Source organism: Nyctibius grandis, chromosome 5, assembly GCF_013368605.1.
Source record: "Nyctibius grandis isolate bNycGra1 chromosome 5, bNycGra1.pri, whole genome shotgun sequence".
Lineage (NCBI taxonomy): Eukaryota > Metazoa > Chordata > Aves > Nyctibiiformes > Nyctibiidae > Nyctibius > Nyctibius grandis.
This window is the reverse complement of record NC_090662.1, coordinates 66,033,127-66,177,305: the sequence shown is the minus strand read 5'-3', so window position 1 is coordinate 66,177,305 and position 144,179 is coordinate 66,033,127. Positions and strand designations below refer to the sequence as shown.

Here is a 144,179-nt window from a genome sequence, read left to right as displayed (position 1 = left end):
GGAATCTGTTGGGAGCATGGAGTCGGCTGAACGCTAGAGATAATTTGTTTGAAAGTGAAAAGGATAATCACGATTCTTAAGAGAGCTAACATTTTAAATGGGCCTTACAAGTTTTTTCCACTGTCCAATTCTGCAGAGCAGGGTAATTCAAGTGTACTGAAGTTCTAACCACTACAAGCGACATAAAGGGTAAGGTTTATTAAACAGTTGATGGTAATTACCTATAAAAGGTCCATATAAATGTAAAAAATTACTCCCAGATCCCTTTCTTCTGGCCTGTCCCTTTCAGCACTCAGATGCATGATCTTTCCAGTAAAAGACTGGTCCCAAGCCTAGCATCAACTTTACTACAACTTCTGATTCCACAGATCAGGACAGAAGGCGACAATGAAGCACAAAAAGGGATTTCTAGTGTACAGGGAATAGCATGTCCTCCAACAGAGTAGACAGCTTTCAAGTACAACCTCATATACGAGAACATACAAGAGCTTGATAAGTAAAAAGCATATTCCCTAAATCAGAGAATACTATTGTTTACCACTTCATTCCTTCAGGGAGATGGTACCAGCCATGAAGTCTGATGCAAAAAAAAAAAAAAAATCAACTGTCTGCAAAGTGAATGTTTGTTCAGAATTTTCCTTTCCACCCATTTACCTGAAAACGGGAAATGCACTGAATGAGAAAATAATCCACCTGTTTAAGGTCAAGACACTGACTTAAACAACTTTAAAAAAAATCCAAATAAAAATGAGTGTTTCATGCTACATCTGTCCTCGCCCAACAACCAGCATTTTAATTTATAGCCATTTAAACTTGTTTCCTCAAAACAAGGAATGTTTGTGGAGATACATCCTATGCTAAGCCTGTTTCTGTCACTCATTTTCTGTATAGCATGGGGTACGTTATTTTAACTTGCTGCTTAGTTTCCCTCATAATGAACCAGCCCATGGAACTCCCTTAAAACAATATCGTATTAGCAAAGTTAGACAAACACAAGGCAGGAATATCCAGAGGTTCCCGTATTAATGCAAATGTTTTTTGGAAGCACTAACTAACTTGTAATTTAGCTCCAAACATCAATCTCTGCTCACAGCTGGAGTAAAATCTTGGTGGCAAGAAAAGGGACCGCAGGAGCACTGCAGTATTCCTCACATCTTCTGTTAGAGCGTTCAGTATGGATTTTTACCAGAGACAGAACTGCAAGACTAAGCAAGCCACAGGCTTGAGCTAATGTGGCAGTTCCTGTTTTGCCTGTAAAGTGGACTGAATGGAGACACCATCACATGAAGTATCAGGCGGATAACGCTTTGCACGCTAGTGCGGGCATTTCACCTGCAGTCATCTCAGACAACAGGTTGCCAAGGTTTCTGAAGAGTAAGAAAACACACACTCTGTTTTGCAGACAAATCCATTGTAACGCTGTAACCTTGTATCAGCTTTTCAGAGATAAAACTGGATTCCCAGAAAGCTTAAGACCGTGATGAACTTCAGTTTCTTGTGACTTAACATTATGGAAAGTAAAATCGACCTGATCACACAGAACTCAAAGCACTGATCTTAGTGATGTTCTCTTTTTCCAAGTACAAGCTATAGCTTCTTATGACTTTTTTTTCACAGAATGTCAAACTATACACTTAGTCACTGGTGTAAATAACACACACTGGAAAGAAAAACAAGAGAGAGGAAGAAACCCAGCTTGGAAAAAGAACCATCAATTTTCTTCTCAAATGTAGCTGAACAAGAGAGTTGAGAGGGAACAGATTAATGATTAAGAGGGCTAAACTAGGACTTCAGTATAAAGTTATTATCATGTCCAGATGTTGGTTTTGCCTTTGACAGTTGAGGTTTCACTTACATAAATACAGATATGCATCTAGTCTTAAGGTGCCTACATGCATTTAAAACGCCTGTAATATCTTTAAGAAACTGACCTTTATACATTCTGCACTCCAGTTCACCTGCAAAATGAGGAAGATGGTGATGGGGTAAAAAAAAAGTTTGTTTAAACATTGAGCACATAATTTCCTAATAGTACATAATTAGTATTAACAGATGCCTTCAACAGTTATTCCAGCAACAAGCTGAAGTAGTTCTTATGCCTACAAATTGTAATATCGCCCCAGATGATGATTTTAAATCCATGTAAAATTTGGGTATATTATGTGTGTATGACTGACACCTCTTAATGTATACTGCATCTTTTAAAAGTTCTTTGCTGTTGGAAGCTTTTTAAAAATAAAAGTCACTTAAAAATGGACTTCTTCCCTTGAAAGTATTACATATATCTGATTACTATGCAGCCAAGTTGAAATACTCCCTCCATCTTCTATTCCAAAACAGATGGCAAATAATGAGCAAGTTGGAATATTCTCTGCATATAGTATTTAGCTTGTGGTTAAGGACTTTCCAACTTTCTGGGTTAGCACCATTTCACTAGAAAACTGCTGTAGATCAAGGAGGACTAGCAGAGCTGACATAATTCAGTTTCAGACCAACCTTCCCATGCTTAAGAGCTTCTTGTGTCAGCATGTGTCCTAAGCTGAAACATCTCAGATTGGATTTGGCTACAACCTAAGAGTACAGGGATATGTTTAGCAGATGAGACTGGCAGGAACAGAGGAGCTTAATGTGGTCAGAGGTTCCAAAGGGAGTGGAAGCACTATGGCTGCTGATGCACTGAAGGTAAAAAGGGAAGGTTTTATCTTTTTTCCCTTGGTTCCTCAAAGTTCAGACACTTGGATTTTTACTGTGCAGTGTGCCACCACTCAAGTGGGAGAGGAGACAAAGTGGCAAGATTTTTCTATATGTTTGTGCAAGCCTACCAAGACTGTACTATTCCAGAGTAAACAGCTACCCTGAAAAAAAACCACAAGTCTTAGGCAATTAAATTCACCATGCCTACTAATGAAATTGCTATTCTGTGACATACTTACTTACCAATTAATTATCCATCACTTTAACAGGTGACAGTAGGCCAGAGGCTTTCTTTTTCATTCCACATAAAAATACATCTGTAGTGGTGTAAAAGACAATTGATTTTAGGCTTATTTAAAATGATAAACACTGGAAGTCATACCTCCTTAAATGTGTTTTGGTAACCTTATTTCTTTAAAAAAATAATTACTATGTCTCAAGTCAACTCTTTGAATCATGCTACTTCCTTACATAGGTTAATATTAGTTCAAGAGTATCGAACATATAGTCTTCATTAATTTAGGTCTTCCTTAAATTTTCTTGTTGGAACAGGTACTATGGGATGTTCAGTTCTCCACTAGACAGAGTGCTAACATGGCTTAGGTCAAACTCCAAACCCCTATTTTCAAAATTCTCCCCTTCAGCTAGCGGATTGCTGCAACTTCAGCATAACTAGTTTTGGAGAAACATGAATTGCAGAGACTTCAGAAGAATTTTCATTATCTTGTTTAAAACAACATATGGAAATAAAATAGAACCACAACTTTGGTTTACAAAGCATAGCTTTAATTATACAGATTGCTTCAATGAGTTTCCAAATATAGATTTAAAAAAGTCACCAGTGCTTTAATATATGCTTTCTGAAATAACATTATAACGTTTACTTTTTAAATACTTATTGCTAATATGTTAATATTTGTCAAGTGTTACCAAGTGTTAACTATTGACTATTTTTGTTTAAGTGTTTAATAATAATTAACTCATCATTGAAATGCCATCTCTAGACATTCTCTAGTGCATATATGCTTTCGTAGAGATTCAGGCATTACTCTGATTTACAGGTTATGAAGAGCTTAAATATGTCTGCCAGAGTCAAATGAGAGCCATGCTTACGTTACAGAAAAAAAGCAGCTAACCTACTGAAGTGGCATAAATAACTAAGAGAGAAGATAATGACTCGGTCATAAAAGCTAATAAATTTATATACTTAGAGCTTCAGTTTTAGTCTTTTCTTGGTCTCAGGAAGAATGTGAAACACCAGAAAATTAATGATTGCCTGGCCCACAGCATTCTGGTATAATCACAATAATCTGGGGAATTCAAATAGATTGTGAAGAATTTCATGTGGAATAAATTATATTACATTATATTATATAATGAAATGTCATTTTTGACTCATGGAGCAGATTGAGTAATTTGGAGGGAAGTCTTCAGAGCCAGTCATGCTCCAAGTGGATTTCTTTATATTGTTCCCCAATGCACACCTCAAGAGGTAGCAAGGTAGTTTTATCATTATACAAACTGAATTTTGGCTTCTTTGCTGAAATTATCAGCAAAGGCACCAACTCAGAGGTGATTTCTTATCCGATACAAACTTCTCAGCCACAGCTCCTTTCGAATCAGCCCAACAGCAGTCAGAAAGTGGTTTCTACTGACCCACGTGACAGTGAACAAGTAGTGAGAATCTGGTATTCCATTAATAATCTCCCAGTCACTTGCTTCTTTCACAGTGTTATTTTCAAACCAATCTTGCAATGTTTGTAGCTTTCTACATCACTGTAACCTGAATTTGATAAATCAACTCTTCTAGAGAGCAGGAATTTCTTTAACAACTTCGTATAGGCTCTAATGTGACATCGAATAACAGTATATACTTTGAAAATAGATTCAATTTGTTTTTAATATATTTTTCACTTGTATTTTAGTTTCTCTTAAAACAGAGTATTACTGACTTGAAATCACTGTAAGATAGCTGACTTCTATGTAATTCTTGTTGCATGACTTCAGAATATAGTATATGAGAAAAAATATGGTTCATCATTGAAACAATTTCATTTTGAAATAACTTTACCTGTAAGTTATGGGACAGAAAGAAGGCAACTTAGGTTAAATGTGTTACATAGAAAATCCAATAATGACCAGAATGCAGTCTTAGAGTCCTGGAGGTTTAGAGGCATGGAGTTTTTAGTTTTACAAAGTAATTTCAGAAGCAGCAGAAAGGAATCTGAAATGATGCAGCATAAAAATTGCAAGGATCTCATGATTAATTTTCAAAGGAAATATTCAGATTGAAACACGCTGCCTGTTCAAACTTTCTGGGAGAGAACATGGAGGATCTTAGTTCTTAAAAATGCTGTCAGATAGATCACGTCACTCATGTGACCCACGCAAAACCCACGTGGGTCTGCTAAAGCTCCAAACACATCAGCACTTAACAGAGGTTTCCAAAGGCTGAAATCAGTCTCTTCAGTCACTAAATGAAGATTCACTATCAGAACTGTCTTCTGCTTTCCCATCATCTCCCCAGGCAGGCACAGGGGCATCTGGGGTCCTGCAGGCAACAAAAATGTTCTATGTTGTAAATCCTAGAAGGTGGCTGAGAACACAAGCAATTTAGCATGTAATGCTAATGTCCTTTCACTACAATTGCATGCACTTTATTTCCACAACATTTAACACATTAACTGTTTACGGTTTACAAACTCCCACCTTATTGGTATCGCTTCACTTACAACTGAAAGATAAACACTAGAAACTGTAACTCACTGGACATCAAAACTCTGCAGATATCAGTTTGAATGCACATCTTTGAGGTTATCAGAAATAATAGATCACTAAGAAGCGGAAAACACTGGTAGAAAGAGTTGAAAGCAGGCAATACTGATTAATTCAATTTTTTTCAATCTTCAGAGGTTCTAGGGCTGAAAGGAACATGCCGTACACCATTAAGCAGTGTAAATAGTACATGAAAAAAATAAGACAGGAAATGAACAATACTGTATCCAACTAAAACTGCAGGGATAATTTAGAGAAGCAAAAAAGAATTACTCAGAGTGGAATTTGGCTAGAACATTGGGTTAACTTTGACATGCAAGAGCAGCCATGGGATTTTTATTGACTATAAATGATCAGACCTCTTGTATTTAGTTTTGAAGAGGATATTTAAGATAGATCTTAACACTGCCTCAAAACATTTACTCAGGGAATCTACTGGGAACAAAGGGGAGAGAAGCAAGCTGTCTAAAGACTAACTAACACTACTGACTGAAGATGCTGGCTCTCCCTGGTGTCTCCCTCCTAAGTTTGTAATGAGTTTGACAATACAATACGAGCCTGGTAAATTCTGAAACCAAAGCAGAAAATATACGTGCAATTATACTTGGGGAAAGGGAAGAATTATCTTCACAGAAACTAGCTTCCAGTATGATAGATAACTGCTCTTTTTGATAAAATACTACATTTTAAACTAAGCTGACAATTGTATTATTCGTCCCATTGTTATTTATCTTAGGGCTACCCCTGTGTGTCATGCCACAGAATTTCTTTTCCAACTTCAGTTCTATTTATTGTAATTTCTCTGCTGGAAATCCCTAAGGTACCTTTAAAGTGTTAATAAACATTTTGGGTGCAAAAATTAAAAGTGCATTAAAGAACTGTAAGACAGCCTTCTCCCTCCCCCCTGCATACCTCCAAAATAAATTAAGAGAGCGTTTACTTTCTCATGCAAATACCACTTCACAATATTATTCCTTGTTGCCGTAGCAATGACAAAACAGAAAAGCTGTGCAAAGATGTGATCTGGAGAGACTAGTGCAAAAACTCTCCTCTAGTAAGGAGAGGAAGATGGCAATGAATTCCTTTAGTTCACGAGGGCAGGACAAACTCTCCTGGAATTGTAGACAGGCAAGAGAGGAAGGATAGAAAACAGAAGTTAAAAATAGATAAATTGGGAGCTTGACAGAATAGGCAGTTTTCAAACTCTGTAAAAAGTTGAGAAAGGAGTGATAACAGAAGCAGACCAGCTGAAGGAAGACAGTACAAACAACTCCACATTATTAGAATTAGCACCTCTGCAGCCACAAAAGAAACACTCTCAGTCACTGGCAAGTAGCTGGGAGAGTCCGCAGCAAGTGACTGAGCATACAGCAATATGTACATTTTCCTGATATTCACTGGGACTGAGTAAGCAGGCCTAAGGAACCTGAAGACCCAAGAAATGTGGTGTGAATGGCAAGATACATATTAAAAAAAAAAAAAGTCTATGATATTGCAAAGTAGTTGAGTCACCATCCCTGGAGGTATTTAAAAGCCGTGTAGATGTGGTGCTTAGAGACATGGTTTAGAGGTGGCCTTGGCAGTGCTGGGTTAATGGTTGGACTTGATGATCTTAAAGGTCCTTTCCAACCAAAACAATTCTATGATTCTATGACTGAGACAAGAAAGCAAGAAAATTAAAAGAAAGGTCACCCCTGACTCCTTAAAATATTATGCATTATGCCCCCCGCCAAATAATTAGCTTTCTTTAACCTGGTAGATTTGCTATACCGTTTTCAAACCAATAACGTTTTAAAGAAAATCTGCCTCAGAATCTTTGAAGATGGACTTCGAGACCAAACCTCAAACATACTCCATGAGCCCAAATCCACAGGAATAATAATAGAATCATAGAATCGTTTTGGTTGGAAAGGATCTTTAAGATCATCAAGTCCAACCGTTAACCCAGCACTGCCAAGTCCACCACTAAACCATGTCCCTAAGCACCACATCTACATGTCTTTCAAATACCTCCAGGGATGGTGACACCACCACTTCCCTGGGCAGCCTGTTCCACTGCTTGATACTCTTTCCGTGAAGAAAGTTTTCCTGATATCCAATCTAAACCTCCTCTGGTGCAACTTGAGGCCATTTCCCCTCGTCCTATTATTTGTTACTTGGGAGAAGAGACTAACACCCGCCTCGCTACAATCTCCTTTCAGGTAGTTGTAGAGAGCGATAAGGTCTCCACTCAGCCTCCTTCTCTCCAGGCTAAACAACCCCAGTTCCCTCAGCCGCTCCTCATAAGACTCGTGCTCTAGACCCTTCACCAGCTTCGTTGCCCTTCTTTGGACTCTCTCCAGCACCTCAATGTCTTTCTTGTAGTGAGGGTCCCAAAACTGAACACAGTATTCCAAGTGTGGCCTCACCAGTGCTGAGTACAGGGGGACGATCACTTCCCTAAGTCCTGATGGCCACACTGTTTCTGATACAAGCCAGGATGCTGTTGGCCTTCTTGGCCACCTGGGCACACTGCTGGCTCATATTCAGCCGGCTGTTGACCAACACCCTCAGGTCCTTTTCCACCAGGCACCTTTCCAGCCACTCTTCCCCAAGCCTGTAGTGGTGCATGGGGTTATTGTGACCCAAGTGCAGGACCCGACACTTAGCCTTGTTGACCCCCATACAATTGGCCTCAGCTCATTGATACAATCTGTCCAGATCCCTCTGCAGAGCCTTCCTACTCTCAAGCAGATCAACACTCCCACCCAACTTGGTGTCATCTGCAAACTTACTGAGCGTGCACCTGATTCCCTTGTCCAGATCATTGACAAAGATAATAAAGAGAACTGGCCCTGACACTGAGCCCTGGGGAACACCACTTGTGATCGGCCGCCAACTGGATTTAACTCCATTCACCACAACTCTTTGGGCCCGGCCATACAGCCAGTTTTTTATGCAGAGAACCATATGCCCGTCTAAGCCATGAGCAGTCAGTTTCTCCAGGAGAATGCTGTGGGAAAATGCTCTTTCTGTTTTAATAAATAATGTCTCTGTCCTAACCCAAAACAGACAATCCAAAAGCAGGTACTTTTTTTAAAAAGCTTTTGAAATTTTAACCTATTATTTTTATCTACTATAAAAATCCATCCAAACATCAAGAAATAGCAGCATTTACAGAAAGGTATGGACGAGAAATGCAGAGTGAAAAATACAACACATTTAACGCATGTATAGTAAAACCGTGTTTGATAACCCTGTCTCAGACTTGCACAGGTTCTTACTTGTGTTCTTTTTCTTACTTTTCATTCAATCAGTAAAAAGATCAAATGAGGAATAACTACTTAAGGCTTATTTAGACACCGGGAAGTAGCTGGGAGATAAAGTGACTCAACATATGATGATACTTCAGTTTTCCTATATTTTTATTTATTTTATTAAACAAGTTGCTAGCCTTTCCAAAAAATAAAAAACACTTCACTGGAAAGGAGAAGCGGACTTCCTAATACATTGACAGTTTCTGAAGAGGATGCAAAAGTGTTTCAAACAGTTTAGTGGCTATAATGTAAGAATGAAAGTTAATATTTTCATCAGTTTAACAAATTCTGTGAAACAGTACAGTAAAACTAAATTACATGTCAACTGTAAAATAAGCCTAAAATTCATGCTTACAGCCAGACAAGTAGCTTTGAAAATGAGTATCTATTCTCAGTATACTGTCTCCAAATCAAGCTAGCTCAATCAACAGTCACAATTTCGAACTGCTGACTTCAATTTACACTGTAACGTTGAAGTCAAGTTGTACACTCCATCCACTGGGGGAATCTGGAAACAACTGTGTTGTCCCTCATGCATCTGGCAAAATAAAATAGAGTTTGTTCTTATTACCCTACCATGATGACATTTTGTTAGTGAAGTGTTGAAAGAAAAGATCTGGGAAAAACCTCATACTCTAAACAGTACAGTGAAAATGGTTACTGACGTATTATTTGATTCCTCATTGCTAAATGTACATTGTCAAATGCTACCTTGTCATTGCTATATCCTTTTCCTTGAACTGCACCACCTCTGCTTGGCTTGAAAGAAGTCCTTCCATTTCCTTTCAAGTCTGAATGGTAAAGTCCTACGAATTCCTGTTTGGGAGGGTGCAGTACCTACCTATTTATATTCTAGTCTCTGTATTTCCTGGGCCTTGCCTTGGACTAGACAATACTGAAAAGACAGCTCATACTCGGGATTGCATCCCTCCTCCTTTGGTACTGATGGCCCTCTTCAGACCTATAAAATGCTACGAACACCCTTCACGGAAGATTTCAAAACCTGTTTTAATGCTGATAATTTAGATTCACAATACCATAAACAAGCTTTTCTAAGCACACTTTTTTCCAAGTTTTTTAAACACGCGATTGCATTCCAGCCCTACTGAAAGTTACAAATTACTTACTCGAGGAGATCTGGATTTAGCCCTTCAGAAATCATTTTGTTTCGTATTGCCATTACAGGAACACCCTGTGTAGAAGGAGGAAGAATAACATGAAACTACTGGACACAAACAGGTGAACTAAATTCCACAGGTTCTTTTAGGCTACACTTCCATACAAATCTATGAGTGTCACTTGTTGAACAAGAGCATGGAATGATAATCTCAGTTGCCACCAGGATGAACCTAGAAGCAAGAAATTATTAAGATCAAAGGCCCTTTTAATCCTTCTTATATTTATGGGAAAACATCCAGAGAAAGTTGCAGGGAGAGAATCAGGAATGAACAGATATATTTGCAATTCATGCAGAGAAAAACAGGAAGCTGCAGTTATATGTATGGATGAGAATGTGAAAAAAGCACAAAGTAGCACAAAGACAGCAGAGAACAGTTGTGCTAGAAAGATGAAAACTTGGACATGCTGAAGGTATAGCCAACGAGGGAGGAAAACCAGGAAAGCTCATCTGTTGCAGCTCCGGAAGGAAAACTTAAGGCAGTACTAAACATTTGAAGTCTTTAAAAAGCATGCAGAAAAAGGCAAACAGGACCTGAGAACAGAAGGACAATTTAAAAGTGATTCCTCTGAATACAAGTGCTTGTACAGTCAGGCTTGAATCTTCTACGACTTGTGGACAGGTTTTAGCCAACTATGTACGTGTTAAAAAAAATTCCTTCCTTTCACTGCAAGTCCTTCCACAGCTTCTGCACTTTATTTTATTCAGCAACACCTAAACATGCCCTCATCTTGGATTGCATACCCGAGAACACTTTGACCCACGTAGTCTTACAAGATACATTCCAACAAACTGCTTCTATGTTTCCACTAGAGTTGCTCAAAGACAACTTGTTGCTTTGCCATCCCCTGCTGCAAACCATCAGAAACACCACCTGGACCACTGCATGCCAAGACAGGATGGAAAAAAGGAAAAAAGTGAGGATACAATTTCTGATTTCCAAGGGACAAAGCTCCTGGTGGTCTAGGAAAGTCAGAAGAGGCCTCACAACCTAAATGAAAGGTAGCGTAGGATTCTTTTGGCACAGGACAAATACCTTTTGTCCAAAGTAAAAGAGTGATAAAATAAAAGGCAGCCATGACTAATTTTCCAGAGAAGCATGTGGTACTAGTGACAGCTGCAGTAGCTAACCTGGCAAAGTGAGAGCTAAGATAGCTGTTTCACTGTGTTTTCCTTGTGCAGTTTCACAGCAGGAATCACAATCAAGACTTTCGCTCGAAGATTCCGGAATAGCACACACACAGGTACATAGTTTTAGCAATCTATTAGGCATATTGGCAAAAATGTGACTCAAACAGTGGTGAGGTACTAGCTTGTAATAAAGAATGTCTCAGTAACTCACAACTAATGTACATTACAAAGGGGAAAGCATTTGAGTATTTCATGACAGTTTAAAATATTCACTTATTCTAGTATAGATTTGGACACCAGGGACTGTTTGTCTATACACCCTCTCGTACTATCTAATGTTTTTTCCCTCGCCTGACTGCTCTTAGGGTTCCTTTCCCCAGCTCAGAAGTCACTGATGAAGTGTTTATGCATCAATTCAAAACACATGAAAACCAGATTGAGTCAGATCAGGCAAAGCAGAATTTGCTCTCAATGAAAGGGAGCTTGGTACACGAATTTCTAAAAATGGACTGGAAACTGTTAATGTTTTTACATTCATACTTGAAGAAGTATTTTATTCAAAAATTGTATGCATCAAAATATGTATGGAAAAACCCCTCAGCACCCTCATATATCATAGATTTACAAAACTAATCTTAAGTTTAATCAAAATACCCTTTAACAGTGCACTTTTTCCCTGAAGGAAAACAAGTAAGATTGTACCTATATCTGTTTATAATACAATTAGGGCATTACAATTACTTTATCTTTCACACTTCCATAAATTTTAATCTGGAAAATCAGAGCCTAATACTGCTGTGACGCTAAATCTTACTAAAATAAAACAGACAACTATTTTAAATCTAAACAGTAAGTACACTGGGCAAAGAGGTCCACCGAAATGGCACAGGTACTTTTCTAATATAGGAGCCAATACTAAATTTCCATCGCATTTGTCTCTGCTCAGTTAAGAACTGAAATATAATCCAAATCACTACATATTCAACACAGTGTACCCCAGTCCTCCTCCCAGCCTCGTCCTGCAGCTCGAGAAGCATGCAGGTCCTGGAGAAGCCACAGTGCAAGTAGCAATCTAGGTTTGGTTCACCATAGTGCAGAAAGAGGTCACATATCATCAGTGCTGGCAATTCCTGAAAATCCGGGCACTCTTTGTGTTTGGTTTTTATTTCACTCCTTTAAAACAAGGATCAATTTATATCAGGTCAGTCAGTATCTTGGCATCTATGCGGTCGTGTTTGGTGTGTAGAATCAAGAGTATTTGGACTTTAAACATGAAGTTTATCTGAAATCATAGACTGCTCCTCTCACACTATCAGTAGAAGTGTTCTGAACATTTATTGTAGGAAATACATTGCTTTTGTAATGTTTGCTTGAATATTATTGTTGTATATTTTAAAAAACATGAATTTAGTATGCTCAACTGCACTCCATCGAAATTAGTTTGTTACTATTTCATAGAACAGCTATCTTTAGTGAAAAAGAAATATCTCTTCACGGCGCTAATTCTTAAATACTGCAAATATTGTGAGCAATAAATAAATGATCAGTTCAAACAAATCTTCAGCTAGAAGCTTAATTTGGGCAAATAAATGGCACTAACTGAAACACTTGACTGGACAAGAAGACAAACTTGGCAAATACAAAAACACACATTAAATTGTAGTATGTTAGTTTGACTTTCCTACCACACTGTTTACAACTGGCAGAGGAGTCACCAGGAACTGCCAGTACAAAGGATAAATGTGGAAAGTGAGATTGCACTCCTTTAGCAGTCACAAAAGAAAAAAAAAAGTCGAAGTAATTAGACTATCCAGCACTTTCACATCTACTTTGAAGTCTGGCATTAAATCAATACACTAACATAGTGTTCCACTCTCTGCTACTATCCCATTGCTACGTTTTCCAAATCGTTTGTAATAAGCTACCCATGAAGTGTCAATTTGCGATTCAAATGAAAAATAAGGTCTGGAACGTCATCCAAAGTACTAAGCACACCAATTGCAATAATTGCTCTGAAGAGGGAGTGAAACCATGAAGTTAGTTTTAACATGAGCAACATTTTACTAATATTATGACATAGTCATATTTTCCAGAATTATAACATATATTTCAGAGCTAAATTTCCACTGACAGCTTGAAAATAAAACCAGATTTTTTTATTTGTTTCCAATCTCATTTTTAATTTTATGGACATGAAAAAAAGCTCTTAAAAAACATCACCGAGAGTCTCCCATTGACCTTTTCACCCCTTCATTAGTTTTCACTCATGTAAATACTGAGATTACATTCATTTATTTCATATTTATCTGTAGAACAGCTGACAGATAAAGAGGTAAACAAAACCTACATTATGAATAACAGGAAGCTGAAGTGGAACCAAGTAGTGAAGCAATTCTTGTATCTCTATTTGGAACCCTACAGAAATATCAAATCCTCCTGCTCTGGACTAAACCAGCAAAGCTGCATTCTGTACCCTACAGCAAAACCAAACTGTAATAATGTCTGTGTATAGGGAATGACACCAATTCTGCCAGAATAACTACACTTTCAGTGGCATCTTCTGTGATTCCAGCTAATATCACTCTGCATTTACACATCTTCACACCTTCAGTTCACAACTATATTGCCAGAATTTTGTAGAAAGATCTTGCCTGAAGCTGTCTGAGGGAATATATTACATCAACTAATTTATTAGAGGAGATGTGCTAGAAATCTTGTGATGTTATCCTAGCTTAAAGATTACTGATGCAATATATGTCTTCAGACATTTAATGTCCACTTACAGCTGTGTGTGACGCTCCACCTAAAAAATAATGGAGTACCCAAAGAATGGTAAGAGAACTGACTTACCACTTGTACCATTTTGAGATATCTAGCATATCTTGGATCCTTGGCCACAGTTCTGACATTTTCTGTTATTACCTCCGTTTTCTGTAACCCTTCTTCATGTATATTGTTCTGCTGTACACAAAGAAGATAACACTTTAATGGTTAAGTAGGCAGACCAGAAGCATGGACAGATTTCAATCCATAAAACTTGTATTTTAAGTGTAAAGCGAAACTCCTCTTACATCAACATTATTCTGATCTACACTCATAATATTAGAGATTTCCAAGATGTATGAATACACAAAAACCAGCTCTTTCATTATTGACAAGTGTGACTTTCTACTTTTAGTCACAATTTTAAGTTATTGCACAATACGTGAAAAAAAAAAATAGCCTACAATAGCCCTGTTAAGTTTGTTGTATTTAATGAATAAAACAGAACTAAATTTAAATGCTCACTTTATAAAAAATAATTTCTTTAAGGATTATATCTATATATCTCCCCTAGTGGTCCAACGCCTTTCTTCCTCAAAATATTTATTTGATTCCCTGACAAATGTTTCATACAGATCATATTGCTTTTAAGCTATACTTTTCAGTACAAACCGTTAACCTAAGGGATAACATAATGAGATCAAAGAATCTTGATAGTAATTAATTAAAAAAAAAATGACAAGAAGCTATAGTACTATTTAAAGGACAACAGAAAACTGCATATTTGCTATTAAACTAACAATTTGAAAGTGGCTTTGGAAACCTCCTTTCAGAAATATCTGTCCCTACTGTAATATCGGAGAGGAACATTTCAAAGAAAACAAAATAACCGGGAGTCATTCTCTAACACCACTGAAACACGCAATGCTAACTATCCATTCTGTCTCCCATGTTGCTGGCTGCAAATTAAGAGTTACAATCTTTAACAGGCAGGGAAAGACAGCAGAGTACTCCAGCTATTGCTGGTCCACAGCATCTTCCACCAAATAAGAGAACAAGCAGAGAATGGAATTGGAGGTTCCAAGAAAATAAACTATAATAGGAAACTGGTGAAGGAACTCCATCTACAAATGAGCCAGAAAGCCTCACTTTGTGAAGTGGTGATCACAGGATTTAAATCTGGGTTAAAAAAACAACCAAACACACACACACACACACAAAAAAAAACCCAACAAAAAATTAATTGCAGGGATAGGATCTTAATGCTGACCACTTATAATAAGCTGGCATTTTCTGCACATAGATAATAATACATAGAAAACATTCACTGTAATAACCTCTTTAAATGCTAGAAACTCCAATTTGAGCTGAAAGCTCACATTCTAAAGGAAGAAGAGTTGGAATTATGTGATTCGAACTGTTATTTTCATTCATGATGCTCCCGGTCCCCTGATGTAATTCATGTTCATATTTTAGTGTAATTGAAGAAGAGGAAGGAGGCACCTACCATTAGATTTTAATTAGCTCAAATTATTTAAACCACATATTCAAGACAGGGTATACCCCTTTCTGTTTTAAGTCACTCGTTAAAACAGTTTCATTAGTGAAAAACATAGTCTTAGATCTTTACAGCTGATTGCTCTCTTCCAATAGACTTGCTTCTTCCATCTATTTCAAATGAGACTAGAAACTTGACACGGAGAGGTATATTCCTTCAGTGTATTAGTTACACTTCATTACTTACTCCGGATTGAGGTGATACAGCTGTCTGTTGATCCGTAGTAGCTTGTGCCACGGGACCATTTGTAACACTATTCATATTTGCACTGGACACTTGAAATTTGACATCTTCTAGGCCAGGAATAGAGGATAACTGAATGTACAAAACATCATCAAATAAGCAATAAGCGTATCATAAGTCTACACGTACAATAAAATCTGCAGTATGCTGCTTACCACATATTCCCCAGGTAGGTTTCACATTAGTAAAATTGTAACTTTTTATCACTAGTTTTGGTATTTTGATTGGCAAAAAATATTTTCTATTCAGGTGGCTTCTACAACAAAATCCCCAAAACACTCCATTGGAGCTTTCACTGTTACCATAGGGTTGCAGTGCAGGAAAGGCTTCATCACCTTCCCAGCATTTTGCTACTGCACTTATCAGTTACACAAGAGCCATGTCATCTTCTCTGCTACTTCCTCTACAGTGAAAGAAATCATGACAAGATCAGCTCTGTTATCTAACAGATGGGTGACTGGTTACAGATTTTGCAATTTTCTACATCTTTCACTCTTTTTTAATGAAATGCTGAGAGTGGATATTAAATACACCACGTATTTATTTGAAGGAAATTCTGTTTCACATGATTATGAAGAATTCTGCAAAAATTATCAATACTGATCATTCTTAAATATTTTGAAATAAGTAAGAGTTAGTAAGCACTGTTTGTGCTACAACACATACTACAAAACTACTACAGTATTTTTTTTTTCACAAAGATCTTAATGAACAGTTTCAAAATGTCCTACCCCTGCTCCCAGGAAAGCCAACCAAAATTGCTTCCATTATTATTGAAAGCATTGGTTAAAACTGGACAGTGGGTTATTTTTTGGTTTGGGGGTTTGTTTTTTTTTTCTTTTAGCAAATTAAACGATAATACATGACTATTGATTACATCTTTTTGTCGTTTTAGCTAAAGAAGATACATCAGACACATTTGTGTTAGCTTAGATCAAATTCAGGTCACATATCAATATCAAAAGGTTTACAAGGCATCTATCTAGTTACTTATACCAGTTGAAACCCTTACAGCCTGGTAACACTTACAAAGATACTTTTGCTTTACAAAGGAGGCAAAAATTTCTTATTAGAGTTTGCAGGGAAACTGCAAATTCATACTGCAACTCTGCAACACAAGTTGCATATTTTAATATTGGAAAACTTCCCTCCATTTTCTTAAAACCAAACACTGCAATAAAATCAACACAAGTAAGCTGCCATGTAGTTCAGTGGCCTTTTCAAGCTCCAAGTGCTCCTTTCCTGTTCAATATGCTTAGCAGAGGCAAACCCAACATTTCCACTACAGTTGGTTCCTTTCTTCCGTATCAACTACATGTTCAAACGTTACACGATGTAAGTGGCAAGGCATGCAAAGAGAGAATTTGCCATGTGAGCATTCTGCATTAGCTCCTTCAAATCATTATGAAAACTTATTTGCTCAATTCAGGCTATGAAAAGGAAGCTAGCTCATGTAACCTAGAGGCTGTCACTGTTAGAAGACAACGTCTGTACACATACAAACCTTTGCATCCAAAATATTGAGTGTTGTTTCAATTTGTTGGATACGGAGAGAGAGTGCTGACAATTTCTAGAATAGAAAACAATTAGGATGTGAAAACACTCCCCTAGGTCACTTGTACATATAAAACAGTTCACATCTAGCTAAACAAAATCACTTGTGTCTTCTACCTGCTGAAGGTAGAGTGTAAATGAGATTGTAACATTATGGAATCAATGAAGCAATGACATCTCTTTTTACTACAGTAGCCATAGTGGTTCAAATTTTAAATAATTTTACTAGGCAGTTAGTCTTCCCAAATAATGACTGACAGAAACAAAGACAGACTATGTACAAAAGAAAGCCAAAGTAAATAAGGTATTACTTTGGACAACTGGAGAATAATGGTAGACATATTGTACTCTCACAGTTACCAAAACATCTTTCTTCAAAGCTTCTTCCAAATGTGGAAGATGCAAAGATGTGATGTATGTGTATGTAACAAAGTAAATACAAAGTAGAAAAATCTGATAAAGAATACAGCAGGTGATTCAAAGTCCTGTATAGTGAAAATGCACAGTGAACCAGAACTAACCAGAAGCTTTATATGCTCCAGGTGCACCTCAATCAAACTTCGACACTTTTTTTTTTTTAAATACAACTTAGGTTTTTCTAAATTACTCTGTAAGAACTGTCACTCTTTTAACTAATCACTACCATACTCCACCAGACCTGTCCAAGTGAAGCTGGCTAGCACGCTGGCTGGCAGATATGTATTACTCTGACAGCTTTCTGGCACATTGGCAAGATCTGCCTGGCTCTGAAGCAGAATTTCAACACCCTACGAAAATGGCAGTTCTGCCAATATGCCAGAAAAAGTAGAAAGAGACTGACAGGAGTTAGTCTTTTTGGATAGTGCACTGACTTATTTACAGATGGTTCTTTGTTCATGAAGAGGAGTTAGTTCCTATTGAAAGAAACTATGTGCTCTACATGTAGCTGGGGAAAGGGAAGGAAAGATGTGCAAAAGACAGTTACATAACTTTACAGGTCCGTTTGACTACACAAGAGCCAAGAAATTTAGAGCTAAGGATGGTGTCAGACCTAATTTAGAATTTTCTTGGCTTCTGTTGATTTACACTGGACGTCTTTCACATTAAAAACACTTCTCTACTCCATAAATACAAAAAAACCTTTCAAGGAGTTTATAAAGCTACTATTTAGTGTCTTGGGTAACAACATGTTTAGGTCAATTAATAACTGTTTTGTTAAGTAGACTTTGAAGTGTTGCTGCATGCTCAAGATGGCTTTAAATGTATGTGTTCTGATTTCCATAGTGCCTATGTAAGAGGTAATACTGAGATCATGTGACAACTGAGTTTTGGACAACTGACAACAGCATCACCAGGCAGTTACACTGTCCCACGTATCAAGTTACAGTAAGTTTAAAAATCTAGAAAAAAAGTTACTTTTTTTTCCTCTGAAGCTCCATATGTTGATGTGGTAGCCAAATTTTATACTTGTCACGGGTCTGGCTCTAAACTTTACTATCAAATAACAGAATTTCTCAGATTACATGGCTTAGTCTAATTGGATTTGACTGCTGCCCTAGCCCTGCTGGCTAGGGCTCTATAGTAGTCTTTGTAGAATAAACTAGCGAACAGTTACAAAAAACCCAGTAATGACAAAAAGGTTAAGCTCAGAGACACATTAGAAAATACCCTTTCTACAAGGGAGGAAGCACTCTTGTCCTGTTCAGTGGACAATTCTAGTCCTGTCAGTCTGGTATATTTCCATTGACACTAAGGTCACCACAAAAACTTATTAACACTAAATATTTTTATTTTTTCTCTTTTTTACAAGACTCTAAAATTAACTGCTTCATGTTCCATACTAATCACTTGGCAAAAATGTCTTTTTTTCTGCATCAAAATTATTTACATTCAGAGCTTAGTGTATCACCCCTTTAAACTGAAGGTGGTAAAATCTGAAGGCAAGTTTTGATGCAATGTCCTAGGACACAGATGAGAGGGATATTGACTGCCAAAATGGATTCAGCACCATAGGAATATGGCATCCTTCTTCCAAAACAAGACGATATCTACAGATGGAGCTGCTGAGAACAAATTCCATGTACTAAAAAGTTCAAAGACTGTGCCAAATGCAAAAGTTTAAGGAAACAGGATTAAGTGTGGTATAAACAGCAGTTCATGTGGATATCTTGGGGAAAAAAAATCTGCTTTAAGCACCGACTCAAGAGAAGCCTTGAACAGAGAGCAGACTAATTTTTTTTGGTTTAAGCTACCAGTATTATTGTACCAAAAATATTTAAGTGGATGGCTCTCATTTCTAGGATTTTTTTTTCATTGTACAAATTAACAGCTGGGAAAATAATACACATACCTCTTCACAAACAGTAGAAAAGCGGTTGAGAAACTGCACTGTGTGAACCACAAACTGGTTTAGAAATGCTACTGTTCTTTTCTGCTGAATAGCAGGAACCTGCGTTAAATAATATAAGAAAATTAGATTATACATAGATGTCAATTCTCACATTTGGATTCAAAGACCTGTTAAAAAATGCAAATGTTTTAGAAGAAATTATTTTAGAAATCTGCCTTAAGTGTGCTTGCTATGAATGCATATATACACAAACATTTTTTTAATATATGTAAGTATACATGTATACAAATCCTTTTTCACTAAAAACCTACTAACACGACAGTTGAAAAGTTGCAGGACACATAGAAAAGGCAACAAGATCCACATAAATGAAGGACTGTTATCTTATTAAAGAAAACACTTTTAGACAAAATCGTGAAAATCCCTGAGAATCAGGAATTTTTAAAAAACAGAGGAAATCAGAATCTTTTCTTCTGAAGCTTAAGAAGGAAAAGCAAATTTGGCCATCCACACAAATACTCAGTTACAACCAACACCATAACCAAAAATAAAGAGTCGTGAAAGTGCTGTCTCAGTCTTTAGTGGCTACCTGTATTTTTTCTTATTTGCAAGCCCAGACTATCCTAAAATTACATTTTAGTGTCACTCCTCCAAGTCAGATCCAATGCATACATACTTTTCAGACTGCAAGGTAGAATGTTATGTTTGTCAAAAAAAAAGTCTAGGGCTCAGAATGTAACAGACAGTTGGCATTTTATTTAAACTGTTACACAAGGTTTGAATCAGGAACATTCACACAAATATTTATGTATAAAATTATAGTGCCTTGGGGTTAATTACCTTGAACAATTGTTTAAGTCTTAAACTTCACACAGGAAATTACTCTATGGAATCACAATCGGTTAAAGTGAAGGACTTACAAGGAAAAATATTTGCAGCCAAGCTTCAGCTGCACTGAACAACAGTTTGTGAATATAGTGACTCTCTGGTCTTCACCTCTTCTTTGGTCTTCCTTTGTCAGCATAGCCATTCACTACACTTCGCCAGTCTTAAGACGTCCTGATTTTTTGTGAGACTTTTGTTGCTACTATCTCGAGTTTTCCCTCTGTGACCTGTATGGCAGGGTTTGCTAAAGTTCAATTCTATAGTTCCAAAACTGTCAAACAGCGCTTACGACCTTATCAGAAATTCATGGGGTAGCACAGAGGGTGGAAGGGTCATTGGGGCAACTGGAACTGTCCTATCGTCATGACCTATATTTGAGAAACAAAGCTAAAAAATGTTTTTGCATCATTAAAAGACATAAATAAGCAGCTTTGCACGGGATTTGCCTTATAGTTCTAAGATTGAAATGGCTTAGCCTTTAAATATAACGCTATCACAGAACTTGTAGCCAAACAAGCTTGGAAATGTTTGGAAAACATTAACACCGCACTCCTGGAGACACAGCTTCAGACAGCACAAACCGTCTTGTCCGCCTGCGACCGCGCTGCGGGAACTCGCCCGCCGGTACAAAGGCAGCAGGCGCTGACGGCCCCGCCTGGGCAGCCGCCAGCACACCGCCCCGCACGCAGCTCTCCTCGCCCGCGGCAGCAGAGCGCCCCGGCTGTCCGAAGGCGCCCGGGGTCTCCGACGAGGCCGCGGCCGGGCTCAGGGGCGAGCCCGACCACCGGGCTGCGCCAAGAAGCGGAGTGAGGGCGGGGAGACGGGGCTCGCCCAGCACCAGGGCCAGCGCAGCCGCCGCCATGGGAGGAAGCGGGACAGCTCCGGACCCCCGGGCGGCCGCAGCCCGTACCTTGGTGAGGTCGATGCCGGAGCCCACAATGGGCAGCCCGTCCTCGTCCATGGCGGGGGGGCCCGGGCGGCGGGGCGCAGAGCACCCCGCTGCCGCAGCCGCCTCCCGCCGCACCCTGGAAGCCCCCGGCGCTCCGTACCCGACCTCTTCACCTCGGCCCGGAAGCAAAACCTCCGCGCGGAGAGGCGCGGGGCCGTGCCCCTGATATGCGCATGCGCAGTCTCCTCTCCAGCGCAAGGCATCATGGGAAGCGTAGTCCGAGGGAGAGAGCCCGCGGGCCGGGGCCGGCCGCAGAGCGTTCCCCTCCCCACCTCCTCCGGCCCCTGCCCGTCTCCTTGTAACCCGCCTCTGCGGCAGGGCGACGTGCAGACCGAGCCATCGTGGCCAGATGCTCCTGAAGATTAAATGCACTGCTTTTCCCAAAACGTGTGGGTGGTTCTGTAAATCGCCCCTGCCGCAGAGGAGCCCCCGGCGAGGCGAGGCGGGGCCCAGAGCGTGGTCCGGCTTCAGATCACGTCGATTCACACGGGTTATGATGTCCATACACGGGTATGGACATCATTCAACAGCCTCGGGGCAAGGCCCTGGATAACGCAGGTTGTGAAGATAAAGCGTCTTCCCCAGCGGTCAGACATCGAAGTAATAATGAGAAAAGCCAGTGATAAAACTGTTTCTGTGCTCTTATGCGTCATTTGGGTGGTAAGGGGCCACACTTTGAATATGGAGAATAAAAATAACAAGCACTGAATGACCCTGGGATCTTCTGAGAAAGATAAAAGCATGGCTGTAATAACGTTAGGAAAAGATTCCTGTACTTTACTGCTTACCCAAAAGGAAAAAAGTGGGTATAGTAAACCTAGCTGTGGCCTGTCTAGCGTTTTTATTTTGTTCAGCAATACCTATCACTGCTTTCACTTGATTCTCCAGCTTAGGGTATAAATAGGTCTATTCCTTTTCAGCCAAGGAACCTCAGAGGTACCAGGCTCCAAGAAAAGGGGGAATAGTCTGTAGGTCTGCAAATGTTCCTCTGGAAGAATTCTCTAACTGGAAAATAACCAACCTGTTTTGTATCTTTGAGTGGTTGCTTGTATTATTTTTCTCTATGACAGATTCAAAGGAATGATCAGACCACTTAGAAGTGGGGTCCCAATACAAAGATACGTCGAACCACTTTACTGGGTTGCATCAGCAGAAAGGGTTTCCCATCTCTCCCCCACTCCCCACTGATAGCTACGTGCACTCATTTTACCATTTGTCAGTTACAGCACACAGTGATCCCTTACTTAAGGCAGTTGAAATTGCCATCTTGGCAGAGAACTAGCGTTAGAGGAGGGTCTGTTTTGTGCTTGGTTTATGCGTTGAATCGAATCAGCCACAGTGTGTGTTGAATGCCAGAGTCTGGTGAGCAGAGTTACAGAGTAAGACCTTGCTGGCTTTGGTAGCAAAAATACAAATAACTTTGCTACCTCATGCAACTTCACTCGTGACATTTCAGGAGAACAGCAACAGAATTACTTATTTCTTGGACACACATCTGATCTTTTATGCTGTGCTTAATTGAGGACTACTGGCTGAAAGTGATAGGCACAGTGAAAGCTTAGGAAAGGGACTTGATCTCCTGGTACTGCCAATTTGTCTACCATCTGTGCTAACAAAATTTTGAATGTGGTATCTAGAGTTATACACAGTTTCATACAAGAGACTGTGAGCTGAATATATTTGACCCCATCTTGTATAATATTAAATAATCTGGTTTCTGTATATTCATCAGGTCTTCTATGAGCTAAGACATCCATTCTCTGGGATGGCCAGACAACTGATTGGGATCAAAGCCATTAAAGAACAAGTCATTAAACATTTCAGGACATTTTGCCTCTAGGGAGAGTCAGGAATGCAACTGCATATAGATCACGCATCTAACCCCCAGGCTGATTAACTATGGATGAAAAATGAGAAATGACCTTTAAATCCCCAGAGACATGGCTCCAGACAGAGCATTATGTGCACTTGCATTTGTTAGTACATCCCAACTCGAACAGTATATGGAAATTGCATCTGTTGGGTTATTCCATCAAAACTATCATTGGCTCTCAGAATTTATTCTCATGTTAGCCAGGAATATTCAATTCAGAAAAGAATCTATCCTTTAGAAAAGGGATGGGATGTCAAACTGAACACTGAATTCCCAGTCCTGATGTCTGGGCTAAGTTTTGGAGAATCTAGGCTAAGCAACGAAAAATCCTAGAATGGTGATGTGTGCTATGTTTGTTATAACACTGGAATAAAAGATTACCAGCAGCTCAACCTGTTAAGTTAAACTTCACTCCATTTAACTTCTAAGGTTGTGTAGTACTGGAAGGCAAGACAAATCAGGGTGATTTGGGATCCTTGTTTACAGCAGTGAATCCAAATAGAGTGTAGTGGAGAAAATATTTGGTGAAAATTCTTCGTGGCTACTTCTAAATACTGCTACATGTAATAAAAAAAAATATTTTAAATTTAGGGCAGTTAAGAATCTACCATAGCCTGAGGCTATCAGTAGGAAGCTTCTCATGTGATGAGATGAATAAAAACGCACCAATTACTTCAATACTGTGAAGATTAGAACCCAAATGTGCTATGCTAACCTTGGTTTAAAATTTAACAAAATTCTCAATTTACTTCCAAATTATTTCAGTTTGCAAAGCATTTTACAAACCCATATACACAATCCATGGCAGCTGTACACAGAGCACTTAGATCTGTTACTCAAGTTTACATAAAATTCTCATTTATGTACTGAAGCAGCTTTTCTTTGATTTTATATTGATTACTTTCATAATATATTTATTTCTAACCTGCTGTCATATGCACATCATTATTACTCTCTTACTAAAATACTATAGCAAAGTCCTTTTGCCCATACTGTTTGAATTATTGAACAACCTGTGTTTCATTCTATGTTTTGGAACAATGACGCGTAGTTGGCAATTTCTCACATCTCCCAAAGGAAGGATAGGGGCTTAGCCTACAAAGTTCAATAAGTTTAATCTAGTTTATAGGAATTGTGCACATTTTTGTGGGGCAAAGGAGCTGTTTGTTTAAATTATCTAACTGAATTATCTTGCCACCTTAATTACCTCAAAAAACCCGCTAAGTTATGTTCAAGAGGAATTAATCTCATTTACTATAAAATGTCCATAATAGAAGTTTTCCAGGCAATGCCACAGAAATTTAATAATGTAAATGCCTAGTCAAATCTAATCTGAATCTCTTGGTCTGTAAAACTGGACAAATCTCACAAGAATTTACTCTTCTGTGAACTTTCTGGTACTTCCTGCTTTTAATTTGGCCAAAAATACTGCATAGAAAAGTGCAACACAGCACTTTTTCTCCCAGCTGGAATTAGGAAATGCAGCGTATGAAAAGTGAAAAACAGATAGTAGAGGAAAATGATCCAAATTTTTCCAAAACCTCTTAAAAAATGTTTTAATTGAACTGGTTTGTTAAACCAGGACTATTAATGACCGAACCCCCCATGGGAGGATTTATAAAAATAATTGAGTGATAATATCCAGCTTTACAGTGTGCACAATTTGAAAATGTATTTTGTACCAGCACCCACACTGGATGATAAATGTCAAATTAAGGAGTAAATACTGTGCAGTACATAACTGCTGGCAGTTTATACCCTATGTATGGGTACTTATATATGCAGGCATTTAAAGACACAGTCATGTAGCTCCACCTTTCAGTGAAGGAAAGATTAAAGACTGTTTAACAGTTACTGAAATGCAGTTCAGTTGAACATTAGTATTTTGCAGATGTTGACCTTAGAGATGCTGAGGCTAACTTGGAGTGCAAAAGCTGTGTGTACAGAAAACTGATCAAAACTTTGTCTTCATCATTAGCAAAAAATATTTTGTCTTGCGATTAGCATACACTAAAAAGTAAAGGCAACAGCATGAGTTTCAAAGCACTGAAACTGATCCTCTACGTATATTTCTATATTGCACTAAATCAGAGCCTCTTGCAAAACAAAACTGCACAAGCTGAGAAAACTGGCAAGTGCTACCGTAACTTACAAATGTTCATGTGCATTTTGTGTGCTTATATACTGTTACAGGTCCCAAGACACAATATTCTGTTAGAATCAGCACAGAACTCAAATAGCTATACAATTGGGAGGCAAGTTATACAGAAATAAAAAGCTGATCCAAAAAAATTTCCAGACATGGTGTCACCTGATCCTCCATAGGGGCAATAGTTGTTTTTACTAAGGTGGTCCAATGAACAGCTGAAAAGGTCAGAGTGTGGATTAACATTTTTTTGATTTCCCACAGAGTCTTCTAAATCCACACTTGCAAAGGGTATTTTGGCAAAGCTTTCTGTATGAAACTGATATTGCCTCAATGGTTTCTCCCTCAACTGAATTAAAAAAAAAAGTCTATCTCAATGATTCAGGTATGTCAGAATATATACAAATTTAGCAAACAGAAGGTTCGGAGAATTATCAACCCTTGACAGTTAAATAGACTGAGAAATACAAATGTCAGGTGTTATGTAGGTTCATTTAAGAAAATCATATGGAAATGAAATGATAAATGGTTTGCAGTTCTCTGAAAATGGCTCTTTGAGTTTCAGTCTTCCAAGTACTGTGCTAAGGCAACATCAGAGGATTAACTAATTATTTTGTTCTGTATGGAAGAACATGGGGAACATGCTAAGAACATTAGCTGCTCATTTTTAATTTTTTTTCTCAATATCCATTTTATAATGGAAAGAAGTAATACAAAGAACCTTGAACTTGGCAAGGTCATTCTAATCCTTGGTAAATAGTTTTAAATAGTCCTTAAAAACAGAGTATTAAAACCAAGCATCCTGGCTTTTGAATTAACTACAAAACAAAGGAATTTCTGCACTCTACCCCCTTGAGTTTTAAGCTATTCTAAATAAAAAAAAAAGTCTTAGTTAAAATGCACCTGCACATACCTAACACAAATTGCCTTTGTCAATATGGGTACTGAGTATAGTATATGATATTCTGCATAGCAGGATGCTATGTAAAGCTTTGCTCTGAGAGTAGACAGAAAAGAAAAAAAATCTGTTTTTCACTGCACATCGAGGAGGACAGCAGTGCCCCAGTCCAATCCTTCCTCTCAGACCCACAAAGATTTTTAGCTGTGTCTGTGAGCCAATTAAACCTCCAGTAAGGCTTGTACTCCCTGGTCAAACTACGGATATGAGGTGAACAAAGTCCTGTATCTTGAAACATCCTCCAGTCTCCTTATTTTGCAGTTTAAGCACACACCAGTTGAGACTGGAGTGTCTTCCAAACCCATCTTAAAGTTAACAAGTTGTATAAGTTCTAGCCTAGCATTTGCTAGTTTCCTACACACTGGACCTTCCTTTTGGTTGCATACATTCAGCCAGTCGCTTTTAACTATCTACTGCCCAAGCCAAAAAAGGGAAAACTTATTTTATGGCTCTTAGCTGAGTGCACATGGCAAACACTTCGTGTGTATCTGGCAAAGAGAACATACAAGAGTTCTACATTATATGGACTCCAATGACCTGAGTCTTATAGTAACACCAGTTATTTGCACCTTCCTGGATGGTGGCAGGGAGGGGATGAGTTGGACTTCTGCTCAGCACAGGAGGCGTATTAGTCACAGTAAGTCCACTTGCTGCATTACAAGGGAAGAGTGGTGAAGGTCCCTCCACCGTGGCTGCTTATCCGCACTGTGAAAATGTCACCAGTATGCTGCTGCATTGTTTATGCGGGTTCTGCATCAAATAGCCAGCCTTCTGGAGGGAAATAGTAATCTAAAGTTCAAATAATACATTTCACCTAGAAATAATGTGTATTCATTACACTCACCTTTAATGAATATGGAGATTTCCACAGAACATAGGGCAAGTTCAATCAGCAATGAGCAGCTGGAGGCCTCCCATGAAAGGAATCCTCTGTTGCACAAGCTACTGTACAGCAGGTAGAGGAAGGTGGGGCCTGGTTAATTCATGTCTATTAACTGACAGCTGAATGTAGTGGAAATGCCATCTACATCACAGGAAAAAGCAGTCTGAACTTTTCAGCAGATATCAGACCAAGGCATCCTGTTTTAAAGTAATTTAAAAACACTGAAATAAGAGTTTTTCTGGGATTACCACCACTTCCACTTGACAATGTAGTACTTTGAGATGGTTTTAGGATGCAATATTTGCATCAGTTTTGGCCAAGAAATGATCAGAAACTTCTGAAAGAGACCCATAAACAAAGACTGAATAAAAACATTTTTAAAGTATTCACATGCAGCTTTGTCATGAAAATCAAAGGAGGCCTATTTTTATGTCTCATTACATGATCAAAAAAAACCCATGTTGTTTCTTTTACTTCAGAAGTCCTTCCAGTTCTGAGGGAGGGAGACATTTCCCCGGGAGTCTCAGAGAAAAGACACACACAGGTAAGGGATGAACTGCAGTGTGGTATTTTGGCTCAAAATTAATGACTAATTGGACAGAGAGAGAAGGCTATGTTGGAACATGATCAAAGGTGGATTGAGAAGATGATACCAAAGACATGATGGTGCTATTTGGGAAGATGCAGCTCTTAGCTCTTAACCCAGGACCACTGCTTGCAAGTACAGTCCCCCACAAACTATTGCAGGATAAAGCCAACAGGCACTGGACAACTCCAACATTAAGAGAAGCAATGAGATTCTCAGTGAAGTGGCATAGTCAAATGCAAACCATTCAGTCCGATCCTATATGACCAAAGACGGTCCACCAAAAACACTACAGCAAAGACAGCGAGAACACTGACATACGATTCTTGGTTGCATGCTAATTAGTTACTAACTTTTGAGACCCATTTGCACTTTTATCAACTTTCTGTGCTACTTTGCTTGTTCTGCACTTTCACTGTTTTCTTATAGCCAGCTGGGATAACCAAAGGGGTTTTATAAGTTTATCTTCTTTTTATTATTAAATCTGTTTTGGTTGCACTCTATGTGGGTGGGTGAATGATTTGGAAAAAAAGAAGGGGGTCAAAAGGTTGCATGCAATTGATTCCAACTGGACACTACTGTAATACCAAAATATTTATCCTCCTTTAAGTCTGTTGGACATGCTTACACCAACTCTACTTACCCTGTCTTTGTGGCATCCAGCTGTTGGATTTAATAATTTCCTTGCTTTCTGTACAAGGATCTCAAATATCACTTTAATAATTACCTCTTTCATTGAAAGCCTAGAAAAGTGAGCGGTCTTTCAGATTTCAGTATTTTGGACTCCTCCAATTTCTATCTATAGAAGTTGTTTTAATTTGGGATTTTGAACGACTTTCCTCCAAAATTAGCAGAAATAAATTCTGTATTAATTTCAAGTTTTGTTTCCTTAGTAAAGATAACTGTAGATCAAGCTGCAGCAGATGGTAACCCTGCTGGAGAAAGTAAAAAAAGTCTTCCAAATAGTTTGGAATTGTCCAATTATATCACAGTTTATGGAGACAGCTGTATTATCAACTACACAAATGAAAACTCATGATCTATGCTAATTATTGCCTGTTTGTTTGTTTTATGGCAATACTGAAGAAGAATAGTGAGGATGTTAACACGGAAGAAAATGGTGATAAACAGAAAGTCTTTCTTGTTTAGAAGAGGGCAAATTCAATTTAAAGTACATATGACAATCCTAAGAGGTTAAGAAGACCTATCAATTTAATTACTATAGAATTTTTCTAAAAGTATTTTACATTGATAAATACATGCCAATGATTATAGTATCTTGGATCAGGTGGTAAGCAGCTTTTAGTTTGCTGGCAACTCATGTACATCTACAAATGCAGCCAGTAAAAGTTCATCTTCATTTGCTTACCTGCAGATATTAAGATATTTTTTGCATTAGACTTTTTTTTTTTTTTAGTTAAATTAGTCCACAACCCAGGGTTACTTAAAAACCTTAACAGGTATCACAATTAGAGGAACATGTTTTAAAAGTAGAATAGTACTTAACAGAAAAAAGGAATTTAACTTTTCCAGAAAAAGAAGCCTTAGAGGACTGCTGTACACGTTGGACTTTTTAAAGCGGGCAGTCAATAGAACACCTTTGTGAGTAAAATAAACAGAATTTTGAAACCTTTAGGATATTAAGTTCTTTCTCCTACAAAGGATGAGATACAATAGATAATACTGAAAATAGATTAATCTGTGAGAAACTTTATATTCATCTTTTAGGTAAATTTTAGAGGCAGTTGGAAAGCACAATTTCTCAAGGATAAGAAATGATGAGAAATAGAATATGGTCTTACTTTTTAAAAGGTGACTGTAATCTCACTTTCTGCTGTCCTAATTCGGAATTGGTTGTATGTGTCCAGCATAAATAGGGACAAACAAAAGAATATTTTAAAATCTAACTACTGCTAATAAGGATGGCTACGATGCTGTAAGGAGCTGTTACACTAGCTGAACATCTTGGTATCACTTCACTTGCAAAAGCATGCAAAAAGGATACTGAAGACAGGAGTTCTCTCTGTCTTTTACTCTTTCCTCTTTTACTTTATTTCTGGGTCTTGTATGGGAGGGGCAAGAAAAATATGCTTCTAGAAAGTAGAATGTCTTTGATTTTCCTGTAAAAGGCTGGAAGTAAAAGGCTGTAAACAGAAAAATCCCACATGCTGTTTGGCATACTTGAAGTAAATCCCTCTGTCATCTTAAGAGAATAATACTTCTTATCATTCTGATTATACCATTAGCTTTTTCACTGTTCGTGGTAACTAGTTTATTCAGGAAATACATTCACAGACAACATTTTATGACAGTACATTATTGCATTTCTTTCTTATGAGATAGTGATGGTTGGGAAGGTTAATACAGAGACAGGTGTTCTTCCTGTAGGTACTCTGGACAAATTCGAAGTATTTGAGCTGTGTTAACTGAGATTGCCACACTGAGATTGCTGGATACAAAGTCTCTTAAAAAAACACTTTAAAAATTAATTTCACACCAAATACCATGTTAAAAAAGTATACATTTTATTTTAAGGGAAGTAATCAAGTATCAGATTTATGATAACTGATTTTACAAAAGCTCTTGTATTTGCAGGTTAAAAATCAAACACAAATGTTTCGTATCTTACTTGTTCCTTTCTTATGTTCTCCAAGTGAATAAATACCCGTACAAAGAGTAAATTCCTTCGTTTTACTAGAAAAGGGACATTATGCTGTAAAGTTTCATATTGAAGGCAAATGCTTATTTTACATTTCAGTTACCCAGAAGAAAATTTTATGATCTCCTCCAACTGCACATAATGGAAGAGTTCTATGCCATGTCAAACCAGATCCCACAGCTGCAGTGCCAGTAAGAATGGGCTTTAAAAAAAAAAAAGAGAGAGAGAAATATCAATACAACTTACCATATAAATGATTTCTATACCACATATACTAAGTTGCATAGACAAAAAAACACCACAGATTTAGTACTCCTTAACAAATACAGTTAAAATACAACAGAAATCCAACGGAAAAATCTGATTATCTGCTACTTAGTTCCAGTAGATACTTACTACATTTAAGTAAGATATAGCAAAATACTCCACGATAACAAATTGTTTCAACTATTTTCAGTATTATTAACATTATTACTATTTTAAAGGCGTATTTCCAAGCTTAGAAACCTTTTTTAATGAAATTACTTCCTGTTATTTAAGCGTACTCACAACTAGTATGTATGGAGGTAATATTTTTACTGTAAGCATCACAAATGCGTACTAACTCCAGCAAAACAAAAATATTTCCTATGCTTGGTGTTTATTGTCTCTGGATATATTTTCATTAATGATTTATAATATAATTAGTTCAAACCTGTAAAATAGCCAGCCAGCTGTTTTTAGCCTCTTTAGAATGATAAATACTGAAAAATTTATTAAATAACAGGTTAAATATGTTTTTCTTCCCCTTAGCACCGATCAGGCAAAGCAAAATAAAACACATAGATCAAGCAGCTTTTAAAATAGCAGGTTAAGTGTGGTGTGATTTTTTTTTTCCTTAGCAGGGATGACACAAACCAAAATAAAACTGCTAGACCAAGGAGCATTTCTGGATGGTTTGAGCTAGTTTTTAATTGTAGCTTTTTACTATTTATAAGCCTTATCTGATGCAATTCCAGTCAAAAGCTGAACTCAAAAATTTACCTGTGGATGTCCTAAATGATGAACAAGCAGTTGAGTAGTTGTCTTTCCTGGATACCCAGTGGTTGCAAACAGATTTTCATTCACTAGGGACCACCTATGAATAAAAGGAATGTACTTTTCAAATATCCCTGTCAGACTATCAGAAGTGCACACAAAGTGGAGTTCTCTCCCTTGTGGTTAACTGTGTGAAGCTGTCAGATATTCCACTAACACCAGAGAAATAAATTCAGAGAAATGGCTTGTAAATGATTCATCACCCACAGCCCTGTATGCATGTCGTCGTAAAGCAGAAAAAAATCATGGGAATGTTACACATATATGCTAAATGTAGATCATTCACAAATTTAACATAGTTCATAGACCAGGTCCTCCTAAAAATTATTTAAGTGAGACACAAACAGGTCCCTAAACTCACAACTGCTTGTGTATATGTAGATTTATAGAGACAAAACTCACAGAACAGAGACAACACTTATACCTGAATAATCTGGCTCGATCAACATGGACGGGTCTCTTATCCTGTGGATAACTAAAACAGACAATCAGGGTAAAATACTGTTCTGCAAACAACTACAGCTCATACATATAAGTACCAAAAGCATCTGTCATTTAAACAGTGAAGGGGACACATTGTCTACTCTCTGTGAAGAAGCTGAGGGAAAACCAGAGCATTCCTGCAGCTTACACCTCAATTTTGAGTAGGAAAACTGAAGTAGTTATCCAGTTTATTATGGTTCAATAATTATATATTTATGACTTAGAATGAAATTTTAACAAACACATAGAATGTACAGCGAAAGGTAAACAGTAGTGAGGTGCTGCCTCAAATGGACAAAAAGACAGACAATGTTATTTTTAATAGATAAATATTGATAGATAAAGATGAAACAAAGAATGCCAGGGAATGACCTCTACTGATTTCATAATTCCTAATGAATGTTCATTTATTTACTGAACAGGTGATATAATACATAGTGCATTTAAGTGCTTTATTAACAAAGTAACCACATCTCTTCATGTACTGCTTAACAAGAGAATAAAGAAACCTCTCGTGTATAAAAATACCTGGAGCGAGTGATATCCCAGATTAGCCAATCACTCCCAGCAACTGCTCCAATTTTAAGAGTATTTTTTAAACACCAGTCTGCTGACATCAGCGGAGTTTGTTCACACTCTAAGGAGAGAATGGCCTGCTGTGTAATTAGATCATAGAATCGTATTGTTCCATTCTTCTCTGCTACCATCAGCTGTTAAGAGAAATTAATAGAATGTTGTAAACTCAGCATGTAATGAATCTTAATATTTTTATCAGTACTATTTAATATCTTCATCAATGACATAGACAGTGGGATCAAGTGCACCCTCAGCAAATTTACATATGACACCAAACTGAGTGGTGCAGTTGACACGCCTGAGGGACGGGATGCCATTCAGAGGGACCTGGAGAAGCTCAAGAAGTGGGCCCATGTGAACCTCATGAGTTCAACAAGGTCAAGTACAAGGTCCTGCACCTGGGTCGGAACAATCCCCGGTACCGACAGGCTGGACAAACTTAAAGCATTAAAAACAATACTCCAATAACATCCAAGTTTCTTTGGAAAAAGAGAGCTGTCATCAAAACATGCTCTTCTGCAAACGAAAGGACACGGTGCAGTAAGCATTTTGACCTGCAATAAGCTTTTCAGCAACCATCAGTCTGTCAAGTTTTACTGGCTTTTTGAAGGGGTTTTTCTTTAAAAAAAACCCAAACAAACATGTGCCTACTCTTTGATAAGGGTCAAAGAAAAGACAAGCTAATATGTAAGATCGGTGTAATACTGCAATATTTTTGGGCTAATCTAGTAATTTTGCCCAGTAGCAAAGAGTAGCAAACACATTCAATTGTGATACCACCTGAATCAACGGTTTTCCTCGTTTTCTTAGTAAGGACTGGATACTGATATCGGTGGAAAGCGTGGTGAGAAGAGAGATCCTTCTTCCCTACTGCAATATAAATATTTTGATACCTTATTTGATTACTTTTCTCTGTTTTAAGTGTGTGTTTTTGTGGTAATCTGAACAACTATTTGTAGCTGCTTAAGGCAGTTACTGTTTGGCACAACAGGAATAATAAATCCAAGATTGCAAGGACTAGACCGTTAATGAAGCTGAATATTTTGGTATATATCAGCTGATTAATCAGCTCCCCAGTACAATAAACAGATAAGTATAAAATCACAGTTTATTGATTTGTTTTGATTTTTCAGCACATATTTCTTATATTCCAAGCAAGAACAACATGAAGAAAATCCCTTGCTAACTTCAAACAGATCCTTTTCAAAACTTGGCATGCTTTATGAGTCTGTGTTACTGGTGAACCGTGTTACCACAACTGAGAAAAACTCAAACTTTTCTTTGGTAACTGTAAGTTAATATGCAATCAGAATAGTTATCAACAACAACTGATGTATGTAATCAAGAAGGAATATTTCTGATGGGAGGAGTGAGGGACTTACGGTAAAACAACAAGAATGAGAATTCATTTACAGTCCCTTCACATTAGCAGATCCAACCAATATCCAGTTACAATGTACACTAGCTCCCCAAACTTCAATCTTACTACAGCATCAAAGATTCATCTTTTAAATAAGTCCACCCTCCTGTTATTTTAGAGGTGGTGAGGGTGAAGAGCTGGAAAACACCACCTTAAAAGCCTCCTCAGGATGCCAGCAAACACTCATTCCAGGAGAGCGTAAAACAAAATGGGCCTTCTCATTTCCTTCCAAATCCCAGACCCTAAAGGAAAAAAAAAAAGCAAAGCATTACACTATTTATTGCCATTTGACTGCAAATACATTAACTTTCAGTACCTCAATACATTCACAAAGGAAGTGACCAAATGAAAGTGTTCGTGCTTTATCACTTCAAGAAGTCAGTAAAAGCAGTCAGTGCTGAAGATAATATATTTTAACATTGATGAACTAGGCAGAGCCTGTTTAAAAGGGCAGTATGCAAATAATTTGACAAGTTTAGTTTTTAGACATGAAATCTAGATGATACTTTCCCACTTTATTAATAAGTCAACACTACAGCCTTCGTACTATACCATAAATAGCAGTGAGACAATCCGAAGCAGGAAGGTCAGTGTTGGTCTAGCTGATGCAAGCAACCTAAAGTGAAGTACCAAGCAACTTAAATCGTCCACATTACCATGCAAAGGATATGACCATGCACTCAAGTATTTTGCTTGTCTGATATATGAATTGCCATTTTTTCCTGGTAAGATAAGACTGAGTAATGGAAAGATAAGAAATTAAAACTGAAGCTAAGGCAAACAAAAGGATCTACGGCAGAAGTAACACTAGCCCACAACGCATCTTGGCAAGCTTTCAACAAATAAATCACATGCCACTTTAATCTTTTCCTTTAGAAGCACCTACAATACATACCAAGCGGGTAAAAAAAATCAACAATATTTGGTCAGTATGGATTGACAGGGAAGCATATGCTGAAACACCAAAACTAGGTTACGTGATGAGTAAGTTTTCTTTGGATGCAATCGATATGAGTGTTCATGAGCCATGAAGCTACTTCGTTTATAAAATGCAACAAAACCAAAACTGAGACTTTTACCCCACAGCCACTGCTCAACTGCCTCTTTTCCTACAAAATCAGTAGCACAGTTGTAGGACAAAGACATCACAGTTGTGAACGTCAGTCTGAACCAGAAGGCTGCATACTATTCATATGCATTTTCACACCGAAACATACACATATATCCTTCCTCCCTGACACGCAAAACCTTAGAAACAGCCAATTTTTTAAGTAGTGTTCTGCCCAACCTTTTGGTTAGAGGAGTGGCTACGTACTATTATTGTTTATTCTAGAGGATTTTTGCTGACTTCCTCCAGACTTTTTCAGTTTATATCTAACCGGGGTGCTTAGAGCCTTATATTTAAAAGACTTCAAAAAACTCTTAAATAATACATCATAAGTCTAGACAAAATATATGGGAATAAAGTAAATATATTTAATGAACAATGTTGTTTTCTTATGCCAAACCACAACAGATCAAATATTTGTTTTCCCTGTAGAAAACACAGGCTCTCTAATCTTGAAGGATCAGTGTCCTTATTAAAAAAAGTCAAAACAAAAACCTGACAACCGTTTAAAAAATGAAATATCTACTTGATTAGGTAATTTAGAAACATACAATACTTTCTTCTACTGCCAAAAATTTTGCCTTGTAGATTTGTCCAAGTCAAATCAACACTTTCCATGTGTATTTACTGTGCAGGGAGAAAATTATGATATAACAGAAGACGGTGAATCATTTTGGCCAAAGCAGCATGCCATCATGTTTCCTTCCCTGAAGTGACTGAGGTTATTAGGTGTTGAGACAGAAATTTATGCTTTCTACATCCCTAACTTTGTTATTTATAAAATGCCAAACTTGTATCTCTTACTTTGTAAGAATGGTAAGACTGTTAGTAACACAAAGTATAGCAGGGAGGGGAAAAGGATAAATGCCCCTCTTATATTTTCTCTTTCTTTAATGATAACAAAGATGGTATCACTTAGTTTTGGGGGGAAAAAAAAAAACAAACCAGGCAATCCATATCAAAACAGATCCTTGTCTGAATGCATCAAGTCCATGCTGGTATGGAAGTTTACAATTACATATGTGTTCAATTAACTCTTTTCAGTATTTCTTTGTGACTAAACCAAATAAAAAATGTGCAAAGACCAAAAATTTAGCCAAACTGAATTTCAGTTACTCAATTACTCAGTAATCATAACCAAATCAGCTACAGATGCTAAAAAAAATCTAGTTTTGTCCACATTCCTATCATGTAAACCAATCCAAAAAGACTGAGCATTTCGTCTCCCATTGAAAGCCCTTGAAACTTAACTAATATTACCATGTTTTTATACCAAAGCAAACTAGCATCTACTTTTCTCCAAACATCCTTATTTTTTGTAACCCTGCAATCTGTCACCCTCTTACTTCTCCTCCTCCCCCCATCAACCATTGTTGTATAGATTTGTTATTTGGCTCATTGTATTTTTTTGATATTTAAATAAGCTTCCACAATAAATTTAAAGCAAAAAAGTTTTAATAACCACAGTTGAAATAAGGGCCAAAGTTTGAATAATGGAAAGCCTCAAAAATAATATGTAATCTGCTCAGTAAATTAATTATTTTTAAGTAACTAAGGACTGAGAAATTATATGCTCCAGTGCTCACAAAATTTAAACTAACAAAAAATACAGATAGTTGCAAATGTCATTAAAGAAAATTCTTGAGATATTAGTACATTTCTCTTGTCATTCACATCCTATGATTAAACAAACAAATGACAACTCCAGTCATCTCAAAGCACGAAAATATTCAAACTACGTTGGAACTATATTGTATGTAGTATGCAAGAATATGGATAATGACATGCCACATATGTGCAGTAATTTTATCACACAATGGACTTTTATTAAAGTTGGCAAAGTATTCATTAGAACATCTGAAAACCTGTCTTGTGGCAATGGAGTTGATCCTTATTTTTATATTCTAACTTTCTGAACTCTGTATAATTCTAACTAGAGAGCAAAACCAAATCCTAACTGAATAAAACCCATCATGTGCAATAGTAAAAGAACAAAACCATATTGCAACCTTCAGGCATTTCTCAAATCCCCAGAAGATGGAAGTAAAAAAGGGAATTCTTTCAATATAAGATTTCCAGCAATTTTAGTGAGTGGGGTGGGGGCTAGAACAAACCTTGACATCTGATGCCATTCCCAACCACAAAGCATGATCAACTATACTTGAATCATTACTCACAGATTACTGTCTGACCTACTCTTAAAAATGCCCAACGTGTTTATTTGGGTTTTTTTTTAATAGTATCTAATTTGAATACCCCTTGCTGATGTTTCTTTATATCTCCATCAGACATATTCCACGTGTGAGGAAAATCCTAGCACCCCTGAAAAGCCTAGAGGACTATGGAGAAGGGAGAGATTCCAGTTACAGAGATCACACAACAAAGGTGAAGAGTGAAGTTCTTCCTCAGTGAGCACAAGTAGTGAGGAGAGGAAGATCTCAGAAAAGGAAAATGGAAGTGCAGAGATTAGTTAACACTGTGGAGAATACAACCAACATTGGCCTGTCTCAGGTCTTCTGCCAGCTCTGTATGGAGGTGGTTACGAATGATCCTAAGAGGATACTAGGTTGGACATGAAAGAGCAGAAGGCTGAAGTAGAACTGTAGAAATCCTCTCTAGGTGTTCAGAAGAAGAGAAAAGTGCAATATCAAAGATAATTTCTAGTAATTTATTTTATTTTACTGTTAAAGAATTAAAGTTTTTATAAATCAGGTAATGCACCCCCAACTAACAGTTCACTGCTGCAGAATCTGTAGGAGAATGAGGTTGCAGAACTCCCTATTCAGCACACTGTGCTAAACAAGCCCCCAAAATGGATGCATGGGGAGAAAGGGGAAATTCATCTGTGCTGCCTAGCACTAGTCCACCAGGCCCAGCCATCTTAAACTATCTCCTGACTCAGCATACAGGTTCCTAAATTTGTGCCTGTAGAGCATTTCCTTCACTTATTTTTGATCTATGAAATAAAAGCCTTTCCATATAGTAAATGTGTAAACACTCTTTCAGGAAGTTGACCCATGTTCACTGTTTTCTTTCTGTGGTCCAAGGAAATGTCATTGCTATTAAAGAAAGTAATTAGGATCTTTTGGATTTTGGCAGTAAAATCCATGTTACCTCTAGCTTCTTGTAATATCTACTTGGATGTACATGCATTGATCTATTTTCCACTGATAACTGTGGGATGTAATTCTGATTATCCTCTGCAATGCTGGTAGAAGTAGGTGTCCTGGTTTGGCTCAAACCAGGCCAAATAGTCTTAGAGAACCCAAGGTCACTGCTTACGAGTAAAGAGCCGAAGGGGGTTGTACCTGCAGGGAGTAGTGGACGGGGCAGGTGACCCAGGATTGACCAGCAAGGTATTCCATCCCATACATGTCATTCTCACTTTCCTGTTTATCACTAACCCACTGCCTCCTGGAGGTGGGGCCCAGGAGGGAGGGGCCCTCCTGTCTCCCACTGATTGGTACCAGCTTTGCCAAATCTCCAGTTAAAAGCCTGCAGGTGTGATGGCAGTGGAGCTTTTGCATTTTGCCCTCTGCCCGTGCTGGGTGGAGCTTTTGCATTTTGCCCTCTGCCCGTGCTGGGGGAAGCTACTGCCTTTTCCCCTCTGCCTGTACTGGGGGGAGCAATTCTGCCTGAGGAGGATTTCCAAGCTCTTGATCTTGGTTTTGTACATATTTGTATATATTTGGTTATTTCTATTATTATTGTTATTATATTCTTTTTCATTATTATAGTTTATTAAAACTGTTTTAACTTTCCAACCCATAAGTCTCTCTCCCTTTTCCCTTTCCCTTTCCCTTGGCGGGGGGGGGAGAGGGTTAACAGAGAGCATCTGCCACCTGGTTAATAGCTGGCCCAGCTTTAAACCGTCACAGATTTATTGGTGCCCAACGTGGGGCTCGAGAGAAGCTCCAACAGGTTGCTCTGATAAGTTGAATCCTGGCTCTGGTGGGAGGAGACCCAGAGAGCTCAGCTGAGAGAATATCAGATTTCTTCCTTTGAGATTTACGAGGGGTTGGAAAGTTAAAACAGATAGTGAAGATGGTGATGTCATTTTTGAATGCTGTGTTATCTCATCTTTTTATGGAGTTTCTTTCACAACTGAGTATTGCAATGATGCCTTACCTGCCGTGGGCACTGTGTTATTGCTTGCTTCTTATGAATGTTTACATGCAGTTTAGCAGTGGGCGCTGGTCGAAATGTATTGTTTTGGTATGGGGTTTGATACTGATTTATGCTGTGATAAACTGGGCAGTTAATATTCCGATCTCTTATCTCTATGACACAATGATGGGCAGCTTTAATCGCGAATCAGTAGCAGCAACTTCATCTGCACGCTCCAGGCGCCCTTTAGCTGATTCTGTTAATGATTACACTTCCAGTTTTACTTTGGGAAATAGTACCTTCTCCTTTTCTGCCAAGCTGATTCCACTAGATTTTGCGAAATTAGGATGGTGCTGTCTAGGTGGCATGTTTTTATTTTTGGTTGTCCTGAATGTGTTTCTGATGTGGGATAAGATTAAATATCGGTGCAGGGACAGTTGTAGGTGTTATGCAGCCACCTCAGATCCTACAGTGTGTACGGCTGCTACAGCCACTCAACCCACTGAAACCTTGGCAGCCTGTACCACAGCTGCTACACCCCCCAAGATGGCCACTGCAGCTACTCAGACTCTCAGCACTCCCACGACAGCCACTGCATCTACTCAGACCCCAGCATCTATCGAATCTGTACCAATTGCTCCTGTAACCAGGAAGAAATACCAAAAGAAATCAGCTCGTGAAGAGAAGGATGATGACTCAGAGCCTTCTAAGACAGAGCCATCATATGACCCAGGTGAGGGCCCTTCTCAGGCAGAGTTAGGGCCCGACACAGATGGGGGTTCCCTTGATTGTCCTTTTAAAGCAGACCCATCACAGAAGAAAGGCCCTTCTAAAGCAGAACTATCACAAGAGGACTCGGACGTAGAGATAACCTACCACTCCTTATCCCTGAAGGACCTGAGAAATATAAGGAAAGACTTCAGCCGTTATGACAGTGAACCTATTATTACCTGGTTGCTCCGATGCTGGGATAATGGGGCAGACAGCATGCAATTGGATGGCAGAGAAGCCAGACAGTTGGGATCCCTGTCCAGAGATGGTGGTATTGATAAAGCGCTCGCAAGAAAGTCAAACACTGTCAGTCTCTGGAGGCGACTCTTGTCAGCTGTAAAGAGCAGGTATCCCTATAAAGATGATGTTATGAGCCACCTAAGCAAATGGACCACTATAGAAAAAGGTATTAACTACCTTAGAGAACTGGCTGTGCAAGAGATCATTTATAGACACCCACGGGACATTGTAGATCCTGTAGATCCTGATGAAGTGGAATGCAACCGATCCATGTTCCGGAAGGTTGTGAAGAATGCTCCACCGACATATACCCATACATTGTCAATATTAGTATGGGGAGAAGATGCTATGGCACGATCTAGTGTGGGCGAAATGGCTAACTGTATGCGACAGTATGAAGATAGTATTTCTTCCCCACTGCAGGCACGCATCTCGGCTGTGGAAAAACTGACTAAGGAGAACAAGGACTCATTTAAACAACTGTCAGACAAACTGTCCATGATCGAGAATAAACTTGACTCTCTACCTACACAGGCGCGCGTTGCAGCTGTTAAGAGAAAACGTTCTCCTACAGGACCAGCTCAAAGGAAAAGGAACACATCACGAGGTATCCTGTGGTTTGCCCTGCGTGGTTATGGGGAGGACATGAGCAGATGGCATGGACAACCTACCAGTACCCTACAGGCACGAGTACGTGAGTTGCAAGCTAAAAGAAATACCAGAGAGAATTTTTCTAGGAGGATGGCTGCTCCAGTTACCAGTGAGCAGGACCCCAGTCAGGGGAGATGGGCCTCAAATCCCTTTTTCCCAAGTGTGAATAGGAGAAATGAAGGTCCAGTCCCTGTGAGCAGCATGAATCCATTTCTTAATTAGGGGGGCCCTGCCTCCAGCCAGGTGGAGGAGAGGGACAACCGGATTTATTGGACTGTGTGGATTCGATGGCCTGGCACATTAAAACCACAAAGGTATCGAGCCCTGGTAGACACTGGTGCACAGTGCACCCTAATGCCATCGGATCATAAAGGGGCAGAATCTATCAGCATTTCAGGAGTAACAGGAGGATCTCAAGTGTTATCTGTATTGGAGGCCGAAGTGAGCCTAACTAAAAATGAATGGAAAAAGCACCCCATTGTGACTGGCCCACATGCTCCGTGCATCCTTGGCATAGACTACCTCAAGAGAGGGTATTTTAAGGACCCAAAAGGGTACAGATGGGCCTTTGGTATAGCAGCTGTAGAGACTGAGGACATTAAACAGCTGTCTACCTTGCCTGGCCTCTCAGAAGATCCTTCTGTTGTGGGGTTGCTGAAGGTTGAAGAACAACAGGTGCCAATTGCTACTACCACGGTGCACCGACGACAATATCGCACCAATCGAGACTCCCTGATCCCCATTCATAAACTGATTAGACAATTAGAAAATCAAGGAGTGATTACCAAGACTCGCTCACCCTTTAATAGTCCTATATGGCCAGTGCGAAAGTCTGATGGAGAATGGAGATTAACTGTGGACTATCGTGGCCTAAATGAAGTTACGCCACCGCTGAGTGCTGCTGTGCCAGACATGCTAGAACTTCAATACGAACTGGAGTCAAAGGCAGCCAAGTGGTATGCCACCATAGACATTGCTAATGCCTTTTTCTCTATTCCTTTGGCACCAAAGTGCAGGCCACAGTTTGCTTTTACCTGGAGAGGTATCCAGTACACCTGGAATCGACTGCCCCAGGGGTGGAAACACAGTCCTACTATTTGCCATGGACTGATCCAGACTGCACTAGAAAAGGGTGGAGCTCCAGAACATTTGCAATACATTGATGACATCATTGTGTGGGGTGATACAGCAGCAGAAGTTTTTGACAAAGGGGAGAAAATAATCCAAATTCTTCTGAAAGCTGGTTTTGCCATAAAAAGGGGCAAGGTCAAGGGACCTGCCCGGGAGATCCAGTTTTTAGGGATTAAATGGCAAGATGGGCGTCGCCAGATCCCGATAGAGGTGATCAACAAAATAACAGCAATGTCCGCACCAACTAACAAAAAGGAAACACAAGCCTTCTTAGGTGTTGTGGGTTTCTGGAGAATGCATATTCCAGATTACAGCCAGATTGTACGCCCTCTTTATCAAGTGACCAGAAAGAAGAATGATTTTCAGTGGGGCCCTGAACAACGACAGGCTTTTGAACAGATTAAACAAGAGATTGTGCATGCAGTAGCCCTTGGACCAGTCCGTACGGGACAAGATGTTAAAAATGTGCTCTACACCGCAGCTGGGGACAATGGTCCTACCTGGAGCCTCTGGCAGAAAGTGCCAGGGGAGACTCGAGGTCGACCCCTAGGATTTTGGAGTCGAGGATACAAGGGCTCCGAGGCCAATTACACTCCAACTGAAAAAGAGATACTGGCAGCATATGAAGGAGTTAGAGCTGCTTCAGAGGTAATTGGTACTGAAGCACAACTTCTCCTAGCACCTCGACTACCAGTACTAGGCTGGATGTTCAAGGGTAAGGTTCCCACTACCCATCATGCAACTGATGCGACGTGGAGTAAATGGATTGCATTAATTACGCAGAGGGCTCGAATAGGAAACCCTAATCGCCCAGGAATCTTAGAAGTAATCATGGACTGGCCAGAAGGCAAAGACTTCGGAATGCCACCAGAAAAGGAGGTGACACGTGCTGAAGAAGCCCCACCATATAATGAACTACCAGAGGATGAGAAGCAGTATGCGCTGTTCACCGATGGATCCTGCCGTCTTGTAGGAAAGCATCGGAAGTGGAAAGCTGCTGTATGGAGTCCTATACGACGAGTCACAGAAGCCACAGAAGGACAAGGTGAATCAAGTCAATTTGCAGAAGTAAAAGCCATCCAGCTGGCTTTAGACATTGCTAAACGAGAAAAGTGGCCAAGGCTGTATCTTTATACTGACTCATGGATGGTGGCAAATGCCTTGTGGGGGTGGTTAAAGCAGTGGAAGCAAAGCAACTGGCAGCGCAAAGGGAAACCTATTTGGGCTGCTAAATTGTGGCAAGATATTGCTGCTCGGCTAGAGAAACTAGTCGTGAAGGCACGTCATGTAGATGCTCACGTACCTAAAAGTCGGGCAACTGAGGAACATCGAAACAACCAACAAGCGGATCAAGCTGCTAAAGTGTTCCAAATAGATTTGGACTGGGAACACAAAGGTGAACTATTTTTAGCTCGGTGGGCTCATGACACTTCAGGTCATCAAGGGAGAGATGCAACATACAGATGGGCTCGTGACCGAGGGGTGGACTTAACCATGGACTCTATTGCACAGGTTATCCATGATTGTGAAACATGCGCCGCAATTAAGCAAGCCAAACGGTTAAAACCTTTGTGGTATGGGGGACGGTGGTTGAAATATAAATATGGGGAGGCCTGGCAAATTGACTATATCACACTCCCTCAAACCCGCCAGGGTAAACGCTATGTGCTTACCATGGTGGAGGCGACCACCGGATGGTTGGAAACATACTCTGTGCCCCATGCCACTGCCCGGAACACTATTCTGGGCCTCGAAAAGCAAATCTTGTGGCGACATGGCACGCCAGAGAGAATTGAGTCGGACAATGGGACTCATTTCAAAAACAGTCTCACAGACAACTGGGCCAAAGAGCATGGCATTGAATGGGTATATCACATCCCCTATCATGCACCAGCCTCTGGGAAAATTGAACGGTATAATGGGCTGTTAAAAACTACCCTGAAAGCAATGGGGGGTGGAACCTTTAAAAACTGGGATAAACATCTGGCACAAGCTACCTGGTTAGTTAACACCAGGGGATCTATCAATCGAGCTGGCCCTGCTCAGTCAGACCTTCTACATACAGTAGAAGGAGATAAAGTCCCGGTGGTGCATGAAAGGAATCTATTGGGAAAAACTGTCTGGATTCTTCCTGTAACGGGCAAAGGTAAACCCATTCGTGGGATTGCTTTTGCTCAGGGACCTGGATGTACTTGGTGGGTGATGTTGCAAGATGGTGAAGTCCGATGTGTCCCTGAAGGTGATCTGATTCTGGGTGAGACTACTTAATTTTGAACTGTATGTTGTTGCTGCATAAGTGTCTTTTAGGTTAAGACAGTGGTGATGCGACCGGAGCTAGCTTCATCAAGTGGCGTCCAGTAACCTCCTCGAGTCTGACATCTTTAACCTGCAACCCGTGGGCACGAACCATGACAAAAGAGAGACTGCTAGCCAGAAAGACTGCTGAGAGACTGCTAACCAGATGCAAACCCACAATCCTGAACCAAATGAACTTGATGGACTTTTTGCATAAAGATGAATCATAGACTAGTGATATGTATATATATATTTGAAAATGAAAAGGTAGTGGTGATCTGAGTATGACATGAATGGTATGGAATAAGGGGTGGAATGTCCTGGTTTGGCTCAAACCAGGCCAAATAGTCTTAGAGAACCCAAGGTCACTGCTTACGAGTAAAGAGCCGAAGGGGGTTGTACCTGCAGGGAGTAGTGGACGGGGCAGGTGACCCAGGATTGACCAGCAAGGTATTCCATCCCATACATGTCATTCTCACTTTCCTGTTTATCACTAACCCACTGCCTCCTGGAGGTGGGGCCCAGGAGGGAGGGGCCCTCCTGTCTCCCACTGATTGGTACCAGCTTTGCCAAATCTCCAGTTAAAAGCCTGCAGGTGTGATGGCAGTGGAGCTTTTGCATTTTGCCCTCTGCCCGTGCTGGGTGGAGCTTTTGCATTTTGCCCTCTGCCCGTGCTGGGGGGAGCTACTGCCTTTTCCCCTCTGCCTGTACTGGGGGGAGCAATTCTGCCTGAGGAGGATTTCCAAGCTCTTGATCTTGGTTTTGTACATATTTGTATATATTTGGTTATTTCTATTATTATTGTTATTATATTCTTTTTCATTATTATAGTTTATTAAAACTGTTTTAACTTTCCAACCCATAAGTCTCTCTCCCTTTTCCCTTTCCCTTTCCCTTGGCGGGGGGGGGAGAGGGTTAACAGAGAGCATCTGCCACCTGGTTAATAGCTGGCCCAGCTTTAAACCGTGACAGTAGGAGACGCAGGGGAGCTGCACATGCACTATGTCAAGCATCTCAGCTGGCTGTTCTTTGATAATACACATTTCAGAACAGGCACACTCAGAAATAAGTCCAAGAAATACACACTACTACTACTACTGAAATACCCTTAAATTTATCTAAAGCCAAGCCAGAGACTAAGCAGTGTTTTTGCAAAAATGTGAAGCTTCAGTTGTATCCTTTCAACCAAAGAAAAATTAGCTGTTAGAGTTAGCTTATTGTTTCCAATGTATACATGAAACTAAATGCTTCTGTGGGATGACTGTTACTGAGAAACTCAACTACAATTCTGCCAATGAGTTTCTAAAATACACGGTAACTGCTGAACAAATCTAATGAAATGTTTTCTATTTAGAATAATTTATAGGCTAGACTACGTTCTAGGACTGTGTGACCCTTAACATAAGTCATAATGCGTCACACAGGAAATAGCTACCTTTCATCTGCATATTTTGAAGACTTTTTAACTAAAGGCTTATTCATTCACACTTAAGACCAGACTGAAATAACCTTCCAAACATTTGATTCGGAAAGTGATTTTTCATTTTTTTTTCTTTAAAGCTGACTGGATACTGTAACAGGAGACCAGTTAATACTCGCATAGTGATTGTGAAGTACCACTGAGGTTGGTTTAATACTTGCACCATGGCTGTAAAGTGTAACAGAAATTGGGTAAGACTATATTTGGGGGACATACAGGGATGCATACAAAGAGTGTGCAAAGTCAAAGACTAGACTCTTAAGAATAATTCAAGACTCTCCTTTATTTTCATCAAGTATAATGCAAAACTAGCTTGGTAATTGTAATCAGCATACCTCAGAAAGGATAAATATTTTGGTATGACATTTCTTATATGAAGAGACACTGGGGAATTCTATCACAACAAACAGATGAAAATGTAACAACATGAAATAAGATATCTTTTTTAAGAATTTTGGCAAAAATCCATAATGGAGTGCACTAGGAATGGGAAGATAAAAATAAGATATAATTTTGGATGGCAACTTTTCAATACAGCCGAAGACAGAAATATTTATTGAATTAACAAGATAAGACTGAAGTGCAACAAGTGCTGGCAACACATTAAAGAACACAAGACAAAAAAATCCAAACAAGAGTTACCACTGGCTTTTCTTCATATTGTCTAGAGAAAGATCTACACAAAAACTAAGACATAAGAATACCATGTAAACAAATACACTACAGATTAACAAAACCCTAAAAACAGATGAAACACTACAATAAATTTTGAGCGTCTAGTTAATTTAGTTCCCAGTGATATCAAGCCTTTGTCCCCCTTGTCCAGGGAGCAAAACAAACCTCCTGATGGATTGGCATTTGTGGTATGTGCAACAGAGAAGGCTGAACTTGACAGTGACTGATAAATAAATTCACAAAGTCCTTCTCTATGAAACAACATGAGCCACGGCATAAGTAACTGAACAGAACTCAGAAAGGAATCAAAGGGCAAGTACACTCACAGATAAAGTAGAAGACAAGTCAACTCTACATTGTTGCCTATTACACACACAAAAAGGGAGGAGGATGATGTAGTTTAAGGAATAATTAAGAAAAAAAGAAAAAGACAGAGGAGTGGGGAGAGAGGGATGGATGAGTCCTTTTCAGCTTTTTAAAATACAAGCCAATCCAGCACTTGATGACCATAAGAAATTGCCATGCTGCCATTATTAAGGGCCTGACACCGTCAGTAATCTTTCAGTTCAGTATGAGGATGGGGTATGAGGTGGTTATCAATCAGATTGCATTAACCTTTTAACAGTCAGAGGTTAATTTTTAGCATATATATGAGACTAGTGGGTTTTACCAGGACTGTATTTTGCATTAAATACTTCCAGAAATCAGACAGTGTCAAAAACTACCAACAGCAGAGGAGTGTCTGTTAAGCTTGTGCTGTTTTCCAAACATTTCCTATGTTCTTTTTGCAGAGGCTTCATTAAGTATCAGAACAAAATGATTTGTACATCTGAATTCCTGAAGCCTCCTATATTGTTTCCAAATCATAACGAAAAAGCCAGCAATAATTTTTTTTTTCTTAAGAGTGGTGCACAGGGAGTTGTACACACAGTTCTCATTAGCAATGTGGGATGCATGTGTTCCTACACATAATGCAAATGTTCAAAGGAGTGTATAATGCTTTATAATTTTAAGGAATTAAGTGAAATATTCCTTAAAGCTATCATAAAAGATTTTTTCTTATTCATTAAACATGCCCTTATGATACCAAGAAATGGATGAGCAAATTACTTTAATCACACATAAATATTATACAAAATTTTGAAACAGATATATGAAAGGTAGATCATGAAGAAAAAACAACTAGATTTGAAGGAAAACAATTAGATTAAATCCAAGAGGTAATTTACTCTTCTGCCATGAACAAGTTTGGCTTTCAGCAGAAATGTATAAATACCCTAAATTTGATTTTTTTAATGTATACACAAGATATTTACTTCTATTTATTCTTACTTCAATTGCACTCAATATGTTAACACATATGAATATAAAACTCATTCAAATTTTTGTTTAGTATAACAGTACGTATTTTAGCTATTTCCTCTGCCAGTCTTTTACCATTTTCTTCAAAACATTCAATCAAAATTTAAAAATAATTTTATTTCCTATTTTTTAAGAAAGAGTAAAGCAATTACAAAATGTGTAAAAAAAGTGAAATACAGGAAACTATCCTGCAAGATCCTTAATATTAGTTTACTATATATTATAGTATAAAATAAGCAAAATTTGAAAATTACAATATCCTGCCAAAGATATAAATTAACTATATGCTTGTGAACAGCTTCATCCATCTTGTAACAAAGCCATCCTTGGGACAAAATGAAAGAAGTAATGTACAATATTTAGGGCCCAGGATTTGAATTTTTCAATCAACTTTGCAGATGTAATTTTAGTTACAGGAATCTTTAATGTAAATACAGTTGTAACTGCAACATGGTAAATTTTAAGAGTCTTCCAAAGGTGTCGTCTTTCAGAAAAGCAGTGCTTTTTAAGGTTATATTAGTTTTGAGATTCTCAGTGCAGAGAAACAAGAGATTATTAAAGCATACAGCATATTTACTTACCAACACCTTTTCACTTGTCTATGAATGCATACAACACTTGTATTCACAACTATATAACATAGATGGCTACTGCAATTATTTTTATGCAAGACTATTTTGAATTCAGTTCTACTTCACAGCTGGTAAAAAGGCTTGTGCTGTGAGATCAACAAGGCCAACAAAGACTATGTGCAAGAAACAAGAATTCCTGAATGACACAGCAGCAATTTAAAGGTAAGAACATTGAATATATCACCACAGCCTCTTCAGCCAGTATCTGACTTACACTGTCCATCTTCCAACCAAAATGACTGAACCCAGCTCTGAGATATCAGTGTTGCAAGCAGCTTGTGGCAAGATTGTTTAGTGCATAAAAACTGAAAATTTGGGTTCCTTAGAGATCTCTGCTAAACTTAGTACTGAGTGAAAACCAGGGAAGATCTAAACATGTTTGTATATATTCTGTACAGAGACATTGTATTAAGACATTATTAAGATTTAAAAGTGGAACTCTAACAGAACAATACCCAAATACTCAAAACTTCATGTTCTTGTACTAATTGTTCTAGAACTTTATTCCAAAGATATTAACAGATGATGTATCCTGAGAACAATTTCAGGATAGAAAGGGAGTACAGACAGAAGAATTATTCCTCTTCTTACATTACTGCTGAAACAAATTACACGGTAAGTAAGGAATGATTTTGGTAAGTCCCAGGGAATGCGTTTTCCATTAATTTTGAAAGTGTAACCTTTAAATTCAATAAAAAAAGTCTTCATGCTCCACATGCATGAATGGAAAAAATAAGAACTGAAGTAGCCAAAAAAAATACTACTTATTTCCCATGGCTTTTAACCAAACACTTTATGGTTTACTGCATAAAATGTCTTTCAGAGTTACGAAGTTGAAATCTTGATAGTATACGTTAATTATATAATTTTTATTTCTTTTCAATTTAGTATCAGTTAGACTACTGGTTTTAAAACAGTTCTCTTTCATCCCAGGAACACTGAGCATTTCATAAAATAAACAAAAAAAGGCAACACATTGAAACAGCTCTTTGCTGAATAAGCTGAATATTAGCTTAGATTTAATGAAGAAATCAAGGATAGGAAATAAATCAGAACAAGCTATGAATAAGTCATACATTTTTACTATTCATTCCTAATGATTTTGTTGGGAATATACACAGGCCTTTTAGATTTTCAATTTATGTAGGACAGAGTGGCTCAATTAGAGCTACTAAACTGTGATTTATACCAGTTGATGATCTACCCTTTACAAAATCTCATACACAGAGTAGTCATTCTAAGAGCTATTCACTTTTCTCTTAGCAGGTAGAAGATGGCTTAAGTGAAAAATTACTTTTTTCCCCCTGAGTACTACCTGGTCATTTATATAGGAACTGATATGGTGGTAACTTCAAAGAGCAAATATATAATTCATATAATCAGAGAAAAAACTAAAACAGTTCCTTAATTGATACAAGTTTTGCATTAACACAGCTATTACAAAGAAAAGTCTAAGATGATGCTTTCTCAAGTCTCTTGCTGCTACTGCAATGACTTGCAAAGCCTGCATAGCTGCCCTCCTGATCTCTCCAACCGAGAGCTGCACTGGAGGGATAATAACAGCAGCTTTATAGATTTACATGCACTAGTAGAAGAGGGACATGGGGGACCTTTTGACAAGGAAAAACTCCTGTACTACAAAACCTTAATCAGCATTTTTCAAAGTATTTAACTGTGTTTCCCTTTTACTTCCAGTTACAAATAACTAAATACATGGGTTTGAAGGAGGTATAGCCACGGCATTATGAGCTGCCAGTACCACTGTATTAGTATGGTCCTGTCCTTAGGCTATGTAATCCCACATCCTAGCAAGGCTAATAAATTTGGGTAAGCGGACAAGTTCACATACATATACTGCTTTTAAACTTGACTTATCTGATGACAGAATGGATGGAGAGGGTCTGTACAGTTCAGTGCTGAGCTATGCATGTCTTCTCTCTCCTGTTCTCATGCCTTTCATTCCTATCCCAGCAGGGGAAATCATAGTGTACATAATTCCCAGGCAGAACAGTTTTCTTCACATTGTGTCTAGTTAGTTCAAAATGTTGCTTTGAAAAAAACCACCCCACAAGTCACAACAAAAAGCCAGTCCACAACCTAGTTAACAAGACTGGTCCACTTGTTGTCTTGTTAGTGGGCTATGAAGGCCCACTATAAATAAATAAATAAATACTTATTTATTTAAACAAGCATATAAAGACACTACTATTTCAATAATGTTTTGAACAAAATGCGTACCTGCAGGTGTGATCATCACTTACACTTGCAACTTGTTGACCTTCTTTGGGAGCAAACACCAGATCATTAATGTAATCTGAGTGGCCATCAAATGTCTGTCAACCAGAAAAAAGAAATGCTTTTACCTTAGAGCCGACTGTTCCATCTGTCCACAATGTATGTAATAGACCCACTAAAGGAAAGATGTATGAGTGTTAAGATAAAGCTATCATTTTACATGGAAGGTAAAAGAAGTACTTATCAGTAACTGGAGTTCTTTAAAATATCCAATTCACGTGTAGATTCATACTGTAGGTGAAAAGACCCCCCACTATTTCTTGTAGTTACCACAGAGGTCAGCTTGATGCTTTTGCTTGACAGAGATCAGTGAATCTCACCAGAACATTTTATCCTGCTTTCAACCACTGAATTTTGAAGGTAGAAAATAATAAATCTCAGAAAGAGAAGAACGAGCAGGAAGTGAATGCATGCATGATCTATGTATCTTAAAGAACTCTGATTACTGGTAAGTAACTCTTATCTCTGAATAGTAGTTTTTACTAGGGGTTCCTGCAAGCAGCAACAGAGTTTTTTCCTGAAGGAGCAATAAACCAGCCACTTGTCCAGTATATGCCCTTTCCAAGCAGTCAGCACACAAATTGCCTAAGACGGTATGTCCACAAAAGACAGCAGACCAAAAGGCTACCTTTAGAAAAAACAGTGAAGAAACTCTCAGTGAAAGAAGATGAAACAGAAGACAAGGAATGCCAAAGACTTTAAGAAAACCAAAACTGAGGAACAACAGTACAAGCAAAACCAAGCAAGCAATACAACACCTTAGCAATTAAGCACAATTTCTATTACGCATTTGAAAAGAACACACATAGTGCTTTGTGCTCTCTGCTTTATATGCTGTTGTGCTGAAGAGGAAAGAAAATGGGGTACAGTGCACACTCTTTTACTGTGAATTAATAGATCATCCATTCTCAAATAATAGGATATGAGCACTCATGGTGTGAATGTACATGTGAACTGTCACTCAAAAGCAAACATTTACAGCTGTATCAGAAAGCCCAAAGTCATTTCAAAGGGAACCTTGTTACTGTGTAATTGTTCTCACCTGAAGCTTCTTAATCGTGATATTTTTATTTCAAAGTACACCTTGTTACTGTGTAATTGTTCTCACCTGAAGCTTCTTAATCGTGACATTTTTATTTCAAAGTACTGAGTATAATTTATCTATAATAAAACAAACTTAGCAGTACAGCTTTTCTGAATAAAAGCAAAATCCCAGTTTTAGTAAAAAGTGAAAGTTAGATAATATTTTGAAGGCTTTTCAGCTATCTTGGCCATAGTATCAAGACACCTTTTTTTTCCTCAATTCTATTAAGTGTTTTGTAATTATCTACAGACATCAGTAATCTTTTGAGGTTTACAGCACCCTCAAAAACCTAATTGAAAGAACTTATACACATTTAGCATTAAGCAAGCATGCCAAACTCATCTCATTTAAGGTCCAGTCAAAGTTTAAAGTACATTCAAATTCATTCACATGGGGGCTAGGTATGAATAAATCATCTCTGGTCTCATTAGAAAATCTGTAGCTAGTTAAGATACCAGTTTGTTCCATGTGAGGATTTATATATAGTTTCTCTCATTAACTGCATCGATGGTCTTTTTGACACAAATCTCACTTAAAATTTTAAGTCAGGCAAACGTCCTTGTGTAGATGTTTTGTCTGTTACTGTTCCATCCTCTTCAGTCCAGCTGATTAAGTCTCAAGGCATAGCTCCTTTTGTTTTGCCCAGCAAGGTACCATAAAAAGGAGACGAAAATATCCTCTGGATAATAGCATGACATGGAGAGATTGCAGAGGAAAACAAGGTCGAATGAAAACAACAAGTTCCACAGTTTTCTGAAAGGAAAACACACTGTCTGTTCTCTAAGTGTAGCTATTCTGAGGAACAAATGCAGAACTGATAAAAAAAATAATCTCTCAGGCATGCACAATAACTAAATCCCCCACTCTGAAAATTTTATGAATGCCTCATCAATTCAATACAGAAACATTTTCAGCAGCCAGCTTATTTTTTTCCAATAGCTCATAATTTTATTAAAACCTAGTGGATTATACTAGAACTAATACATCTTAAGATGATGCTGAACTACTTAGACAGAAATGCCAAGTCTTTTGAAAATTCTCAGCATTCTGAATTCAAATATCCTGCCTCATTTTATTTCCACAGTTCTGATGAAATATGCTTTTTATTAAACAAAATTTGAAGCAGGAGAAGGAAGCCACAATTCATTTCCAAATGAAAACCTCAAAAGAAGAAAAAGATTTCACGATGATCCATCACTCATATTTTACCTTTTGTTTGTTGTTCTGGGCTTGATCCAACCCATAAATTTTGGACTAGTCGTGTTGACAAAGTAATGGAAAACTCAGTATGCTTCAAGTTCCTTGTTGATAATTACATCAAGACAGTTTTTCCAATGGGAAAACAGAGTAAGATTAGTCTGTCTATCCCTCCAGAAGGAACACATACTAATTGTTTACTATAAAAGACAAAATGTTCAGAGATTACATTCTGACTGTAATCACATCCTTTGTTCAGCTTTGTTTGCACATTTTGTACCTCTCCTGAAAATCCCATGTGTCAAGTGTGCACTATACAATGGATCAAAGTCTTCCATGTGTTCTTCATGACTTCAACCTCAGGTTTATGAAGTAGCTTTTCTGAGGTATCAATTGACTGTTACTAAGAAACCATTATATCAAACTTTATTGAAAGCCAGCTCAGCATAACCCGCCGAGTATTTGTGAACATCTGAGATTTTGCAAATACTTTAAATCAGAGTTAGGTCTTACTTTTTTCTTGACAAGAATTATATAGTACAATGATCGTACAGGTATAAGAAGTTAAGATGATTACCTGGAGAAAGTATTTTCCACACTTTTTGTCAAAAAAACCCAGAAGATGGTCTCAAAGACAACGTTTTTACCAATATAAACACACTATTCCACATTCTTCCTTCTCACTAATGAGTTCCTCACTATTAGGTAAAAATATGTATTTTTAGCTGTTTTCTGATTATTTTTAACATTAGACCAAGCCTGACTCAGTAACTGCAGATTTTTACTTTTTCCTCAGTCCCAGCACATCCTTAATGAAGTTCTTAGACTGTTAATTCAAGTGATGGAGCTGACATAAACAAAGCTAATAGCTTTACTGTTAAATTCAAGCCAACACTTCTCATTTGTATTGCATAAGCACCAAACGATCTTTAGTCTTCTGTAGTGTCAAAAATGAAGCAGCACCCATGATATCTTCAGCTGACAAAAACCAAATTCTATGATGCTTCTGTCTACATTAGACACTAGAAGAGCTTATTCATATCAACTGGAGTTGCATAATTAAGATATTGTAATTGCTTGTTTTCTTCTCGGGCAAAATAACTTCTACACTTCTACTACTTCTACACTTCTACTCCCATCACAGGGAGGTCTGCAGTCTGCCTGGAGCCCGAATCAGGGATATCACCAGGAAACTCCCCAACCTGGTGAAGGCCACAGACTACTACCCCCTGCTGATCTTCCAGACAGGTGGGGAAGAAGCTGCATCCCGTAGTCTGAGGGGGATGAAGAAAGACTACAAGGCCCTAGGACGGTTGGTGAAAGAGTCTGGGGCACAAGTTGTTTTCTCCTCCCTCCTTCCATTTTCGGGCGATGACGTGGGATGGAATAGTAGGATTCTCTCTATTAATGCCTGGCTACGAGACTGGTGCTACAGGCAGGGCTTTGGGTTCTTTGATAATGGCTAGTTTTATAAGACACCAGGCGTGACGGTAATACATGGGAAAGGTTTATGTCGTAGGGACAAAAGGGTTCTGGGACAGGAATTAGCAGGGCTCATTCGGAGAGCTTTAAACTAGAGTCAAAGGGGGATGGGGTAGTAGCTGGGCTTGCACCACTGGGGCAACGTTCTAGTGTTGAGGTAGACCAGGAGGCCTCCCATCCCCCTGGGGTGAAATCAGTGTGCTCAGCCCTCCCTGAAATGCCTGTACACCAATGCACGCAGCATGGGGAATAAACAAGAGGAATTAGAAATCCGTGTTATGATCTAGTGGCAATTACAGAGACTTGGTGGGACACCTCGCATGACCGGAATGTGGTCATGGATGGCTATGTCCTGTTCAGGAAAGACAGGCCACTAAGGAGAGGTGGTGGAGTTGCTCTTTATGTGAGTGAGCAGCTAGAATGTATTGAGTTCTGTCCAGGGGCGGATCAGAAGCGAGTTGAGAGTTTGTGGGTGCGAATTAAGGGGCAGGCTGGCAGGGGTGATACTGTTGTGGGTGTCTATTACAGGCCACCGGATCAGGATGAGGACGGTGATGAGGCCTTCTACAGGCAGCTGAGAGCAGTCTCTCAATTACAGGGCCTGGTTGTCATGGGGGATTTCAACTACCCTGATATTTGCTGGCAGGCCTACTCAGCCAGCCATCCTCAGTCCAGGAGGTTCCTCCAGTGCATTGATGATAACTTTCTGATGCAAATGGTGGATGAGCCAACTAGGAGAGGAGCGTTGCTGGATCTTGTTCTCGCTAACAAGGAGGGTCTGGTTGAAGCGGTGAAGGTTGAGGGCAGCCTTGGTTGTAGTGACCATGAGATGGTAGAGTTCAGGATCTCATGTGGCAGGAACAGAACAGCTAGCAAAATCACAACCCTGGACTTCAGTAGGGCCAACTTTGGCCTTTTCAAGCAATTGCTAGGGGAAATCCCATGGGACAGGGTACTAGAAGGTAAGGGGGCCCAAGATAGTTGGTTAGCATTCAAGGACTGCTTCTTCCGAGCTCAAGATCAGAGCATCCCAACAGGTAGGAAGTCAAGGAAGGGTACCAGGAGACTTGCATGGTTAAACAGGGAACTGCTGGGCAAACTCAAGTGGAAGAAGAGGGTGTACAGATCATGGAAGGAAGGGCTGGCCATTTGGGAGGAATATAAGTCTGTTGTCAGAGGATGTAGGGAGGCAACTAGGAAAGCTAAGGCCTCCTTGGAATTAAACCTTGCAAGAGAGGTCAAGGACAACAGAAAGGGCTTCTTCAAATACATTGCAGGTAAAACCAACACTAGAGGCAATGTAGGCTCACTGGTGAATGAGGTGGGGGCCCTGGAGACAGAGGATAAAAAGAAGGCGGAGTTACTGAATGCCTTCTTTGCCTCTGTCTATACTGCTGGAGGCTGTCCTGAGAAGCCCCGGACCCCTGAGGCCCCAGAAGAAGTCAGGATAGAGGAGGAATCTGTCTTGGTAGATGAGGGCTGGGTCAGGGACCAATTAAGCAATCTGGACGTCCATAAATCCATGGGCCCTGATGGGATGCATCCGCGGGTGCTGAGGGAGCTGGTGGAAGTCATTGCTAGGCCACTCTCCATCATCTTTGCTAAGTCGTGGGCAACGGGAGAGGTGCCTAAAGACTGGAGGAAAGCGAATGTCACTCCAGTCTTCAAAAAGGGCAAGAAGGAGGACCCGGGGAACTATAGACCGGTCAGCCTCACCTCCATCCCCGGAAAGGTGATGGAACAACTTGTTCTTGGTGCTGTCTCTAGGCACATCAAGGATAGGGGGATCATTAGGGGCACTCAGCATGGTTTCACCAACGGGAAGTCATGCTTAACCAACTTGATAGCCTTTTATGAGGACGTAACCCGGTGGATAGATGATGGTAAAGCTGTGGATGTGGTCTATCTCGATTTCAGTAAAGCGTCTGACACTGTCTCCCACTGCATCCTCGCAGCTAAACTGGGGAAGTGTGGTCTGGATGATCGGGTAGTGAGGTGGATTGTAAACTGGCTGAAGGAAAGAAGCCAGAGAGTGGTGGTCAATGGGACAGAGTCCAGTTGGAGGCCTGTGTCTAGCGGAGTCCCTCAAGGGTCGGTTCTGGGACCAGTTCTATTCAATATATTCATTAATGACTTGGATGAGGGAATAGAGTGCACTGCCAGCAAGTTCGCTGATGACACAAAACTGGGAGGAGTGGCTGACACACCGGAAGGCTGCGCAGCCATTCAGAGAGACCTGGACAGGCTGGAGAGTTGGGCGGGGAGAAATTTAATGAAATATAACAAGGGCAAGCGTAGAGTCCTGCATCTGGGCAAGAACAACCCCATGTACCAGTACAAGTTGGGGGCAGAGCTGTTGGAGAGCAGCGTAGGGGAAAGGGACCTGGGGGTCCTAGTGGACAACAGGATGACCATGAGCCAGCAGTGTGCCCTTGTGGGCAAGAAGGCCAATGGCATCCTGGGGTGTATTAGAAGGGGTGTGGTTAGCAGGTCAAGAGAGGTTCTCCTCCCCCTCTACTCTGCCCTGGTGAGGCCGCATCTGGAATATCGTGTCCAGTTCTGGGCCCCTCAGTTCAGGAAGGACAGGGAACTGCTAGAGAGAGTCCAGCGCAAAGCCATGAAGATGATTAAGGGGGTGGAACATCTCCCTTATGAGGAGAGGCTGAGGCAGCTGGGTCTCTTTAGCTTAGAGAAGAGGAGACTGAGGGGTGACCTCATTAATGTTTATAAATATGTAAAGGGCAAGTGTCATGAGGATGGAGCCAGGCTCTTCTCAGTGGCATCCATTGACAGGACAAGGGGCAATGGGTGCAAGCTGGAACACAGGAGGTTCCACATAAATATGAGGAAAAACTTCTTTACGGTGAGAGTGACCGAACACTGGAACAGGCTGCCCAGAGAGGTTGTGGAGTCTCCTTCTCTGGAGACATTCAAAACCCGCCTGGACGCGTTCCTGTGTGATATGGTCTAGGTGGTCCTGCTCCGGCAGGGGGATTGGACTAGATGATCTTTCGAGGTCCCTTCCAATCCCTAACATTCTGTGATTCTGTGATACTTACAGCTGTGGCTGTTCAGCCTAAATACCACATTCTAATGTCCAACACCTGTTGTATTAATGCTCTGTAGTGTCTATACTCTGTGGTGTCTATACCTATCATAAAAAATTATTCTGATGTGTTATGCAATGAACATACTTTTGCAGTAGAAGTTTATAACTGCAAGTCAGAGCATTTTCTGTAGAAAGAAGTCCTAAGGATAGATGAATCAGTTCTCAAACCTTTTTGTATGAAAAATAATTGCTATCTTAATGGAAATGTAAATGTGGCATTTCAGATTTATTTCTAGGCATCCAGTCAAAGCTACCGTGTAATAAATTCCCCTAAATTAGAAGTGCATGTTTTGAAGTGTCATTTTTGTTGGTCAGATACAGAAAAAAATCTTGTCAGAAATGGGAAAACAATCACAGAAATTCTATTCTGAAAAAACAGCACTCAGCAGACTGTGCTACTGAGTTGCTCCCTTTGTTTTTCTGGTTGTAATATAGATCGTGCATTGATAATAAGCTAGAAAAGAATAATCTCATTGCGTATATTAACAATTATTGTTATTTTTAAAGTGTGTTGTTTATAATCTCATAAACAGATTACTAGAATTCTTCATTAGAATAAACTTGCTTATTTGAACTTGCGAATTAAAAGTTTAAGCTCATGAATTATTAAAGATGTGTTTGTGTGAAGCTTGTGTGAATATTGATTGTTTCTCTGAAAGCAGTTTGTTCCTAATGAGCAAAATGGCAGATCCCAGTGGTAATTCCTAGTGTTAAGTCTGGGCTTAACATCAATGTGGAGAGTCTGAAAGCAGGTGTAAACATGAAGTCTACTCTAGAAGATACAGAAGAGTACCTTTTGCTAAGGACTAGATGATGTAGAGACAGGAAGGGGTACGAACATTACGAACTATCACAGCTGTCACATTCAATTTTTGGCAAAAACACATAAATTGTTTATCATCAATTAACCCCCACTAAAAATAATTAACAGCTTTCATATTTATTAAGCATGTGGAAAAAAACACTCATCCGTGGCTTGAACCAGTGTCCACTGAAGTCAAGAGACTTCTCACTGATTTTAGCAGACAGTCCATCAGGTCCCTTGCTAATCCAAAATAAATAAAAGAATTAGAATTTAGATGCTGAATTTAGCTGAACAGAGCCTCTGAGGTTCATCCATATATTTGATTATTTCCACCTATTTCTACTGCAAAAGTGGAATTAATGATTTCATCCATTCATTCTTCTGCATGCTTAGGAACAGTTCTATAAATTTCTCAAATTGCAATAGACATACATAATTAATAAGTAACTTTACATTCTGCTAAAAAGTTCAAAGATTTAATTCACAACTTAACATTAAAGCCTGTTGTCTGCAATATCGTAAAACTGGCAGATATTATATAAATCGATAACTACTAAGGAATCACAGAATCACAGAATGTTAGGGATTGGAAGGGACCTCGAAAGATCATCTAGTCCAATCCCCCTGCCGGAGCAGGATTACCTAGACCATATCACACAGGAACGCGTCCAGGCAGGTTTTGAATGTCTCCAGAGAAGGAGACTCCACAACCTCTCTGGGCAGCCTGTTCCAGTGTTCGGTCACCCTCACCGTAAAGAAGTTTTTCCTCATATTTATGTGGAACCTCCTGTGTTCCAGCTTGCACCCACTGCCCCTTGTCCTGTCAAGGGATGTCACTGAGAAGAGCCTGGCTCCATCCTCATGACACTTGCCCTTTACATATTTATAAACATTAATGAGGTCACCCCTCAGTCTCCTCTTCTCCAAGCTAAAGAGACCCAGCTCCCTCAGCCTCTCCTCATAAGGGAGATGTTCCACTCCCTTAATCATCTTCGTGGCTCTGCGCTGGACTCTCTCTAGCAGTTCCCTGTCCTTCTTGAACTGAGAGGCCCAGAACTGGACACAATATTCCAGATGTGGCCTTCAATTCACAAGCAAACAGCATTAAGAACTTTTAGAAATATTTTGTCAGAAGTGCCACCCAACTTTGTAACTATGTCAGTTATCCCACTGCCTGGGTGACAAAGCCATATAAGAAGACCAAACATGAAAGAAGGAAATTAAGGGAATGTGCATGTATGAAGTAACATAAAAAGTATTTTCTTTAAAGAAAATACATTCTGGTTTTTAGTAACATCATTCTTTACTTCTTATACCATGCCTTTACTCATTCCATTATCAGTATGGCCACATAAGTGACATCTGCAATTCACTTAGTTTCTGTATGACAAATATCATTGTCTTACTAATACAAATTACCAAACCACAAATGAAAGTCTGTTATTTTCTCCTTTATACTCAATACACAACTCCCACCAAAAGAGGCATTATCATACTCCAGAGCACTAAAAAAGAAGGAAGCCTCTCAACAAATTTTTTAGTATTAATTAGCCTTGATGATTCTTGGCTGACACCTCAACTAATTCAAACTGGTTAGCACAAACATCTAATTAATATTAGTACTTGGACTGGGACATTGTTTCAAAGGCAGAATTTTGAAGAATATATACACACCCAAGTGACATAGGAATTGACGTGCCTTGCAAACAAAAGAAATTTCCAGAAAACCAATCTTCAACTTATAAAGTGAAGACAGTCTTTAGACCTGGCTTCTTTTATATCAATGGTTTAAGAACACTACATTCTACACTGAAAGAAGAGGAAGTGAAATTGTAGTTGAAGTAGACATTTCCTTTGTTTCTATCTTAGAAATAAACAAGTGACAGCCTATGGGTACGTTTAGTGTACCTGTCTGCAGTTATGTACTTAATTCAGTATTCTTTCTTTAAATTTTCTACTGTTTGAAAGAGTTGAATTGCAACTTCCAGTTCCCCATGAAACAGGAATTACTAAATTTGCTTTTCTGATAGAGGAATTTAATAACCAATACCACATAAAATTTTAGAGGTCTTTATATAAAGGAACCTTATCCAACATGGTACTTGAAATTCACCTGTAGAATATTCTGTTTATGACTATATTTTAGATGATCCATAAGCCACTACTTGCTTTTCTTCAGTTTGGTTAAATTGTTACAGAAATACTTTAAAATCAAAAGATCATATAGCTGATAATTACAGTTATTCCCACCTGAAAGACAGAAATGTATATACAATGCAAGGATTTTCGCTAGAGATGATGCATATAGGATCTGTCACAGTTCAGTGTTCTATCTCATACAGTACATGAAGCAAAATGGGGCAGAAGCGCAGTTAAAGATTAGACCACTAAAGACTAAATAATTTTTTAAAAATCAGCTTAGCTGCCCTTACCTTAAATTCATTCTTGTCCTGCAGGTCTGAAGTAAATAGCCTTAACTTCCTATCAGAAGCCGCAGTACAAAACCTATGTTCAACAGACAAAGAAAAGCCCTTCAGTCAATTAACACTGCAATATTTGACTTTTTATCAGTTTCCCTTCAGTTTAAACCGGCAAAGTGACATGCAAAGGAAAATTCAGATTTTGAAAAAACCCAAAAGCTTCTATCTTAACTTTTCTGCTTTGGCAACAAGCAGAATTATAATCGGTGTATCGGTGTAATAGTGTGTATCAAGTACCAAGAATACTTTTTCATGGAAAGAAACACAAAACATTTTACACAGCTAAATCTGAATCAACTATCAATTACCTGAAATATCTCTCATAACTGCCGTTGAAACTTCCCTTGGAAGAAGATAAGTGGCAGAGCACAAAAAAGAGCCTTCATTATCAGAGTTTTAAAATACTGAAACATAAATTCATAAACTAATTTCTAACATAAACAAAAGACTGTACAAAAATGCAGCAGTAAGCAACCATCATCATTTTGAAAAGGCTTACAAGCTATTAAGAACATTTTAATTCTTAAGTGCATATTTAATAGTTAACTATGTTTCTAGATTTACACCTCAGCAGGTCTCACAAATAGCATCTGACCTACTCCTAAACACAGCCCACACTATACAGACAATTACAAATAGCTTTATAAAGCAGGCCATTACAATAGTCTCATCCTTAGTAAGGTTCTCAAAAGAATTCCTTCTTCACAGATGTACAAAGAAACAATTAACTACATTTTAGGTCCATAAAATATGAATAAGGAAAAAAAATCATTTACTGCTAGTTCACTGAGGGGAGGGGCAAGGGGCACAAGAAGTAGAAGAAAAACAAAACAAAACAAAAACAAAAAAAAGAATGACTCTAAGAATGAAAATGTTGTTCTACTGAAGTCTTCAGAGACTTTGTCAGTGATTTCTAGAGAGTTAGATTTCACCCATAAGCTTTTAACTTAGTCCAATACTAAGGAATTAGGGAAAACAGGTAAAAGACAAGGATTCATTATAAGTACCTTATCTGGGGAGGTAAAGCATCAAGTCTAGTTTCTGGACTCCAGGCTATGGCATCAACTCGGATTCCATGATGAAACGTTCTTAGTGTCTTATATTGCATGCCTTCCACTTCTGCATCCTCCTCCTATAGAAATATTGTAGTTAGCTAACCCAGAACAATGTCTTGATGACTTCTAACAATTCAGATTGATACAAAATTGAAAGGCTTTCAAAATTACATGTATCCGCGATCTTTTTAGATTGTAACACCCTCAAAGTGAAAACCTGGAACATAAAGAAATATTTAAGTACTGAAAAATACATGAAGTGATTGCAGTTTCAAGCCAGAGGCCAATGCAGAGCACAAAAATCACAACTGAGCTACAAAAATGCCAAGCCCATTCTTTGTACAAGTAGTGTCTTCACAGATACCACTAAAGCCACTTATAACAGCATGGTAAGCAATGAGAAGAAACAATGGGAACAAAAGCAAGCATGTCATTTCAGCTATCTTCTCTCCAAGTTGTTTTTACACTATGGAAAAATGCTAGCACTTCCAGAGCAACATTCTTCAAACAGCAGGAGCTAGAAAGGTACCCTCTGTCATCTAACATGACCACTAACTTATCTGTTCTTCCCACTGGTGAGCACACTGGATGGTGGGAAAGATGAAACAAGAGTTGTGGTTGTGGACTCAGTCAATCAGCTGACCTCTAAAAAACTTTTTAAAGTTTTCCAAATGTCTAATGGAGCACCTGAAAGAATACTTCTACAAAATTTTCTCTATGTTACAGTTCTGCTTTAAGGTAAAGAACCTCTCTGTATGCCCTCTGAATAATGTAGAGGCTTGGAAGAACCTAGCTGAAATTATCCAGAGTTCTTCAGTTCTTCTTGAAGCAAGGAGCAAGAATAGCATTTTTTTCTTCTATTTTGAACTACTCAATGACTCCACATGTGGAAGGGAAGGGAGGACATGAAAATTATAGAAAAGCTACCTTGTACCAGTGGCTGCCAAAATTTTAATCAGTTTGTTTTCAAGGACTACACCAAAAACAAGATAGAGGGCAATACAGATAACAATAGGTTTTTTTTTGTGGTTAGCTCTAGGTGCTTTTCAGAAAATTTCCAACAGTAAGACTTCGGGGATTAATAATAATAAAAAGACCAGATACCGTTATTCATATTAGATAAAGTACAAAAATAATACTGTATAATAGAGAAGTGAGTTGAAGAAAAAAAACCTTAAAAATAGATTCCAAACATAACAGTTGTCTCCTACGGATTTTCAAGCATATAGGCAAAAAAAACCCCTAATTAAAAAAAAACTAATTAGGTAATTATTTCTACAGTCCTTCCTTAAAAGAAATATCTATAAAATTAACACAGACACTTTAGTTGTAAAGTTGAAAGTAGTTGTAATCTTGCTGTTTCGCAGGCTAGCTGAAAGCTTTAGAAGATCATTTAATCTAAATAGCAAATGTTCATAGAACAAAATATAACTGTGCAAAAAAGGAGCCAATTAACCTGTGATGATAAAGAACAACATACAGCAAATACTAACTCACATATTTCCAAAGGTGTGCACTTAAGTTCTCAGATAGCAGTCACCAACATTAGCAAGAGATACTAAAATGGGACTACTCTTCCAGCTTAGCACTCTTGTTTTATTTGCAGTCTATTCAGGGAGTGCAGTGATAGGATGAGAGGTAACAGTTTTAAACTGAAAGAGGGTAGATTTAGATTAGATATTAGAAAGAAATTCTTTACTGCAAGGGTGGTGAGATAATGGAACAGGTTGCCCAGAGAAGTTGTGGGTGCCCCCTCCCTGGAAGTGCTCAACACCAGGCTGGACGGAGCTTTGAGCAACCTGGTCTAGTGGAAGGTGTCCCTGCCCATGGCAGGGGGGCTGGAACTACATGATCTTTAAGGTCCCTTCCAACCCAAACCACTCTATGATTCTGTGGTTCTATTCAAAAGGAACTTTATACCAGCAGGATGGTAATTTATACCAACGTTTATTTTTTATATATATATACTTATACATGTATATTTTCTTGAAGAACAAATACCCCAGATTTGTTAATGTAATAAACAAGTAAAACCCTCCCTGGATTACATGGGGAGGAAACAGGAAAGAGACCAGGGTCTTTGCGCAGTAGAGGTGCTGGCAAAGTAAGTTTCAGGAAGCAACTAATAAAATCAACAATAACACAGACTAACCTGAAATCTGCATGTCCCAACAACTACGTAATTATTGCCACCATATGCAATCAGGGAACATGCATCTCCACAATCAAATGGATTGAATTTTACCACGTGCACATAATCTTCACAATCCACAGTGTAAGCAGTGTTTCTAGTAGAATCTTGCTTCATTTTCAGTGGACTAAGTCTTCTTATGAAGTGATGTCTTCTCCAGGATGAAAACCTACATTCCTACATAGAAAGTTTTAAAAAGAACACATTACTCATGTGCATGAAGAAAAAATATAAAAGGTATTTGTGGCACAACAAATCAAAATTTCCTGCCACATCATGCTTAAGAACACAAAAGCTGCACTTAAGCTCATTACTTTTAGATGTAGTGTGTAGTTTTATAAACCAAAAGATTAACTAACATAACATACATTCAAAACTGTTTCTACAGATTTCAGCAATAACTGCAGATTTTGTGCTACTGTTGGCAACCCAACACCAAGACAAGAAATTAAGTAACCATACACACCAAAACAGTCACATATAGAATTTTTAAATTTTCAACCAAATTACAAGAAATGATACATTGCTACCTTCAAATTCTCTTTACTTGTGTACCTCTTTAAAGACTGTATGTGTCTAACTAAAAGTAGAGTTAATCAAGGCTGCAAAACTGTAAATGAGAATACTGTAATGCATAAGATTTAAACATGGTTTCATTACTTAAGCCACCCCAACTGCAGACAGAGCACCTACACCTCTGTGTACCAAAGAACTCGTACTTTACTGTATTCAACCAATTTTCAAGAAAATCAGGTTCCTGTGCTAGAACACAATAGGCCGAGATACACAACTGATTTCAGAATCACTCCTAGTCCCAGTAGATTTGACACTAGTTTAAGCCTTTTTTTGGGAAATCAGACCTTTAATTACACACTACATGGAAAACCAGCTTTAAATCTCAGACCTTTGACAGATTTTTCTGTGTTAACAATCTGAAGGTCTCAGCATCCAAGACTGAATATTTTGCTTGGGAGCCACCCAGGTTTGACATGGGCATCATTGAGATGCAAAGCGGCTCTCCATAGTTGCACTGTTTATTTATTAATTAATACGACAAACCACCACATTAACATAAATACTTTCACCGTATAACTTGTGTAGCTGTGCTCCTAAGGCCACATGCAAATCTTAACCCTTCCTGTAGTTTTCTTCCTTTAAGGCTTCCCACGAACACAGGCCACCAGACCAGCTTTAAGTGAAAATACCAAGAATGCTATTAGCTTCGTTCCTTTAGGAAACACAATTCGGGCAACTGAGCCGTGTGGGTGCCCGTTACACCCCCCCACTCCCCCTCTAGCCTGCTACTCCCTCCTTTTCCCTTCAGCGCTACCGGCCTTCAGGCAAAGGCGAGGGCCGGGGCTCGTCCGTACAGCGGCTAGGCCGGCCCGGCTCCGGGGTCTGAGCGGGCGAAGCCCCGAGTTCTCCCTCACCACGGGACGGGACGGGACGGGACGGGACGGGACGGGACGCCCCCCCCCCACCTCACGCGCACCTCTACAGCCCCAGTTCACCCACCGGCACCACCTCTCCCGTCAACAGCCCCCACCACCTCCCACCCCCGGAGCAGCAACCCTGTGCTTCCGGGTCAGCGGCTCCCGCTCTCTCACTGGGCAGCTACGGAGGATTTAAATTTAAACCGCCACTGAGGGCAGTTACGCGTTATAACCGACTCGCTCTGCGAGGGGCTCTGTCCGCCCGGTCCCGCAGGTAGCTCCGCTAGAAAAGCGGGAGCGCTTCGGCAGGGCCGTGGGTGGGATGTAATGGCTGTTGGGCCTCCTCCGGGAGCGGCGGCTTCGCGTGGTACCCGAGGCGGGGGAGCTGCGCAAGGCTGGGCCGTGGCGGCGGAGGGGGGAGCTGAGGCGGCCGCACCTGGGAGTTTTCAGCTGGGGGAGCGGGACGGGGGCGGCGGAGGCCATAATGGCTCGTAGGGTTTAGGATTTGGGGCTTGTTTCGTAGGCTTTTTGGCTTGTTCCGGCTGTTTCGCTGGGCGCTCGCTATGAGTGACAGCTCTTGTCACTTGGAAACCTCTCAGAGTGAGGGGAGAGAGAGAAACGCCTCCGGAGAGATTTTCGTCTGCCCCACACTGACTTGTACCTGCCCACCTGTTTCGTTCCTGTCAACATAAAATAAATAAAGTTGTCCCCTTCAAACGTTTTGTAGAGGAAGTAATTGCAGTTGCTGTTACCATCTTGCTTGTTACCTGATGTCTCCTGTTTTCTCTGCCCCTCTCCCACGCTTCATTATTTTTCCTGATCATACCAATCACCAAAACAACCGCTGTGGACTGTGCCTTAGCTAGGAAAAATAAGGGGAAAGGTTGGGTTTGTTCTGAAAGTAAATGGTATGTGCATTGCTCCTGTACTGTCACTGCAGTGTCAGGGAACTGGGTTTCAGGAAAGAACAAGTTTAAAGGCAAATTTTTTTAAAGAATCTTATGTACTTGTGTATTGAAAAATGCGAGAAGGTGAAAAAGACTAAAGCATGAAGTAGTCAAATTCAAAACTGATATGGAAACTCATTGCCAAAGGAAATAGGGGAGATAATGACTTAAGGAATGAAAAAAAGACTACATAGGTAACAAAAGCGTTTAGAGATGTCTTTGTTAGTAAATCTTAGAAATATTAAATCTCTTGTTTCCAGGTTTAAAACATTCTGATAGATGCTGGTCTGAATGTATAGTGAGTGTGAATAGTACAGAAGATGCTCTCTGGGGCATTCTGCCTGGCTGCTTTCAGGGACAAAAGACTGTCATATTTGTGATAAGGTTTATTCTTTTATGTTGGCATAATGTGCAATGAAAGCAAGGGGTCTTCATGAAGACGTCATGCATAAGCACTTTTAGCCCCTTCATAGTTGCTCTGTCATAGTGAGGTGAGTCTCACTAGACTTGGTTTAGTGGGAAGTGTTTATTCGAGGAACTTGATCTGCAAGAAGATACAATAGGATTTGCAGGGCTTATTGGAAGGTGAAGACATGCATAGGCCTCTTGCATAGTTATATTCATTTTTATTTCTCTTAATTATTTCTGTCTTCTACTCTAGACAATGATTGCTTTCCAGCAAAAAATTTTAAACTTGATCAAGTGTTTCAGAAGACAATGGCCTTTATTTTCAAACTCTGAAAGGACTACTGTATGTGGAGCAGACTGCATGCTGATGGCGTTACAACTGTCAATGGATGAAGTCAATAAACAGGTTAGCATTCTTTCAGTATGTTCTTGGTACTTAGTACATCTCAAACTTGGTTCACTTACTGGACTTTTTGCTTAGGTACCTACTTGAAATTGAAGTTTTGGTCACTTCGTTGTTTTAACCAAGTGTCAGATGCAGCAAGGCACTAAAATGAATATGATTAAGCACATTGTTGAATCAGGGCTTAGAAAAAGAACCACAAGACAGATGGGAGGAGGGAAGTGTTTTAAGTGTGTATCTGCGTTCTTCTGTGCTGTAGATCAGGGTGGCTTCCATAAGAAGCACTGTGGCTTGTCACAGCTGGAGGGCTAGGCATTAGCAATCACCTGAAACATACCAAAGACTGTTGCAACATACAGTAAGGCCTTTGCATGTGTCTCATCTAATGAGAACTAGTGCAATAATCACTTTGATAATCTAAAGGTATCTTTCAGTTAATAAGCTTAATTATTGATGAAAACAAATTACCATTGTTGGAAGACTTACCCAAATGTTGCATAGCAAATGAAACACATAGTACAAATCTTTAGTTTAAAAAAAAAAACCAACCAACCAACCAACCAAAAAAAACCCAAACACACCACAAACAACAAAACCACACCAAAACCAAACCTCCAAATGAACAGAAAACCCGCTTCAGTTTGCGTGCTCCTAGTTGCAACATATTATTTAAAATATTACCACTTGTACTGGAAGAAGTTTATATCTCGGAAGAAATATTTCCAGAACGACTCTTTAACCTAACTGAATTCATCACCAGAAAAAGCTTTGTAGTCTAAAATGTGCAGAATGGAGGTATCTCTTGTCTAAACATTAAATAGAAAACTGATCAATTCATCCCCACTGTAATAAACATTACAGCAGAAATATTAGAATCCCAAGATTCTACATTTGTGCACCATAGAATGTAATATATTCCAGCCAGGATCCAGTGTCCTCACAATACCCATGTAGGTAAAACTAGAAAATTATTGTGCATCAAAATGAACTATTGGAGAACTGATAAAGGAGAATAATGCAAAACCACCTGTGGAGGCAATCACTGTTTGACATGTTTGTTGTGATTCTCAAGGGAGAACTACAAACATTTTCCCAAAGCCAACTCTGGGAACTAAAATGTGTTATTGTGTTGGATGCCAAAAATTACAGACATGGTAAAGATGATATTTTTATAGTTCATTGCTACTCCTTTCCTAACAGCTTACAATAAGCTCTTTCTTTCCCCTAGAGGTAACTAGTTTATTCCACTTTCTCCTTTTTTCACCGCCAGCAAAGATTCCTCCCCTCTAAAAGTATCTTTTCTTTCAGTGATGGTCTAACAAAAATTAAAGGAATTAGATTTTGAAGTATACTGCTTTTACTTCAAATATGAAGAAAGACCAAGTGCTCAAAACCTGATTTGTTTTTTTCTGATTGTACTAGTTGGTCTAATAAGACAAATTAGCAGTATGTATAAACCTTGTTTTCCATATGTGGATTAAAATTATTTTAGCATTTGCATGTGCTGGCTCTGAAGTTCAGTTTCTTCAGTTGGATGTCTGTGCTGATTTTTATAGAGTAAAATATGGCTGTTTTATTTTCCTCCGCACTGAAACTTCAAATTAGGATGCAGAGTATTACAGCTGTAGACATGTCCCTTGTTAGGTCTCTGATTTAAGTACAATAATTTCGTATTGTTAACAGAACACCTGTAGAATAGAAGTCTGTTATGATAAAGTCAGTTACTGCAAGAAAAATACCTCTATTAACAGGCTATTGACTGGCTGGATTGAAAAAAAACTACCACCACCACCAAAAGCCTATTCTCTTTCTGGACAATTTTAATGGATTTGGTGTTTTAGCTGTTATCTGTTATCTGCAGTAGAAATGAAAAATAACAAAGCTTTTTGGAGAACTGCACAAAAGTTTAAAAGTCTCATAATCTATTAGTCTTAAATTTCACGAAGAAAAAGGGTAGCAAACAGTATGATAAACATTGAATAGCAGGGATGAAAGGAAGAAAAAAATCTACACTAGAATTCCTCTGAAAATACTTCGTGTTGTAGCACAGTTGTAGCTATACGCCATAGAGACTAGTGGCATATGGTCTGTGGTGAAAGTTAATACATTTTACCTAGACTGATTAGTATAGATTTAAAATCTAGGAAAACTTTCAAGAAGAACCTTTCTTAAGGTTTGAAATAGAAATAACAATTTTCAAGTTGAAGTTCAATTGAGGATAATTGCTTTAAATTGACTATGTTTTCACCTGTGGATCAGGAGGGGTAGAAGTTACAGGTTATTAGGACAAATAATCACTTGTCATTTTCAGACCATGGCTGTTTTAGCTAGTAGTGGGAGAAACTGAGACATCATATAAAACAACTGTTTTTCCTGAGTCTGTGAATTTAAATTCTCAAACTTGTCTTAAATGTTTTGTAAATCTCTCATCTAGCACTAGGACTGTGAGACTGGAGGAAAAAGTGCTTCATTGTTGATTTTAGAAAAACATTTTCCCTTTAGAAATTTGTGTTTGTCTCTTTCTGATTCTAGATGAAATCAGTTTTAGTGTGTGATTTAGTTCTGCCCTGTGCTTCCATGAATGCATTTTGTACACTGTCTGAAGAATATTCTGTTCTGTTCAGTATCCTGTATTTCTTGAAATGTTTTCCCAAATCATCTTGTTTCCATGTTGGCAAATAAAAATGTCAAATTTTTACATCATTATTCTCTTAAACTGTTGTATCTATCTCCCTTTTGGTAATGAGAGACTCCTACCAACTTCGTAGCAATTTTGTATGATATGTTGCTTGTAACATATTGTGATGATGCTACCAACAGACGTTGTCTTGGCTGTTTTTCAGTATGGTTAATTTTTCACAGAATCACAGAACGGTTGAGGTTGTAATGAACCTCTGGAGGTTATCTTGTCCAACTCCCCTCCTCAAGCAGAGCCACCTAGTGCCAGTTGCCCAGGACCATGTCCCGATGGCTTTCAAATGTCTCCAAGGATGGAGACTCCACAGCCTCCCTGAGCAACCTGTGCCAGTGCTCAATCACCCTCACAGTAAAAATGTGTTTCCTGATGTTCAGAGGGAACCTCTTGTGTTTCTTTCAGTTTGTGCCCCTTGCCTCTGGTCCTGCCACTGGGCACCTTAAAAAAGAGCCTGACTTCCTCTTCTTTGCACCCTCCCTTCAGATATTTATGTACATTGATGAGATCACCCCTGAGCATTCTCTTCTCCAGCCTAAACAGCCCCAGCTTTCTCATCCTGTTGTAATATGTGAGATGCTCCTGTCCCTTAATGGTCTTTGTGGATGATTCACTGGACTTTGGACACTTTTCAGTATGTCAGTGTGTCTCCCTCATACTGAGGAGCTCAGAAGTGGACACAGTACTCAGATGTGGTCTCACTACTGCTGACTAGTCTTCTCTACAAGGGACAGGCTCTTCTTTAGAAAAAAGGTTGTTTTGTATAAAAAAATCTGAAGTAATGAATAAGCAAATGATATACTGAGACTGTTCTACTTTCTTTCCCTTGCCCTGTGTAACCAAATCATAAGTAGTTATTTTTTCTTGTATTTTTGTGTTGCTTAATAGCTGGAGTTGTTTTAACTGTGCTAAAACTCTTGCCACAAATCCTAAGGCATTCTCCCTAGCTTATCAATAGGACTTTCTGTTCTTCTGCCTCCCATTCCCCTTCTCTATAGTATTACAGGTTTCTGTTTTGAGGGGTGGAAGAGGAAGCAAGAATGTGGTATGTGGGTTTTTTGGGTTTTGGTGTGGTGTGGTTTTTTTTTTTTCTGTTTTTTGTTTTTTGTTTTTTTTTAACCAATACTGTGCTAAATAATTTTCTGTCTTGTTTTTATTACCAATATAGTTGATAGTGTTGACTTTAAAAAGTACTAGTTTGTTGCTTGGATGAGTACAATTTTTACTTTGTTTCAAGATCCTATTGTTGTAACTACTAACTGTTCTAGTTAGTAGACCCATACATACTGTAGCTCTCCAGTCCTCCTTAAACAGAGCATACCTCTACTCTTTGACCCTAGTACTTTTCCCCTTGATGCACCTCCCAAAATAAAAAACAGGTGTTCAGTCCCAAACAATTACCCATGCAAGGTATACTGGCATTTCCCTAAGCTTGAATATTGGCCTGTAACTTTACTGGCTTTGCTTCTGGCAGATTACAGTATAACAACTATCAGATGCTTATGTCTATACACTTGTGTTTATATGAACCAGTTTCTAAATTTGTGCATGGCCCTATCCACTATCAACATTCACTGGAATGGGAAACTTATTCAAAATGCTGCTTTATACTGCTTTAATGTGCTTTACGTACTATAGTTTGGGAACTTCTCTCTTGTACGAGAGCATACGCAAGCAATGAAGGCTCAGTAGGACCAGAGGTGACAAGACAGCATAATTGCACAACTCGAGGGCGATGCCAGACACCAATACGGCAGTCTAGGAGTATGCCTGAGAATAACAGAGCTAGAGACAACACCTGCGTGTTGGTTAAGCACAGCAGTCTTGAACACACATATTCCAAAAATGGTTAATGACCATTTATTTGGGGAAGGCAGGAGAGAACATGATATTGCTGAAATACACATCACTTTCTGTTCTTCAAAACAATTTTCTGTCAAAATAGAAGCTGCTTTTCTATGTAGTTAGCCCTAGAAGTCTTGCAATACCTACAAAATACTAAAAAATGGTGTCTTTAGGCATGAAATGTTGCTACTGGATTTCAGACATTCTAAAATAAGAGTCCAAGGAAACAACATACTGCACTACCGAGAAGTGAAGATGCTTTATAATACTTTATTGTTTCTATGCCTATGAAACACAACACTTGCAATGTCTATCATGGAATGAAAATATGGAACTTTTCAATGTCCTTAACCTATTAGCCAGTTGGCATGTGGTTACTGCAAAACACCACATTTTTAAAAAATTATTTGAAAACCAGAGACTCTTGACAAATTGACTGTATACATAATAGAATACACTGTCACAGTGAGTAGCTGATCATGGAGGTTAATATCTGGAGTGCAATTTTATTTGGATTTAAAATATTTTTGCAGTACTAATATAAACTTTGCTAATCTCTGTAGGTCCTTGGTCTAATGAGGAAATGTTTTGATTTATTAGATACCATATTGAGGTTGTACTTTAACTTAGTATTCCTGGAGGATTTTGTTTCAAAATGAAGTGAGAAAACAAGTGTTTTTTTTCTCCAACCTGCTGCTGTCATCTGTTTGTGTTGTAATATGGTTACATGTTTAATTTTTTGAGGGGCTGAAATGGAAAATAAGTGCTTTTCAGAAAACATGTATGCCATTTTAATATTCTGGTAATCTGTGGAACAGCATGCAAGTTCAAAGTGCTGAGTTATTGTAACCCATGAACAAATTACAAGGCAAAAAAGTGCTCAGAAACTGGTATCAATGAGTACTCTCTCATTTTCACTCCTAGTTCTCTGTCTAGGCAGTATCAAAATAATTGACTTTCAGGATTTTGGAATTGTATATTTAACCAGGTGTATTGGGAAAATTGTGCTAAGTATGCTAGAACCCTAAGGAGGAATCTTTTGGGCTGGAACAACTTAAATTGTTAGAATTGCTCCTGACCTGGTTTTGTATTTAGTTTTGTATTCAGTTGCTGATGGTGTATGTAGGTAATTATTTTATCCAGATTAAAGTTGCTTCATGTGAAAATGTCATGAAATAAAATAAAACCTTTGCACTAGACAGGAGTTATCTGCTGTTATTGACATAGCAAAGCAAGGCTTGTCACTCAGTCCCAGGGCACTTATATCACGTTAAATAATGAATTACATGACCATATAATATTGCTCTTTTTTTTTTGCTGCCATATACTGGGGAATGCTTTAGATACCAGTAGTGTGAACTCTTTTTCTTAGTGAAAACTGGAAAATTTGCTACAGTTGCAAAATTACTTGTTGCATGTATTCTGGGGTCTAACTCAACTAGAAGGACCTCAGCTGAAAAAATTTTAACAGCATGAAGTGGGGACTGGTATGTAGATCAAAGAGCAGGGTGCGGACAAAAGTGAGGAGTCTAGTTGTGAAAGAGGAGAGGGTAAGAGCAAGTACTAAGCTTGTGTGCATAGTCATTCCTGTTGATAATTTTCTGCTTCTGTCCACCAAAGGTCAACAGAGCACTCCTCTTGAGAGCTGGAAAGAAGGGGACTTCTAACTGTGATACAAGCATCTTAAGTTACTGTGTGATAAATTTGAATTTTCTTTTTTTTTTTTGCCTAGAATAGGAAAAGGTTCTTCAGTTGCTAATAAAATGCTGTTATTTTGCTACCCACGTATTTGTTGTGATTTACCCACTTTATCTGCTCTTTTAAATTAACTCTCTGTTAATCTCAAATTCTGCTAATTTTTTGATAAGCTGTAGTTCTTTTTTTCCTTTTTTGAGGTTGGGGAGAAGGCAGAGGGACACATGGAATATAATTTAATAATTTTGACAGGGAGAGTGGGCCAGAAGCTGGGTATAAGACTGAAGCCTATACTGTATGGTTAATGTTAGTTATGGTACTAGTAATGGATAGGTGTGCATTGCTTTAATGTATTTGTTAGGTATATGTAGCAACACTATCAATGTTATGCTAAAGTATAACTGTACTAACACAGAAGAAAAAAGCTCATTTGTTTTGGACACAGCATGTTTTCCAAGATTACTGCTTGAAGCAAGGTAATAGAGCTGTATTTACTGCCTTTGAGATGTAAATGCCTGCCATGCTGAAAACTATTTCTGTAAATAAATAACTTTATGTAAGCAGTAGTCCTGCAAAAGTCAATATGTCTTTTCTTATGAGTAAAGTTCAATATACATACTTGGTGTTTTAAAGATCAGGAACAAATACTGTGCATAACAAAACTCAACTGTAAAGGCAAAGCACTGGAAGAACTTCAACTGTAAGACTTTGTTTATTATAAACTTAAATATTTAGATTATAATAGTTTTTTAAATATATATATATATATAGCTTGTTTTAAAGTTATTTTTAAAGCTATGCTGAATACAAAACATAATGTTTTTCTTTTTTCTGTTCTATTAGCACCATGGAGATTTCACAGTATCACTTAGTGATGTGTTGAAAACTTGGAAATATTTGTTACATGACAAACTAGGATTATCATATGAAAACATGAAAGAACCTGAAAATTATGTTGACCTAAAAAGAACCTATCATGCCTTCTTAGCAAGAAGCAATATGTTAGATCTAATAGAGATATGTCAGAAGTGCTATAGTCTTGGACTTGTGTCTGATGATGAAAGCATAGCCCCTGTAAGTATTTTGTTTGAGCTCTGATATTGTTTTGACATATTTTTGATTCCAGTTATGAATTTATGACACTTCTAAATATACACAGGAGCTCTGAATTATTCACAAGTTACTTTGCTCTTCTGTTGGGGAAGCTGATGAGTTTAAATTACTAAATCTTTTAAAGAGATCTTAAATTCACTCACAAATTGTTTCTTTCTGTTGTCCTGCTGGATGGATGGGTCCTACAGCTCTTCTATGAGTATATCACTCTTTGCCAGAAATGGAACTGAAAAACGAACTGTAGAAATTTGATAAGACTGGAACAAAGCTTAGCGGTTAACATGTGTCATGAAGTTTTGGTCGTATGTTGATATACAGGCAAAGTATTTTTAATGGTTATTTAAAAAATACCATGCTCTTAAAAGCAAAAACTTCCTTATACTATATGTAGTTCCACATGACATTTTTCCAGAAATGGTTCCACTTCAGCCACTCACTCAGCAGCTCTGTTGCAGTTTATTGCAGCTCAGATGTTCTTAGGACACTGCATGTGAGGCTGTGCTCTAGGCTAGAGACGTTCTAGTGTATGTTCCACTCTTAGACTACGAAAGTCTATGAAAAATGAATTTGATTAATCTCTGTGTTATTGGATAAAAATATATGCAAGTAGCAATTAAGATAAGTTTGAAACACAAGCATTCTGCATTATTTTATTTGATTCTGTGCTCTCTAGAGCATGGAAAGGTCAAAAGACAAAGGATATTGCTACTGAAAAAGTTAATGAATGTTGGATTTAGATGCACATACTTCTAGCTTGTAATGAAAATTAGAGAGGAGTTAATTGTCTGCTTTTACTGCCCACTCTCAGCATTGCAGACATAAAGAAATTACAGTTTATTTCATCTTCTGAATTTGATGTATATTTAATTACATGGTCATTTTAATATGAGGGAAGCTATATCAGTAACTGAACGTTAATTGAACTTGGGTATATTATGAATAGACTGTGAATTACTACTTAGAGCATGATTAAAACTGTTTACCTTCCAGCCCTAGTAAGAACAAAAAGCTTTCTCCGTGAAAAAGTGGTCAAATATTGGAACAGGTTGCCCAGAGAGGATGTGGAATCTCATCTTTGGAGATATTAAAAACTTGGCTCAGCATGTTACTGAGCAACCTGGTCAAACTGATCGTGCTTCAAGCATGGATTTGTACTGGATGATCTCTCTAGGTCCTTTTAAGCTAAACTATTGTGTGATTCTATGACAAGTATGCTTGTAACCAGCTTGCCTACTTTCTTAAAGCTTTAGAGAACCTACACTCAAACACTCATGGGATTATTAGGCACAAAAGACATTATAAAGAGAACTGAAGTTCAGGAAGGGTATGGAAACTGATTTTTTTTAAACATTTTTTTTCTTCTTGTTTACGTGGGAAACCTGGATGTGTTAATGAGCTCTTCCTAAACATGGTAGAAGATATTAAATGTTCTCCAAAACATAAGCAGCTGCTTTCAGTGCAAGTGTATTACATAAATGTATGAGATATGTTTTCTAATTTAATTTGAATCTTACACCTCCTTTCTCTACTAAAATAGTTGTACTTCTAAAGACTAAAACCAAAAGTAGGTTATAAGGGCTATGTTAACCTCAAAACACTAGCAGACTGGTGGAGATGTAGTTTCACCAGGTTTTAATACTACTTTTGCTTTCTAGTCATCTTCATATTTAAGTTTATTCTAATCTTTTTATTAAAGGTTCAACTGTTGGAATTTATTTCTGGCATAATGACTGTACAAGAAAATAATGGGTCTGTTCCTTCTACTCCTTCTACACCAGTCAACAGACAGGGCCAGGAGAATCTGAAGGTAAAAATTATTTTTGCCTCTTTGGTCATGTTCTGTATATATTGAAAAGATGAAATATATCATAGTTTCCTTTTCCAATTATTGGTATTAAAATGCTGCTGATTTAAAAAAAACAGAACATGTGTATTCAAACTCTGTATCACTTGAGTATACTGTAGGTGTGTGTATGGGCTAAGTGCAGAAATTTATATTCTGGAAGACAGTCCTTTTATGGCAGGCTCGTGATGTAGACTTAATCTGCCTTGAAACACCAGGGAATAAATTTTTGTACATGTACACCATCACTCAAGCATTGTCTTGACTAAGAGTTAAGTGATTGGCCCAGTGCTGGACGGTAAAGTGGTAGGTGAAGTAAACTTCTTCAATTTCATTTTATTGGTTTGTACTCCCTTACTACAGAAGAAATCTGAATAGTCACTGTAGTGGTAGCTGTAGCAAAGCAAACAAGGTTTATCTGTCCCAGTAGAGGACTTAGGGACTTTCTGGGACTACTGGATTCTTTTATTTTATGCTTTCAACCCCCAAAACAAGAAACCAGAGTACTGTATAACAATGCTTGAAATGCTGGAGCTTTAGTAATTTCCAAACTTGCTTTTCTCATAACTGGCAATTTCAGTTCAATACTTGGGTACATCTCAAAATATTTCTGAATGAGAAAATATTTTCTGAACTAAGGTTCTCCCCTAGATAGCACTTCTACCACTAACATAATGGCTTTCTTGCTCCCCTGACTTGTGTAGTAAAAATATTCCTTGGTCTTTTTTCCTTCTCTTAAATGTATCTTTTCAGACTGTCACACATACATGTTTGGTTTTTTACTGCCTGCATTTTTGTTGTATACAGCCCATTGAATAAGAAGAAATTCCGTAGCAAATGTAGGTTTTTCTCATTATCTTTCCTTTTGTTAATGGCCTTTTTTTGGTCTTTGTTTTCTTTACTTGTGACAAAACTGCAAATTCTTCAGTTCTGGGACTGTTCTTACAGGGTCCAGAACAGTGCTGCAATATAAGCAATTACAATGTTATGTTTTGGTTATGTGGGTGGCACTGGGTCACAATTTATGTCCAGACTCAATCAGTGGAGTTTCTGTGATTGAAATCCCCTGGAAGCCAAGGGAAACATTACTGAATCTAGCACAGAGCTGGCGAGCTGTTTAAAATCTTAGCCTATTTGAAGTTAATAACAAGTCCTTATGTGGTTTAGTAGTGGTGCTAGTATTTTACCTTGGGATAGAAAAGGAATATCTGTGAAGAAGTTTCCAAGTAGAAATTGATAGCTAATTTTAATAGCTAGAGATCCAACCCTCAAATATTTTGTGAATATTGAAGTACAGTATGTGTAATTTTAACATATGTATCATGTTTGATTTTGTCAATACTTCCAGAATCCCCATACATAAAGTAGCATTTTGAAATTATGCAAGGTGAAGTTCTTACTCTTCCAAAGATCGTATCAGTACATATCTAATTAGCTTTAAAAAAAAAAAGGAACATAATTTAGCAGCAGGATGACCAATTTCTGTGATGCTTTCTTATACAGGTGACAATTTTGGCAAAGAAGTGTGTTTGTTCATATTTAAGCCTGTTGGTGAATTCTAAGGATGATCTGGCATTGGCTCATATTCTAAATGTTCCTGACAGAGGACTTGGTAGAGAAGCCTTCACTAACCTAAAACATGCTTCACAGAAGAGAAAAATGTCCATTTTCCTGGTATGTGTTTCAAATGAAGCTTGCTGTAGATCAGAGGCAATGAAATAGGTCTATAAACATAAAATGTTGCTTTAATCTCATACACAACACTGACATTTGCACGGCAAGTCAAATACCGCCATAAACATGGTTTCTAGGTTAAAAAGACACAACAGAGAGTCTATGTGAAGAAATGGGTGTGTGCTTAGTCACGAGATCTAAAGACGCACAGAAAAATAATTGTGTGCATGTGTGCCTCTAGAGCTCTAAAATGTGGTATCATAAAAACAGGCATCAAGACTGTTCATACCAAACAGTGACTGAAATCCTGAAAAAGTTTGCCATCTTAAACCTGAATACAAGATATGCTTTTTATTATTCCTTTTAAATTTTGAAATCTTGGTAAATAGTGTGAAGTGAGGTCATGAGCATGCATATCAAAAAATAAAAGACAAAGGAAGAGAAGATGTCATTAGACTAGATGTTGCTGCTTACCAAATAACTCTAAAAAGCAGTGAGGTTGAGTTAAGTAATATCACGAAGCAGTATTAACATTAACAAAACCAAGCCACTAGCAATGCATTACAATGCATTTCAGTTTTAAAGTGCTGTAAGTGGGTATTTTGGTTAAATAGTAAACCAGCATTTTTCTGTGCGTTTGTTAAACTTGAGACATCTGGAACCTGAAGTATTTCTGTGTTCAAATTGCTTTGCTTAGAGCAACCTGGTGACAAATCCCTGCCTTTGACAGGTACACTAGAACAGAGGCCAGAATTTGAAATGGCAGTATTGCAGTTTTTTCAGCTTTGATTCAGAATTTGGGGTTGGTAATGCTTTCCCGTCATTTGCAGCTTGATCAGTCTTGAAATACTCTTCAAGATGTGATTGATATGGGACATTCCTTCTCATTTTGTTCTCAAAGGCACAGAGCTGGAAAAAACCCCCTGGAGACAGTGGTATACTTTTTCCTCAGTGCCCTTGTATAGGAATACAAAAAGCTACAGCATCTATGTGCAGTGCTCACAGAGGCTTGTTGCTAAAGAATCTAGTTTGGTATGTGAGGTGCATTTATTCTTACAGTAGATATAGTCAGCACAGAGCCATCTCAAAAATAGTTGGAATAAGATGAGTAAGAATTCTTTCTCCAATGAATCACTGTAGTCCCTCATATTCAAAATAATCAAATTTTGCATGCACAGTGGCCTCAGTGCAGACAACAGCAGACCAAGGAAAAACAGTGTGGGTATGTAACAGTCACTGAAGCAGCTGCATTCTCAGATTTTTATGGTTGAATAAATATGGAAAATTTGTGAAATCTCAGTTCCAGGATTAATTATCTTAGCTCCTAATGCTCTGTTAGCATTGTATAAAAAAAGTATGTGTTTGGACTGGATTTATTACCTCTTCCTCACAGTTGCCAGAGGGGAAACTTCTCTACCGTGTAAAGAAGTCTTCTTTTCTGGCATCTGTGTCTTTTAGAAATCTTGCAAAGCTGTAATATTTTCCATTGGGAAGGCAAGGTCCTACGAACTGTACTTGATCTGCAGGAAATCTTTAGCACAAAGGCAGGAATACTGGCAGGTTTACTTTCTTTGCTAGAGTAATTCCAGTTATACTCTTTCCAGTCCTAAGAGCTTTATGATTTAGCTGTATAGTCTGAAATTAAAATTTATATGTAGAATTAATATTACTGCATCTGTGTCAAGTGTATTGGATTGTTATCTTTGCTTTCATCTTTCTGGAGACTGCTAAGCTTTTTATTCCGACCGTTGCCTTAAAATTTGAGGGGTTGTCCTCTAAGGCATACTGCTTTTGGGATGTATCTTGTTTTCAGTGTCTTCATAGCATATAAAAATATATGGAAACTTTCAGAATTGGGTACCTGTGATGATAGAAGCCTTAACTGTCATAATTTTTCTGAAGCTTTGAGTATACATTATTTTTATTTGCACGTCTGAAAATGAATATACTACTGAAGTCAACTTTCACATGCTTATGTTAAGATTGTTCTTGAGTCATAGACAGCCTTCTGAATATGAGTAGTTTTTGTGAGGTCAGCATGAGCATTTAAACAGCAGCAACAACAAAATTCTATACCCCATGTTAATAAGGTTTTTTCTAAGCTGTCATTTTTGCTTTGGCTTGTGTGTTTTTTTTTTTTATACTGCTGCACTATTTAACTATTGATCTTGCAAATATTTATGGTGAGATGTACAGAGCTTGCCATTAAGAGGTATTCTATTAATTTCAGTTAAATTATTTCTGCTGTCAACCAGCTATTATACACTGTTTGCAAATCTGTAGGAGACGCTCACTTCAACATGTGTACATTTAGCATATGTCTACAGCTTCATATTTCTGAATATTTCTCCTAATAGATGGCAACATCTTTTATCCGAACTGTAGAACTTGGAGGAAGAGGCTGTGCATCTTCATTATTTGATCCTTTGAAAGTCCATGTAAAGGGGCTTTCAAACTTTGTTAACTTTATTGATAAGCTGCAAGAAATTGTTGGTGAAATCTTAAATCCAAGGTAATAGAATTTCTGTTACTTTTTGTCTTGTGGAGCACTTTTTTTTTTTTTCTTGTGCATGTGTCTCAAGGAGGGAGTATGAAAGAAAATCTAATCATTTACTTATTTAATAATTCAGAGTAAATGTTTACAACTTAAACCCTATTAGAAAATAGAAATATTTGAAAACAATTGGGGTAAGCTTATAGATTTTTGAGGTTATTCTTTGTATTACATTTTTATCAAATCAATGCTTGTATGGCTATTTGGTTAGTTCCCTAGTTGTAAATGAACTTCCAAAGATTTCAGTCTTGTGGGTCTGATAAGTACATAAATTGATACGTGCTTTACTACTTCTTACTCCTTAATTACTTCCTTTTTGTGATTTCATTGTATATACCCTTATATAAAGGAGTCTGTTGCTGCTGACAAATGACAACATTGGTTATTTAGCCTTTCTTTTCTCTTCTTTTTAACTACATAAGCAAAGCCTAAGAATTGTTTCTTAGGAAGGCTCTGGTGAAGTCACTGATTTTTCAATGTTTCTGAAGACCTAAAGTTAGTCTTTTGGGCAGGCTTATAAATGTGAGATTAATTAAAGAGAAGCGTAAGTGTAACACAGGAATTTGACTTGGTAAGTGCTGGCATTATTACAGAGAGAAGAGCAATTTTCTTAAGCTTTATAGAACTTAGTAATTTTTTTCACATATAACCAGTAATTTTTCTATACAAAACTTTAGTAAATTAGCTGTAATAGTTCTGTCCTTGATACTGAAGAATCGGGTTTTTTTTCTTTTTTAGTTTCAATTGAGTCTAATCCACACAGTTGAAAACAAACCATAAGCATTATTTAAGTTACTGTTCAGATTGCATTGAAGCTGGAAGTGTGAAGAATTTCTGAAGTTGTTTCACAGTTTTTGTTTTACTTTTTAATTCTGCTTCTTTGTTCTTTCATTTCAACATCCTGGATGCCAGAGACATGCTGTCTGTGCTGGTGATTAAAGAAAACTGTTGACTCAACATCTAATATATGCATTTTCTTTATTTAAGTCATATCTGGCACTGTAAATTGATAAAAATGAGAAATAGAAAAACATTTATGTGCATGAACTTTTTAGAGTGAGAAGACCACTTTTTCAGGTACATACAGTCCAGTAAAGTGTAACAAAATGCTACATATTGTTAATTACCCTTCTGTTTAAGGCATATGAGAGAAATCAGAGTGGGATAGTTGCTGGGAATTATGTTTCTAATTGGGAGAATTCTCTAGAGCTTCAAAAATCTTTTCAGTATTCAGCTATTTATTCTGTTGCTTTCTCTGCTGTACCTGCTGTCCCATTTATTCTGGGATATAAATCTCATTAACGTCAGATTCTGGCGTGTTCATTAGCTTGCACGTATACATGTAGGTGGTGTTGGTTGTATCACTGACCAAGAATGGAAGCTGGCTGTACTGTGGTGTTTCTATTACCTCTTGTATTCTGTGTGGGCTTTATAACTTCACAATGTAAAATACTACTATTGTTTTCATATATGTATCTATATAGTAGCTCAGCGCTGATAGAAATATACCAATCAGTTGGCTGTCTTTGAAAGAATCTTCATTAGTATGCTGAAGTTCTCAAATATTGTAGGACTAGTACACAGCTTAGAAACTGTAAGGGTCACAACACTGGTGAACAAAAAGATTATTTTTCTTAAGTGTTTGGTAAGTCACATGAGCAAGGACTGTCTGTATGCCCTGTGTGTGATGTGACAGTTTTTATGAATTCCAGAAGATGCAGTTTTGCACAAGAAATTTCTCTAGTTCTGTTACTACTGCAATATAAAGAGCAGAGGAAAAAAAGCAACAATGCAGCAAAAGTTTCAGTTGCTTAGTCTTTAGAAGCCTGCTGAGAAATCTAAGAGTAAACTGGACAACCTCTCTGTGGTATTGCTGTTTCTCTGATGTAGAGATTAGCCAAGCTGCAAAAAAACAGGTCTCAATATTTGCTATGCCACAAGAAAAATGCAGTATTTCTCGTTGTTTACTTAATGATTAGAAGTCTGTTATTTTCAGTTTCATCTTGTTACAGTGGAGATCTTATGAAATTTGAACTTGCATAAAATACAAAGTAGCCAAATAAATGCTGGGTCATTGTGGAACACATGTTGAAAAACGCTTTCTTCATCTGCCTGAGTCAAGTTCCTTTCTTTGGAAACCTAGAAACTGAATTGAAGATGGTGGACACTGATGGGACGTGCTTAAGAATATTTTGAACATAGTAAGAGATATGGTGCAACCAAGTATCTGCTAACCTATGGAGAATAACAAAAATTTTTCTCATCCCCAAGTCATTTGGCTAAGAAGTGAATAGTAGATGAGATGAGGGAAGGGAAAGCTGTCGAACAGAATGGAAATTTGATGAAACTATGATTATTTGATTCAAATGCGGCACAAAGTGTAAGCAGACCTGATAGCAGGAGAAATGGTAACATATAATGAACTTTGGTAGTTTCAAGGTGCAATCACTCAGCAGAACAAGCATTCTTACAAATCTCTGGAATTCTGAAGTAGTTCAAGTTTGCTTCTCCTCATTCTCCAGATGTCTAAGATTAGAAGAAGTCACTAATCTTTCAAGAATCAGTAGCATGATCATTCCTTAAAGTTTGGGGATGCTGTAAAACTTGTAACCCTAAAACTATTTACAGATTCTGTACATATAAGACTTGGACAGTGTTTATGCAGTGAATAGAGAGCCTGGATGTTCTCCTTTTTGGGCCTGTTTCTTGACAAGAAACATAGCAATGTCGTATTTGTCAGCGAAGTGGATGATTATTACGCACCTGAGGACCTGAAACTCTTTTCTGTTGGTGTAAATGACAAAGTGCAATACTAATCCATCGTTCCGGAAATCCTTCTCTTTTAGGCCAGACAATAATGCTTCTTGCATCTGGAAAGAACTTAGGTATTCTCTTTCTGGAATGACTTTTTTCAAGTTCGTAATAAGATATGCGTGACTTAAAACTGAATAATGGAAAGACATTTGTCTTATTGGTTACTGCACTTGTTGGTTCATCTAGAGATGTGTGTGTGTCTATATACATGTATATACTTTAAAAGTCCCCACTGATTTTGTAGAGTAACAAAGTAGGTAAATGGGCAGTAAATTTTCTTGAATTGGGCCCTGATTTCGCTCTAAGCGCTGACCACTAGGTGACACTATTGCACAGCTCACATTAGTAGCTGTTTAAATCTAAAGTTAGCTGTGCTGTTCCATTCAACACATTTGAGCGAGTGTGATGCTTTGGAGTGGGTCTTTATTTCAGTTCTGTGAGCAGTCTTCTACAGTCAATTGTAGAATTTCTACAGCTTGACTTGATCATACATGTGGATTAGTGCATTGAGCTTTCCCTTGACAGGGAAAATGCTATTTCTTCTGTGTTCCCTTTGTGAAGCTGTGATTTCATCTGGAGAAGCAGTAGTATTTTGGGAGAGAAAGCATATGAGACTTTATCTGGTCTTGTGCTGAATGTTTGAGTTAATTGGATAGCATTCATGCAGACGTGGAGTTTTGTGTTCTAAAGTTGCTGGAAAGTTGTGCAAGCGTGTGCAGAACATTGTCTGTAGGACTCCTTAAATTTAGGATCATAGAATAATTCGGGTTGAAAGGAACATCAGGAAGTTTTTCGTCCAACATCCTGCTCAAAGCAGGGTCAGTTATGGGGTCAGCCTAGGTTAATCAGGGCTTTATCCACTTAAGCTTTGTGCAGTCTCCATCCTTGGAGGTTTTCAGTCTCCCTCTCGGCAACCTGTTCCACTGGTTGAGTGTCCTCATGGTGAAAAGTTTTTTTCCTTTTATCAAGTCAGGACCTCTCTTGTTTCAGTTTATGCCTGTTGTCTCTTTTCCTTCTGCTAACGGCCAAGATGAGGAGCCTGGCTCCATCTTCTTGGTTACCTTCTTGTAGGTATTGGAAAGCTGTTAGTAGATACCTCTGAAGTCTTCTTTTCTGCAGACTGAACAAGCTGTTCCCTTAGCTGCTTCTTACAGGGCATGTCCTGTCTTACAGACCATCTTGGCAATGCTCTACTGAACTTGCTCCAGTTTATCAGTGTCTTTCCTAGACTGGGAGGCCCAAAACTGGACACAGTATCCTAAATTTGGTCCAACAAGTGCTGATTAGAGATTCTTCAGACTACTGGCTACACTACTGTTGATGCAGCCAAGGATATTGTTGGCCTTCTTTGCTGCCAAGGCACACTCCTGGCTCACAGTTAGCTTGCTGAATGTGCACCAAGAGTCCCAGGTTCTTTTACATAGAGCTGCTCCCCAGCATGTATCATTGCAAAGGGTTATCCCTTTCCAAGACTTTGCATGTCGTGTTGAATTTCATATAGTTCCTGTCAGCCCATTCCTCTTTTCTGCTTAGGTATCTCTGCATGGCAGCTCTGCTCTCAAGCATATTGACTGTTCCATCCAATTTGGTGTCATCTGCAAACTTGATGAGCATGTATTTTTATCACCGAGTCACTGTCAAAGATATTTAAAAGAAAAAACAGATTCCAGGATAGGCTGTGGTACTCCATTTGTTACTGGCTTCCAGATACAGTACAGCATGTTTACTACTTTCTGAGTCAGATCATCCAACCAGTTTTTAACTCATCTGGTTGTCCATCCATCCAGACTGTAACATCTGAACTTGCATGTTAAGAGTATTTTCTGACAGTGTTGAAAGCCTTGCTACAATCAAAGTAAATGGCATCCACCATTCTCCCCTGGTCTGCAAAGCCAGTCATTTTATTACAGGAGGCAAACAGATTGGTCAGACATAATTTACACTTGATAAATCCATACTTACAGTTACCAGCCACCACCTCATCCTTCACGTGCCCAGAAATATTTTCTCAGAGAAATTTTTACATTATTTTCTCAGGGAACAAGTGAGGCTGATGAACCTGTGGTTCCCCAAACTGTCCTTTTGGTCTTTTTTGCTAACATTTGCTTTTCTCCATTTGTCAGGGACCTCCCCTGATCACCATGACTTTTCAAACGTGGTATAGAGTGGCCTTACAAGGACATCAGCCAGTTCTATTAGTGCTCTCGGATGCAGCCCATTTGGTTCTATGGGCTTATGTGGGCTCAGTTCTGTCAAGTAATGCTGACATTGATCCTTTTTCCACTGCTGGCAGTTCTCCCTCATGAAAAACTTTCTCTAATCAGAGGCCTGGGAGACCGTGTTGGTGAAGACTGAGGCAAAGGCGGCATTGAGTACCTCAGTTTTATCTGTGTCCACTGTTGCAAAATCTCCTGCCTTTCAGCAAAGGTCCCTCATTTTGTTTGTTCAGCCTTTTAATACAAAAGCACCAGGAGAAGCTACTTTAACATTCCTTGCAACTCCCAACTCCAGCTGAGCTTTGGCTTTCCTGACAACCTCCATAAATGCCCAGGCAATGTTTCTAGATTATTTCTTTGTAACCTGTCCCTTCTTCACCATCCTGTATAAAGCCTTTTGCATTGAAGCTCTGTCATCAATTCACTGTTTAGCCAAGCTGGTCTACTAATATTTCTACATGTTTTCCTGAGTATTGTGATGGACTGTTCTTGTGCTTGTAATATGCTGTCATTAACAACATGTCAGCTTTCCTGAGCTCCTTTGCCTTTTAGAACTTTCTCACATGGGGTTTCATGTACCAGTTCACTGAATAAGCTGAAATCTGCTATCCTAAAGTCACAGTTTGTACTCTGCTACTTGCTTTCCTCACTCCCCTAGGATCTTGAACTCCACTACTTCATGATTGCTACAGCCAAGGCTGCCATTGATTTTATTTTTTTTTACCTCCACATCCCTGACTAATTCTTCCTTGTTAGTGAATAGCAGACCCAGCTGTGTGTTGCCCATCCAGTATCCCTGACACCCTCTAGAAACCTTGACTGCTTGCATCCCACTCTGATGCTCTTCCAGCAGATGGGGTGATGGTGGTGAAGTGCCCTGTAAGAACCAGGGTCAGTGATTCAGAGCCTGCTGAGAGTTTCTTTAAGAATACTTTGCCCATTTCCTCACATGTATTGGGTTGTCTATAACAAACTCTGACCCTGATTCACAAGCTCTCAACGAGCTTCTTGCCTGTCCAACAGAAGAGCTCCTCCACACCTCTGAGCTGCTCCTGCATATAGAGAGGGCACTCCCCCACCTTGTCTTCCCTGAAGAGCTTGTCTATTCATCCTTTGCAGCACTCCAGCTGTCAGGCTGTCCCACCATGTCTTGGTTATTCCAATGAAGTTGTAGTTCTGTAACCACAAGGAGCTTATAATCCTTCTGACTTGTTTTATTGTGTTTTACTGGATAAATCTCTTTAGACTGTTTGAGAGTATTTGCAATGTGCTGTTTCTCAGTAAAACACTGAGAGCTTACGCTCTAACTTTAATTTCTCAACTCATAGCATCATTGAAATGAAGAATATTTTGGTGTTTAAATATTTACAGTGGAAGTTACTGATTATATAGAATGACCCAAATTAAGACTATATTACTATTCTACCATGTTAACATTGTGCTTGTGACTTAATTAAAAATGTTCTTGCATTTTGAAGAAATAGAAAAATATCAGAAAGGCTTATGTAGGAAAATAATTACTTTATAAGAAAAAAAATTAGGTTTAAACTAGACTCTTAAAAAATTTTCCCTGAAAATGCTTGCCACTTCAAATAACATAATTTTGAAGTAAATTATCTGCTTTACCTACACATTTAACTTCATAATGGAAATACTGATACACTTTAATCTGATTGTCTTAATTTAAACTTAATGTTGAGAATGTTTTAAAATATATTTAGAAGTAAATAATTTTAAAAATAAACTTAATTGTGGTTTAAATTGGATTTGCAAGAAAATAGAAAACTTTGGTTGAAAAAGTTGATCTTTTGAGGGTAAGTCTGACTTAAGACATCACAGTTGAAGTGTATTATCTTAAGTGCTCAAATTGTACAATACTGTATTTAATTAAATTGTGATTTTTGTAATTTGCTGTCCTTTTCCTTAACTTCCTAATTCAGGCTGGTGCTGGAGAAAACAGTGACCATTATGTCCTAGATCTTGAAATTCAAGTATAGTCCCTCAATTAAAAAGAAGACATGGAGGCTGTGGTTCTGTGACACTTTAATATCAGTGCTGGATTGAAAAACCTTACCCTTGTGCAATCATACAGATATCAAACTACTAGTTCATCTGTTTCCATAGCCTCCCTTTAATCCAGATTTCAGAAGCAGTCTGGCAGCTCCTTGCCAATAATTCCAATCCTGATAACTTTAAGTAAATTGCAGGAAAGGGAACTATTAAGTTGGATATGTTATGGTGGAACAATAGCATGGAATGCTCATGGCTGCTTATCAGGAATCTTATTCTGAGAATAATCCTTGTTTAGTTTTATAGTAGCTTTGTCACTGGACTTGAGGATCATTGCTTGGTATGGAGAATATCCAAAATTAATCTTGGTGAGAGCACACACTGACAGAACACCAACTTAGTTTTTTGCAGTAAGTTCTTGGGAAGGTACCAGATCTTTTAGATGGTGGCACTTCCTGAGGAAGAGTCACTCTGGTTTCTTCCACCAAGCTAAAGACAGAAATTTTTGGCAATACAGCAAAAGGGGCAGCAGCAACATGGAAAAATACGTAGCAACAGGATTCTTTTTTGCTGTGCTTTTATTGTGGGTCTAATAAACTGCAAAACTCTAAAGGGCCAAAGGTAGTGTCTTCACCTAACATTTAGTTCTGTATGGTTTAAAAAATTAGAGTAATAATGCATGCAGCTATTGTTTGAGGTGGAATTTTTGAGTATGATGAGTGTTTTGATATAGTTTTTTCTTTTACAGATATATTTAAAATCTAGATAAGTTCACTGATATAATGTTATTGTTGAAATTTTGAAATCTAAACATGAACTACTAATTTTTTAAAATCAATGCATATAAACATTGGGTTTGCTTTAAAGGTGCATACTGCTCTCTTAAGAGCATATGTATTTTGTATTGTTTCTTAGATAAATTTTGTGCCGCTCTTCTACCCAGGTATATGAAGCTCTAGCTGACATCCTGCTTCTTTGCATTTGAGAATAGAATTAGATTGCTACTCTCTTCGTATAGTTCTAAATTCAAAAATTGGATAACTCTTCAGTTCTTATCAAGTTCTAAAACAGCTTACTAAATCCATAACAAAGAAAAAGGCTGTGCTCCCCTCCCACCCCATGATCACTAGGTGTTTGTAGTCTGTTTTAAGGCATTTGTTCCCACTGCTAAGTTAGATAGCTATATATTTGTCATCTATTTTTTACCTCTGTTGGAGCAGTTGAATTGAATGAATAAAAATGTTGACCTTGCTACAACAGAATTTTGATATATTGTTTTCTGTTCTTGGAATAGGCTTCAGGAGTCTGTTCTGCTTTTTATCAGGTTTTGAATATTGTCCATATCCTCAACTCTTTTTTTTTTTTTTTTTCTTCTGTATGCTCCTTTAGTCTTTTCCACAAAAGTTGTATTTCTAGAAAATAAATAAAAGTGCTTCTGCATCATATTAACTTTGCACACTAAGGCCTCAGTTCTGTAAGAAGAGCTATTGCCAATGTCATTTAGGTTTTAGGTAAGCAGGGGAGCTTGCTTATGTGATAATCTCAGTAGGAACAAAATAGATAAGGCATGCAATTAGTTTCTTATGAAGTAGTTAGCTCAACATAAGAAAAGATTGTTTGATAAAGAAAATGGTAGACATGGATAGGACTAGAGTACAGATGTTGTAAGGCAAAAGGATTCAAGTGGGCACGAGATCTGAGAATATCTAGTAGAAGCAACTAGTGACAGACCATATGATTTATACAATGCCTAGTTAACAAGTGGAGTTTTACATTGTACTATTTTTTTTTAAACTCCTTTTAGAAGCACTGATGCAAATAAGGCATTTTTAGCATGTAATTCATTTTATCTTCATGTAGACATCTGTTTTTCTCTGGCTACAAGACAGGTGAGACCAATCCAACCTGAACTTACTCCTCCTCCTTTAGTGCTGGTTCATGCTGAAGATAGTAAGCCATTCTTTCTGTCAGTTGATCTAAAATGTTTGGGAACTTGTTAATTTTTTTAAAAAAAAGTTAACTGAACATTGTCTGTAAAACGAAACACTTGGAGGCTGACAGTGAAGTCTTAGTTCAGTTGGCTGAGATGCGTACGTTAACATAGTCTTTAATTGTGTGATCTCATGCTTTCCCCTCACCCACCCACTTGGCAGTCCGGGCTTTTGGAGATAGGAAATAAGAGTGTAAATTGAGACTATGTAATAATGGAAGATGGTAGTGTTTGGACCCTTCCCAGCTGCTGATGCAAATGAAGAATAGTGCAGACTATCAAAGAAGGGAAAGGGTGCTTGGTTCTAGGTCTCTTCTGCTATGGACTTACTATGGAATACTGGACAGACGTGCAGGTGGTCACATTTGGACTTTGCTGAGTCCACTCAGTGGAAGATCACCGCTGTACTGATAGATCCAGGCTTTTGTGTCAACATTCCCTGCCAGACAGTGGAAGGTGGTTGTTTCTAAAGGGTTGTTTTTTTAAGCATTTATAATTACTCTGATGGATTTTCTGTGGTTATTTCTATCTTAGATAAAGATAGCAGTGAATTTCCTAGTTGAGGCTTCTTTCAGTTCATACCTTTTGAACAAAGAAATGTTGTTGCATGTGACTCTAAACAAAAGATCATATTATTATCATTTTACAACATCTGTTATAGTGGTAACTGACAGATGTTTACTGCTAACTGGCTTTGGTAAGAATCTTCCTTCAATATGATTTAAAAGACCATGGATGTGAGACTGAAGCACTTTATCCTAGAATATTTCATGTCAGCAGCCTATGATCTGAATGAAACATCAGAGAAAGCTTGTTAGCAGGCACCCTGACTGCGAAGGGACAAGGTCTCTCCAGTTCCGTATTGCCTTAGACAAATGGCATTGCTTTGTTTAATGTATCAATTCATTCCTGAATTCAATTAGGTTTCTTGCTCGTCTTTCAGAATTAAGAACAACTAAAATTTTTAACTTTTGCTACTGTACAAATTATCTGAAGACAGAAAACTTTGCCCATGTAATTCCATATTCAAAACAAACCTTTTATGCCCTTCTAACTGTTAGGAACTGCAAAGTGGATAAGAGTTTTCAAGCTTATTCTGTTCATATAAGCATTTCTATTTCTAGATTTTATTTATGCCAGATATTTTAAAGTTCATTTAAGTTCAACTGATTTTCTACATAATATAAACCTATGAAAGAGTAGTATCAGAGCAATTCAGCATAGGGTGTCCTGTTTGTAAAAAAAACAAACAAACAAACAAAACCCAAAAAAACAACCAAACAAAAACCCAAACCAAAACAAACAAACAAACAAACAAACCAAAACCCAAACAAAAAAAAACAACAAAAAACACAACCCCTCAAAACCCCAAGTTGCATTTTTACCACATTTTCCTTTTATCTTCATGCTCTTAGTTAATCTTTTTAAACTTCACTAACAATGAGTCCTACTAGTGGATCTGAAGTTGCTCAGGTAACTTATTTGATTGCTTTAAATAGAACTATTATATTTATTGTTAAATTAATTTATAGTTTCATCTTCAAGATGGCTCTTTCTTAAGTTGTTTTTTGATACAGTGAATTGTCTTTCCTGGGAAAAGGATGATACTCTTTTTACCACAGAAAGGGCTCTATAAACATGGACAGAGCCCTAGCCATCTCCATTTGTGCTCTAGGTGGCCTATATAAAGAGATTAAAAAAAATGCCTCTCCTACTGAGACATGCTTGACCATACTTTTTCAAATTGCTAGACATGGTTAGTAAGGGCTTTCTGCAGTAGGTTTTGAAATATTCATGAAATAGCACAAATGAGGTGGATTCGACATCTTATAAATATATTCAAGGCTAATAAAACAAACCTCACAACATAACTTATTTTTTTGTATCATATCCTGGTGTAAAATGGCATAAGCTATGGCACAGTGTTTCAGTACTAATCCACACACATTAGATCAGCATTTTATGTCTTGGCCTGTTTATCTAAATTCTAGTTGAAGTATGAATAAACTTTTCCTTTTCTGTGCTCCACTTAGTACTGTGTATATCTGATGGGGGACTGGAACTCTTTCCTGGAACAGAAGAAGGAATATGGGGAGAAAAAGAGATTAAATGAACTTTACTTCTAATAGCAAATATCCTTAGTTGGCATTGGGTAGTAGAGGCAAAAAAATAAACATAGAAAATGTTTTTATCACAGTTTGGTTTTTTTCTCAGTGAAAAGCTACAAGGTAATTGAGTCACATACAGAGCATAGCACTTAAATTAAGGACATGATTATCTTAATTGCCTGATGCCCAGTGCTATATGTATAATAATATTTTTTCTTCCAGCATATATACATGTATATGTATGTAAAATGTGTGGATATTATGATGATGTAGATAAGCTCAAGATACCTGTAGACAGAAAGAACTAAACCTGGCTTTCAAAGACCACTTCGGTCAATCCCTTCACCTGCTTGTTTGTCTTGGAGTTCTAGGTTTAGTGCAGTTTTTATGGAACAAATACTACTCATTTAATACAATGCTTTTCTCGTTTGAGTGTATTATTTTGGAAAGTGTCAGTTTAGCGCTGAGGGAAATAAAACAGTTTGGCAAGAAGCATCAGGAGACTTGGCTACAGTTCCTATATGTATCTCTGAGACAGGACTTTTCTTCAGCAGTGCTCTCTTCTTACCTCTTGACAACTTGCACTGGATGATTTTTTTTTTTCCCCTTGAACTCTTCAATCTCTTGTGGTTAGACTGAATTGTGGGTTTTGGAGCAGAGGTACACCAGCACCAGCATCTTTTTTTCCTCCCCCCCCACTTTTTTTTTTTTTTTTTTTTTTTTAAAAAAAAACCTATCATTTCTGAAAGCTGGATAGTTCTTGACCTATGTGCGGAGATACTTCACATGGTGACTTTTCTTTTGGCTAAGTGCATACACTGTGCTTAAATTTCTGCAAAGCACAAGTTTTTCTGTTTAACCAAGCCTGCAAATCTAAAGTGAATTGAATAATCTTTAATCTGTAAGTTAAAGCTGGGAATTTTGTGGAAATACTTGGTTTTGACCTGGAAAAAAGCCAAAAAAAAAAATTTCAAGTTAACTTCAGGTTTTCTAAGTTATTTATGGGAGTCTTGTTCAGCCAGAATAAGCCAAACCAGCAAGGTCTCTGGCCCAGTTCCCTCTATGTATTTTAACAGGAAACAATATAAACAAACTAGTTTTCCTCTGACTCAGTTCCTATTCTTACCTAGCTCTGACCACTTATTTTATATTTTATATAAATGTAGACACGCGGAGTTTCATTTGATGGAGGTTCTTCCAACTAGAATTCTAAAATTCATCTTCAGAATTAATTTAATGTGTACAGAATGTACCTTTCTTTCAATTTGCAAAGTATCCTTTTAGAGTAAGTAGGCAGGAGCATGGAGGAAGTTGAAAAATCAATCATCATCTCACTCTTGGCTATGTCACCTGGAGTAATAAAGCCATTGACATTGCTTTGGGGTTTTTTTTTGGCAGAGGTGTGATTTGCAGCATCATAGATATATCTAAAAATTCTGCTGTTGGTGCCAATAGCAGCTCAAGAGTTCAGGGTGTGTGAATAAATATAGAGTCATTTTGTACACTCCATGGTGTAGTTAAAACTATTGGTGTCTGAGCTAGAAAGACTGATGTTAGGTTACACTCAACATGCTGCATTTTTGCTTTGATTTGGACTATAAACCTAACTCTTGGGGGTGGGAAATAAGTAAAACTTAAGTAATTCTGCTGTTAAAGGCAAGATTTAACAGGCTACCCTTTTTTAGGGTTGGCCATCCTATCCAATTATTAGGTATTGCAGGCAAGTGGCTAGTGCTTCTTAAAGTCTGGAAGAAGAAACTGTAGGTTAATTGGAAAGGGAAGATGGATTATTGCAATAGATCATGAAACAGAGTGACTGCAAAAGAAAAATTCTTAGAGCAGCAGTTCAGAATGAACATAATTGCTTTTGTTGCTTTTGCCTAGCGTTATACTTAGGCTTTATAAAACTTTAAAAAAAAAATCTGTCAGGAAATCAGTCGCATAACTGAACTTAGCATCACAAGTGTATCTAGCTTCATTGGAAATTTTTTGTCAAAAACATGACTGGAAGGCTGGGTGGTTTTTTACTTGTTTTCTTTTAATTTTTTGAGTCACTACTGTCACTGCAGAGAATCTATGTTACTTTAAGGATATGAAATGTGACTGTACAACTTCAAAAGATGGTTCCACAAGCACAGGATCTTGTCTCCAACACTGGCAAGAAATACATGCCTTGTGAAAACAGAGAAAATGTTTGTCATACTTCTCCTGAGTACTGTCTCCATCTCTAATTTCAATTCAGGATATTTTCTGAACACAGAGTTCTACCTATTTTTCCTGGGAATCTTTTTTTTTTTTTTTTTTTTTTTAGAGAATGGGTCCTTTGTGCCTCTTGTTATGATTTTATTTCTTCCTTTATTCTTACATGTGTTATCAGCTGGTATTCAAAGGTTAAAATAACTCTGTACGTGAAAAAGTAAAAAGGGAGGGAATCAATTAAAAAACCCCTATAAAATAGAGCTAAAAATAAAACATAGACTACCACACTCTGAATAGTTTGAGGAAAATAAGCAGAAAGAGAATGCAATTGAAGACTAAATGTCACAGGGAAATAAATCCTTATATATACATGACATTAAACAGAAGATAAATGGTTGTTTGGTGGGGTGAGGGGCCTTTTGATTATGATCAACTTTGTCAGTCTGGATGATGGATTCATGTTCTGAGAAGACTGGAGAATTGATGATAAAATTTCCAAACAGCATGTAACTTCAAAAAGCCTTTAGGAAGAGACACATTGTGATGCAGGAGAGCTGAGTGGTTCTTGTAATGCTTTTTTTATTTGCCCAAACTCAAGCAATGGTAAAACATACAGTCTTTCACTTAACATTTTGTGTAGGTACTGGGCAAAATTATTAAGGTTTCAACTCAAGCAGTTTATTCTGTCTTTCACTAAATCTTCATTAAAGTAATCAAGACACATTTGCTGTCTCAATATAATTTTTTATCATCTCTGATCTGTGATCCCCTAGCTAATTTACTTAACCTGGTTCATCGTAGTGCCTCATGACTAGCGATTCCTACCTTCGTGTCTCCATATGGCTTTTGCACCGACTCACCACACATTACACTTGCAAAATGAGCAGTTCACTCCTAACACTTGGATTTTTCCATTCTTGTGAAATGTGCTCACTTTCATTATAAGCTTTAAGTTATTTTATTAATTTTGAGTAGCATTGTTCAGGGCAGCACTTCCAACCCCTGAGTGGAAAGATGTACTTATAAATGGCCAGTGGAATTCTTGGAATTGTAGTTGTTTCTTCTCATTCACCAGGCCTGGGTAAATCCAGGACTCATGAGAGCCTCAGTCCCTGTAGCCATTTTTTGGACACAAGATCTTTGGGTTTTCTTGTAATTCTTCAAGAATTGATTATTTTTTCTTTTTTTTTACATACTCAGGATAATGCAGTCTTCCTGACAGCCTGTTATATTTTTATAGAATATGTGGATTTTGCAAGTCTGAGGGAGCAAGACATGATGTAGTTCTCTCAGTACTGCCTGTTGGAGTGTCATCTGTACAACTCTTAACTGCTAGTCAGTCATGAGTTTCAGTGGGGAGAGAAAGTAGTATATCATACATGCAATGTGGATGGTTCAAGGTACAGGACCACGATATGAAATTAACAGTCTAAACATAGTTTAGGTGCACTCACAAATGCCTTCTTATCCTTCTATAAGAAGAGTTGAAATAAAGCCCCTATATAAATCAGGTTCAATTATTTGTATTTTTGATGTCAAACTGCATGGACATTTCATAATTAAACTACTAAGTTCTTTTCTGTAGACATTTTTTCTAGTTGATGAAAAAAGAGATTAATAGTGAGTACCTTTATAGCAAACAGTGTTGTTCATCTAGTCTAATTACTGTCTATTTAAATAAAATTGAAAAGCAGATTGATATTTTGAAACACTTTCATGAAGCACAAAAGACTCAAAAATCTAATAGGCTGTCAGATTGGAATGCCTGTTCAGTGAAACATTTTGTTTACACTTAACAACTTACGACCAAAACAGTAACTGTAGGTTTAAAGAAAGTACTTTTCTTTGAACTTTTATAGAGAAGTTAGTTTTGTGTTGCAGCTCAGAGTGTTACTAAATGCTGAATTCATTACCTTTCTTTATAATCTTTTTTTTCTTTAAGCAAACTATTATGTTGGACAATACTTCTACACTGCTGTTTGATTTAAAAGATCAAAGCTGTTTTCTGAAGAGTTTTGATTAACTGTGAAGACTGGCTATGTTGAACACTAATAGGTATACTAAAGTGCTGCCAAGATTAATGTGGAGATGACCCTGTGCCTATTTTCAGAATCGCAGGGGGGCGAATTCTGTCAACAGTGAAGATGCATTTGATAAAAGGCCGAAGCAATGGGGATCCTTTCTGTCAGGCAGTAGAGGAAGTTGTACAAGATTTGGATTTGAAGATTAAAAATATTATCGATTCACAACACGAAGTCTTGACCGCCAGCACTACTGGAGTCAGTCCAACACGGGTAATGGTACTTCTTTTGTTCTTTTTACTATTTAGCATTACAAGAAAGCAAATGTCTTTCGCCTGTTTTGTTTCTCTTTTATTTTTTAAAGGACTTTATATAGAGTATTATCCTTTCCTAACAGTACAAAGCAGCATAATTTCCTCTACACTGTGGTTTTAAACTTGTTGAAAGACTTATATTTGAGGATTACAGTGTGGATTTCAAAAAGCTGATTTATTTAAACTAAACTTCCTCATTTGTACCTACCTTTATTGTAAATAAAATGCTCTTCAAAACTTAATTTGTTCATGCAGTTCTTAGAGATGTAGATACTTATAACTGTGAGGATTGCCACTAATTTCAAAGCAGTATAACAAATTTCCAAACAAAAAAAACTCATGAAAGTGGAATTAAGTAATTTTGATCAAAATATACAGGTTTTAATTAGCTCAGTATCAAATATTTCTAAGGGTAAGGCATTCAAAATAAGGTTAAATATGAAAAAAGTCCAAAACATGGTGAAACGTGGAGTGGGAGGGGAATGAAAATAAAACCCCAGTCAACATGGAAGTTTTTCTCTTTTAATGTTTCAACACACTAATGAAACTATTAATGATTTTAGTTTCATGGAAGGAATCAGGATATTTGAAGTTCTTTAAGTCAGGTGTGGAGAGCAGAATACAGTCTTTCTATTTGTGGTTTCTCTACTTTGAATCTACTCAGGTTTATATTATGATCTTTTTTGTGATGGAAACATTAACTAGCTTTAATTATTTTATTTTACATTGTTGATATATAAAATATCTGATGTCATATTTTTAAAACTTATAGACACTTTAAATGTGTGTAACATTGTTAGAATGCTTTGTTTTGTGAAATCACTGGAATTACCCCATGGTAACATAAGATTTTTAACAAATTTTAATCAGACTTCCAATATGCTTTTCCTTTTCTATGAGAGCTAAAACCAGCCAGACCCTAGTGGCTAGTTAAACTGGTTTAAATGTGCGTTTCCACTGAGCAGTTGAAGTATATATTTCATCCTCATTTTCCTGTTTCCCCTGAATCTTTCATCATGGTATTTCCCTGTTTTGCTTTTGTATCCTTCTGTTTCTTTCTCTTCCCCATCTGAAAAATCGATCACTGGTATCAGTTCTGTCTTTATTTAGCTACTTCTACTGCTGATAAAAGTTTAAAAATTTATTTAGATCATTATAAGCCAGGTAAAACTATTTTATTAAAACTTCATTCTTCAGAGAAATTAACCAAAAAATTGAATTTCCAAAATGATTCGTGTTTCTTATTGTTCTTCATAGGTCAAGTTCATAGTCTAATGACTCTGTAGAAATGTTTACCAGTATCCTTGTTGGGGCAGAAAATAGCAAAGGTGGATGTATCCTGATGTTGTTAGGAAATGTGGTTAAATACTTAATCTCATTGAGAACAGTGTGAAGTTAATATTTTTCTCAAAATGGGCACCTGAGGGCAGCTTATGAACGTAATTATATTACTGTGAGTCTGTGGCTCTATGTTGAAGTTTTTGCCAATTCTTGAGTTTTAGTTAATTGATGATTGGAACATCACATCTACTCATGGATGGGCAGATGCTACTATAGTTCTTCTGAGTGAGGAAACTTGAGTATGTAGCAGAGGATGAGGGGCTTTAAGCTAATCCTTTTCACCATACTCACTACAGTGCATCCATACTTACCATAGTATGGATGTAACTGAGAGCCATTAGAGATGACTGTGGTCTGAATGTGACTGATGTACCACTTGGCTTGACAAATCTAGTGCTGTATTGGGTTTGCATGGCAAGGTTTTGGTAGTGGGGAGGGCTGCAGGGGTGGCTTCTCTGAAAAGACACCAGAAGCTGCCTCCATATCGGACAGAGCCAGTTTCAGATGGCTCCAAGACGGACCCACCGCTGGCCGGACCTGAGCCAATCAGTGACAGTCATAGTGCCTCTGTGATAACATTTAAGAAAGGGTAAAAAATGCTGTGCAAGAGCAGTTGGGAGAGAGGAGTGAGAATACGTGAGAGAAACAACTCTGCAGACACCAAGGTCAGTGAAGAAGGAGGGGGAGGAGGTGCTCCAGGCACCAGAGCAGAGACTCCCCGGGAGCCCCTGATGAAGACCATGGTGATGCGGGTTGTCCCTCTGCAGCCCACGGGGGTCTACAGTGGAGCAGATATCCACCCTGCAGCCCATGGAGGACCCCATGCCAGAGCAGGTGGATGCACCCTGAAGGAAGCTGTGACCCTGTGGGAAGCCCACACTGGAGCAGGTTCCTGGCAGAAACTGTAGCATGTGGAGAGGAACCCACACAGATGCAAGTTTTCTGGCAGGATCTGTGACCTTATGGGGGACCCCTGCTGGAGGAGTCTGTTTCTAAAGGACGGCACCCTGTGGAAAGGACCCATGCTGGAGCAGTTCCTGAAGAACTGTAGCCTGTGGGAAGGACCTGTGCCAGAGAAGTTGGTAAAGGACTGTATCCCATGGGAGGTACCCCACACAGGAGCAGAGGAAGAGTGTGAGGAAGAAGGAGCAGCAGAGACAAAGCGTTAGGAACTGACTGCAACCCTCATTCCCCATCCCCCTGTGCCCTTCCTGGTGGAAGACTTGGGAGTGAAGTTGAGCCTGGGAAGAAGGGAGGGATCCTATTCTGATTAATTGGCAATGAATTACATTAATTTTCTTAAGTCTGTTTTGCCCATGATGGTAATTGGTAAGTGAACTTGCTGTCCTCATCTCAACCCCACGAGCTTTTCTCACCATATTTTCTCTTCCTGTCCTGTTGAGAAGGAGTGATAGAGCAGCTTGGTGGGCACCCGATGGCTAGCCAAGGTCAAGCCACCACAGTCCTTTGTGGTGCCCAATGTGGGGCCCGAGGAATTAGAGGTAAGGGCAGTAACTGTGAGAGGTAATGGGCACAATGTGGACTGAACATTGCTAGAGAGTGGAATAAGTGTTGGGGAATTTTTGTTTTTGTGATTGTGGTGAAGGGATGAGGGGTGGAGTGTGTGTAAATTGTCTGCCTTTGTCGATGTTGTGATGATGCTATTTCGATTTTGGTGTGGGGAATTCTTTTTGTTGATGAATGTGTATTTTAATGATAATTCTTACATATGTGTTTCATAGAGTTGAGGAGTGGAAAAGGGAGCTTAGACAAATGTTAAGAGACTAATATCAAATTGCATATTTTAGTGGAGCTTGATGTGGAAGAACATTTTACTAAGCCTATAGAGGGGTAGGTTACCATTACTAATGAAAAAAACAAAACAAACTGTCACGGTTTAAAGCTGGGCTGGCTGTTAACCTGGTGGCAGATGCTCTCTGTTAACCCTCTCTCCCCCCCACCCTAATGGAAAGGGAAAAGGGAGAGAGACTTACGGGTTGGAAAGTTAAAACAGTTTTAATAAACTATAGTAATGAAAAAGAGTATAATAAGAATAATAGAAATAATCAAATATATACAAAACCAAGATCGAGAGCTTGGAAATCCTCCTCAGGCAGAGTTGCTCCCCCCAGCATGGGCAGAGGGGAAAATGCAGTAGCTCCCCCTGCCATCACACCTGCAGGCTTTTAACTGGAGAATTGGCAAAGCTGGTACCAATCAGTGGGAGACAGGAGGGCCCCTCCCTCCTGGGCCCCACCTCCAGGAGGCTGTGGGTTAGTGATAAATAGGAAAGTGAGAATGACATGTATGGGATGGAATACCTTGTTGGTCAATCTTGGGTCACCTGCCCTGTCTGCTCCTCCCTGCAGGTGCAACCCCCCTTCAGCTCTTCACTCATAAGCAGTGAGGAATTCAGCAGTGACCTTGGTTTCTCTAAGACTAATTGGCCTGGTTTGGGCCAAACCAGGACATTCCACCCCTTATTCCATACCATTCACGTCATACTCATATCACCACTACCTTTTCATTTTCAAATATATATACACATATCACTAGTTTATGATTCATCTTTATGCAAAAAGTTCATCAAGTTCATTTAGTTCAGGATTGTGGGTTTCCATCTGGCTAGCAGTCTCTCAGGGCAGGAGACATGGTATGAGTTTTGTCACGGTTCATGCCCACGGGTTGCAGGTTCAAAATGTCAGTCTCGAGGAGGTTACTGGATGCCACTTGCAGCTAGCTCCGGTCTCATCACCACTGTCTTAACCTGAAAGACACTTATGAACACTGTTAGTATTATGCAGCAACAACATACAGTTCAGAATTAAGTATTCTCACCCAGAATCAGATCACCTTCAGGGACACATCGGACTTCACCATCTTGCAACATCACCCACCAAGTACATCCAGGTCCCTGAGCAAAAGCAATCCCACGAATGGGTTTACCTTTGCCCGTTGCAGGAAGAACCCAGACAGTTTTTCCCAACAGATTCCTTTCATGCACCACAGGGACTTTATCTCCTTCTACTGTATGTAAAAGGTCTGACCGAGCAGGGCCAGCTCGATTGATAGATCCCCTGGTATTAACTAACCAGGTAGCTTGTGCCAGATGCTTATCCCAGTTTTTAAAGGTTCCACCCCGCATTGCTTTCAGGGTAGTTTTTAACAGCCCATTATACCGTTCAATTTTCCCAGAGGCTGGTGCATGATAGGGGATGTGATATACCCATTCGATGCCATGCTCTTTGGCCCAGTTGTCTATGAGACTGTTTTTGAAATGAGTCCCATTGTCCGACTCAATTCTCTCTGGCGTGCCGTGTCGCCACAAGATTTGCTTTTCAAGGCCCAGAATAGTGTTCTGGGCAGTGGCATGGGGCACAGAGTATGTTTCCAACCATCCGGTGGTCGCCTCCACCATGGTAAGCACATAGCGTTTACCCTGGCGGGTTTGAGGGAGTGTGATATAGTCAATTTGCCAGGCCTCCCCATATTTATATTTCAACCACCGCCCCCCATACCACAAAGGTTTTAAACCGTTTGGCTTGCTTAATTGCGGCGCATGTTTCACAATCATGGATAACCTGTGCAATAGAGTCCATGGTTAAGTCCACCCCTCGGTCACGAGCCCATCTGTATGTTGCATCTCTCCCTTGATGACCTGAAGTGTCATGAGCCCACCGAGCTAAAAATAGTTCACCTTTAGGTTCCCAGTCCAAATCTATTTGGAACACTTTAGCAGCTTGATCCGCTTGTTGGTTGTTTCGCTGTTCCTCAGTTGCCCGACTTTTAGGTACGTGAGCATCTACGTGACGTACCTTCACGACTAGTTTCCCTAGCCGAGCAGCAATATCTTGCCACAATTCAGCAGCCCAAATAGGTTTACCTTTGCGCTGCCAGTTGCTTTGCTTCCACTGCTTTAACCACCCCCACAAGGCATTTGCTACCATCCATGAGTCAGTATAAAGATACAGCCTTGGCCACTTTTCTCGTTCAGCAATGTCTAAAGCCAGCTGGATGGCTTTTACCTCTGCAAATTGACTTGATTCACCTTGTCCTTCTGTGGCTTCTGTGACTCGTCGTATGGGACTCCGTACAGCAGCTTTCCACTTCCGATGCTTTCCTACAAGACGGCAGGATCCATCGGTGAACAGGGCATACTGCTTCTCATCCTCTGGTAGTTCATCATATGGTGGGGCTTCTTCAGCACGTGTCACCTCCTTTTCTGGTGGCATTCCGAAGTCTTTGCCTTCTGACCAGTCCATGATCACTTCTAAGATTCCTGGGCGATAAGGGTTTCCTATTCGAGCCCTCTGTGTAATTAATGCAATCCATTTACTCCATGTAGCATCAGTTGCATGATGGGTAGTGGGAACCTTACCCTTGAACATCCAGCCTAGTACTGGTAATCGAGGTGCTAGGAGAAGCTGTGCTTCAGTACCAATTACCTCTGAAGCAGCTCTAACTCCTTCATATGCTGCCAGTATCTCTTTTTCATTTGGGGTGTAATTGGCCTCGGAACCCTTGTATCCTCGACTCCAAAATCCTAGGGGTCAACCTCGAGCCTCCCCTGGTACTTTCTGCCAGAGGCTCCAGGTAGGACCATTGTCCCCAGCTGAGGTGTAGAGCACATTTTTAACATCTTGTCCCGTACGGACTGGTCCAAGGGCTACTGCATGCACAATCTCTTGTTTAATCTGTTCAAAAAGCCTGTCGTTGTTCAGGGCCCCACTGAAAATCATTCTTCTTTCTGGTCACTTGATAAAGAGGGCGTACAATCTGGCTGTAATCTGGAATATGCATTCTCCAGAAACCCACAACGCCTAAGAAGGTTTGTGTTTCCTTTTTGTTAGTTGGTGCGGACATAGCTGTTATTTTGTTGATCACCTCTATCGGGATCTGGCGACGCCCATCTTGCCATTTAATCCCTAAAAACTGGATCTCCCGGGCAGGTCCCTTGACCTTGCCTCTTTTTATGGCAAAACCAGCTTTCAGAAGAATTTGGATTATTTTCTCCCCTTTGTCAAAAACTTCTGCTGCTGTATCACCCCATACAATGATGTCATCAATGTATTGCAAATGTTCTGGAGCTCCACCCTTTTCTAGTGCAGTCTGGATCAGTCCATGGCAAATAGTAGGACTGTGTTTCCACCCTGGGGCAGTCGATTCCAGGTGTACTGGATACCTCTCCAGGTAAAAGCAAACTGTGGCCTGCACTTTGGTGCCAAAGGAATAGAGAAAAATGCATTAGCTATGTCTATGGTGGCATACCACTGGCTGCCTTTGACTCCAGTTCGTATTGAAGTTCTAGCATGTCTGGCACAGCAGCACTCAGCGGTGGCGTAACTTCATTTAGGCCACGATAGTCCACAGTTAATCTCCATTCTTCATCAGACTTTCGCACTGGCCATATAGGACTATTAAAGGGTGAGCGAGTCTTGCCAATCACTCCTTGATTTTCTAATTGTCTAATCAGTTTATGAATGGGGATCAGGGAGTCTCGATTGGTGCGATATTGTCGTCGGTGCACCGTGGTAGTAGCAATTGGCACCTGTTGTTCTTCAACCTTCAGCAACCCCACAACAGAAGGATCTTCTGAGAGGCCAGGCAAGGTAGACAGCTGTTTAATGTCCTCAGTCTCTACAGCTGCTATACCAAAGGCCCATCTATACCCTTTTGGGTCCTTAAAATACCCTCTCTTGAGGTAGTCTATGCCAAGGATGCACGGAGCATGTGGGCCAGTCACAATGGGGTGCTTTTTCCATTCATTTTTAGTTAGGCTCACTTCAGCCTCCAATACAGATAACACTTGAGATCCTCCTGTTACTCCTGAAATACTGATAGATTCTGCCCCTTTATGATCCGATGGCATTAGGGTGCACTGTGCACCAGTGTCTACCAAGGCTCGATACCTTTGTGGTTTTGATGTGCCAGGCCATCGAATCCACACAGTCCAATAACCTCGGTTGTCCCTTTCCTCCATCTGGCTGGAGGCAGGGCCCCCCTAATTAAGAAATGGATTCGTGCTGCTCACAGGGACTAGACCTTCATTTCTCCTATTCACACTTGGGAAAAAGGGATTTGAGGCCCATCTACCCTGACTGGGGTCCTGCTCACTGGTAACTGGAGCAGCCATCCTCTAGAAAAATTCTCTCTGGTATTTCTTTTAGCTTGCAACTTGCGTACTCGTGCCTGTAGGGTACTGGTAGGTTGTCCATGCCATCTGCTCATGTCCTCCCCATAACCACGCAGGGCAAACCACAGGATACCTCGTGATGTGTTCAGTTTCCTTTGAGCTGGTCCTGTAGGAGAGCGTTTTCTCCTAACAGCTGCAACATGGGCCTGTGTAGGTAGAGAGTCAAGTTTATTCTCTATCCTGGACAGTTTGTCTGACAGTTGTTTAAATGAGTCCTTGTTTTCCTTAGTCAGTTTTTCCACAGCCGAGATGCGGGTCTGCAGTGGGGAAGAAATACTATCTTCATACTGTCGCATACAGTTAGCCATTTCGCCCACACTAGGTCGTGCCATATTATCTTCTCCCCATACTAATATTGACAATGTATGGGTATATGTCGGTGGAGCATTATTCTTCACAACCTTCCGGAACATGGATCGGTTGCATTCCACTTCATCAGGATCTACAGGATCTACAACTTCCCGTGGGTGTCTATAAATGATCTCTTGCACAGCCAGTTCTCTAAGGTAGTTAATACCTTTTTCTATAGTGGCCCATTTGCTTAGGTGACTCATAACATCATCTTTATAGGGATACCTGCTCTTTACAGCTGACGAGAGTCGCCTCCAGAGACTGATAGTGTTTGACTTTCTTGCGAGCACCTTATCAATACCACCCATCTCTGGAGAGGGGATCCCAACTGTCTGGCTTCTCTGCCATCTAATTTGCAATGCTGTCCTGCCCCATTTTCCCAGCATCCGGAGCAGCCAGGTTAATAATAGGTTCACCGTCGTAACGGACTGAAGTCTTCCTTATATTTCTCAGGTCCTTCAGGGATAAAGGAGTGGTAGGTTATCTCTGACATCCGAGTCCTCCTCTTGTGATAGTTCTGCTTCAGAAGGACCTTTCTTCTGTGATGGTCCTACTTTAAAAGGACGATCAAAGGAAACCCCCATCTGTGTCAGGCCTACTCTGCCTGAGAAGGGGCCCTCACCTGGGTCATATGAATGGCTCTGCCTTAGAAGGCTCTGAGTCATCATCCTCCTCTTCACGAGCTGATTTCTTTCGGTATTTCTTCCTGGTTACAGGAGCAATTGGTACAGAATCGATAGATGCTGGGGTCTGAGTAGATGCAGTGGCTGTTGTGGAGTGCTGAGACTCATTAGAGTCTGAGTAGCTGCAGTGGCCATCTTGGGGGTGTAGCAGCTGTGGTGCAGGCTGCCGAGGTTTCAGTGGGTTTAGTGGCTGTAGCGGCAGTACACGCTGTAGGATCTGAGGTGGCTGCACAACACCTACAACTGTCCCTGCACCGATATTTAAATCTTATCCACATCAGAAACACATTCAGGACAACCAAAAATAAAACATGCCACCTAGACAGCACCATCCTAATTTCGCAAAATCTAGTGGAATCAGCTTGGCAGAAAAGGAGAAGGTACTATTTCCCAAAGTAAAACTGGAAGTGGTAATTATTAACGAGAATCAGCTAAAGGACGCCTGGAGCGTGCAGCTCAAGTCGCTGCTACTGATTCGCAAATTAAAGCTGCCCATCATTGTGTCATAGAGATAAGAGATCGGAATAGTAAACTGCCCAGTTTATCACAGCATAAATCAGTATCAAACCCCATACCAAAAACAATACATTTCGACCAGCGCCCACTGCTAAACTGCATGTAAACATTCATAAGAAGCAAGCAATAACACAGTGCCCACGGCAAGGTAAGGCATCATTGCAATACTCAATTGTGAAAGAAACTCCATAAAAAGATGAGATAACACAGCATTCAAAAATGACATCACCATCTTCACTATCCTGTTTTAACTTTCCAACCCCTCGTAAATCTCAAAGGAAGAAATCTGATATTCTCTCAGCTGAGCTCTCCGGGTCTCCTCCCACCAGAGCCAGGATTCAACTTATCAGAGCAACCTTTGGAGCTTCTCTCGTGCCCCACCTTGGGCACCAATAAAATCTGTCACAGTTTAAAGCTGGGCTGCTATTAACCTGGTGGCAGATGCTCTCTGTTAACCCTCTCCCCCCACCCTAAGGGAAAGGGAAAAGGGAGAGAGACTTATGGGTTGGAAAGTTAAAACAGTTTTAATAAACTATAGTAATGAAAAAGAGTATAATAAGAATAATAGAAATCATCAAATATATACAAAACCAAGACTGAGAGCTTGGAAATCCTCCTCAGGCAGAGTTGCTCCCCCCAGCATGGGCAGAGGGGAAAATGCAGTAGCTCCCCCTGCCATCACACCTGCAGGCTTTTAACTGGAGAATTGGCAAAGCTGGTACCAATCAGTGGGAGACAGGAGGGCCCCTCCCTCCTGGGCCCCACCTCCAGGAGGCAGTGGGTTAGTGATAAATAGGAAAGTGAGAATGACATGTATGGGATGGAATACCTTGTTGGTCAGTCTTGGGCCACCTGCCCTGTCTGCTCCTCCCTGCAGGTGCAACCCCCCTTCAGCTCTTCACTCATAAGCAGTGAGGAATTCAGCAGTGACCTTGGTTTCTCTAAGACTAATTGGCCTGGTTTGGGCCAAACCAGGACACAAAACCAACCCCCAAAAACCTGTAAGTTTTCCAAATGAATTTGACCTGTATAAAAAAAATTAGAGCATCTGTATTGGTTCCATTAAAGATCTCAGGACAGCAAAGATTAATGTTCTGTGCTGACTTTCACATGTAGCTGGTTTTTTTTTATTGTATTTTGTTTTTTTTTACTTTCTAAAGAAACCCCCAAACCCTGATGCTGGAATTTTTCAGAAAAAATTATCTATATTCAGAATAAGTTCTGATTTTGATAGCATATTAGTTTTTTCATACATAAGAGGTTAAATCATTTGAGTTCAAATTTAAAATATGGTCTTAACTCTAGAGCTGAAAATGATGCCTCCACTAGCTCCTGGGAAGGCTGCTTCCTCATAAAATGTACCTGAAGAGAGTTGCATTGTTAGAAAAATATTTGCTTTTCTCCTGGCAGTGGCAGTTTTCTTCCATCATTGCTCAGTTTTCCTGCAAATACTGTTTCATAAGAATCTAGAGCTCCAGGAAAAGTTATTACTTTATGCAGCAGGAAGCACTACTTTGTGTTGAAACCTGCACAAGTGACTAATAGGAATTATGATTACTTTCTTCCTGACAAAATTACTACTGTAAGTGGAATCTGGCTGGTGTTTCTGGAACTAACCAGAGTAGTCTGGAGCAGCTAATGGTCACTACTCTTGAAAGACTGATCAACTATTTTTCTTAAAAAAATAATTTGAGTCATGATTTTAAGCTTACTAATAAACAAGACTTTTATGACAGATTGTTGTCTTGCCTAAAGTTCTTATTGTGCCTTGGACAATAGGATTTTAATCCATGGATAGTACACCAAGTCAGTGTTGTTGGAGTACATGAGATTTCTGAAGGCCATCTTTTGGCAGTTAGGAGGTTGTGTTATATGCTAAAGATTTTTTTTCCTTTGTGTATAATCAGTCAAGATGATGCCAAATTCGTACTTTTCTCATTAAGACAAATTTACCATGACACACATGACACTTTATAAAAATCTATGATGTGGTGATGTAATGACTGAAGAGGTTCAGAATAAATTTTGAGGAAATTAAATGGTATGGAAATAGGCCAAATCTGTAAAGCCAAGTAAACAAGCATTTCTGTAATAGCTATTTCTAGGTATTGATTATAACTTATAGTAACTGACTGACATGTGTTGCTATGGTTTTCTTGAAACCTATATACACTAATTGATGTGTCTCAAATAGAGAGAGAAATAGAATTTGATCTTTTCAAGACCTGTATTTAAAAGCAGTTAACTGATTAGATAAATGCAGTTCATTGCTTGTCCTATCCTTCTGAAAAAAAGTCAGGCTATTCAATGTTTCTGTGTATTGGTAAATAAGAAAGCCTATAGTTTTTAACATCTACTACTGTGTATTAAGCACTAAATTTCTCTGTGGAATTCCTAGTACTTTTAAAGAAAAGTACAGCAAACTTGTAGTTCTTGCAGTCCCGTAGTGGCTATGGAGTTCTACATCTGTACTGCTGACTGTAGCATTGAACACTTCCAGATATGTATTATTATTTTCTTTAAGGAATTTTTTATTCTTGTGGAAAGTTGTGAGGAATTCGTACTGTTCCAAACAACAGAAGATTGTGCCAAGTACCTCTGTTGTCAAATCGTGATGGAAATATCACTTTTAACCAACTGCTTTAGCAGATTCAGTTAGTCAGAAGAGTGGGACTTCACCAAAATATGTTTGTGTACCCTATAGCACTCAAATCAGTTGTGAGAAAATAATGTGTTAATTTCTGCTGCATGCTTTCCTCACAGATTTGTATATTTATCTGTGTGACTTGCTCATCAGTGTATACCTCCAGCTGGCAGTGATCTAAACTCTACTAATTGCTTGGGATGAGGTAAAAACTTTCCCATGAGGAGGTTCCCCATGAATGCTTACTGCAAAAGGGAAGGAGGGGATTCTTACACCTTGTGCTGATATGGGTTGCTTTTGGAGGTGAGCTATTGGTCTGGCTTACTGACCTTTACTGTTGTATGTTCCTTTTAATTTTATTCACTTCCAGCCAAAATTGCATTCCATAAATCATGGCACTGTGTATTGTGGCAGAGATACTGTAAAGGTCTTACTAGTTCTTCTGGATGAAGAAGCTGCCAATCCTCCTACGCAGAACAAAGCAGAACTATTATATGATGATGAAAGCTTAAATTTGTTTGGATTCCCCTCGGTTTTGACACTCTTCAGGTGAGTACTAGAAGGTTGGTTGTGTTTGTGTTGGGTTGGTTTGTTTGTTTTTAAAGATCTTATACTGAGTGGCTAACAAAGCCTTGATATTACTTACACAAAGCAAATGACCAAAATGCAGTCTGCGGTGAGGTTAGGTGTAAAGGGAAAGCATTCTTAAAACAGTCTCAAGTTCTCAAAATTATTGTACCTCCTCATTCACATTTTCTGTATCATCAAGGTACTTTTGTAATATGGGCTTTTTGAGCTAGTAGATTTCTGGGCTGCACAACCCATGAAGGAATATCCTTTGCAACAAACCTTCCAGATACTCACCTCTTAAGTTGAATTTGAACTCCTAAGTTCAAATACTGACTGTTCAGTAGCTAAATAGATTACTATTCAATTTGAAGATGCCTCCTTTGTCAACCTATGACACAAGAGATTTTTGGATTATATCCCGTTTTCTTTCTACATAGTAATTATTTTGTGGAGACAGTTTTTCATATCATGATCCACCAATCGTGATAGTATTGCATAAAAAATGTTGAAACAAATTCACATGCATGAAGATTTATTAGCTGGGTCTGTAGCTGATGGCATACACTGACTCTAATGGTGAAAGTTGCTTTTGGGGAAGAATAAAATCAAAAGAGGAGGGAGAGGGAGAGGAGAGGAAAGAGAAAACTCTCCCTGGTGGCCAGCTGGGAAGTAAAGCAGCAGGGGTTCCCAGACAAGCATCCTCTGTAGTACAGTGGTTGGTTCCCCAGTAGTGCTTTTCCCAGGATAACCATATTGTCTTCATAAGGACCTGCTCAACCCCCTTATTGGTTGTCCCTGCTTTTCATGCCTTTAACGGTTCATCAGGGCAGGGGCTGCGTGGGCAGTTGCTTATTAAGCTCTGTGCATGCACATTTTTGGGTTCCCTAACATAAAAGAGCTACAATGAAAAGGGTAGGAAAAAGTGGGGAAGAAGGGAGTGTTTCTTATGCTGGTGGCAGTTGTTTCCAAAGAGAGCCCACCATAACAACAGTGTCAGAGTATGCAGGTGCAAGGCTGTGAGGATAACAGCAAGGAAAAACAGTGATAGGTCCTAAATTGGAAGATGGAGGATCCTAAAAGTCGAAGAATTTTAGGGTTTCTGTTAGATTTATCGTTCAACCTCTTTTATGAAACCAGAGGAACAAGCACATTCTAATAAAACAAAAAAGAATAGTTTCACTAGTAGGAATTCTACATGAACCTGTAATAATTTTTAATATAAAAGGCAGCTTGTAACAACATTTTGTGGAATATTTCTTTTACCTCAAATATCTGTGGATAGCTGTAGCTATACATTTCTATGTAACAAGCTTAAAATACCCCTGATTTCAGTCTCTTATTTTTCCATTACTTCCAATTCAGGAAAATTGATCCACATTGCTTTTTAAAATTCTTTCATTAATTTAATAGACCTCACCATGGTTGTATTTTTATCAGAATGAAAAGAAGCTTCATCAGATTTAGGTTAATGCTCTATGGGAATGGAGTCAAGGCCCACTTGAATTCTGAGTTAAACACCACTATTATTCAGAGCCAGAAATCTTGATTTTTTTTTTTTTCAAGTAACTTTCTAACTTAAAATGTGTTTTAAACCACTTATTTCTGAATAAGAGTGCCCACTAGGTGCTTAGGTTTCACTTACATAATTTGATTTTTCAGCTGAATTAATTTCCTTGAATTTTCCCCAAAAGGGTAAGTCATTTGTTTAACTTAAAATCTTGTCAGTGTAGATGTAAGTAGGTACTGCTATCTAGGCATTTGTATTGTAATCTAGACAATTCTTGTGTTTTCCTTAGTAATTCTCAGTGGTAAATTTGTTTCAGATTTTATTTTCCAGTATATATTTTTTAATATTATATGTGTGCTTCCATTTAAAAATTTGATTTGGAAGTAGTTTATTCAAATTATTGAATTTAAGACTCTGAAGAATTGTTTTAGGAATAAAAAACTTTGCAAAAACTGAAATGAAATTTGCAACAACACCTGTTCTCGAGTTTTATCAAATCTTTCTGTTCTGCATTTCTCTAGCAGCTTTACTTGTAAGGCTCCAATTGCTTTATGAATGTGGAACACCTTAATACTACACAGGATAGTTAAGGTGTCACTTGAATTTATGTCAATGTAGAGGCACCTCTATTGTACAGCACTTTTTTGTTAATGCTTATGTCTGAAATATTTGATCTAGAGCGTTTGCAGTTTTTTTGCCAATCTATTGTTAATAGTAAATCTGGAACAGTTTACAGGATAAATGGCAGTGCCTTTGGCATCAAATGTCACTGCAGTTCTCAGATACTTTTTGGTAATCTGATTCTGTGCATCAAATTGTTGGTCACCTCATATGGTAGTTATTGTTTTATGGTTTTTGATCACATGGTAGTTTTTGTTTTGAGGTTTTTCACAATGCTTTTTGTTATTTCTACAGATTTCATTACTGAAGAGTCCCAAAATATGTTTAAAGTTTGAGTAGTTTTGTCTGGCTTCTGGTCAGTTTGAGAGCACACTGTTAGTTTTCAGGTAAAGACTGAGGTCAAATGAGAGCACCTCTTTCTCAAAACGTCAGCATTTCAGGAATTTTTCTTGCTTTGTTTTACTCTTCTTTTAATAAACTTGTAGGTCAATTGGTTAGATTTATCTCTACACTGAAATCCTGCAAAAAAGCTACTGCTGAGAAGCAGCTATTGTGTTTAACTTTTTGTTTGCTTTCTTTAATTAAAAATATTTTCTTTGTAATTTGTGAAATGCATGTATGTTTAGGAACTTAAAATGTAAGCACTGACAATACATCTTCAGTGTTTCAGAACATCCTAACCAAGCTGAAGTTTTTCTTAGTCTGTCCTTTAGTATATCCGTCAAATATTTTCCTTCTGTAAACACCGCATTTCAGTCTTCTGGAAAATATTCTTTTTAGATATGCATTATAGAAGTTCAAATAAAATTCTCTTGCTATTTTTTTTGTATTTTGAAGCTGCATGCAAGGCAGAAATGTACTTTTTCCCATAGTATTTTTACATTTTTTAAGTAAACATAAAATGTATTGATGATATTGAAATCAAAGTAAGGTAATTCTGATATTAATGATATTATTTATGTTTTAGAGTTAAATTTTGCATGAGCACGGATTCCGGATTTAAATAACTTTTTGCAATAAAGGTTCTCTTTTTCTGTTTTTGCAAGTTGAACAGGTATTCAGGGTTTGGGCAACATTTTGTTTGCTGCTGTTTTTTATATCATTCCCATCATCTTCCTATCCTATTGATGTTAAAGCCAGTCATTACTTCTTGCTCCTTTCTTTTCTTGCTTTTTAAAAGTTCCTTCTATTTTAAGGAATATCTGTGTTGATCTGGTGTACAAAACAAAGAATCTCTTGCAAACCCATTTCTGTGGGCACTGAAAAGGAAATTAACCTATCCATACACTGGAGAAGCAGTGATGATTTAATCAGTTGCTTATCCCGAGGAATCATCGGTTGTTGGAGAAGTGGGATGCTGAGAATTTTGTCATTACTGGGTATAAAGAGGACTAATGAATCAGAATAACAATTTAGACAGGAGCATGCTGAAGCTACATATTTTGGCAATTTAAATAGCAAAAATATTGCAAGACCTGCAGAAATTTTGCACCACAGACAAACAGAAATAAATAATATAAAGCATGAGCTAAATAAAATAGAATTTATTTATGGAATAATTGAATAGAATGAGCTAAATAAATAAAGAATGAGTTATTTTGGAAAAAACTGTCCTCATGCACACTGGCCTGCCATGAGCATAAACAGAGAAGTCATTATTTACAGATGCACAGATTAGTTCTTATTTAAAGACCAAAAAATCCCTTCTTATATGCATCATTAATTTTTTACATTATATGCATCAAGATTTTTTATTAATGTATGTAACTATTCACATACTGAAATATAGGATGGTGGAAGCATTTTGTTTGTGTGAGTACTTCTATTAAAGTCTGTAAATATGAGGAAAATTATTCTGAATGTCAACCAGATGCTATTCAAGGGAGTTTAGGTAGAGTGGTGACTTGGTAACTGATCACCAGCATTACAAATAATAATACTGTGGCTGCAGAACTACAATACTGTAAACATGCTGCAAAATGATAACAGAAATTAGAACTGTAGGTTTTGTTTCAGTATACTGTCTTCAGTTGTCACAGTACATTGTGGTTACCTAGGAAGGGAGAAAACCAAGTAAGGCTTGGAGAGTGAAGATACGTGCCTTCCTGCTTCTGAGGAACTTGGTATGGTAACTATTTTTCTTAACTAACTGCTTTTACATGTTCTGAATACTTCTTGTCTCTTTAATATAGATCTCCAGCACAATCCAATGGATCTTCTCCAAAACCTCTTAGACAATGTATTCAGAAATCTATGGATGAAAAAGTAATTAAGGTACTCTGTAGGAATTGCTATGCGACTATAGATGCACTGAAATAATAATGTTAACAGGAAAATAACAGTATTAAAATTCAAAAATACTTGGCTGAAATGTATCCCATAGCTAAAGAAATGTAATTGTGATTAACCTGTGGTAACTGGCCCAACTTGAACAGTGTCGTAGTATGAATGGAAATATTTAAAACTCCAGAAGAGAAAGGCTTTAAACTTAAAAGTATGTCCTAATGAAGATGTCTTAATAGAAATATACTGAGTTAGTCTGTATCTCTTCATTTAACTATCTGTGTATTTCAGAACTATGGAAATAAAACTGAAGCTATGTGAAAACAGAGATAAAACTGAACACAGGCACCTGATTTCAGTTCTGATAAGATAGGCATTCTAGAAGTCTAATAATGACTTTTTCATTGCATTGTTGGGAGGATACCTTTTATTTTTAACATTCCAAGGACATTTCCTTAACATTGCTTTGTGAACAATAAAATAAAGATGCTAATGTTCACTATTTTGTAGATGAAATGGAACATTACAAGAGTAATTGGTGTTGTGAGTGGCGCTATTCAAAAGAAAAACTTCAATGTTTCTGAAAATTGCAGTCTTCCAGTGTACTGCATTTTACATAGCCTTTTTTCCCTCCAAATTGTCAAACCTGAATGTTGGGACTATGGAAAAAGGCAGAGCTTGTATCTTCCACAGCATTTCAAGAGAGCACTAAATAAAAGTAGTGACAATATTTTTTACAAACGTAGTCCTGGTAACAGGTAAAAACACAAATATAATTAGTATATAAGGAAGAAAACAGAGGTGTTTTAAGCCATCAGAATTAGTTCTAGAACAACACAACAGAAAATATCCTTCTGCCACTGGACATGAGGGAAATTTTAACATGTTACATGTTTAAGAAGCAGAAGGTCGTTAAAAGGAAGTAAACTGAAAAGCCCTGTCATAATATGTTGAAATAGATTTCCTTATCTAAATGGAGGTTTTGTAATTGGATTAATAAACAGCTGTGTTCAGTATCAAAGTAGCAAAATTATTATCTAAAAGTAATTACCTGTCACATTTGAGACCTTTTCTGGAAACTTACAAGGTTTTTGACACAAACTATCAAAAATACGAGTCTTGAGCCTGATTCATATTATGAAACTATTTTTACTTTTGTCCTGGTTTGGCCCAAACCAGGCCAATTAGTCTTAAAGAAACCAAGGTCACTGCTGAATTCCTCACTGCTTATGAGTGAAGAGCTGAAGGGGGGTTGCACCTGCAGGGAGGAGCAGACAGGGCAGCTGGCCCAGAATTAACCAACAAGGTATTCCATCCCATACATGTCATTCTCACTTTCCTATTTATCACTAACCCACTGCCTCCTGGATGTGGGGCCCAGGAGGGAGGGGCCCTCCTGTCTCCCACTGATTGGTACCAGCTTTGCCAATTCTCCAGTTAAAAGCCTGCAGGTGTGATGGCAGGGGGAGCTACTGCATTTTCCCCTCTGCCCATGCTGGGGGGAGCAACTCTGCCTGAGGAGGATTTCCAAGCTCTCAGTCTTGGTTTTGTATATATTTGATGATTTCTATTATTCTTATTATACTCTTTTTCATTACTATAGTTTATTAAAACTGTTTTAACTTTCCAACCCATAAGTCTCTCTCCCTTTTCCCTTTCCCTTAGGGTGGGGGGAGAGGGTTAACAGAGAGCATCTGCCACCAGGTTAATAGCCAGCCCAGCTTTAAACTGTGACAGATTTATTGGTGCCCAAGGTGGGGCACGAGAGAAGCTCCAACAGGTTGCTCTGATAAGTTGAATCCTGGCTCTGGTGGGAGGAGACCCGGAGAGCTCAGCTGAGAGAATATCAGATTTCTTCCTTTGAGATTTACGAGGGGTTGGAAAGTTAAAACAGATAGTGAAGATGGTGATGTCATTTTTGAATGCTGTGTTATCTCATCTTTTTATGGAGTTTCTTTCACAATTGAGTATTGCAATGATGCCTTACCTGCCGTGGGCACTGTGTTATTGCTTGCTTCTTATGAATGTTTACATGCAGTTTAGCAGTGGGCGCTGGTCGAAATGTATTGTTTTGGTATGGGGTTTGATACTGATTTATGCTGTGATAAACTGGGCAGTTACTATTCCGATCTCTTATCTCTATGACACAATGATGGGCAGCTTTAATTGCGAATCAGTAGCAGCGACTTGAGCTGCACGCTCCAGGCGTCCTTTAGCTGATTCTGTTAATGATTACACTTCCAGTTTTACTTTGGGAAATAGTACCTTCTCCTTTTCTGCCAAGCTGATTCCACTAGATTTTGCGAAATTAGGATGGTGCTGTCTAGGTGGCATGTTTTTATTTTTGGTTGTCCTGAATGTGTTTCTGATGTGGGATAAGATTAAATATCGGTGCAGGGACAGTTGTAGGTGTTGTGCAGCCACCTCAGATCCTACAGCGTGTACTGCCGCTACAGCCACTAAACCCACTGAAACCTCGGCAGCCTGCACCACAGCTGCTACACCCCCCAAGATGGCCACTGCAGCTACTCAGACTCTAATGAGTCTCAGCACTCCCACAACAGCCACTGCATCTACTCAGACCCCAGCATCTATCGATTCTGTACCAATTGCTCCTGTAACCAGGAAGAAATACCGAAAGAAATCAGCTCGTGAAGAGGAGGATGATGACTCAGAGCCTTCTAAGGCAGAGCCATCATATGACCCAGGTGAGGGCCCTTCTCAGGCAGAGTTAGGGCCTGACACAGATGGGGGTTTCCTTGATCGTCCTTTTAAAGTAGACCCATCACAGAAGAAAGGTCCTTCTGAAGCAGAACTATCACAAGAGGAGGACTCGGATGCAGAGATAACCTACCACTCCTTATCCCTGAAGGACCTGAGAAATATAAGGAAAGACTTCAGCCGTTACGACGGTGAACCTATTATTACCTGGCTGCTCCGATGCTGGGAAAATGGGGCAGACAGCATGCAATTAGATGGCAGAGAAGCCAGACAGTTGGGATCCCTCTCCAGAGATGGTGGTATTGATAAGGTGCTCGCAAGAAAGTCAAACACTATCAGTCTCTGGAGGCGACTCTCGTCAGCTGTAAAGAGCAGGTATCCCTATAAAGATGATGTTATGAGTCACCTAAGCAAATGGGCCACTATAGAAAAAGGTATTAACTACCTTAGAGAACTGGCTGTGCAAGAGATCATTTATAGACACCCACGGGAAGTTGTAGATCCTGTAGATCCTGATGAAGTGGAATGCAACCGATCCATGTTCCGGAAGGTTGTGAAGAATGCTCCACCGACATATACCCATACATTGTCAATATTAGTATGGGGAGAAGATAATATGGCACGACCTAGTGTGGGCGAAATGGCTAACTGTATGCGACAGTATGAAGATAGTATTTCTTCCCCACTGCAGACCCGCATCTCGGCTGTGGAAAAACTGACTAAGGAGAACAAGGACTCATTTAAACAACTGTCAGACAAACTGTCCAAGATCGAGAATAAACTTGACTCTCTACCTACACAGGCCCATGTTGCAGCTGTTAGGAGAAAACGCTCTCCTACAGGACCAGCTCAAAGGAAACTGAACACATCACGAGGTATCCTGTGGTTTGCCCTGCGTGGTTATGGGGAGGACATGAGCAGATGGCATGGACAACCTACCAGTACCCTACAGGCACGAGTACGCAAGTTGCAAGCTAAAAGAAATACCAGAGAGAATTTTTCTAGGAGGATGGCTGCTCCAGTTACCAGTGAGCAGGACCCCAGTCAGGGTAGATGGGCCTCAAATCCCTTTTTCCCAAGTGTGAATAGGAGAAATGAAGGTCCAGTCCCTGTGAGCAGCACGAATCCATTTCTTAATTAGGGGGGCCCTGCCTCCAGCCAGGTGGAGGAGAGGGACAACCGAGGTTATTGGACTGTGTGGATTCGATGGCCTGGCACATCAAAACCACAAAGGTATCGAGCCTTGGTAGACACTGGTGCACAGTGCACCCTAATGCCATCGGATCATAAAGGGGCAGAATCTATCAGTATTTCAGGAGTAACAGGAGGATCTCAAGTGTTATCTGTATTGGAGGCCGAAGTGAGCCTAACTAAAAACGAATGGAAAAAGCACCCCATTGTGACTGGCCCACATGCTCCGTGCATCCTTGGCATAGACTACCTCAAGAGAGGGTATTTCAAGGACCCAAAAGGGTATAGATGATGGGCCTTTGGTATAGCAGCTGTAGAGACTGAGGACATTAAACAGCTGTCTACCTTGCCTGGCCTCTCAGAAGATCCTTCTGTTGTGGGGTTGCTGAAGGTTGAAGAACAACAGGTGCCAATTGCTACTACCACGGTGCACCGACGACAATATCGCACCAATCGAGACTCCCTGATCCCCATTCATAAACTGATTAGACAATTAGAAAATCAAGGAGTGATTGGCAAGACTCGCTCACCCTTTAATAGTCCTATATGGCCAGTGCGAAAGTCTGATGAAGAATGGAGATTAACTGTGGACTATCGTGGCCTAAATGAAGTTACGCCACCGCTGAGTGCTGCTGTGCCAGACATGCTAGAACTTCAATACGAACTGGAGTCAAAGGCAGCCAAGTGGTATGCCACCATAGACATAGCTAATGCATTTTTCTCTATTCCTTTGGCACCAAAGTGCAGGCCACAGTTTGCTTTTACCTGGAGAGGTATCCAGTACACCTGGAATCGACTGCCCCAGGGGTGGAAACACAGTCCTACTATTTGCCATGGACTGATCCAGACTGCACTAGAAAAGGGTGGAGCTCCAGAACATTTGCAATACATTGATGACATCATTGTATGGGGTGATACAGCAGCAGAAGTTTTTGACAAAGGGGAGAAATAATCCAAATTCTTCTGAAAGCTGGTTTTGCCATAAAAAGAGGCAAGGTCAAGGGACCTGCCCGGGAGATCCAGTTTTTAGGGATTAAATGGCAAGATGGGCGTCGCCAGATCCCGATAGAGGTGATCAACAAAATAACAGCTATGTCCGCACCAACTAACAAAAAGGAAACACAAACCTTCTTAGGCGTTGTGGGTTTCTGGAGAATGCATATTCCAGATTACAGCCAGATTGTACGCCCTCTTTATCAAGTGACCAGAAAGAAGAATGATTTTCAGTGGGGCCCTGAACAACGACAGGCTTTTGAACAGATTAAACAAGAGATGTGCATGCAGTAGCCCTTGGAACCAGTCCGTACGGGACAAGATGTTAAAAATGTGCTCTACAACCTCAGCTGGGGACAATGGTCCTACCTGGAGCCTCTGGCAGAAAGTACCAGGGGAGGCTCGAGGTCGACCCCTAGGATTTTGGAGTCGAGGATACAAGGGTTCCGAGGCCAATTACACCCCAAATGAAAAAGAGATACTGGCAGCATATGAAGGAGTTAGAGCTGCTTCAGAGGTAATTGGTACTGAAGCACAGCTTCTCCTAGCAGCTCGATTACCAGTACTAGGCTGGATGTTCAAGGGTAAGGTTCCCACTACCCATCATGCAACTGATGCTACATGGAGTAAATGGATTGCATTAATTACACAGAGGGCTCGAATAGGAAACCCTAATCGCCCAGGAATCTTAGAAGTGATCATGGACTGGCCAGACGGCAAAGACTTCGGAATGCCACCAGAAAAGGAGGTGACACGTGCTGAAGAAGCCCCACCATATAATGAACTACCAGAGGATGAGAAGCAGTATGCCCTGTTCACCAATGGATCCTGCCGTCTTGTAGGAAAGCATCGGAAGTGGAAAGCTGCTGTATGGAGTCCCATACGACGAGTCACGGAAGCCACAGAAGGACAAGGTGAATCAAGTCAATTTGCAGAGGTAAAAGCCATCCAGCTGGCTTTAGACATTGCTGAACGAGAAAAGTGGCCAAGGCTGTATCTTTATACTGACTCATGGATGGTAGCAAATACCTTGTGGGGGTGGTTAAAGCAGTGGAAGCAAAGCAACTGGCAGCGCAAAGGTAAACCTATTTGGGCTGCTGAATTGTGGCAAGATATTGCTGCTCGGCTAGGGAAACTAGTCGTGAAGGTACGTCACGTAGATGCTCACGTACCTAAAAGTCGGGCAACTGAGGAACAGCGAAACAACCAACAAGCGGATCAAGCTGCTAAAGTGTTCCAAATAGATTTGGACTGGGAACATAAAGGTGAACTATTTTTAGCTCGGTGGGCTCATGACACTTCAGGTCATCAAGGGAGAGATGCAACATACAGATGGGCTCGTAACGGAGGGGTGGACTTAACCATGGACTCTATTGCACAGGTTATCCATGATTGTGAAACATGCGCCGCAGTTAAGCAAGCCAAACGGTTAAAACCTTTGTGGTATGGGGGGCGGTGGTTGAAATATAAATATGGGGAGGCCTGGCTAATTGACTACATCACACTCCCTCAAACCCGCCAGGGTAAACGCTATGTGCTTACCATGGTGGAGGCGACCACCGGATGGTTGGAAACATACTCTGTGCCCCATGCCACTGCCCAGAACACTATTCTGGGCCTTGAAAAGCAAATCTTGTGGCGACACGGCACGCCAGAGAGAATTGAGTCGGACAATGGGACTCATTTCAAAAACAGTCTCATAGACAACTGGGCCAAAGAGCATGGCATCGAATGGGTATATCACATCCCCTATCATGCACCAGCCTCTGGGAAAATTGAACGGTATAATGGGCTGTTAAAAACTACCCTGAAAGCAATGCGGGGTGGAACCTTTAAAAACTGGGATAAGCATTTGGCACAAGCTACCTGGTTAGTTAACACCAGGGGATCTATCAATCGAGCTGGCCCTGCTCCGTCAGACCTTCTACATACAGTAGAAGGAGATAAAGTCCCTGTGGTGCATGAAAGGAATCTATTGGGAAAAACTGTCTGGGTTCTTCCTGCAACGGGCAAAGATAAACCCATTCGTGGGATTGCTTTTGTTCAGGGACCTGGATGTACTTGGTGGGTGATGTTGCAAGATAGTGAAGTCCGATGTGTCCCTGAAGGTGATCTGATTCTTGGTGAGAGTACTTAATTCTGAACTGTATGTTGTTACTGCATAAGTGTCTTTCAGGTTAAGTCAGTGGTGATGAGACCGGAGCTAGCTTCATCAAGTGGCGTCCAGTAACCTCCTCGAGTCTGACATCTTTAACCTGCAACCCGTGGGCACGAACCATGACAAAAGAGAGACTGCTAGCCAGAGAGACTGCTGAGAGACTGCTAGCCAGATGGAAACCCACAATCCTGAACCAAATGAACTTAATGAACTTTTTGTATAGAGATGAATCATAAACTAGTGATATGTGTATATATATTTGAAAATGAAAAGGTAGTGGTGATCTGAGTATGACGTGAATGGTATGGAATAAGGGGTGGAATGTCCTGGTTTGGCCCAAACCAGGCCAATTAGTCTTAGAGAAACCAAGGTCACTGCTAAATTCCTCACTGCTTATGAGTGAAGAGCTGAAGGGGGGTTGCACCTGCAGGGAGGAGCAGACAGGGCAGCTGGCCCAGAATTAACCAACAAGGTATTCCATCCCATACATGTCATTCTCACTTTCCTATTTATCACTAACCCACTGCCTCCTGGATGTGGGGCCCAGGAGGGAGGGGCCCTCCTGTCTCCCACTGATTGGTACCAGCTTTGCCAATTCTCCAGTTAAAAGCCTGCAGGTGTGATGGCAGGAGAGCTACTGCATTTTGCCCTCTGCCCGTGCTGGGTGGAGCTACTGCATTTTCCCCTCTGCCCATGCTGGGGGGAGCAACTCTGCCTGAGGAGGATTTCCAAGCTATCGATCTTGGTTTTGTGTATATTTGTATATATTTGATTATTTCTATTATTACTATTATACTCTTTTTCATTACTATAGTTTATTAAAACTGTTTTAACTTTCCAACCTGTAAGTCTCTCTCCCTTTTCCCTTTCCCTTAGGGTGGGGGTGGGGGGGGAAGAGAGTTAACAGAGAGCATCTGCCACTGGGTTAATAGCTGGCCCAGCTTTAAACCGTGACAACTTTTTATGGAAATACTTTTTGCTAATCAAAAATACCAGCTTAGCTACCATAATTTCTGTGCAAATAATAGTTCTTTCAGAGGTCTCTGAGTAATTGAATGAGTTCTACTTCAGTAGCAGGAATTGCATGCAAAGGTTCATCATGGCACTCTTCTGTGCTGCTTTTGTAGTGCCTGACTCTAATAAGGGTTCTGTGACTTCTATGATCCTTGTTAATACAATATAAGAATCTGACTTTTTCTGTTGTACTCTTGTCCTAGTCTTGCTTCACCATGATTGACAGAATATACCTGTAGCAGAATAGAATTAAACACGTAATGTTTTTAGCCAATAATTTTTGAGGTCTTTCAGTCAACTTCTAGAACTGATTTTGATGCTCACCAGGTACCTAATATAATTGAGGATGACTATATTGAAATATAAATGACCTTTTGTCTTATGAAAACCAAAATTCAAAGAAAACAAGCAACAGGTCTGAAGTCCGTGGTTCACACTTCTAAACTTTCTTTGACGTCTTAGAAGACTATAAAGCTCATGTATAGTGTTATCTTTTGTAGATGGTGGTCTTTCTTCATCTGCTTTAGCAATGTGGATAGTAACATGTGATTAACATGTTAAACTGAATGGCTGCTTGGAGCTATACAACTCATTTCTTAAAGCAACATTGAGGCTGCTAAACTGCCTCTAGTAATCACCATCAGTCTTTATGGCTTTCTTCCAGTGTTATCCTATTGTACCAGAGAGATAAAGTACAGCATGGAACTGAGGCCAAATATCGCAAGATGTTTTTCCATTTGAAAAAGTGAAAATAAAAATCATGCAGTTCAGAGTGTAAATGTTCCTCAATCAGCATAGAGTCCTCTCAAGATAAGATGTCTGAGTGTTTCACGTTATGTTTGCAATTCTCTTTTCTATCAGCCAAACATTGCCATCTAAACTACACTATATGCCTGTGAAGTCTGGAATTATTCTTCTGGTATTCCTATGTTCACTTTAGTCGTGCTTCTCCTTCCCGTCAACTAAAATTGCTGTTGCCAAACAGCTAATGACTTTTCTAACTGAAACTCAGATAATTCTCTGCCATTCATCTTTGATCTCCATCCTCTCACATAAAATCCTGCTTTCTTTCTTGAAATGTTCAGCTTTCATTTTGTCTCTTTCTGGTTTCCTTTTTGCCTTTCTAACAATTTCTACAGAGTTTCTTTTGCATGTTTCTACTCTTTCATTTTCTTCCTTTTTCTGTGAAGACTTCATAGGGCCATGTCTTTCTCTTCTTTTTCTCTTTCTGTACCTTCTTTGTGGATGAATACATCTACAAACAGAAGTTCAGCTATCAGCTTTATATGAACAGTTCACAGATCTACATCTGACCCAAGTGTCCCTTCCGTCAAAACTGGTGTCTTTTGTTACTTCTATACCATCCTGTGAATACCCAGCTGTTTGTCTTGAGGTAGTATGTCTATCTTTCCTGGTGTATTTAACGTTGAGGACAGTATCCTACCTCTTATTTTTTCACTCCATAACACCTCTGGAATATATTCTTCTCTGTCCATATGTCCACTCAACTATAATTTATTAAAGGTTTATTTTGCTTTTTGATGTGCTGCTGTGTATTTTTCTTGGACTTGATAGTTGCAGCATTGGCCTGCCTTTCTTCACGGAGATCGCTGTACAAACAGTTGTTATCAAAGTGATTAGGCACTAGATGCCACTCTTATGTTTGCATCTCAATCTGTTCCTTTAACTCATAGTAGATATAAGCTACTTTTTTTAACCTATCCCAACCCATTGATTATTTCTGATTTGCTTCTTTGAGATGTCTGTTCTTGCTTACATTCAGCCTGCAATACCAATCTTCATTGTTCGTTTCTTGATTTTCAGATTAGCTCTTTCAGCTGTCTGTTTTATACTGTTTCTTATGGCTGAAAAGTTTTCCTATAGGTATCTGCAGAACTCATTAGCCTCCTTTAAAACCTTTTTCGGTACTTTTAAATCAACCTCTCCGCAAAACTTAGCAGTGCTATGTGTTGAGATGGATGCCCATTACGATGACTAATTTCAGTTCCTTTCTCTATGAATCCATATATTTCTTGTCTTGGATTGTAACGTCTCTTGGTAGAAATAAGTTTTGTTCTGTCTTTACTGTGCAGCACATAGCGCAATGAATTCCTTGTCCGTGACCATAGATCTCAAGTGCTGTAGTACATTTATCACCTTCTTACACTGAATATCAGTTTTTGTTATTATTTCATACAACCATCTTGAAATGTGTACAGGTTGCTTGTAATATTCAGTTGTAAATTTTGTTATGCATAATGCACTCATTTTAACAATTGACTCAGAAGAGAATCCACATATGATTTTTGAATCGGAAAACAGCAACATGATGTTTCTTTTCAATGTCAATGATTCTTCTGAGAAGTTTCTTATGCAGTATGTGTGATGGTAGCATTAGTTCCATAAAATTGTTCTAATGACCTTTTTACCATGCTGTCTCTGATAGGTGGTTAGATGGTTAGTCTATAGTACAAATTCATGACCTTCTATTAGAACTTGTCCCATAAAGTTTCGTTCCATGATATTTGACAAGGGAAGAAAAACACAGTAGTGATGATTAGTTTGGTTGTATGCTGAGGCCCATCAAGATGTGTGTTGAGTAAAGAAATTTAGGAAAATCTTGGAAGTGAAGGGAGAAACACTTCTCTAAATTAAAAAAAAATAAAAAGAGGGGGGGGGGAAAAATCATTATGCCCTTTCCTTCCTTAAGAGGAACTGATCTCTCAACTTCTACAGAATTATGTGGGGAAGTGCAGATTGCTAATATTTAGACCTAGGGCACAACATCATGCATATGTGTTTAGTTTCTAAAAATATGGAGAGTGAATAAAGTAAACAGGTAGCTATGAACTGCAATTGGCGTTTAAAAATAAAAAAATCTCTGGGTATTTCCATTGTGCCAAAACAAATTCCTGGCAACAGTGAAAGACAAAGAAATATTTTTGTCTTTCAATCCTCATTAAATACTGGAAGGGATGCAGAAAGATCACCTAACTATAATGGCATTTGTTAGGAGGCAAAGCTGTTGCTCTTATCCCTTGAGGAAAAAGAAGTCTGGGGAACTAGCATTTTCATTTTTTTCGTTCCCTCCAGCAGAAGCAGGTAAGAGTAAAAATAAGAAACTCAGTCTTTCTTTGAGAGACAATTTAGAGTTTCAAGTTTGTTATCTATTGTTTAAGTGAAATGTCTTCTGGTAAATGGTATTTTGTGGAAGGAGTCTAGAATTCAGAAGAGTCTATAGAACATCTGTTGAGTTATGTCTGTTGTTGTCAGTTGTCCTTATCACTCCTTTCTGCTTTATGAAAATATGTCGAAAGTTTAATTGGCCAGGAGAGAGGGTATTTTATCTCAGAAGAGTTCATCCACCTTATGTCTGCTTCTTTTGAATCATACTTCATTTATCTGAAAATGGGGTAATACCCTACTGTTAGACTACTTATTTTGTTGATTTCAACGAGGGTTAGGTAAGTCCTGCTTTTGGTAGAGAGAGGAATGGAAGGACTGTTAGTCACCTGCTTTGTTTAGGGTAAAGAGCAACTTAAGACAACAAAAATGTTGCATAATAAGACTTTAATCTTTCTTCTGCAGCAGAAAAGATGAATTAGAATTTCAAGTTTGTAGGTAAAAATACAGTTCCTAAACTAATGGGATGGGGTGAAACTGAGAACTTTAGGAGTTAAGAAGGAAGGAACAAAAGCTATGAGGCTGTGAGCATGCCATATAGGAGAGAGTAACAGATATTTTTTTCTTTTGTAAACTTAGGATTGTTTTGGCCTTTTGATACATTGTTTTAGAAATCTTCCTGCATTGTTAACAACATTTACCCTGAAACAGCTGCAAGGAATTTCAATAGTTTGACATGTTTTTTTCTTAATGTAACTGGAGACAACCTTTCCTATATGAGGCACTATTCCCTCCAATTGGGAACATAACTGTAGTTTTAGTTTTAAAAAAGAATTTGGTGGCTTAAGAACTCTTAACAAATCTTGGCATGCTTGAAGTTCATTGTAATTTTAGTAGGTATTCCAAGGAAAAAGCTCCACAAAGCAAAAATAATTCCCAGTCTGTCCTTTCTCATGTGACTTGTTCATGCCTATATAAATGACTTAATATCTAGCTTCATGCATTGCCGTTATTTTTCATTACTTAGTTCTCTAAATGCTGTTACTTGAGAGAATTGCTTTGCCTATTTGTGATTCCAGTACAAATAAACTGTGACTTGGAAAACTATCAACAAGAAGTTATCAAGTTTTCTGTATGTCCACTATAATTGTGAGCAGAAAATTCATAGTAATAGAGAAAAGAATCTTCCTCAGGTAGTAGTCTCATTTATTGTAGCAAGAAAATATTTATTTCGAAGTGGTATATAATTATGGAGAACACTAAGGTGACTAGAAGTTTCAATGGGTGTGGAGTATACTAAAAATTAGTATCTGGAGGAGAGAGGGGTAGGGGAGAAAAAGGTTATGTTCAGCACAATATCTGAAGAAAGACTTTATTATTAGTGTCAGTTGATAAACCACACTGGTGTAGAAAATACCTTTTTTGTTTCTACAAGACCCCTAAACAACTTTCCTAGGATCTGTAGCTGTGAGTTTTGAGTACTTTCAAAATCCATAGTGATGTGATTGAGGCTAAATGTTCCCAAAACAGTGGTAGGTTAATTTGGAATAGCAAAAGACTGGTATAATGTCATGATAAAAAAATTTGATAGTTTCAGTACAATAAAAACTTGCTATTACCTGAGCTATTCAGGACATTTTTCGTGTTTGAATAACATGGTGCCTTGGTTTGGCAATGATACTTACCATTTATTGTTTTGCCACTCTTCCTTTGTGCTCCCTTCCCTTTTTCAACTTTCTCTTTCAACTTACCTTTAATATTTTTTTTTTCCCAGAAGGACAAGGCTAAGGGTAAAGAAAAGACATTTTCTTTTATCTCTTTTCCTCTTCCAAAGAGTACTCTAATTGTTTGGCTAGAAAATAAAAACATGTGTTTGTTGTTACTGATGTAGGTTTTCAAATTCTATTATGCCATTTCAGTGTATAAAACCCAAATCTTAACATTCTTACTGACTAAATTTTGGCAGTACTGTCTGTATGTGAATGCTGGAAGGAGATCTGGATTAGATTATCGACTAACATTTAGAAATAAATAGAGCATGCACCATTAATATTTCATATAAAAGTGAATGTTCTGTATTGGCATCTCAAACAACTGAAAAACTTCTCTAGATATAGAAGTCAAGGTGGGAGAATGTCCTGTTTTATCTGCTCATTAGGACTACTAATTGACATACATGTGCTGGAACACTGTCTTAAATCCTATCATACTTTCTTCCAGCTGAAGAGCAGTAACAGCAAACCCCTTTTTTCTGAAATGCAGCAGAATTTCTTTCTTTTTATAGGGATAACAGCAACATCCCACTTCCTTGTGAAGAGGAGAGGAGATAGTAAGTCTGAGTTCATTGGATGCCATTTGTGTGCAACTGCTTGATTAACAAATTGAGCTCCCAACATCTTTTTGCTCTTCCAGAGCTTTGGGTCATTGGGATGCTGCCCTCAAAGCAGTGGATTTCAGGGAATTTAATGTAAAAATAATTTCTAAGAGGTATTTCAAGCTGTTGACATGCTTCATTATGTGTGCTTCAATCAGGTTGCTCTTTTTTTCTTTAAAAACATTTCCATGAAGTTCTTTTTAAATCAGCACTGGACTTGTGCTCTCTTGTTCTGCCTTCAGGCTATTAAAATATACTTATTACTACCTCACTCAATGTAGTACAGTCATTTTTACTAGTGAATATACATTCCTAGACTAGTTGGGAAGTTTGCTTCAACAAAATTAGTCTTGCTCTCTTGATTTATATACCCTCAAGATTAGTACTAGCATCAGCTGAAGCAGTCATATTTGCTAGAGCTTTGTATACTGTTTGCCAATTGCTCAATGGTATATAATACAATACAGAGGGAAGTTTTGAGGAATATTTCAAGCTTTGGTGAAGGTGAAACAGACAGATGGGTTTGTGCTGCAAGTTTTTTGGTGTTTGATCTTGACTTCTGTCTTTGACTCCACATGTTCTAATGCCTGCAAACTGAATTAGTGAAGTTTGAGATGGGGGCGGTAGAAAGAGACCCTGATGTCCCCCCAAAATAACTGGATTTATTGTTGGTTATAGAATAGTAACTCTCGGGCTTTCTTGCTCAAGTCTGATGTTCTTCGTGCTATGTTTATTATGTCTTCATCAACCAGCACAAATTGTAGCTTATTTGCCTCTTGCAATATGAATATGTGATAGAACTCTGCAAGTTATTGTTGCATAATTTTTGATGTGTGTCGTTTGCTGAACAATAAGAATTGAGGGACTTTTAAAGGATCAAGACAAAATGTTAAAGAAATATAGCAAATACAGGAACCTTACATATTACAATATTACAGTAACCTTAAGCTTAAAGAAAATGCAAGCCCCTTATATTCTAAATATTGTAATTGTACAATAGGATGTTGATTAAGTTTGAACTAGATTAGTTGCATTTTTAATTATTTCAAATTCTTAAGCTTATTCTGGATATAGTTTCTCTACCCTTCAAAACACTTTCTGAAAAGAGTGTAAAGTTAATGTCATGCACTTAATGACTCGGTGAGCTAAGTCATAAACTTGAAGCACGCAAAACCTTGTAAATGTCTGTATCTATGTATATAGACTTACCTTATGGTAAATATTTTAAGTACAGAGTAGATTAACACTTGAAAAAGCTTAAAATTGTTGAGAATCAGGCTGGCTGTTTCTCCCTGTTAAATCTGCCTTTCTTAGGCTGTTACCTGGCCCAGAAAAATTGCAATTTGGAGTGCTGGACAACTGGGAAAATTGAGTCTTTTTAACTATTGAAGGGAATACTGAGTTTAAAGTAAAACTATGTATGTACAGACATATTAAGTCAGAAAAAAAACCCCTTGTGTTTCTGTAAATAAATGGGATATTTTTCCAAAAAGACTGTAGGTGAGTTCACCTGGCCAGCTGCAGTATCATGAAGAGATAAACTTAAGTTGCACTTCAATGATAAAAAGCTAGAGTCTGTTAGCTTATACGGATGAAAACAGTATCTGATGAAAGTGGTATAAAATGTGAATGAATTTTGTGGATGAAGGCTTGTGTGTAAGGAGGTTTCTGGGAATGTATTCTTTCTTTCTGTCTAAATCTGAGATTTTGAGTTGGAAGAAAAATATAAGGGTCAAACCCAAGCTGTAAGATTTAAACATGCTTGTGTTAAGAAAAGTAGACTTGCATACTGCAAACTTTTTAATCAGAAAATTGGCCGTAAACCTCTTATTCGACAAGTCATTCGTGTTATCTATATATATAGTAACATTTATTTTATGACAATGTTTCTTGCTTTTTATTTTTCCTGATGTTTGTACCTTAGCATGTGTTCAGCTCAAATTTATTTGAACTCTCCTGTGCTGTTGTATTAGAACTATTAGCTAAAAATTCTAATATATTGTAATTATCTGCTCTGTGCTATACCTTTCAACATCTTTTGTATAATCCAGTAGACTTTCAAATGGAAGTGAGTGCAGAATTTATCTTGCAGAGTCTATAGCATTTGTGATAAATTGGCCAGAAAGTACAAAGCTTGACCCAGAAATTCTAAGCTGATGTGAAGCTGTAACTTAAGTGTAAACTGAGGAAGTTTGACCTGTAACCATTGGTTCCATAAATATGGATATACTGAATATATTGGAAAATTTCATTTAATTTTTTTGTAGTTGAACCAAACATTTTGATTTACCTGTGTTATGAGACTAGGTTTCCTGCTTCCAAGACTAGGAAGTAGAGATGAACACACAGAACCATATACAATAGTGTTCTTCAATACTGTAGATTTCTGGTGACTTACACAATGTGGGTATGTTTTGACAAATGTGGAGTTGAACATTGGCATTCAATGAGAAAATGGCTTTATTTTGTGAGTAAATGGGAAATCTGAAATTTGCCAAAGAAAGATCAGAAATAATGCTTTATATTCCACTTCTAGGTATAAGTATATTGAAGCTTAGTTTATATTATCTATCATTCCTTTTCAGTGTTGCTATTATGCTTTCCTCTATGTATAAATTGGTTAAGTGGTGAGACTCATCCTGTACTTGGTGTTTATGAACTGACATCACAAAGATGATGACCTGTACAAGTATGATAATTAACTGTAGTAGCTATGACAGCTACTCAAAACAGTAGAGTCTGCAGTCTATCAAAAGAGGGGGCTAACTTTGACAGAAAATCTTAAGTTGAAGCTTTAAAAGTTGACATGTAACTTTCTGAAAGAGATGAAAGATTTTTAAATTATTTTAGGACTTTAATAGAATAAGTTATTAGCATTCTTTTGAGCCTTTACACTTTGTAAATGAATACTTCATAAATATCTTCTATGTGAGCATACTCATTTTTCTGATATTTTACGTGATCTAAAAGCTTTCAAGACAGAAGAATGGGGAAACTTATTATTTTACTAGTGTTGCAGGTGTTGTCTTTTACTTTTGTAAATAACTAAAGCTAATACCAGATTGCTATTTGCAGATGAAGCAATCTTCAATCAAATCACAGTTTGCATGTACATATAAAAATGAGTTGAATGAAATAAAGGGTCAGCGTTTCCTCAGCAGTAGTGAAATTCCAACCTGCGTACGTCCTGCACCAAAGCAACATTTAGAAGCTGGATATCTCACAGGTAAGCTGTAGTAGGATTAAATAAGTAAATGTGATAGCTGATATTTCAAATGTTATCAAACAAGGCTTTAGTAAAACTCAAGAATAAATATGTTTTCAAGAAAAAAAGACGTCTCATTGCTGTGTGTATGCTATGATCAGTTAAATGTTTTTGCATTAAAATTGTAATGCTAATGCTTTGAAAATATAAATCTGTTTGAAAAATATGTATTGATGCTATCTTGAGGTAAAAAAATTAATACATTACATAATGTTTCTTCTTATTTTACAAAAGTAAGGTAGGTGAAATTTGTCTTTTCGCCATTCAAAAAGGGAAAAATTTGTTTTACTCCACTATAAACCATACCATATGTATAATTTCTATGGCCTTTAAGCATCTTTTCCTATATCTTAAAGTTGTAAATCCACTTCCCTAAGTTAGTTGCTATTACATGTGTTTGAACAATGTCATTTTAAATTGGCAGTACACTTAACACATAGCAAATGTAACTGCAGTGACCATCATAGTTCTGTTTTACTGATAAAGCACTAGTTTTGATTAAAAAAATCCCATGACAGTCCTCTGATGGAAAAAGTATGAATAATCCCAGGTAACTTTTTATTTCTTCACATGTGTTTTTTGATATTTTTACATGACAGAAGGTATGAATTCATGTCTTGATGTACCAGTGCTTGGAACTATTTCTGAAAATGTTCACCAGACTAGAAGTTATACAGACATGGGAAAGCTGAGTTGTGAGCCAAGAAACAAGAACTCCAAGAATGAACAGATGGATTTGAATAATGACAAAGTAATCTGTGATAAGGAAAGTGAACCATCTTTGCAAAAAAATGCTAAAAGACCTAAGACTTCAAACAACCCTCAAAAAGAACTGGACAGCAAAATCAACGGAAAAAGAAAACACAGCAAAACTGCAAGCAAGAATAAGTTGATTGCTGGTCAGGCAAAATTAACTCACTTTTTTCGACTATAAGTTTTTATTTTGACATATGTGGTACTTTGACTGGTTCAGAAGTTGTAAAATTTTGTGAGAAAAGGGTGAAATTCATTAATTGCTTCCTTTAATACTCAAATAAGTGGAAGTAGCTTGTGTGTAATATTAGACGAATACAAGTCTGGATTATGCAGAAGTCTTTTATTTTTTGATAACAATACATCGCTAGTAATTACAGCTATGTTCTTTTTTTGTAATGAATTATGTTTCCCTCTACAATGTGATGGGAAATTTTTTTTGGATGCATATGTATAGCCACACTAAAACACAGTAACTTCAAATTACATTGAATTCATAATTAAATGTTTAATCTTCAAAGAAGGTGGTGTAGATCATTAGTTTTCAGACTTGCCAACAAGGTCGGTAAACTCTTCCCAGCATACACCTGAGCACTGCAGGAAAAAAAAATCTGAAAGTTTAAATCATCAAAGAACTAGGATTCTTTATGGCCTCTGTGCTTCCTCTCCTGTGTACCAAATCACAACAGATGTAAACTGGAAATGCAAGATTTCATCAGCCCTAGGAAATCCCAAATGTGACATGGAGTTTCTAAATGAACCTTTATCAAACTGCTATATAGAAATTGCATTATACGTTACCAAAATGAAACAATTTTTGTATAAAAATGAAAATATACTTACTGTCAAAATCCCTTCTTCCTATAGGGAATTTAGCTGAATTTTCTTCATCTGCAGTCTCTCTTTCATGTATTGATTCAATATTTTGAATTTCAGTGTCAGCTGGAAAAGCCAGGGCTCCCTTCAGTGCAAGATAAGGTAGTTGTTTTCTACCTAAGTTGATTGGCATGACATAATTTAAGAAATCATGTCTGGAACCTGTGTCCTGTTTTAAGGGAAAACGAGAGTAGCAATTTATCTTCATTTAAAGTCAGTTGTGTTCACTTTTTATACTTGACTTTTTATACTTTATACTTAGCAGTGCAAATATTTTATTGTTCAAGATGATATTTTAAATGTAACGACCTGCATTGTGTCTTAGACTGAAATGGTTTTATGGTAAAGAACATGATAAAACAATGTCTTATATTTAGTGAAATTAAAAACTGGTTGCTGCATATAGGGACACGCTGAATCAAACATAAATAGAGTCTTTTTTCCGCACAAGTTTTGGCTACATATAATTCTGTAAAAATCAGATTTCTCTTATTCAGCTGTCCAAGTTACACATTTAAAATCTTGGAATTAGATACTTACCGTTGAAAATTTATTCTTGACCATAGTATGCTAAACTGATATTTCTGTATATTCACCAGGTTATTGCTTTAAATTATTGTACTTGTTTTCTAAAGACCTATGAAGAGAATTTCCATTTTACAATTAAGCCAAAATGTAAAACTGAAAACTCACCAAAAACTTCATGTTTCTGTCATCCTCTTCATCCAAAACACTGCTGTCTTCAGTCTTATAATGCTTCAGCAGAGGTATAGCTCCTCTGTTTGCAGTTCTATCTCCATTTCGAAGAGTTTTTCCTAGATTTAATGTGGTTAGCAACATATCTTCATCTTCTACCTTTTGCAGAGATTTTGAAACTGAGTGTAGAAAACCTTGAGAAAAAAGAGAGAGAGAGAGAATTAACATGAATGATGAGATACACATTCTTAGTTACTTAACGCTTGCATAGAAGTTAAGCAGTTTTCAAATTTTAAGAAAGCTTTTCCAGTTGTAAATTAATATGTTCTCCATCTGTGCCTACTTTATATGTTCTACAGATTGAATGGAAACTACTTCAATGGCTGATGAGTTCACTCTTTCAAAATGACTCATATTAAGGAGTAACCTTTTCTATAATCCTTCTAATCCCATCTGTTGTTTAGAAGTACTTAAACATTTCTTTAGCATGGATAATTTGTTTCTTTGTATGTTTTTAGAACAGCACAGATTAGTTCCTTTTGATGGATCAGTATAACAAAGTTCACAGAAAAAGTGATGTCCGTTTGTGTTGTTTATAAAGCCTTACCTCCAGTTAGGCAATTTAAGAAAAGGAACTAATCTACATAAGTAAGCAGGACTGTTGTAAAGGTGTGATATATCGTATTTTTTGATCAAAACTGATTCACTAAAGACTTAAAAAGCTTGAAATTTAACAATAGCTTAGACTGCTATTGTGTTAGAGCTGAAATCATTAATTTATATTTTGATGTCCATTATGTCAGGTTACATTATTCAGAGTTTATGTCTAGAAATCTTTTTTAATACCTAAGTAGTTATATTTGTCTGCATTTTCTTTCTGAAAATGGATCTTTCCCAGATACAAATATAATATAGTCAGATACGCTTGTGAAAAATGTAGAAAGAAAAGTAAACTTCAGTTTTTCATTTAAAAGGTCTTTGAAGTCTACCTATTACATTACCCTGTGGAAGGAAATGTAGGAGTTTCTGCATAGTATTTTTTTTTTACCTTATCTGGAAGGCAAACGGGGCCAACTCAAATTTAGCTAATCTCTTAATGTCAGTGATTCAAACCACTTGTTCAGTTGCTATGTGCCTCTTAGCTGGTTCCCATCTCTTATAACCTTTAGGTTAGTGCAGGGAACCAAGCACCCTGCTAGTCAAGGCAAATCACTAGGAAGCTGACCAAGAAACTGACTAAGAAGGAGGAGTACCGGTTCCCCTTTGTTTTCATCCCTCACTCTCCATTTTGCTTTTCCTGCTTTTTCTCTGTACTGTCATACACTAGGAACAAAATGTAGATTTTTATTAGCAAAATTGATTTATAACAGTAGTTCTCTTTTTTTTTTTTGGTACTGATTTTCTGATAGTCTTCACTAGTACCTACCCACTGATCTTGTGTGAGGGAGAAAGTAAGACTGATATTTAATAGTCTAGACAAGTCTCCAACACATCAACGGTAGTCACAGATAGAGAGTATGCATTTTGTCTTTATACTTTTACAAGAAGTCCAAGGAGGAAACACAAGTGCTACGGAGAGGTGTTGCATAGTCTTATGGAAGTACGGAAAGAATAATGATTCCTGCTAAAAATAGGCAATGATACAACACTAATCCACATCTGAGGATGTTATGTGGAAGAACTAAGCAGTGTTGTTGGAACTGTGGTATTTTTTATCACTGTTCACTGCTAAATTTCCTGGAAAAGCAGACTGCCTTGCCCAAAGTAACTTCTTGGTAAGAAGCTTCATGGGAAAATATGTCCTGCTGGACTAAGCAGATTTTGACTAAGAGACATTTTCTGTATACCCACTTTTCCCCAAATGAGGAAAGTGCATTTAGTCCTTTCTGGGCAGAGCATCTCGGACAAATAGAATTATTGCTTCTCATTCATTTCATTTCCTTGCTTTAGAGCCTGTACTTGCCTCTGGGCTTCTTTGACTTTAATTGCCTGGCTACAAAGGAGACAAATTTGAAAGTCAATTGTATATGGTTTTATACTTCTCATCCAACTTCCCTTTGCTAATTTGTATTCTTCCCTCACATTCAGTATTTTTACAGTTTTGTTCAATTAATAAAGCAAAGGTCATGTACGGTCTGTAATGGTACTTTTCATTTAGCTCAGCCTGGGCAGAACAGGAGGAGTGCTTTGGAGCTGCCATTGGCAGCAAGCTTTTCTCTTTATATGTTGGTATATGAATTAAGAGTTGGGGAACAAGCTATCCACCCAGTAATTCTTTATGTGGCAAGAACTTCTGCTTATCTGAAGCTATGGTACCCACAGGTATGTAGGTATCACACATGGCTTCCTTTCAAATGCTTCTCTTCCATTTAATACAAAGCACAGTTAAAATAAGAACAACTGACCTGGATCAATGGGAAAGTCCATCTGCAGTGTGTATTTATTTGTCTGCTGTGTCTTTAAGCTGATGTCCATGGAAGAATATAAGATCAGGGCAAACTTATGGTATTCCCCTCAGTATTGTCTAGTGCTTCTTGAACTGGCTGTTAGTTTTTAAGGATTGTTGAAGAACTGAGGTGGTTCTAGTGATAATCAGTAGAACCCCCTAATTAGACTGCAAAGAAATCAATAGGTATGTCTATAAATTCAGTGACTAGTCTGCCTGCTCAGAGCAATAGATAACATTTGTACACCTGCAGATTTGCAATGTACTGTGTACATCTCTTCATAATGCCTTTGGGAATCCTAACACTGATGTCTGCATTTTTTCCTTTTAATCTTGAAACTTTAAATTTTAGTAAAAATGTAAAATGTTTTAATATACCAGCTTCTGTTTTACCATTGTTTATCAAATTGGCTTTTTGTTTTTATAGTAACTAGTAACTTAGTGCTGCTTACAGAACAATAAGAATTATTTTGAGAAACTCTTCTTGCTTCTACATTGTCTCTTGTTACAATGAAATATGAACTCTTAACATCTGAAATCTGATGTGGTATATGTGAGTAAACAAAATCTGGGTGATAATGTGCATGGAATTTATCTCATACTAATTTTAAATTCTTCTAGGAATGGGTTATGAAACAATTGTAATAGTTTTATTTCGTCTTGTAACTACCGTAATTGCCATGTACGAGTGTTTGAGCCTAATGCCTAGTATTGACTGAACAATAAATTAAACAGGTATATCTTATAGAAAGCCAAATATTTTTTTTTTTACTATTATCAGAACTGAAAAACTTTGCAATGCAAGAGAGTATTTAAGCAACCTTAACAAAACATTTTACTGGATCTTAAAATAGCACAAAAATACCTCGTCAATGTTAATTTGCCCAGTAGCATACTACTTCTGATTTTAAAGGTGGTGGGTTTTGAGTTTTTTGGGGGGTTTTGTTTTGTTTTGTTTGATGCACCTAGCAAGTTTACGGATGACACCAAGCTCTGTGGTGCGGTTGACACGCTGGAGGGAAGGGATGCCATCCAGAGGGACCTTGACAGGCTTGAGAGCTGGGCCTGTATGAACCACATCAAGTTCAACAAGGCCAAGTGCAAGGTCCCACATGTGAGTTGGGGCAATCCCAAGCACAAATACAGGCTGGGTGGAGAATGGATTGAGAGCAGCCCTGAGGAGAAGGACTTGGGGGTGATGGTTGACGACAAGCTCAACATGAACCGGCAGTGTGTGCTTGCAGCCCAGAAAGCCAGCTGCATCCTGGGCTGCATCAAAAGAAGCGTGGCCAGCAGGTCAAGGGAGGTGATTTTGCCCCTCTACTCCACTCTTGTGAGACCTCACCTGGAGTACTGCGTTCAGCTGTGGGGTCCCCAACATAAGAAGGACATGGAGCTGTTGGTGCGAGTCCAGAGGAGGGCCACAAAGATGATGAGAGGGCTGGAGCACCTCTCCTATGAAGACAGGCTGAGAGAGTTGGGGCTGTTCAGCCTGGAGGAGAGAAGGCGCCAGGGAGACCTTCTAACAGCCTTTCAGTATGTGAAGGGAGCCTACGGGAAAGCGGGAGAAGGACTTTTTACAAGGGCATGTACTAATACGACAAGGGGGAACAGTTATAAACTGAGAGAGGGTAGATTTAGCTTAGATATTAGGGAGAAATTCTTTACTGTGAGGGTGGTGAGACACACTGGAACAGGTTACCCAGAGAAGTTGTGGATGCCCCCTCCCTGGCAGTGTTTAAGGCCAGATTGGATGGGGCTTTGAGCAACCTGGTCTAGTGGAAGGTGTCCCTGTCTGTGGCAGGGGGGTTGGAACTAGGTGATCTTTAAGGTCCCTTCCCACCCCATCCGTTCTATGATTCTATGATAGAATCAACAAGTTGATTTAGTATGAAGTAGGCACTACGCTGCTTATAACAGGACAGCTCTGGACTTGTGCAGGAGCACAGCTCTAAATTTTTGGAGAACTGTCCTGGTTTTGTGGGGATAAAATTTAGAGAATCACTTTTCTGTTACGTTTTTTTTTCAGTTTGTGGCCAGCCGTGGTGATCAAGGCTGTTAGCAGTGAAAGCCAGGGCAGCTGACCCAGGCTGGCCCACAGGTGTATTCTGTAACATGAAAGTCATGTTCACTATAAATGGGAAAGCTGGGGGGAGGGGGTGGGACTCTTTGGTCTGCTCTCTTCTTCCCTCGTATAATTTTGTGTCTTTTGTATTAGCATTGATATTGATTTCCTTATTTTATTAAATCTGTTTAAATTTTAACCCACAAGTCTCCCTCCTTTTCCCAATCCCCTTTCTCAGTTGGGGAGGGGAGATTGGGTGATAGAACAACTGGTTATTGTTTAGCCCTGGGTGTGGGCTAAAAGAAGACAGTTTATTTAGCACCCAACATAAATAGCTCACCCGGGAGAACCATAGACTTTTGATTTAAGAGTCTCAGAGGGTTGAATTTTTCACAGATTTGACTGTTTTTGTTATGAGCATTCATTATGTTCATGTCAGTAGCAGGGTCACTGGGTGGAATTCTCTGGTGTTTGTTTTTAGAGTTGCTTTTGGGGTGGCTTGTCAAATGTGTGGCTTTGCGGCTGTTTGTTACTGGTTTGGGGCGGTTTATCGCTTCTGGGCATGGACTTAGAGGCATTGCTCTGCTATGTTGTTTAACATTAGTTCATGGTATTATAAATTCTTTTAGAACTGTGCCCATTTCTGATTTCTATGAAATGGGAGTGGGTGACATGTACTTTCCTTTTCCCTTGAGGCTGATCTCAACAGCTTTTGAGAATTTTGAACACCCTTGGGAAGTTTCAACCACCATGCTCATATTGTCAGGCCTTTTGAATGTCTTTCAGTTCTTGCTCTTGCTTAAACATCAGCATAGGGGTGGATACAGCACAGCTGCTGCAACCACTGTAATGGGCCCTGCAGCTCGACTCTACCTCATCAAACAAAAACTGTATTTTATATACCTACCTTTGCACTTACATTCGTACTCTGTAAAAAGAGTTTGAATTATTCTGTTTTGATGTAAGAATCTGCATTTCTGAGAGAAGTCCCTTATGCATAAAATTATTGTGGATAAGCCACAATCAATTTTTCTGAAACCAGCCAGCAGCAGGAACTTCCTTATAAGCATAATAAAGAGGCTGAGAAAGACCAGGTCCCTTTTCTTTGCAGGCACATGAGAGGATTTCAGCCAAGAAAAAATACAGGAAAAAAGCAGGAGGTGCAACTGCAATTTTGAACTTCATTTGAGTACGTGATATCTGGGAGAGTCCATGAACCTGGCTGTCCAGTGCAAGTCTGCTAGAATTCCATGATTTCTACTCTTCACCATTACTGTTCATGCAGTTTTGATAGTGCTGGGGCGAGTCATTTGTTTTGACTAACTAACACTGAGGCAAGAGAATTTCTTTAGATGTATTGCCTCTTGAAAGTGCTGGACCAATGCTACTGGAACCATTAATGGATCAAGCCCTCTAAGGGACAGTGGATACTATTGCTGATATACAGTGATCGTAAGGCTGACCATGGCTTGCATTTGAGAGGAGCAGCAGTTCTTCTATTTGCAACTTTATATGAAAGAAGTCTGGGTAAGGTAAAGCAAAGTTATTACCAATATTGTCACAGGTCTTATCCATAAATTCTACTGAAGGTATATCTGTGTTCCACACATGTCAGTACAGATTCTTTTAGAGAGATGAATCCTCTGAGTCTGTTTGCATGATGAGAGTTGACATACTGCCCACATGGGGCTGTAAGATGAATGAATCCAACTCTACCACAATTCCTTTTCACAGCCCAGGTGTACAGGAGATCAGCACTTTGTAAAAATCCAAATGCTTCATTGTTTGTTACCTGATTTTTTTTTTATCATTAATGTTAACTTTTATTTAGTTTTTTACATTTCATTCCCTTTCAAAAAGAATTGCATTTTCATCTGAGTTGTTTCTATTAATGTTTTGTCTTTATGACAGACTCATAAGCCTCGGGTTTTAAGAATCTTGGGTTTTGTGAAACAATAATATTGCATTATGAGTCCACAAAGTATTTTTACACGGCTTTGGATGTGAGGTACGTCCTTGAGATATGCTGTTTTGTAAGTAATTCTTGAACATAAAGGGCAGAGGTGTTTACAAGAAGCTCTGATGCCTAAAAAGAACACAGAAGTGCTCTAGTATACTTTTCATGTGGTAAGCTGGGTCACATACCTAAAGCGTGGTTCTGGATTTCTCTTCTGGGGTCCTAGCACGAGGAATCAGATACTTTTTCACTCTGTTATTGTGAAGTGAAATTCAAAACCTACAAAGGACCCACCTGATATTCCCTCTTTTGTTTGCCATACCAGTCCTTGATACTGACTACTGTTTACTCCTGCTGTTCATATGGTTTTAGCACTGTGGTGTACAGGACCTCACAATATTTGTCATCTCTTAATTACAGCAGTAGGTCATTATTGCAATGCTTGTGATTGTTATCCAAGATCTAGGAGTGATATTATGATTTAGTGGCTAATGTATCCTTGCAACACCTTTTCTTGACTATTATCTATGCCAGCAATCTAGCCAAGTTGTACTTGCTTCTGTTATCTCAATTACAGTAAGGTCTTTGTCATCCCAAGCATGTGAACTTCATATATGACTGAAACATCTGTCTCACAGACTCTGGGGAAGAGGAGTTGCAGGCTGTTAATCATACAGTTTCTACTCTCTATTACCTTTGTCTGCAGATGAGACTGTGCTACCACTGATACTCAAAAGTACAGCCAGATACTTATAAAAGTTTTCAAGAGTTACTGCACAGAATGGCAGTCATGCTGGAGGTCCCAGTGGAAGCTGTCCAGGAGAAATCACATAAGTTTCTGGACATATTATGTACCTCTATGCCAGCATGCCTTGTAATTCTCATAAATGAGGGCCTATTGGAGTCAGCCAAATTACTCTGGCAGATGTCTGCTTCTTTAGTGTTGACAATCCAGATGGGTGGATTGTTGTTATCCAGTGCTTTCAGCAAGCTTAGAACAAGTATATAAACACTGATGCTGGGATTGTTAACTGTGGCAGCAGTCCACTGGACACATGAGCATCAAGGTCTACAAAGATCAATGCCACAAGATAGAGTTACACAAAACTTTAGTTAATTAGAAGCAAAATCAACCTGCTTTTAAATGATCTCATCGTTATGAACTAACGCTGTTTTAATCAGGGATGTCTTTCATGGAAGATAGCATTGTTGTCAGTGAAATATCAATAATTATTTGCATTAATATAGAATGATGAAAGGTTTGCCTTAGCCAGAGTTATATTTTGTAAGACTCAGTTAATTTCCCAGCAACAAACTGAAATGGTTAGCCTAGTATATCCCTGTGTTTAGCACTTGTTTGGCATACGTCATATTTTGAATATTAAGGATCATTTTGCCCAAAGGCAAGCAACATCAGCTATCTTCTTGAGGAAATGCACTGCTGTAATGACTTTTGCCAAACATTATGACTTCAACTTGGTCATTCATTTAGATGCCAAGTTTTGGATAAAAGTACTGTTTGCAGCTGAGATTACTCTGTCTCACCATTTTGGGGGATGCTGTCTGCCATTCATAGTTGTACTCCCATTGATTCACATTCAAAGAATAATTACTTGTATCAGCATATCTGATTCTCTGAGATGTTATCAGGATGCATCCCATAACATACTCTATTTTCTTTTTTTGCTGGCCCTGCCTGCTATGGACAATGTATTGTAAGTGACTTTTAAGGGAGCAAGGGTTCCCTGCCCTTTATGCTACACATGTGGTTATGAGGCAGCTGAGTACATATGATATTTATATACGAGATCTTAATTTTTTTTAAATGCAAGTGGTACATATACACAAAGTATAGAACCAATCTAGAGTACAGCTTCAGCTGGATGATTCATTGCTACTTTGCATGGATGTGATACTTTTTGGATATATAGTGATTTGCCAGTGTTGTTCTACTTAGAATCTGAACTCAGCAATAGATTTTGTTCCTCATCATCTACTGAACCCTTGTTTACTGTATCACACTTCAGACCAGCTTGCCCTTCAAAATAATGGACCTATTAAACAAAACAAACAAACAAAAACCAAACAAAATCCCAAGCACTGTCTTAACTAGTATTATGTAGGGATGGTACAATCTTGAAATCTCGTCTATGTTTTTGACAAATGTTTCTCTTGACCAAAAAGGAAGATAGAGTTTTCATTTACCCATTGCTTACCCAATCATAATTCAAAGTTTTTGGAAACTTGAGCTACTAATCGTTTCACAGATTTCATGCTTAAAAATTGCTGTTTAATGAAATTTTAGCCATTAGCTATTTTTCCAAACTGCTAAGATTTGATTAATTTGAAGTCATTTACAGTTTCTAAGATATTATTAATATACAGTCATGATAAAGAATTGGTTGCCACTACCTGTTGATTCAGAGATGCCATATATAATTACAATCATTGATTTTGAATAAAAATACTAGGCAATTCCCGGCAAGGAACAATCAGGTTTTAAGATCAGATTTTATCATAAAATCTGTAAATTCCTGCCTGCTGGAAGGGCAATGCAGCAGGTCACAGGCAGCCCAGGAGTCACCTGGAGTGTGCTGATGATGACTTCTTGACAGAAGTTGATTGAAGAGCTGATGAGGGGAAGTGCTCTGATGGACCTATTACCAATAATTAGGAACTGGATGTGAAGGCTGGCGTGGCCTTGGCTGCAGTGACCATGAAATGATGGAGTTCAAGATCCTGAAAGAAGAGAACAGGGCAAATAGGATCACAACTTTGAATTTTAGAAGAACAAACTTTGTAATGTTTAGGGTTCTGCTTGGGATAAACCCATGGGATGGAGTCCTGGAGAGGAGGGGTCCATGATTGTTGGGTTACTGTCCTGGTTTGGCCTAAACCAGGCCGATTTTCCTTTCAGTGATTTTTACTTTCAGCTAAGTCTCCTCTAAGTAACTGCACTTTCTGAAACTAACTACATGTTTTGCAGACAGTGTCTGCTTCCAGGACTGATAACGCTCGAAGTTTGTAGTTATCGCTGAGGCACCGGTAGGGATGTTGTGCAGTAAGGCTCTTGCTGTACTTAGTCTTAGAGAAACCAAGGTCACTGCTGAATTCCTCACTGCTTATGAGTGAAGAGCCGAAGGGGGGTCGCAGCTGCAGGGGGAAGCAGACAGGGCAGGTGACCCAAAATTGACCAACGAGGGTATTCCATCCCATACACGTCATTCTCGGTATAAAGCGGGGGGATCACAAGGGTCTTGCACTCTTGCTCTCTTTCTGCTATGGCCGGTGTCCAAGGAGGACTCCGACTGTTTTCCTGCTGCCCCCGATCCTGATCTGTGCATCCCTGAATCCAGCTCTCGACCATCGCTAGGCCCAGCCTGGGCCTTCCCGGAGCCTGCCCTGCAGTGCTGGTGGTGACGTTGCCGACATCGGGGGAGCTCGATCTTGGTTTTGTATATATATTTGTATATATTTGATTATTCCAATATTATTATTATACTCTTTTTCATTATTATAGGTTTATTAAAACTGTTTTAACTTTCCAACCCGTAAGTCTCTCTCCCTTTTCCCTTTCCCTTTCCCTTCGGGTGGGGGGGGGAGGGTTAACAGAGAGCGTCTGCTGCAGGTTTAATCGCCAGCCCAGCTTTAAACCGTGACAGTTACCTTGTCTAAACTCAAGATTTATCCATCTGAAAGTCAATGGAAGGTGGCAGGAGGCCTGCACTGATCAACAAGAAGCTCCTGACAAAACTCAATCATAAGAGATGTGGAAATAGGGACAGGTTATAGAGAGACACTGGTGTGTGGGACTGGCTTAGAAAAGCCAAAGACCAGATGGAGTTGAATCTAGTGAGGGGTACAAAGGGCAAAAATGAGTTCTACAGTTTTATCAGCAGAAAAAGGAAGAATTTGGAAAATATGAGTCTGCTACTGAATGGGGCAGGGGACTGGGCACCAAAGGATATAAAAAGACTAGTGTACTCAATGCTGGTTTTGCCTGTCTCTGCTAATAGTATTTGCCTTCAAGAATCCTATGTTCCTGAGTCCAGATGGAGCATCTGGAGTAATAAGTACTTTGCCGTGGTAGAGGAGGATCAGGTTAGGGGGACATTTAAACAAACTGGACATACATAAGGGGGATGTCCCCGTTTTGAGCAGTGGGTTGGACTAGAAGATCACGAGGTCCGTTCCAACCTCAACCATTCTGTGATTTATAATTCTGAATTCATTTTTATATCTCAGTGGAATCTCATGTTTGCTAAATTTACATTTTCCTAAACATTAGTGTACCATTAGCTTAATTTTCTTCTAATTTATATCTCTTGCTTCAGTGGATGTATATTTAACATGCATTGTCTACCTATTAGTTCATCTACCAAAGAATCTGGAATATTCAACAAGAATTATTTCTTCAGGATGTAAAAGTGAGTGGAAACAAATTTAATAACAACATATCTCTAAGTGATCAGAGTGAACTGGTTTTCTTCCTGATCTTTTGTAATGAAAATTATTCTTGTTCATTTACTTAATGAATAAATGTCTTGAGTTTAACATTTAGCATAAGTATTTTTAACCTGATGAACTTGTTCTTTCTGTCTTGCAAGTCAAAAATATGTGTCTTGCAATATCACTGCTTTTGCAAGAACAATTTTAATTAACAACTTTTCTCAGCATTTGTATTTGTGACTTCTACTTCATACGCATTTATCATGACTTTTAATTTTAAAATGTAATTACCTTACTGTATTTTATGTTAATATGTTTAATAAGCCATAGGACATTCCAGAAAATGTAATACAAGACTCTTTAATATGGTAACATTATATTTATTGGTGGCAAATGATGGAGAGCCATATATATATGTCATATATTCATTGGTGGAAAGTGATGGAGAGCCATTTTTTTCTTCATATTTAATGAATGGGTAACAAGTGCGATTTATGACATTCCGTAGGTTTGTTAAGCATGAATAGAAACAGAAGTCGGAGAAAATACAGACAAGTCAACTCATGTCGTATAGTTCCACACTTCTTGACAGTTTTGTACAAAGAATATGACCTACTTGACTTCTGAATCTGACTTAATTTCCGATTTTTTGCATAGTATGTAATATTGGCTGTAAACCGAACATGTATGTTATCGAAATCATGGAGTAATATGTGAAGAACTGTGTGGGTAAGTTATGAAGATGCCCAGGGTAGATGCTAAGCTGGTTCATTTGGCTCCTCCTCACATATGTAAGTTGAAAGAGGGAGGGAAAAAGTTTCTTACCATTATTATGATATTTTTAGAGTAAACTGGTGCTTAGGAGCACTTACATGTTGGTCCTTATTTGACACTTTCCTTGCACCATCATATCTGATTATGTAATCCTTTGAATATTTTTGTAGA

General features: G+C 38.6%; 4 protein-coding genes across 8 annotated transcripts; 1 reads left to right on the top strand and 3 right to left on the bottom strand.

Moving 5' to 3' along the window:
- Positions 1-3,458: 3,458 nt before the first annotated feature.
- WASHC3 (WASH complex subunit 3) lies at positions 3,459-21,483 on the bottom strand. 4 transcript variants are annotated; one of them, XR_011048201.1, is made up of 8 exons: positions 21,316-21,483; positions 19,521-19,619; positions 17,142-17,207; positions 15,581-15,709; positions 13,924-14,034; positions 9,893-9,957; positions 6,382-6,581; positions 5,163-5,245 (listed from the first exon to the last, which is right to left on the bottom strand). XR_011048201.1 is itself a non-coding variant. In XM_068400903.1 (7 exons), exons 1-7 carry the CDS (start codon positions 21,364-21,366, stop codon positions 5,161-5,163), a joined length of 606 nt encoding a protein of 201 aa, XP_068257004.1. In that variant the 5' UTR covers positions 21,367-21,483; the 3' UTR covers positions 3,459-5,160. The 4 variants fall into 4 exon arrangements, 3 of the variants coding, with proteins under 3 accessions (XP_068257004.1, XP_068257005.1, XP_068257006.1); XM_068400903.1 differs by lacking the exon at positions 6,382-6,581 and having other exon boundaries at positions 3,459-5,245; XM_068400904.1 differs by lacking the exon at positions 6,382-6,581 and having other exon boundaries at positions 3,459-5,245; positions 13,924-14,031.
- An 8,825-nt stretch (positions 21,484-30,308) lies between these two features.
- Positions 30,309-65,725, bottom strand: NUP37 (nucleoporin 37). 2 transcript variants are annotated; one of them, XM_068401567.1, is made up of 10 exons: positions 65,681-65,725; positions 64,127-64,342; positions 61,927-62,051; positions 60,872-60,944; positions 50,706-50,800; positions 34,167-34,257; positions 32,548-32,729; positions 31,961-32,011; positions 31,483-31,576; positions 30,309-30,661 (listed from the first exon to the last, which is right to left on the bottom strand). In XM_068401567.1, the coding sequence occupies exons 2-10, from the start codon at positions 64,280-64,282 to the stop codon at positions 30,548-30,550; spliced, it is 981 nt and encodes a 326-aa protein (XP_068257668.1). In that variant the 5' UTR covers positions 64,283-64,342; positions 65,681-65,725; the 3' UTR covers positions 30,309-30,547. The 2 variants fall into 2 exon arrangements, with proteins under 2 accessions (XP_068257668.1, XP_068257669.1); XM_068401568.1 differs by having other exon boundaries at positions 65,658-65,697.
- An 84-nt stretch (positions 65,726-65,809) lies between these two features.
- On the top strand, positions 65,810-130,926 carry PARPBP (PARP1 binding protein). Its single transcript, XM_068400822.1, has 11 exons — positions 65,810-65,872; positions 67,207-67,359; positions 74,432-74,662; positions 76,398-76,508; positions 78,048-78,218; positions 80,576-80,730; positions 96,220-96,403; positions 108,543-108,721; positions 113,063-113,144; positions 129,803-129,953; positions 130,592-130,926. The coding sequence occupies exons 2-11, from the start codon at positions 67,210-67,212 to the stop codon at positions 130,924-130,926; spliced, it is 1,749 nt and encodes a 582-aa protein (XP_068256923.1). The 5' UTR covers positions 65,810-65,872; positions 67,207-67,209.
- A 363-nt stretch (positions 130,927-131,289) lies between these two features.
- On the bottom strand, positions 131,290-132,563 carry PMCH (pro-melanin concentrating hormone). The gene is made up of 3 exons (XM_068402465.1): positions 132,315-132,563; positions 131,589-131,790; positions 131,290-131,339 (listed from the first exon to the last, which is right to left on the bottom strand). Exons 1-3 carry the CDS (start codon positions 132,561-132,563, stop codon positions 131,290-131,292), a joined length of 501 nt encoding a protein of 166 aa, XP_068258566.1.
- Positions 132,564-144,179: the final 11,616 nt, after the last annotated feature.

Excerpts from the sequence above, each read along its gene's own strand:
- WASHC3 (XM_068400903.1), bottom strand. The coding sequence starts at position 21,366 with ATGGACGAGGACGGGCTGCCCATTGTGGGCTCCGGCATCGACCTCACC. Across the intron at positions 9,958-13,923 it reads ATCTCAAAATGGTACAAGTG|GGTGTTCCTGTAATGGCAAT; the intron begins GTAAGTCAGTTC and ends CCTTCTACACAG. Across the intron at positions 5,246-9,892 it reads CTAAATCCAGATCTCCTCGA|GACCCCAGATGCCCCTGTGC; the intron begins GTAAGTAATTTG and ends TGTTGCCTGCAG.
- NUP37 (XM_068401567.1), bottom strand. The coding sequence starts at position 64,282 with ATGAAGCAAGATTCTACTAGAAACACTGCTTACACTGTGGATTGTGAA. Across the intron at positions 32,730-34,166 it reads ATCCTGAGGAGGCTTTTAAG|CTGATGGTAGCAGAGAAGAA; the intron begins GTGGTGTTTTCC and ends TTCTCTTAACAG. Across the intron at positions 30,662-31,482 it reads ATCATTTAGGACATCCACAG|CCCATTCTTACTGGCACTGC; the intron begins GTAAATTTTTGA and ends TTTTTTTTAAAG.
- PARPBP (XM_068400822.1), top strand. The coding sequence starts at position 67,210 with ATGATTGCTTTCCAGCAAAAAATTTTAAACTTGATCAAGTGTTTCAGA. Across the intron at positions 80,731-96,219 it reads GGTGAAATCTTAAATCCAAG|AATCGCAGGGGGGCGAATTC; the intron begins GTAATAGAATTT and ends GCCTATTTTCAG. Across the intron at positions 96,404-108,542 it reads CTGGAGTCAGTCCAACACGG|CCAAAATTGCATTCCATAAA; the intron begins GTAATGGTACTT and ends ATTCACTTCCAG.
- PMCH (XM_068402465.1), bottom strand. The coding sequence starts at position 132,563 with ATGTGTATCTCATCATTCATGTTAATTCTCTCTCTCTCTCTTTTTTCT. Across the intron at positions 131,791-132,314 it reads ACAGAAACATGAAGTTTTTG|GACACAGGTTCCAGACATGA; the intron begins GTGAGTTTTCAG and ends CCCTTAAAACAG. Across the intron at positions 131,340-131,588 it reads AGGAAGAAGGGATTTTGACA|TGCTCAGGTGTATGCTGGGA; the intron begins GTAAGTATATTT and ends TTTTTCCTGCAG.